General features: G+C 38.5%; 1 protein-coding gene across 13 annotated transcripts; it reads right to left on the minus strand.

Annotated features, from left to right (window-relative positions):
• Positions 1 to 23365: 23365 nt before the first annotated feature.
• Positions 23366 to 74833, minus strand: LOC149234719 (uncharacterized). Of its 13 annotated transcripts, none has more exons than XR_016246100.1 (9): positions 74494 to 74833; positions 73981 to 74125; positions 73420 to 73896; positions 73263 to 73313; positions 73010 to 73174; positions 69695 to 69764; positions 39920 to 40153; positions 38852 to 38947; positions 24468 to 24988 (listed from the first exon to the last, which is right to left on the minus strand). XR_016246100.1 is itself a non-coding variant. In XM_089371913.1 (3 exons), the coding sequence occupies exons 1-3, from the start codon at positions 39290 to 39292 to the stop codon at positions 23685 to 23687; spliced, it is 258 nt and encodes an 85-aa protein (XP_089228039.1). In that variant the 5' UTR covers positions 39293 to 39913; the 3' UTR covers positions 23366 to 23684. The 13 variants fall into 13 exon arrangements, 3 of the variants coding, with proteins under 3 accessions (XP_089228039.1, XP_089228037.1, XP_089228038.1); XR_016246099.1 differs by lacking the exon at positions 69695 to 69764 and adding an exon at positions 74213 to 74310 and having other exon boundaries at positions 74494 to 74832; XR_016246101.1 differs by lacking the exons at positions 24468 to 24988; positions 69695 to 69764 and adding an exon at positions 23366 to 23705 and having other exon boundaries at positions 74494 to 74830.
• Between the last annotated feature and the right edge of the window lie 69346 nt (positions 74834 to 144179).

Below are 144179 nucleotides of genomic sequence, written 5' to 3' on the forward strand. Positions count from 1 at the left end.
TGCAATTGTTCTAGTCTTCATGATCACCAAGGTGCCTTGTATATAATAATTTTGCAGGTCTTGTAACGAAAGGGTATCATGGATGTAAATGTTGTGGACATTCTCTAAAGGCTAGGCAGTTCGACCACCTACGAAAATAAATGTATGACTGCTCTAGGGTATTCCTCCTAGAAGAACAACCTTATAGAAGAGCAACATTTGCTTTCAATGGTAAACCAGAGAGAACCCAAAGGCTTGCAATAATGGCACTAGTTGAATGGCTTAGAGCATATGAGAAAAAGAAGGAGAGGTGGTTTGCATAAATGTTTGATTCAAATGGGGAGCCTATGTTCGATGATCCAAAATTCTTCGACACCTACGCTGAGAAATTTCCGTTGAGATGAAAAGGAAATCTATCTGTTATGAACTCCCATATTGGGAGCATCTTAGAGATTTGACCATTTACTAGATCCCATGTATATGGTTATGAAAAGGCTATTGAATGCTTGGATGACAATGGAGAACAAAGAGTCTTATAGGGTAAGAAGAAGGCAACATCAATTAGGATGTTTACAACCATGCAGGTAAAGCGTAGTCGCATGAAAGGTTGTGTATTATTGCAATGCATATTTCTTGTGATAAAGGTAAGGATGTTGAGGATGCTAAGGTCTTGAACATGTACCTAGTTTTGCAGCAGTTTTAGGATGTGTTTCCAGTAGAGATTTCAGAGTTTTCGCCTCACAGGGAAGTGGACTTTTCTATTGATTTGGTACCAAGGGCAATACCAACATTAAAGACACCTTACAAGATGAGCACACAAGAATGAGTGGAATTGAAGTTGCAGTTGAAGGAAATGCTTTACAAGGGATACATTAGGCCAAGTGTGTCGCATTGGGGTGCACCAATGTTGTTTATGAAGAAGAAGGATGGCACTCTAAGGTTGTGTATGGATTATAGGCAGTTGAACAAGGTGAGGATCAAGAATAGGTACCCATTGTCGAGGATTGATGACTTGTTTGACTAGTTGAAGGGAGTAGTAGTGTTCTTGAAGATCGATTTGAGATCAGGATAGGCAACATCAGTTAGGATGGTTACAACCATGCAGGTAAAGTGTAGTCGCAGGAAAGGTTGTGTATTATTTGTAGTGCATATTTCCAGTGATAAAGGTAAGGATGTTGAGGATGCTAAGGTCTTGAACATGTACCTAGTTTTGCAAAAGTTTTAGGATGTGTTTCCAACAGAGATTTCAGAGTTTTCGCCTCATAGGGAAGTGGAATTTTCTATTGATTTGGTACCAGGGGCAATATCAACATTAAAGACACCTTACAAGATGAGCACACTAAAATGAGTGGAATTGAAGTTGCAATTGAAGGAAATGCTTTACAAGGGATACATTAGGCCAAGTGTGTCGCATTGGGTGCGCCAATGTTGTTTCTGAAGAAGAAGGATGGCACTCTAAGGTTGTGTATGGATTACAAGCAGCTAAACAAGGTGAGGATCAAGAATAGGTAACCTTTGTCGAGGATTGATGACTTGTTTGACTAGTTGAAGGGAGTAGTAGTGTTCTTGAAGATTGATTTGAGATTAGGATACCATCAAGTTCACATAAAAGAAGAGGATATCTACAAGACACTTTCTGGACTAGGTATGGGAATTATGAGTTTGTTGTAGCTCCTTTTGGTTTGACTAATGCTCCAGTTACTTTTATGTTCTTGATGAATAGTGTAATGTGTCCTTATATAAACAAGTTTGTGATTGTATTCATTGTTGATATATTGATATATTCTAAGAATGAGGAAGAACATGTCGGACGCTTAGCAACAATATTGAGATTGCTAAGAGAGAATCAGTTGCATGCCAAGCTTAGTACGTGCAGTTTATTTCAAATAGAGGTACATTGTTTGGGGCATGTGGTTTCCAAGGAAGGAATAGTAGTGGATCTAGAAAAGATAAGAGCTATCATAGAATGGGAAGCTCCTAGAAATGTGGAAGAGGTCATATCATTCATGGGATTAATAGGTTATTACAGGAGGTTCACCAATAAATTCTCACAGATTTCCTATCCTATTACGTCATTGCAGTGGAAAGGCAATAAATTTGAATGGACATAGGAATGTGCAACAAATTTTGAGTAGTTGAAACAATTATTGACAAATACTCTAGTTCTAAAGATTGCATATCTGGATAAAGAGTTTGTGGTGTGCACATATTCTTACAAGAGAGGATAGGTAGTATTCTATGAGTAAAGGAAACTGAACGAGCACAAGAATAACTATGTGACTCATGATCTTGAGTTGGCAACGATCATCCATGCATTGAACAAGTGGACGCACTATCTTCTTGGTAGGAGATTCCTTCTAATGAGTGATCACAGTGGGCTAAGATACTTATTTTACCAATCGAATTTGAATGCTAGGCAAGTTAGATTGTTGGTTACAATCAATGAGTTTGACTTTGAGATCAGGTACATCAAGGGTAAAGAGAACAGGGTTGCAGATGCTCTTAGCAGAAGAGTACAGGTAAATCACATAACAACTATGAGTTGCTATGGGACAAATTTACAGGATCAGATCTTACAAGTGGGACAACAAGATGACAGGTATAGGGATCTTGGGCACAGGTTATAGCAATAAGGTACATGTGAACAAGATGTGGATTATCATCTCATGACAAACGGTTTGGTTGGATTTAGGGACAAGATATATGTGTCGGACAATAGTGAGCTCAAGAAGCTTATCTTGAGGGAATTTCATGCTAAGTCATATTCAAGTCACCCAGGATATCAAAAGACATTGATAGTTGTGAATAATTTCTACTACTGGCCGAATTTGAAGAAAGAGGTGGTAGATTTTGTCGCAAGATGTTTGGATTGTCAATAGGTAAAAGAAAAGTGTAAGCATCCAGGTGGATTACTACAACTGGTTTTGATTCTATAGTGAAAATGTGAGGTCATTTCCATAGACTTCATTACAGGTTTGTCGAGGGCCTTTAGACAACAAGATTTTATTATGGTTTTGGTTGACAAAGGTAGTGCACTTCATTCTAGTAAAGTATACAAATTCAGCTAGTGAGGTAGCACAAGGCTTCATCAGAGACATAGTGAGGTTTCATGGTGTTTCGAAGAAGATTGTGTTAGACAGGGATGCCAAGTTCACTTCTTGGTTTTGGAAAGGGTTATTTGCAGGTTTGGGTACAGAGTTGGCCTTTAGTACAACTTATCATTCGCGGATAGATGTACAAATGAAGAAGGTCAACATGATTTTGGAGGACATGTTGAGGATGTACATTATGCATCAACAATGAAAGTGGGAATAATATCTTCCACTGGTGGAGTTTGCATATAACAATGGGTATCAAGAATCTTTGAAGATGAGTCCATTTAAGACACTTTATGGGTGGAGTTGTAATACTCCTATAAGTTGGAGCAATCCAGTGAACAGGGTATTGATTGGACTAGACATGTTGGAAGAGATGGAACAAGAAATGTAGGTAATTAAGAAAAATTTGAAGGTCGCACAAAATAGACATAAGAGTTATGTAGATAACCACAAGGTGTTTAAGGATTTTCAAGTTGGGGAACATGTGTACTTTCACATCAAGCCTAAGAAGAGCTCCTTGAGGTCTGGATCATGTGCCAAGTTGGCACCCGGTATTGTGGACCTTTCAATATTATTGAGAGGATTGGACCAATAGCATATTGACTTGCAATTCCTCTGACAATGAAAGTCCATGATGTTTTCCAAGTGTCATTAGTTAAAAGATATGTGAAATATGTTGATAATGTTATTGATTAGTATGTATTACAGGTGGAGCCAGAAGGAGAATTCCAGTCAGAACCTCAGTGCATTTTGCAGTGAAAGATGCTCATGCTCCGGAATCGAGCAATTGAGCAAGTTAAGGAGTTGTGGAAGCACTTTAGGCTTGATGAAGCTACGTGGGAGATGGTTGATAAGATGTGGGCTATGTATCCTTATCTATTCGTTGGTTGAGCATATGTCTTTTAGTATATGTTTTGGTGTTGTGGTTGGTTACGTCTATATATGCATATGTATGTAAATACCGCATCAAGTTGTGTTATAAAGCTCCAATAAGCGATATGGTGTTCATAATATGTTGGTTATGTTTTAGCAGATGGGTATGATGTAAATGTTGCCTCAAGCTATGTTATACAAATCCATAGGCAACATCTGTTTGTTGGTTTATAAGTGTCATTGAACACCGAGGATGGTGTTCCCCCAAGGGGGAGGGTTCTATAATAACCTAGGTTAAAAATCCATGTAATAAAGTTAATAAAGGAAAACTAAGACCAAGGTCATGGGACACATGTTCCAAGCTGAATGTTGGACAAAAAAAAAGTGATGTGGATCCCTTGTAATTAATAAATGGCTATGGAAATTGGCAAAGGAAATGGAAAAAGCAATAGGCATTAATTGGCATTTTATTTATGAAAATAATATAAAATAGGAGAAAAAGAAGGTGAAAGGTCACAAAATTGCATGTGAGGAAAATTGAAGGAAAAATAGAGGAAAATGAAGAAAATAGAGGCCTCAAGGATAAAAAGGCTTATGAGGATAGATTCACAACCTTTTATCAGTTTAAGCTTGGAGCTCTCTTCCATTCTCTCTCTCTCATACTCTTGCACACTTAGAGTCCTTGGAGCCCTCTTGGAGGATTGTGGCGTACTTTGGATTTGGTGAAAGAAGGTAAAGGAAAAGCAGGAAAGTGCAAGAGGACAACAGGATAAACAATTGCAACTAGTTTTCTTTGAAGCTACCGAGTTGCATGTATGATTTCCTTGCTAGTTTTGGCATGCATGGCATATGCATGTGGTTGTTTTGTTATGATTTGTCATTGGCATGGAGGATTGCTTGGATTAACAGTGGTTTTGCCTTATCTTGCCATTTCCTGGATATCCATGGTGTTATGGGTTTTCCCATTTGTTTTACGATGGTGCTCATGTTCCTTATGGTTTTGGGTTGAGTTATTAGTTTTTGGACCCTTGATTGGACAAACGCTCCGGAAGCCCTGGAACAACTAAGGTTGAGTTACTAGTCTTGGAAGCCTTGGTTGGACAAATGCTTTGGAGCCCTTGGTGGGTTGAGTTACTAATCTTAGAGCCCTGGTTGGACAAACACTCTAGAGCCCTGTGGCAGTGGTGGGCTGAGTTACTAGCCTTGGAGTCGGGTTGGAACAAACATTCTAGAGCCCTAGACAGCTTGGGTAGAGACCGATCTGTGATGTTAGTGATGTTCGACAGTGAGGTCGAATCACTAGTTGAGGGTTGAGGTGGTTGGCCTAAGGAAGCCCTTGTATGGTTATGTTTGGTTTACTCCATGAGATCCCACATCCATTCTCAAAATTTGGCACGAGGTTGATTACCTAAAAGAGAGATTTGGTTCAGCCCAATCTATGGTCAGGTGGTACATGAAGTCCCCGACTTGATTGGATTTTTCATATGTTAATAAGAGTTATTTCCTCTTGTATTTCATGATTAATTGTATTTGTTATTATGTGGTTTTGATGGTTGATTTATGATGATGCATATGTTGTTCACTTACTGGTTATATGTGGGTCATGAGACGTATAATGGCTGTGAATCTTGATGTGTTTTGATTGATTGAGGAACGATTAATGAATGTATAAGCTAATATATGCTAATGCAATTATTATGAGATGGCATTAGACCTTCAGTAAGATTCCTAGATAAGTATGAAATCCCTATGTTCAATTATGTAATTATGACTTGTAGATTACATGATCATGAGGTGTTTGATGAAATTTTTATCATGGTTAGGTGTGGTTAGGTCAATTTCTTGTCTAATTTTTGAATTAAAGTCTTTGTCTTTGTGTCATTAGATGTTTTGGAAAGTTACATTAAGTTTTGGGTAGTGGTTAGGAGACTAGCCCTGAAAAAGTGCCTCAGATCTCTCAGTCGTAGGCATATAACTAGGTGAAAAAGACTGTTGTTGCTCCCTTGTAGGCTTATGCATGCGACTAGAGGGTTACAATCGAATTCAGGCAGTGTTGTGCCAGCGTCTGGGAGTCCAGATCAGTGAAAAGGTAATGTAACTTAGGGTTTGGACACCTGGAAGGGTGGTTTAGCTCTTAGGAGTCCTATAGCAGTTGAAGGAATTCAGTAAGGTTTTGGTTTTCTCAATTCCACTTCCTTAAGGTGATCTAGGAGGTTGAATCATATCATAGTAACTCTTCATCACATATTTACCCCGGTGGACCGGTGAACTTGGGTAAGTGTAGGAGGAGGGCGTTACAAAGGTTGGTATGTATGATTACTGACAGGATATGACTGCCATGGAGGAAATGTTGTTAGATGCATTCCAGAACGATGAGCTAGGGGATTATGCTCATACCACTGATACCTTATTCGAAAGCTTGAAATCTGCTTCCACCATCCCTCTCTTTGGACTTGATGGCGAGTTAAAGTCTACTCAGCTGGGGACAATAATGTTATTGTACAACTTGAAATCAAAGTTTGGCATGTTGAATGCATGTTTCTCACAGTATTGAGGTAATTCACCTGCATGATCGATCAAGTCCCTTATATTTTGAGAAATCTTGTCACACAATCAACATTAAAAATTATTTATTTATTGAACGTTAAATATTGACAGTGTACAATTATATTCCCCAACAACTGCAGATTATTCAAAGATAATGTTCTTCCGAGTGATAATGTCTTTCCAGGTAGCTACGAAGAGATAAAGCAATTGTTGAAAATGTTGGGTGTTGAGTACATATCATATCATGCATGTCCGAATTATTGTGTTCTATATAGAGGAGAATATGCAAACAAAGAGATATGTCTAAAATGTGGGCATGACATGTACCATAAATAAATAAATAAAACTGGTAAATCACATGGTCCTCCTCATGAGATGTTGAGGCACATGCATATAATCCCAAGCATTCAAAGGCTCTTTCTTTGCAAAGAATTAGCTATGTTGTAGGGATGACATGCCTCACACAAAAGTGAGTCGAGAGTTATGTGAATCCAAATAGATTTAATAACCATGAAGCATATAAAGGATACATGGCCTGAAAAATTCAAGATGAAGTATGAAGTCTATGACTTAGCATAGCCATGGATGGCGTCAACCCAAATTTCCTCCAAAACATCAACTATTCTGTTTGGCATGTAACAGAGATGAATAACAATATCCCCCTGTGGTTGTCTGTGAATAGTGAAGATCTTATGTTGGCTCTCATAGTCCTTGGTAGAAGACAAGTGAAGAATATGGATGCCTATTTACAACCATTGGTAGATGAATTGAAGGAATTATGGGAAGGGATACATGTGTACGATGTATCAAGACCCATTGCAACAAAGAGGAGTTTTACGTTGTATGGCATATGTGCTTAGACCATACATGATTATCCATGCTTAGGAGTTTGCTCTGGTAAATTACATTTTTTTATTTGTTTATATACATAACAATATTGTTTCGCATATTAATTTAATTCGCTGCAATTATTACAGTCTTCATGATCACTAAGGTGCCTTGTATACAATAATTTTGCAGGTCTTGTAACGAAAGGGTATCATGGATGTAAATGTTATGGACATTCTCTGAAGGCTAGGCAGTTCGACCACCTACGAAAATAAATGTATGACTGCTCTAGGGTATTCCTCCTAGAAGAACAACCTTATAGAAGAGCAACATTTGCATTCAATGTTAAACCAAAGAGAACCCAAAGGCTTGTAATAATGGCACTAGTTGAATGCCTTAGAGCATATGAGAAAGAGAAGGAGAGGTAGTTTGCATAAATGTTTGATTCAAATGGGGAGCCTATGTTCGATGATCCAAAATTCTTCGACACCTACGCTGAGAAATTTCCCATTGAGATGAAAAGGACATCTGTTTTTTATGAGCTCCCATATTGGGAGCCATCTTAAGATTGACCATTTACTAGATCCCATGTATATATATATATATGTATATTTTCATCTTCTTTATGGATGCACATAACATCGAAAGAAGATGACATTGGTTATTAGGAGAGATCTTATTTCTTCAAAAACTAAAAAGAAGCATTGACCAAGACAAGAAAGTAAAGGAGAGGTTGGTCCCTCTTGGCCTTTCAAAGAAGATGATGTCCCATGGGTTTTAAAGAAAGATGATCTTTCTTTGGAAAATGAAGTTATAATGAGCGTGAGGGTGCCCTCTTTATACGGGTCTTCACTATGACGTTGCTTCACTTTGGAAGATCGTTTGTCATGGTTGAAATCACATGACCATTTGAACCTTCTAAGAGTAGGTATGTAAAAAACATGATTTTATTATTTGTTATTATTTTGATGCAATGGGATATTTTATAATTATTTTTTGTATAATGTACTATTTATTGTGCAGTGTCATTATCCTCTACTCTATTGAAAAATGCAACAAGAAATTCTTAATTTGATTTTGCTTTGATTAATTTGAGAAAATTCAAATTTCCACATCAATAGACAATTTTGATGCCGTTAACTTGTGTGACATGGCTTGTGTTGTCCAATTTACTCAGTAAATTTGAGTTGGAGGAGTTAGATTTCAGTTAAGCATGCGTGATTTCTAATTTGTAGCAATCAAGGTCAATTATCTCAAGTTGTTTTCAGTTAAACTAGTTCCAACTGTTGGAGGAACTAGTGGAAGATCAGTTGTGAAGTGGGACTTCAGTCAAACTCAGTGATCATCCAATTAACTGATTAATCAACCCAAAATAACTAATGCATGCAAATAAATTGAGTTCCCCTGCTGTGGTGGAGATTCCAAGGTAGTGTAAAATTAGTTATAGACTAGTCTTGAGTGTACAGGTGTTGCATACAGTCATATATCAAAATAACTAATGCATGCAAAGAATTCGAGTTCCCCTGCTGTGGTGGAGATTCCAAGGTAGTGTAAAATTAGTTGTAGACTAGTCTTGAGTGTACAGGTGTTGCATGCAGTCATATGATCAACCTTGGGAATTAAGCAATTCATTTTGGATAAATTTTTAAATAATAGGGGGCTAATTTCTCAAGGAATTGCGCAGAGAAATATGGGCTCAAGCAGAGGCATAAATTGATTAATTCTGGGTCAGAGCTTCTTAGCGAGCAGAGAGATAGGTTATTCACTTGCAAGTTGTGCTCAGTTGAGAAAAGAAATTGTAATACATCTCTATTCATCAGATTAATGCAAGCATGCATTGGTGTTTTTAGCATATTGCTTTCCTTAGGAAAAATATTGTGTGCATGTGTGTTATTTCTTATTGCATGTCTGAGATTTTTGTTCTAAATTGTGAATTAACTTCCGCATAACAGTAGAGTAGGTTTGTGTCTTGTGATTTTGATTAAAACTTCATGAGCAATTTCAAATCTACACCATAATTTCTACATGGTATCAGAGCAGGTTTCATAGTAGAACAAGAGTTTGAATTTGTTTATCAGGAGGATCGAATTTGCAATTCAGTGTAGTAGGATCTCTTCAGAGCTGAGAAGATGACCTTCAATAGGGTGAGGCTAGAGTATGCCTTGGAAGGCACCTCTAATTTCATCACATGGAAGGATCTCATGGATGCAGCATTGGATGATAATGGCTTGCTAGAATACATCAAGAAAGATGTTGAAAAACTACAAACACTTGATGCCTAGAACCTTGCTCAGTGGAAGAAAGATGTAGCCAAGGCGAGGAGAATAATCTTGGAGGGAGTATGGGATCACGTTGTCTCAAATATCCATGGGAAAGAAACTCCATTCGTAATGTGGAAAGAATTGACATAATTGTTCAAGAATAGTAGTGACCATAGGAAGTTGGCGCTCAAGGATAAAAAATCCAATAACGAATTCGTGCACCCTTTAGGTATAAGAAAAAAAATTAGTGTGTAACCAACTGAATCCCGGAAATTTCCACAAGCCAGTCCCTCTTCTCATGAGAAGCAATGAGTCTCCCATCACAAGTGGCATGTTGTTGGAGGGGTCAGATGGAGGTGAGGATTGGCAGTGCGCTGTCTCTCTTGTGATGTTCCATCTGAGGTATGGCAAAGGGATGATCTTCAGGCTGTCAGGTTTGAAGGCACTTCGAAGGTTGATTTAGCTGGATTTCTGGAAAGTAATCCGTTAATTATCCCCGCCCTCTCAACATGAGCGCTAATGAAGTCCCTACATGTCGCCGTGGGAGTGTGGAGGAGGGATGTATGGGTGGAGGTGGAGGAGTGACAGTGCGCTGTATTCCCGTGAAGCCCTCATCTAGGTGGGGAACGAAATGAAGGCTAATGGCGTCCGACGTTGGTCAGTATGTATGACAGTGTGTGTTTGGAGCACCCACCCTACGCTCTGTTAGGGTAGGTACAAAGTCCCATGTTGTAGTCATTAAAATTGACAGCTGGTGGTAGATGGATTCTTAGGTGAGTATCCATAATTGTATAAATGTGTCTGGTGTCGCCGCCCTGCTGGTTTCAGCTATTTGAAGGAGTACGGTTTTGTTGGTTAGGAGTCATTTTTTTGGTTAGGAGTTTTTGTCCAATTATATGATGCATAATCTTTAGGAGGCACTGTCAGATGTGGAAGGTTGGAGGGCAGGCAGGCCGAAGGCTGTTGGCCCATCTTTAGGATGCACTGTGAGAGATTGTTGTGCTGAAGTCTACATCCTCTATAAAAGATAAAAGGTTCTTGGAGGGCTGAGGGATGTTTGGTTGGAAGGTGGGGTGATGGGGCCCCATCAAGGTTGGCCCCATCACCCCAATATCCTTAGCGACAAAAGATATTTTTCCAAATATGCTTTGATTGGAATAACTTCTAAATCTAGCATTTGGGCTCCTGTATATATCATATTTTCAGTGAATTGATAAGACCACATATCTGATAAAATTTTAACATAGATCTTCACCTTCATATTGGGCAAAGGGTATATCTTTACCAAATCAACATCTAGGCCCAAAGATATGACGACATTTTTAGACTGCCATGCTTGGCATCTTCAAAAGGCTTCCTGGGGTTAAATATTAAACCTCAGGAAGCCTTTCAGACAGATGTAAGTGAAACAGAAGAAACAAAGGAAACGAAAGAAACTACAGATGTTTCTGAAGATGAGTTTGATGCTACATCAATTTCTGAAAGACTGCAGCAAACAGGTAAGCAGCCAATCCCAAAACTGCCTGAACTCAATTCTTTTTGTCCTTATAAAAAGAATACTACTGCCTCTACCAGATTCACAATCCCAGGCCGTAAAAGAGTGGAAGAGAACACTCTCTTAAAAAAGATTATCAAAACCAATAGTCTCATTTATATTCCAATGCAAGTTCAAGTCCGCAATGAATGGATAAATGTAGATGCATTCATCGACACTAGAGGTTCTAATAATTTGGCCCGACCCTCCTTGTTTAAATCTCTTTGGAAGCCACTCCAAAACATTTTAGTGTCTGAAACCGTTGGAGGATCTGTTCAGTTAACACATTATGTAGATAACATTCATTTGAAAGTTGGGGGGAGTATTGTTAAAATTTCTGCTATTCAGCGTTTTGATCCATCTGCAAGTTTAATGCTTGGCATGCCTTTTATCAACTCTATTCTCCCAGTCACTATTAGCGAAGATAAGCTGATAATCAATTTAAAAAAGAAAGCTATTGTTGTGCCTAGATTATCTATAGCAAACTCTGAGGCAAGAAATGAGAATAGCCAAAAGAAAGTTGGAGCATGCAAACCTCTTAAGGACTCCAATAATTGGCAAGAATTTTTACAGCTATATGAGAATAGAATGGAGTTAAAAAATAAACAAAAGGCCTGCATTGACCCAAAATGGTCCGCTGATCAGATTGCTATAACAGATTGTTGGAAAGTTGTTCAAATAATCCCCAACAATTTTGGACAGTAGAGAGTCCAAAACAAGAGATAGTGACTCTACACGACAATGGAGTCAAAGGAAAATTAATCCCATGCACCCCTGCAAATGAACAAGAAATCAAGAGACAAATAAGTGAGCTGCTCAGTATGAACCTTATTGAACCAAGCATGTCTCATTACTCTTGTTCAGCATTTCTGCTTAAAAATCATTCAGAAATAGTCAAAGGTAAGCCTAGAATGGGAATCAATTATAAACCTTTGAATGCCATAACTCGGGGTTTTCATTACCCGTTACCAAGACCAGAAACCATCATGCAGAAAATTCAAAATAGCAAAGTATTCAGTAAGTTTGATATGAAATATGGATACTACCAAATACAGATCCAAGAAGCGGATAGACACAAAACTGCCTTCACATGCCCTGCAGGTTTCTATCAGTGTAAGGTGGTTCCATTTGGCCTAAAAAATGCCCCTGCATTCTTCCAAAGAAGAATGGATTTATTTTTGGAAAGTATGATTTTATTGTAACATATATTGATGATATTCTTGTACATAGTCCAGATCTTGAAACACATTTCAAGCATTTAGAGATTTTTCTGACTGAAGTTCAAAAGCATGGTATAGTCCTTTCTGAGAAGAAAATGGTTTTATTTCAAGACAGTATAGATTTTTTGGGGATCAATGTCGTTAATGGACAAATTCAAATGCAGCCCCATATTCTTACTAAACTGTCTCAGTTTCCAGATGAATTAAAAGACACTAAAACAATTCAAAGATTTTTAGGTGTCTTGAATTATGTGCACAAATATATTCCTAGATTGTCAAAGAAGACAACCCCGATTAGAAAACATCTTCGAGAAGGATGGTCAGCAGAAGCCACTGCAGCAGTTAAAGAGCTCAAATCAAAATGTTAGCAACTTCCAAAGCTACAACCACCAGGTGATGGCCTTCTGATTTTACAAACCGATGCTTCTGATAATTTTTGGGCCACAATCCTTTTTGAGAAAAGGAGGAATGAGGAAGGAAAGGAAGAAGAAACACTTTGTGCATATGAATCAGGTGAATTCTCTCCTAGTCAAAAGAATTATTATATTGCTGAAAAAAGAAACTTTAGCAATATTTAATGGGATACAGGAAATATGTTCAAGTAGTGGTGCACCATAGCGTTGGTGGGTGGCTATTTGGATTGAGAAGAAGAAATACAAAACTTGGTTTTTGGTGGCCATTTTCCACTTTTAACATATCTATGATTGGCGTATTGAATTCTTCTACAGGGGAGAAATTAGATACATATGTTCTAAACATCTTATTAATAGCAAGAAATGGCTTTTCTTCGGAGATATACAACTGGTCTGACGAAATAGATACAGTGGTTTCTTGTGATGGATGGTTATATACATTTCGTGAAAAAGGTTTGCAACCGCTAGTCGATGGTTGCTCAGATTCTGGAATGGCTGGTAAAACATGCTTTTGTGGCATGAAGATTGGTCTAGGTATTGATGACCTATAAGACAATATTCGAACATGACCATCACTTACAGACATTCTTCTTGTTTTGTTTCTTAGAGTCTCTGTTGATGCCAGAGATTTATATTGAATGTACCAGTCACTGGGTAGGGCTTCTTTGTCATAGGGAACGTCTTCTACTTGAGCATTACTGATTCCTACGGCTACACAATCTTTTAACACTGGTTGCTTTAACTTCAGATATACAGGGTTCATGAGCTGGAAAGATGTTTGGACTAACACAGAAAGATATTCACTATCTTCAACCATTTTTAAACCTTAGACACTGACTATTAATTTCCAACAGTGTTTTAAATGGACGTCAAACAGACTGATAGAATAATCTGGGTAAATGGTACCATACTGACAACCTGAAAATAGATTTCCTAATATGGTTCCGATACGAGCATGGTCATAGTTCTGGTGTCGCGTATCAAAAACTTCAGATATACATGGAGTATTAAAACCATGGCGAAATAGTGGGGCTAGTCCTATCCTTATCCCTCCAAAATGCAAATAAGCAATTTTTTTCTCTTGGACATATTTTTTGAATTTTTTGATTTCATCATCACAAAATAAACTCAAACCAACTATCTGTACAAAAGGACTAGAAATATTAATTTTCAATTCAACTTCCTTTAACCAATTCATTCTTGATAAACTGAACAGAGATGGAACGGGATAAATTTCTTTTGAACTTAAAACAGGGGGGTTCGAATTTTCAGGATCTTCAACTTTCTCATGTTCAATATAATCACTTTCTATGGATCGAAAATCGACTTCAGAAACAGTTCGTCTATCTATGTTAGAAAATGATCTTAAGAAATTGGCCATGACTAAAATATAAACTATACCAGAGATTGACTAAAGCAACTTTTATCTAATAAGCAATTGTATAACAAATGCTTTTCGAAGGCTTCCTCACTGGCTTTAGACTCTGTCTGTAGTTTATAGACTTAGGACCTGAACGAGGCTCTAATACCAAAAATAGAGACTCAAGCAGAGTAAGACTTACTTCGAGATCAAATTCGAAGTTATTGAACAACAAATCTAAAACAAGAGTTTCTTCTCCCCAACCGAACATGTGTGCGCAACTATGACCTCTCTCCACGGGTCTTCAAACGCCTTCGCCTTACAATTCCAGGTTCTTTCGGATGACAAAAACTGTCCTCAGATAGGCGGCTCAGTATTATTAGTTCTTCCTTGACTAACAATTGTTAAAGGGCATTCATATAAAGTAGGGATAAGTAGGGCTAACTGATAGGCCACAGGCCCAATGCGGGCAATGATCTAAAAAGGGCCAAAAAACAAGGAGCTAGATTTACATACGTGCGCACAATGTATTTCACGTTTCATTATTCAAAAAGTATATTTATGATCCTAGACATATTAGTAACTGGCAAGATATACAAATAAGCAATAGTTGAAATAAATTTATATGAATGTCCTCTAATAATTGTTAATCAAGGAAAAACTAACAATGGCTTTTAACTGTGACTGTAGGTTGAACCAAATGGGGAATTTCTAGTCGAACCCCTACGTTTTCTAGAACAAAGAGAAACAATGTTGCAAAAGTGAGCTATCACACAAGTTAAAGTGTAGTGGAGGCACTTTATCCCAGAAGAGGGTACCCGAGAAAATGAAAAAATTATTAAGGAAGCTTATTCCAACGTGTTCTGTGGATTAGGAAAACATTGGGACAATGTTTTGTTTAAGGGGGGGAGATGTACTACCCTTTGGCAAAAACCTGTAAATATTTATTTACTATTGGAATTTTTTTTATTGTGGGCCTTGTGAAGCCAAATATGCATATATATAAATGTTTGTTAGCTTATTAAAATATAATTATTATGTGCAACTAACCATAAAAGTGGCATGGGAAACGATGTTGAGGAGGCTCACATTTAGTTGGTTAGAAATAGTTATGGGTAAGGCAGTTACCTGCCCAAACTGCTTTGGAGATAAAAATATCTTAAAAAGGAAAAGGGGGAAGCCAATAGGGTAAGATGAACCTGAGGCTACTTAGAGAGAAGATTTTGGATTGAAGAGCTCTGGTAGGGACTCTATTATGAAGAGTAATTCTTGAGCTGAGTAAGCCAGTGGAATTCCTTGTAAAGACTTTGTGGTCAATATGATGACTTTAGACTAAGTCTCCTTGGGACCAGATTGCCTTGAAAGCTAAATTGTGTAGGTATTTGTTCTAACCTAACTTGAATGTGTAGTTGGCTCGGGGGGAGATGCAATGGATGACTGGTCTCATTGGTTGGGAGGAGCATTCCCTTCCCTCTGAATTTTTGGTGAGCTTGGATAATGAAATACAAGAAGAACACAGATAAGTATTGAATAAGGATATGATATTGTGTTGAATTGAAAAGGGTTCTCTTTTGGAAAGTATGTGGTTGTATGAGAATGAATAGATGTTCCAAATTGTATCCATATGGTATCTAATGTGTTGTTGCCCGGTGAGGCAAAATGATTATTGTTCTAGAACCGATGTAAAGAATATTAATTATGACAAAACCCTGTCTGGAACTTGGGTTAGTTCTCGGGCTAAGTCGGCATTGCCAGCAACCTGAGATCAGTCCCTACGTTACCAGACGGATATGAAACATTCCATGTACACATTATAATTACTGTTGAAAAGAAATAAGCATTCTAGATTTGGTAGACCACAAAACTTGACATTAAAAATTTAATGGAATAAAATAGATAAATGCCATACAGAGGAATAGTATAATTCTTCCATATACCTGTATAAGCACATGAGGATAAATAATCTATGTTGTGAAAGTAATTTATGTTAAAAATGCTTTGCTAGTTTGAATAACATATTGTCTATACTCTTACGGAAAAAAATAAGACACCGTATGTAATGCATAGTCGAAGACATGTACAATTCTAAAACAAAATGTACAACAGTGATAGGCCATATCATTTAGAAAACACCACCTTGGGCTGACCCATATCTGGTTGAAAACTTAACAGTTGAACATTGGATTGTGAACCCTCGATAAGAGGAAAACTGATTGAATTCAAGTGAACAAAACCTAACCCTACAACTGTCGACACCTAGAAAGAACAAAGAAAATAATTATTAGAAGAAGCCTAGATTGGAAGCCACGGAAGAGCCATAGGGAGTTGTAGAAGTTTGTAGCAGGATAACCCTCACTTGTCGAAAGAAAAGAAAGAGCATTGACACCAGTCAGTGCAATATTTTTCCAAGGGTAAAAACACTGATAAACACAAACAAGGAATGGTAGGGAAGTGTCCTTGTTAGGGAAATCCTTTCTTTCCAAAGACGCCAATTGAGGTGCTCTAACAAAATTTATAATTCAAATTATTAACTGAAACCCTATAGTGATAGATAAAACAGTTTGAGATACATCACAGAGAATTGGTTAAGAACATGTAGAACAAACTTGTGACAAGGAAGTCTTCAGCCAGAATCTGAGTCTGGTGGCAACTGTTTGCAAAAGAATCCATGAGTGAAGTGCAAAAGCCCTCTGCGAAAACTGTAAACAAACACTAGAAAGCACAAAAGAAAAGAACCCCATATAAAATACACAAGGCAAGCTAGTGATTAAAGAATGGAAGTCTTGGTAAGGGAAATTGAAAAGAATCTTAAGAGAACCGGAAAGTAAAACTTTACCCAATCCATAGAGCGTAGAAGAAAAGACCTTCATGACTAGGTTACAAATCCGTAACCCATTGAGTGAGAGTGACAATGGACTGCAAGAGGCGCCTGAGTGAGTGGGCGGTCACCTTGTAACTGCCCCTCGTCAAATATGACCGTTCATTGAACCCTAGAGCATAGGAGTTGTAGATCTCCTTGCACACCTTACCAAGCAAATGGTTTTCCATATGGCACACGAGTGAGAGCTCGAGAAAGTTCGGGTATTCATTGTCACAAAAGCTAAAGTGATAATCATATAGTTCACACAATATTAAAATCCTTGCTATATATATTTTGGAACACATATAAACAATGTTCCACCAAGACTCGAAACGGGGAGACGCGGGTGCGGGGAGACGCACAAAGGGGACGTGTGAGAGTACCCTCAAATTTTAGGGAAATTTAGGGGGGACGGGGGACGTTGGGGCATATATATATATATCAAATTCATATTCTATAATGAAAGCATAAATACAATAATACATACATATTTGAATTAAATAATGAAATACATTGATCCATACTCATCATCCTTACTAATACATACATGATTCATCCATAGACCACGAGATTTAATAATGAAATACTCTGATCCATATCCATTATTCATTATTCACCATTCTAGAATCTACATTGATTTAAAAATTAAATTCATCATTCTAGATTCTAAATTGATTTAAAATTAAATTCATCATTCTAGATTCTAAATTGATTTAAAATTAAATTCATCATTCATCATTCTAGAATCTAATTAGTACTAAGAAAAATAGACTATAATAGATATTGAAATCTAAAGTCTGGAATAGTAAAATGATATAGCTAAAACTCAAAAACAGTGGAGTGATGAGTCTAAAAGTCACTCTAAAATACATAGAGGGCTTGGTGCTCTTGATTAAATACTAATTCCATACACCCTTGTACATGACAAAATGCAATGGAAACAATGCAATCCATCGAATCCTGAATTTATGAAAAACTGTTAAGTCTGCTGGATTTTGAGTGAGATCTAAAATTCTACTTTCTCCATATGAAATCCAATGAGGTTGGAACCACTCTCAAACATCTTGAGTCATTTCATGGTAATGTTAAAAATTTAAGTAAAATGATGAAAATGAAAAATAAAGGAGAATGTCACTTTTACTCTAAGAATTTAACATTACCATGAATTGCATAGCGTGAGTAGGGAAATATGGTCAAATACTAGGTTTTCCTTGTCATAAATCATAGTTTACAAGCAAATTTAAGGGCGAACGCATAACCCATTTTGAGGGGGGATGCCCAGGCGTCCCCCTTTTGGGGAGTTGCACCCCCCACACTGGGGAAACGTCCCCCCATGCGTCTCCCCGTGTCTCCCCCAAAGGGGGACGTGGGGAAACGTTTCCCCAGATGTCCCCCCGTCCCAGACGCGTGGGGTGCGAGGGGTGCGCGCACCCGACCTTGGGGGACGCGTCCCCGTGGAATACTGCATATAAACCAAAGTCCTAGAGCTTGGGTTACATAATCTTAAACCAAACAAATTGTATAGGGGTGTAGAGCAAAACCATTACCTTGCAGCAGTAAAATAAATACTTACCTTACGAAAGAAATATGTTATAAATATTAACTTTTCCTTTGACCATGTTAAACTTATTACTTGTAAAAAAAAATATTCTCAAGGTATGATTCTACGCACTAGCAAGACCATGAAAGAATATAGGAAGAGAATAGTATATAATTTTTGAGAGTGGATTTATGTTATTGTGTATCTTTATGTTGTTTATGAGAATGTAAGTAGTTTGTACATTGTTTGATGCAACTACTGTATAGCCATTGCAGGATCTCGAGTCAACTCTCACATTGCTCATGTGACTATGGCAAGTGAAGAGAGGATTGGGGCTTGCCCATGTGACTGTGGCAAGTGAAAAGAAGATTGGGGTTGTAGTTGCATGTGGCTTGCCACAAATGGTTAAACTTGCTCATTGTGCTCCCAGAGTCTATTCGGTGATTTAGGAAGGTGTTTTTAAGAAGTGTAGGGTTAAGCAAGACTACAAAACTTAAAGAAAAATAACTAAACAATAGTTGAAGAAGAACAATAGTTCTTCATTCTAATCACTTCTTTGGTATTTACTTTAATATAATATATCTAATGTATTCTCTTAATTTATGTGTAATAATGTTCTATAGCAATAGAGCTCTAATGGATCTAGGATGATAAGTTTAAAAATGGATAAGCTTAACTATGAAGGTGAGCTAGGGTGAGGGGAGGTGCGAGAAATATTAGGTAATATGTAATTATTAAGATTGATTTTATATACATACATCATGTTATCTTTATTTTGAATGATTATAATACAATTGGTGTCTTCAAAAAATAATTTCTATATTGTACTTACATTTTGAGAAATTTTATATTGGTGAATTATACTTGCATCATGTAAATTGGTGATAACGAAGAAGAATTTAAAATAATAATTAAAAAAAATAAAAATAAAATAATACTTAATCATAAAGATAATTAATAAGATATTTTAGTAAAAGAAGAATAATGAAAACATTAACCAATTCAATCTCATTGCAATGACACTTAAATTATCTAAAATTATGTACTCTATGTATTTCCATGTTCTATTTTGCAAATTGCTTAGTGTTACATAAATCTAGTTTACTTGAATTTGTAACATAATTCTATTATAATCAACTATCTTTTAATCATCCTTTGATAATTATATGTCAACTTGTGGTAGTAAGAATTCCTATAATATTTTATGCATAATATCAAAAAGACAACTTAAAATTTTACTTACCAAAGTATCTTCCCCCCACCATCTTTATTCCCAAGATAAAACCCACAATACATCGAGAAAACCATTTTTTATAGCCTCCTTCAAGTGTTAGATCTAGCGTAGTAAGGAAATTCAAATTGAATTAGTTACACCCAAAATTGGAAAATGATTCAAAAAATTATTATGTATTTCTTCTTTGAAATTTAGTTTTTTACATAAATGTTTGATAAAGTATTTAGGAGAATCTTCTTTAGTTTATGTTTGATAAGGTAACTTGATTTTACTTTAGATTACTTTATTATTTATGTAATTTATATTTTTTTTATCTTTAATGTAAATTCCTTTCAATGTATTTGAAAAATTAAATGAATAAAATAAAATGTTTATTGATGATGATGATGATGGTTAACGTCCACTGAGACCAAATTGGTCTATCGGACCTACAATTTTCTTAATTTTTACTTGTCTGGCTCCTCGTCTTTCTTGGCGAGATTGGTGTTGTAGCTTTCTTTTTTTCTCTACGGTCTTCCAACTTCCTTTATCTTGCATCTCCTTCATCTCTTCTGGTTCTTGGGACATTGGTGTTTTAGCTTCGCGATCTATTGTGTTCGTTCTTTTGAAAATAGTCGGAGAAGAAGTTTGGTTTAGGAGATCTGCTTTGCTGTTAAATGAAGATTTATTTTCTGCGGTATTCGAATCCTCATAACTGTTGATTTGTTGGAGCGGGCTTTCTCCTTGCTTGTTTTGAGAGTTGTTTCTTCCCTTATTTCTTGTGACTCAGAGTTTTCTCTAGAATATTCTTCTTTGATGACAGTGTAGTGTTCTTCTTATCCTTGCTTGTTTTGAGAGTTGTTTCTTTCTTCCCTTATTTCTTGTGACTCAGAGTTTTCTCTAGAATATTCTTCTTTGATGACAATGTAGTGTTCTTCTTTGATGACAGTGTAGAATATTAAAATATTTATCATCTTTAAAAATATGAAATTTCAATCACATTCAACATTTTATTTTTCAACCAAATTCTTATTTATAAAATACAATACAAACTAATAAACAATAATGTCTCTTATAATCACAAGAGTGTCTAATTTAATATTTGAAAATCACACCATATTACATGATAATAAAAATGCATTTTATTTTATATTTAACGTAAATTTCTCTAAATATATTTGAAAAATTAAATGAGTAAAATAAAATAATTATTAAAACATTTACTATTTTCAAAAACATGAAATTCCAATCACATTTAAAAAAAATTCAATCAAATCTTTATTTATAAGATACAATACAAACTCTCTTATCATCATCACATATTTCTTATAGAATTTAATATTTCAAAATCACACTATAATACATATTTCAAATATATATTATATTTTATATAAATAATCTTAATATCATATATTAAATATTACAAATATATATTATATTTTATATTAATAAACTTAAATCATAATAGGCAATAATAAGCAATATAATGGTTAATAAATTGACAAGTAAATATAAGCCGCTTTCCAATATCAATGATGGATATGATGGTTACTAGTTAACAAATTAAAATGTATATACCTGAGTTAATATATTCACAACTAACATAGTAGAGACATTTCCAAACCATACTATATCAATTATATTAAAATTAATAATTATTATTTTTATATTTTAATAAATATTTTTATTAAAATTAATTAATTATTTTTTTATATTTTAATAAATAATTTTATTATTAATATGGTAATGAGTAAATATATTAAAATGAATTATAATTGTGATTTTATAATTAGTTATTTTATTAATATTAATTGTAATAAATTTTAAATTTTAAAAAATTTATAATTATGACTTGAAAACTTTTGCTAATCACAATTTTTTTTAAAATTATAATAATAAAATTTTAAATTAAAATTGATAAAATTTTAAATTATTAAAAATTATATATATATATATATATATATATATTTTTTTTTTGAGGATATTTTATCAAATTTATTAAAAAATATTGAGAATATTTTATTAAATTTATTAAGAATTTTAAAACAGTATTTTTATTAAAAATATAATGAATTTTAATATTTTATTAAAAATAATTAAAATAATTATAAGGATATTAAAATTTTGAATAAAATAATTATAAAAAACATTGAGAATATGTCATTAATTTTATTAAGAATTTTAAAAGGGTATTTCCAAAAAATATAAGAGTTTTATTAAAATAATTATAAGGATATTAAAATTTTCATTAAAATAATTATAAGGAACATTGGGAATATTTTATTAATTTCATTAAGAATTTTAAAAGAGTATTTCCATAAAAAAAAAATATAAAAATATAATGAATTCTAATATTTTATTAAGAGTTTCATTAAAATAATTATAAGGACATTAAAAATTTCATTAAAATAATTACAAGGAACATTGAGAATATTTTATTAAGAATTTTAAGAGTTTCTATCAAAAATATTAAAATATAATGAATTCTTAATAAAATTAATATTAAAATATAATGAATTCTAATATTTTATTAAGAGTTTCATTAAAATATATTGTATTCCAGTAAAATATATAAAAATATAATGAATTTTAATATTTTATTAATAGCTTCATTAAAATATATTGTATTACAGTAAAATATATAACATTACAGTAAAATATATATAACATTACAGTAAAATATATAACATGGCCTTTCTTTTAATTATGAGTTTGTGAATACAATTGTTTTTCAGAGTTGTGATGATAAAATTTTAAAAGTATTATTCCAGTAAAATATATAGAAATATAATGAATTTTAATATTTTATTAATAATTTCATTAAAATATATTGTATTACAGTAAAATATATAACATGGCCTTTCTTTTAATTATGAGTTTGTGAATACGATTGTTTTTCAAAGTTGTGATGATAAAATTTTAAAAGTAATAAAATTTGTAAATATTTTTAGAATTTTAATTAATTTTATTACGTTATTAATAAAAAATATCTTCCAAGGTTATTAATCCTATTAAAAGTAAATTATCAAAATTTGTAAGCATTTTTGAGAATTTTAATAAATTTAATTATGTTATTAACCCAAAATATCTTCTAAGGTTGTTAATCCTATTAAAAGTAAAGTATATAAAATGTATTGTAATGATACACTGTAAAATGGTTTGGTACTGAAAAATTATAATCATAATTATAATGATAAAATTATAAAATATTATATTTATTAAAACTGAGCAAAGGAGAATATCATTATTGAAATCACTTGACATTGATATTGATATATTGATTTGAGATAATGTATTATTTGGTATATAAGATGGTACAATGATTTCAGCAATGTTCATGGTGGACAGGATACGATGATCATTAGAAGTAGACCACATACAAACCAACCATTCCATTTTATCAAGTGATCACTTGGCAATGGAACTTCAAAGTGGGCAGCATGCAAACTAACCAGTTTGAAGGAAAAAAATATATTTACAGCAATATACCCTACACACATTTACTTCAAAGTGGGCAGCATGCAAACTAACCAGTTTGAAGGAAAAATTATATTTACAGCAATATACCCTACACACATTTACAACATAAAAACTTGACTGTTAGTTCAAGCTAACAATTATTGTCCCTCTCATGGTCAATTTCAAATACATTTACAACATAAAAACTTGACTGTGGTAGGTCAAGCTAGCAATTATTGTCCCCCTTATATTCAATTTCAAAGACCTTGTCAGGCTGACTCAAAACTTGTTCATGATTTGGGACGTTCCTCTTTCTGTCAAGAGCTTCAACTTCATCATTAACTTCATCGCTGCATTCAGCAGCATCAGCTTGAAACTGTAATCTGTTGCCTACTTCCACAACTTCAACTAGACTTACCACATTTGCCTTGGTCCTCGACATCTTCTACTTGACCTGTGTCATTGCCTTCATCGGTGACAACTACTATTTGATCATGTACTACATGATTTCCTTTGGTATCTAGAGAATAAACAAAATCAGAAAGATCAATATTTTATCATCTCCATGCTAAGCTAACAACATATAAATTTTCTATTGCACAATCACGTTGCTTATATGAAAGGTGAGACAATTACTTAAGAAAATTATACCTGATCCTGCATAGACTTGGTTTTCATGGATATGAAAATTACATTGATGGTCTCTTTTTCCTTTACATCCTTCTCTCCCTTTCTCCTTTTTGTTGGTTCCACTTCATCAACAACAAGGTTCCCCACACCTAAGGGATGACTCGGTCCTCTTCTAATTCGCTTGAGAATAAGCAAGTACCATGTTCCCATGGCATGGCTATGGTTTATATGTCGTCAATAGTCACCACACTCTTGACCTCAAGATCCTTGAATGATGAGGGATTCAAGGGTCCAGAAAAATCAACCCCGTAACCCCGTGATGTAATAGGAACCAACTCCCACACAAACTAGTGGTCTACCTACTTTGCCCATTTATTACAATTTTCTATCAATGTTTTGTTTAACCCCTTCTTCAGAGAATGCACAATAACATGTGCAATAAGCATCATAAATGATAGATTGAATTAACTAAACTAGCGTTCATATCAATTGTTTTCTTTGTTTTATATAAACTAGTTTTTGCATCAACTACCATCAAATCCTTGGAGAGATATAAATTATCTATGCAAATAGTTCCAGATGCTCCTTGAGTAGGCCCTTCTAAAAGTAAGTATCATGCTAAAGTTGTTGAAAATTTTGACCACAATCAACCTCAACAGCCATAAGGAAGAAATAGAATGCAACATTGAAGGCCAAAAAACCCCTTAGATAATTTAAATGACTCAAAGAATTAAATTGCAATCAAGGAAAAAAATAGTTTTTACACAAAACATGGAAACTCAGGGATATAATGTTAATTTAGCTAATGTAATCCGTCATTTAAGATGTTTATTGGCAAATATTATTGTCCATTGTATGGAAAACAAGCTAGACAAAACATTGATAGAAAATTGCAATAAATGGGCAGGAGGTAGACTACTTGGTATGTATGGGGTTTGGTCCCCATTAAGTAATGGGATCAATATATATGGCCCTTTGGTTCGTCTTCAACTCTAAGACGTTGGGGCTAAGAGCATGTTGACTATTGACGCCACGTAAAACATAAGCATGCTATATGATCATGCCCCTCAATTATTCTCAAGCACATTGTAAAGGATTAACTCATTTCTTAGGAGTGGGGGAACCTCCCCATCGATTAAAAGGGAAGTACATTAGAAAGCACATGGTTATTTTCTGAAAGCAATGATTGCATTAGAATCATTCAAAACTATGTATAACAATACACCAACTATTGAAGCAATTACGAGTATAGCACATAAGAATTATGAAATCAAACATAATTTGTGTGTATGGTATTGGTAATCAATCTTAGTGTACATCTAAGAAAAATAATTTAAAATGTTCAAACAATATCGATTCTATCATTAATAACAAAAAATAAAACATTGGAGAAGGCCAAAATAAATCAAACATAAGTATAGCACATAAGAATTATGAAATCAAACATAAATTTGTGTGTATAGTATTGGTAATCAATCTTAGTGTACATCTAAGAAAAAATAATTTAAAATGTTCAAACAATATCGATTCTATCATTAATAACAAAATTCCATCATTAATAACCAAAAAAACATTGGAAAAGGCTAAAATAAATCTAAATAGTTTATGTAGAGTTTTTTTAAATCCATCTTAGATTTATCTTAATAGAATTTATTTAATATTATTAAGACTTACATTAAGAGCATTGTTGTATATATATAGAGAGAGGTGTAAATCAGTTGGATTGCAGAGATTTTTTTAAATCCATCTTAGATTTATCTTAATAGAATTTATTTAATATTATCAAGACTTACATTAAGAGAATTGTTGTATATATATAGAGAGAGGTGTAAATCAGTGGGATTAGGTTTACTTTCTATCAAGTCTCAACTTCAACTCTGATGGAGAGGGATTGAGGATCGGAGTCAAGTTTCAAGTTCAAATCTGATGAAGAGGGATTGAGGGTGCGAGTCAATTGTAGAGGTTCCATTGTCTTAAGGGGCATCCAAACTTGACCACATCTCGCACAATCTTGCTGATAGCATCCCGCTTTTGGGTAGATTATTATTCCATTTAACATGTGGGCTGGCCACGACCTAGGCTCAACCTACTATTGAAATTATAAAGCTTAGCATTGAATATATCTATATATATATATATATATATATATATATATGAGTTGTGGCTTAGCGTTTAAGATTTCTTTATGCATGATAAAGGAACATGAACCCTCCTATGATGATTATTAGAGGTTGAAGTGTTTCAAATCATGTCTCTTCATCTAAATTAATTGGTAGTTTCTTAGATTTAGATCAACTACCCCCTCCCCCGCTTTATATATATATATCTGAGATCCCAAACAAGAAGTTTTAATGATTTTTAAATTCGTTTTATGTGTGTGTGAAATATTTATGGTCATCCTTAAATTATTGTTCTTCTATTATTAAATTTTTATGTTCTAATGTTTTTAAAACCAGAAGAACCATGCCCAACATTATCCAAGTTAAAAACATCAACTATAAAATAAATAAACACCATAATCTTTGAATATAAACTCAACATGGAGAAACGTTGGCCATGAATATCAAAACCTGTTCTAAAAGCAACTAAAAGGAATTTGAAATGGAAAACCACTAAGAAACGAGACATCTGTCCCCGGCTTTTAGGAACTATGATGAAGAGAATTATTGTTGAATAATCAGCGTTCAAAATTCACCTAATTTCAAACCATCATCTTTGTTTCAAGTTCCTCCAGTGTAGTGATGCTTTTTAATCTCCAAATATATAAAGTGTTAAAATCCAATTCTAAATGGGATAAGAAAGACGAAGTTGTTAAAGCCCGGGGAGGAGCTTAAAAAGCACTATTTATGCTGGTCCAAAGGCCAAGAATTCAAGAAAGCTAGTTATATTCATTGGTTGGAAAAGAGTAAGTTCGTTGCCTTGAAGGCCAAGATTTCAAGAGGCAAGATAACTAAGTTGTTTATCCAATTAGGCCGTTAATTAGGGAAATTAATTTCCCGAAGAGAATCTAAAATCAAAATTTGTATTATACATATATATATATATATATATATATATATATATTTGTAAGATCATGCATCTAACATGACAACTTTATTCTAGAAGGGAGCCACATGGATAGCACCCAATGGAAGTGACACCACTGTTGAGTATCAAGCACAGATCCATCATCTAACCCTACCAAGGAGACACCATCATTAGGTACCAAAGTACAGATCCATCATCTAACATTACCAGGAATGAAATTTGGATACCATGGTTGAGTATCAAGTCCAAATCCATCATGTAATCTTATCAAGGATCAAATTTATGGTAAAATTCAACCACCTTGATGTTGGATGAAAAGCAATTCCTCATTGTTAGTGACTGGTCATCAATCCATTGAGTTAATTGTTAATTTTCCTACGAACCTAACATACGAACCTAGCACCCGATACTTAATTCTTAGCAGAAAATGATCTACTAAATCAATACACGACTAGGTTCCTAACACAAATTCAGCAGAAGCAAAATATAAAGATCTCAATCTCTATGACACAAAACAAATTTATGCCCAAATTTTTTCATTAAAACAAAACCCAAACTTTTGTGGGCTTTCATCCTGGGATAATTGCCCAACTAAGAAAATACACAATACAATAACCTAGATCCGATCCACTAGATCTTCCCTGGGTTGGTGCTCGATCTTTCCTGCAGATCTAGATCTCCAACCTCTCTACACTCCCTCAGACCCAACACACCACTCACTGAGATGTCGCTCTCAAACTTGTGTTGTTGTTGTGTCTTTCTCCTCTCCTCGGCCTTGCTTTTATAAGTTTACATTGAACTAAATCACTAACCCTAACCCTAATTTCAAAGTGATTAACGGTCAAGATTAGATCTCGCATCACTTGAAATCAATGGCTAAGATTAAAACTTACTAAAGTAAATCACTTTAATTTTGAATGTTGAGAGATCTTTCGGTAAAAATCACATAGGAGACTTTTAGTCGACGCGTTTCAAACCATCAAGTGTGGTTCATCGTCAGGACAAGATGAAGAACCAACATACTAATTTTCCTAGGTTTCTTTTAGCTCCATAAGCCAACATACTAATATGTGATTTTTCCTAAATTAGACTTAGGCTAAGTTACATTAGCAACTCGCTCACACTTGAGAAAAGTGTTCTAAGGAGAATGTTGGCAACTTCTGCACACCTAGATACAAGGTGTGTGCAAAGTACCTACCCAAGCTACAAAAATCAACACTAATTTAGACTCTGTCAAAGTTGATATAGTTGATCATATTTGACCAAATCTCTACATAGCTCTTGAGACAAAGCATTGATATACATAATTTGCACAAGAACAATGTAAAACATTTGCCATTGAAAAAAAATATGTTTTCATTGTCATTGGGTACTCAATAATCCAGTAGAAGGGTGCAAGTACAATGGGGCTAATGGCCCAATTTCCAAAAGCCTTGGTAATGTATCTATTTAGCTCATCTCAAGCACACAACAATTTTTGTGTGGAAAGTGTGCTTCAAATTATTCTCTAATATCTTGAGAGTAATAAAACAAGGCATCTTAATCGTATTTTTTCTCAGTTGAAGTGAAAATTTCTTGTGTAATGATGTGCTTGATTATCATGTTGTTTTATGATCAGAGATTGCATTGTAAAAGTTTATCTACACCTCTCCTTACCATCAGAGTGAGCTACCCAAAAAGTTATGGATGTTGGACACAATTGGGATTAGTTATCATCAATAATGTGGCTTTTTTCTAAATAATTAAGTGTTTTGTTTATCAACTTTGTGTCTCAACCCCATGTTGTATTTCCTAGCGTACTTCACTATTATGTTCCCCTTTAGGTTTTAGTAAGGTTGGTTCTATTTGAGTGTTGTTGACAAGAGCCCAATCCCTTACCTAGCAACGTCGGGTTCGGAAGAGAAGCACGAACGAAAAGAAAATAATGAGTTCTCGGTTTATCTAGTCCTTTGTAATGTAATTTTGCTAGTTTTTTTTTTATCGAACTTTATTAAACACTGTAAATTAAGGATGGACCCCATTGGACTTTTCAATGATCACAATACTAGTTTCAAATATGATGAATATTAGTGTTTCCTTGTGAGAATATTTTTGGTTAAGTTAGATAGGTGTAATTCTACTCTCCATATATTTTGCATGTGTTTTCTTTTTTTGTAAGGAAATATCGGGCAAACCCACCTGAAGGGATCACATCCCATCGGCTTATTAGCAAAGCCTAACCCTGAGGGTGTTGAGGAGAATTGATCTTGTGACCTCCTATTAGCGAGGGCAACTCAACCAATTGAGCTAACCCTCAAGGCTCCATATTTTGCATGTTAACGTGTATTCGAAACATGTATTTTAAGCTCATTAGCCAATTAATGGTTTAGTTCCTCATATAGCTATCCTTCCCATGAATCCGTGGACTAGGTTTATGATCACTTCCTATATTCCCTAAGAAATTTGTTGGTACTCAGTTAAAGCCATTAATCACATATTAATGACAATTTTTCATTTGTGGATCTATTTTGTTTGTCCCATTCCCCTGCATTTAATCCATTATTGTTCTCATTGAAGTCTATTCATCTTTGGCAAGAAATCAATGGCTCAATAATCCAAACTAAATTGATCAAATAGTACTCCCTCAATAGTCCAAACGAAATTTGCTCAATTAATATTCCAACCCAATGAATCTTTTGTAATATATTATAAACTACATCATATCCATGGCATTTCCCAAGAAATATCTCGGCAACAATGCTAAATTCTCATCTCTAAACATGTTTTTACTTGCCACACAAAATCAAATTTTATTTTCAACATGTCCACTATAATCCTCAGTGATCACACATCAGTGTCCTTCCTCATTCCTCCAATATCATTTTAACCTGTCGTTTCTTTTGAGGTGTTAATCATTACATGTATCATGAAATCATTCTTCTCAGAACCGCTGCTCAAGGTAGTGCCATAGCCATCTCCATTTCACCTCCCAAGGATATAATATTCTTTTAACCTGTAAATTATGGTTTTGTTGACAGAGTTGGAAACCACCTCAAGGCAAGTCTTTAGATCATGCCTTTAAAGCAAGCATGAATGGCCTTCTATTGATGTCTGCAGCTTTTAACTTGGAAATTCCTAGAGAGAACCATCCGCTCTTTTCCTCCATAACCCATTCTCATCTCTAGTTTTCTCCTATCCATTACAGGGCATTTAATCCGTCTTTTGCAAGACTAGGGGCTCAAGTTGTGGTTTCAGGGCATTCTCTATTATGGCATTTGGGATGAAAAATTCCATATCATCATTTGAACTCCTATAGAAATATCCATATTCCTTGATTCAAGCTCATCTTCAAAGCTAACTGATGCCTTTCCTTTTGGCCTGTCAATCATTTATCCATGTAGATGAAATTTTGACTATACCCAAAGGCCTGATATTTTTTACAACAAAATGCACAATCTCACATCCATGAAATTAAATTCCCGTTATATTTAGACCAAAGAATGGCATGCCTGAGCCTATTATATAGATATCCCTGCTAATTTGGAATTTAAAAATGCTACTTTTAGTGACAAAACCAAAATGCAAGCTTTACAAATTTTCTTGAAGAAAATTGGCATCCGTAGAACTAACATGATTGTCTCACAGCCCTTATTAGGTGAAATTGCATATAGCGTCAATCTATCTTTCAATAGGTGGACACTGATTTCAATCAAAATCCACCTACAGGTCATATTATATATCTCAGGCCAAAAAAGGCACTGAAACGCATAATTGCAATGTCAGAAAGCCAAAAAATTCAAAAAATTGAAAAGTACAAGTGAATAAGCATGGTTTTAGATGAATGAAAAATATTAAAGGGCCACAAAAATAAACTAATTGGAAATGAAATATCAAAAGAAACAAAAAATGATTGAGATAGGAACCCACCACATAAACCATATGGAGAAAGTTGTCCATAGAGAGGGATGGCAACATTAACCATATACTGTAAATATTGGATGTCAAAACCAGGTAAGAAGCATTGGATAATCGTAAAAACGGTTTTCAAGTATTTGCATGGCACTACAGATTATGGAATTTGCTACCAAGGAAGACCTAAAGCAAATAGAGTATTGGACATACATGGTTTTGTTAATGCAAACGAGACCAAAGATCGAGACTGTGGAAGATCTACAAGTAGTTATCTGTTTAACCTAATTGTCTTAAAAAATAATAATTCTTCTGATGGGGAAACTAAGGGGCCTACTCACTATTGACAACATTTAGCCAAGTCAATAAGTGGAGTTTCTCTGCATGTTGATAGCACATTTGGAACCTTTTGCAAACAATGAAAACAGGTGACTATTGCCTAACAATATCTTGATAAGATAGTGTGTAGTTGGTCTGCAATTATATTTTCATTTATTTCAGTGAATTTGCATAATCAGAAAACATGATTAAACCATTACAGTAACCAAATTTAATTTCTTAATAGTTTAGATCTGTGACCATAGAATATCAGCTTGTAACTTTAGTAGCAATCTAGATTTGAAGACATAGCTATTTTCATATTGATTACAAAGACACTGTAATCTGCCTCCGGTGCATGCTATTACTAGTAATGCACTGAGTATGTTCAGATTATACAAGTAAGATATAGAGACAAAATGAAATCCTGAGGGTTATATGGTTTCAAACATTTGGTTTGCAGGAAAATGTTTACACTGCGGGATCTGCAACATGTTCAACATTTTTTGCTAATATTAACACCAAGTCTGAAGCAATTGTGAAGTTCAACGCAAACTATCATCATTTACCTGCATGGTCTGTTGACATTCTTCCTGATTGCAAAGATGTGCTAGATGCTGCAAAGGTACAATTCAAACTTGGCACTGTAGATACGATTCATAGTTTTCAGGTTTTGCTAGATGGTAGAAGACACTTATAATTCAAATCATGGTGTTGGTATGGATTTATGGGTGTTATTTCAAGACATTTCAAAGATAAATTGTAAATCTTATTTCATCAGGTATTCAACCAATAAAAGTCTCATGCAAAACATGTATAAGACACATGGATCAGACCTGAATGTGAATGTCAGAAGGCAGCTAAAACAAGGCAATGCAGACAGGGATCAGAAGAGCTGGAACCTGCTGATGGAGCATCAAGTTAGACACTGTTATTATTGCTAGCAGATATGAGGAGCTGTGCACCCTGCAGGTGGAGATGGCTTAGAGAAAAACTATTGAAAATTTAGACACTAAAATTTTGTAAAATAGAGTTTTGGGTCAAAATAAGTAGTGTCAAACAGAAGAAAAGGGTTGACAGGAAATAAGTTTTCATTTCATCCTGGAATGATGTAGAAGATAGAATCAAAATTAGCAGATCTTGATATTGGCTTCTGAGTTTAGTGCTTTCTCAGACTATATTGAGCTCTACTTCAACAAGATATGGAACCATTTGGAGCAGATACATGGAGCTAAACTCTATGTAGCCACTCCAAACTAGTATGTAGCCAAGCCTCTCTGATTGTTTCTACTCAGCACAACAGACTTTTGGACTATGTCAATCTGGTTTAGCGTGTTAAAATATGTAACTAGGTTCGGTCTTCATAATGACATATGTAATCATGATTTTATGTATTTGATGTAAAGGTAAATAAAAATTATTATTGTCTTTCTTGAGGCCTGGGTTTTCATGCTCAAGGTTATTTGTTTTATTGGTCAAGCACCCATTGAATGCTTCTAGGGCTTGTCATTGAGTCTACAAGTCAATTGAGTCACTGTCATGTATGGAAGACCCTTTTGGGAATGTCACATATTGTAAAGAAAATTTTATTTGAGTCAAAGACCCTCCAAGACCTTCAAACCAGCAAGAAGAGATTCATAAGGGCCAAGCAATCTAAGGAACATCACGGAGGACCATTCATCACATCACAAGGATCACCACAACTCAAAGAAAAGAAGACCTCAAAGACTTCACTTTCAAAAAGGACTACACATTAGAAGCATATTGAAGTCTCCACATTCTAAGGAAGCAAGAAGAAGCGTTGCCATCATCATCAAAGACATCAAGGTGATCTCCCTCTCATTGAAGCAAGGATCACATCTCAAGCATATTTGAAGAAAGACATCTCTAGAAGAAGAAGTATTGTCATCTTCAAGGAAGTTATCATCATCAACTATCATCAAAATCAAAGAAGGCATCAAGTTGAAGATATCACTATCAAAAGGGCATCTTCACTTGACAAGTATCCTTATATCTATGACTGAATCTACTATCAAAATGACTTCGGTCTGCAAGGAGAGCAACAAATTGGTTGGATCATCAAATTTCCTTGCATGGAAGAAGAGGACAGATTTTATCCTCATAGAAAATGAAGTCATTGGACATGTTAAGGGTTGAATCACTGAACCACCAAAATAAGAAGCTCAAGCTCTAGCGAAGTTTATGAAGGGGGAGATAAGGGCTCAAAGAATCCTTATAGAATCAATCAAGGACTGTCTCTCATCCCATATGTAGCAAAATTGGAGAAGTCAAAAGACATCTATGACAAGCTAGTAAAATTATTCTTCGTAAGCACTGCAAGAGAAGCGATATATTTGAGAATCAAGCTATATAAGATGAACGTATCAAAGGAAGAAGGGATAGCCACATATCTTATGAAGGTATCACAAATACGAGACCAACTGCAAGAGTTGGGGGAAATAATGTCTGACAAAGAGATGACCACCGTAGTGCTCAATGCACTCCCTGATGAATGGGGTAACTTCGTATCAAGCATCAATGAAAAGAAGGAAGCCACCCCATTCAATGAACTTTGGTCATTGTGTAAGATTGAAGAAACTAGGTTAAAAGCAAAAAACGAAGTAGGATCAAATGAACAAGTTCAAGCATTTGCTGCCATGGCTAGGAGAAAAGGGAAGTTTGGGAAATTTGGTCCTCGAAAAAAGAAGATGGATATGTCAAAGATCCAATGCTATGGTTGTCAGAAATATGGGAATTTCAAGAGAGATGCCCTGAAACCCAAGAAGGACAACAAGAAAAGGAAAGAAAGGAATGAAACCCATGTCACCGACGAAGTGGAAGATCCTGAGAAGAAGAAATCAAAGGAGGAAGTGAAAGATCTCTACTACTTAGTTCTTGTCAGTTTTGTAAAAAATAGCTATCATAATAGGATGCATTGTAAGCATGATAGGATGCATCATATTAGAAAATGGCATCATATTTGAAGCATAGTAGCATATGTTCGAAGCAAGAGCTCATGACACTATGATATAAGCTTGAAAGGATAGATGAAGTAGAAGTTTGCATGGTTGTAGCAATCATCGTGATAGAAAGGAAGTAGCTCAAGATAACCTCATTGAAAGCATGTAAAGGTCAACCAAAATAGTAGTATATATGGTTGGAAGAAAGTCATCTAACATGATAGAAGATAGAAAGAATTCTTCATACATCATCATCATTAGGAAGGAGGATTTGCAGGATGAGGATAATCAAGATCCTCCGTTGGAATCTTCATTAGAAGGTTCACGTCAACTTGGAAGAAGCAAGTGTCTCACTGATAATTTCACTTTGTGTGGAAGCCATTGTTAAGAACAATGATGGTATGATGACAAAGGAGCGCAGCATGGTTGAAACACTTTCAAGCAAGGAAAGGAAGTTGCCAAAGGAAGTGTAGATGACCAAAAGGACAAAAGAGGTATGCATATATTTGATAGATTAAGTCATGTCATCATAATATGACCTCACATGGAAGGAATATGAGGTGGTTGACAAGATGAAGGAACTATGTATAGAAGTTCTCGGGGAACAATATGTGAAGAAAGGAAGAAGAGTTCATGAAAGATGCAACTATAGTCACATAAGATAAGATAAGTGATCAACATCTGATGGCTAAAAGAATTGGCTAGGACATCTCCATGGAGAAGGTATGAAGACTCTGATAAAGTTTGTAAATGAAGGAGACCTTGACATTGAATGTCTTGGAGATGTGTTTATGAATGTGCAAGATGTTGATGTTGCAAGCAAGCAGATGTCATGATGAAAAACCATCATAAAAGGGAACTTTGATTTGATGTTCATTTTGAATTTTTAAACAACATCTGGTTGGGTTGTTACACGACTATTGAAAGAGAGTTGTAGATGTCACCTACAACTAGTACCCATGAGAACGGATGGAAGATCCTGAAAGTAACATGACTTGGAAGAGGTAGCTATATGAAGAAAATCCAGATGTGAACTAGAAGATCACTTTCCAATGAAGGATGAAATGACTAGTAGTTCAACCCTATGGTTCATGAAGGAAAGTAATGGATCATTGATGCCCTACGAAGAAAAATCTAGAAGATGAAGGCTCTATGGTGAAGAAATTAAAGTTTATGACATCGAAAGGAGGAGCCCTACAAGTAGCTGATAGTACCATGATCTCCACCAAAGAGAAAAGAGTTGTTGGAAACAAGTCCCTAGTTAAGAGGGAGCTTGGAATCAAGTCCCTAGTTGAAAAGGAGCTTGGGAAAGTACCTGGTTAAGAGGGAGACTGGGTATATTCCTTTATAGGAATGAGTATATCTTCCCTAGTTAAGAGGGAGAGATAGACACATCATTCTTGTCTTCATATGAAGAAAGAATGGAGGATTAGGTAAGCATATGAGATTGGTTCCGATACTCTTTGAGGATGTCGTAGGGCATCCAATAGGCAAGAGTAGTCGAAGAGGAAATTCCTTAAGGATGTGCTATTCCAAGATAGGAATTGTCCTCAAAGGACGTACCCTGTAAACACCTAGGTGGGGCATGTGCCTTGAGAGACAATGATGATGTTGTCTGTCAATCATTGGTCTCGCCAGCATTGTGCTCTAATCTTGTGGAGGGACAGAGTTGTTAGTCAAGGCCTTGCTATGTGACAATGTTGGTTGGTATAAGGAGATGCTCTGGCATAAGCTAAGGAATTAGATTATGAGATGGCTTACCGATCCGACTCTTCTTACGAGCATTCATCAGTTTGAGAATGTCCAAGTACCTTGTATACCTCCCTAGTTAAGAAGGTGTGTTGAAATATGTAACTAGGTTCAGTCTTCATAATGACATATGTAATCATGATTTTATGTATTTGATGTATAGAGAAATAAAAATTATTATTGTCTTTCATGAGGCATGGATTTCATGTTCAAGGTTATTTGTTTTATAGATTAAGCACCCATTGAGTGCTTCTAGGGCTTTTCATTGAGTCTACAAGTCAATTGAGTCATCGTCATGTATGGAAGAGCCTTTTGGGCATGTTACATATTGTAAAGAAAATTTTATTTGAGTCAAAATAGAGTCAAAGACCCTCCAAGACTTTGTCATAGTGCTACAATCAAGTCAACGTTCTGTTGTAGCGGTTGCAACACCTTCCAAAATTTTGGTCTGCATGCAATTTCAGAGCCTCCCTTGGATCTTTAGTTGATGTTTGCAAGCACTCTAGCTCACCCCATGAGCTCGTGTCAAATCTTTGCACCCTCCTTGCTTGATCATTCAACAGACATCTCTTTGCATGTTGGTCACAATGTCACGCTTGCAGCCATGTTCTGGTCATGCACAAGGTCCCACTTCGTGTGTACAAGTTGTATTCGCTATGTAAACATCTGTCGCACTCACACACGAAGTTGTATGCACTGTCGCGCAAGCATCGTCGCAATCGTTCAATGATCTATCACAAGCGTCACGCTTGTCGCTCACACCGTCGGTCAGTCATGTTGAGTATATGTTGTCTTGATGGTTTGAGGCATCTTGTCGTCAAGTTATGTTGAGTGTGTGTTCGCAAGGTCGCGTATGCACAAATTCACTCGCTCACACACTTAGTCATTTTGCTGAAGTTCTGACGACCGGATCACCCTCTAACAGCCGGACCTCCACCCCAGAATCGACTTGACCGACTGTCACCCAGAACAGCGCAGAAGTGTCCAACAAGCCATTTCAATTTGTGCTGCCCGCAAGCTAATCAACCAACCCTCTTGTTGGTCAACTGGAGAGTTTGACCGGGTAGTGACTCTGAGACTCCCCCCTCAAAAATTGTGCAAAAGCTGCAGACCTAGCCCCTGTATATTAGCAAGGACATATCAGCAAGGACAAGATGCAAGGTGAAGGTAAAAAGCTAAAGCCTATCAGGTATGGACCTTTTAGGATACTTGAGAAGATTGGTGAAAATGCTTTTCGCCTTGATCTACCAGCTTACATGCACATCTACTCAGTCGTAAATCCAGATTGCTTAAGATTGTTTGAACCTTCAATGATTGAGGACCCTGAAGAGCAAAGTCAATTGCCTTGTATTGATGACCTGCTACCTGAATACTCAATGAGTTGCAGGAAGACACAGTGTTGGACAAGGAAGGTGAGGACAACGCGCAGGGGGGATGTTGAGTACCTCAGGATTGGGCTCAAAGGTTCGAAGCCAAGCAGTGCAAAGTGGATTGAGATTGGACAAGTGAGAAAGCAATACCCTCACTTAGTCGATGCTTAAAAACCAACTTTTGGTGGTCCAAAAGCTTTTTTAGTGGGAAGGTCGTGATCCGAATCGGATCCATAGAAGACTATGAAAGAACCATGACTGTATCAGGTCGGAACAAATCTCTAAAGAAATCCAAAATAGCGATCAAAAACACCCCTGAACCAGTGGCAATGGCAGCCAGTGTGGAACAACGAGGACCTCGGTCAAAGCGCGCTGACCAAGGCCCATGGAGATTGTGCAGGAGGTCAAAGTAGCCCCTGGGAGCCCCGGATCAGGAAACAGAGGTGGAATTTGATGTGCGATTAGCGCTAATCGTGCATCGTTGGGCGAACAGGGCCGTGAAGGAGGAAGCCCGAGCACACAGATGCATGGGAAGCCGGAGAACCGCGAGCGAAAAAGGCAAAAAGTGTTAACGTACAAAGGCAGGACCCGCGCTCTGGAAAACTGGCGCTATTGATCTGGGTGCCCTCAAACAATAAGAGGTTTTGGATAAGAGCGGAGCGATTCCATTCATCGATCGACGCGTGGCAAGCAAAGGTGAGAGAAAACCGTCGTTGATAGCGCACTATCAGTCGAGCAAGTCAACCGCGCGAAACGTGCATATGGCATCGGATATGGAGGTCCCAGATCAGACGGCTGAGATCGCGCCCGATGGAGGAAGCGGAATTGACGAAAGAATGCGCCGCGTTTTAAAAGGATTTGGAATCCGTTTGACCGCCACGGTGGAGGAAGAACACATCCATAACGTAACTAAAGAAACGAACCGACGAAACAGGCTAGCGCCGTTTAGAGGAGGACATGTGGCCACTCCCTAAGCGCTGATGATGACGCCAAACAAGGAACTCCAACCGCAACTGCAGAAGGTGAATCAACAGAGGCGGGAGAGGAACCAAACAGGCATTGGAACGAATCGCAGTTAGACGATTACTAAGAAAGTCAATCCGAGAGACGAAGATAGTGAGACCAGAATCCCGAGAGAAGGACAAAACACAGAGAACAGTAAAGCAAAGCAGAAGAGACAGAGGGCCGAGCTGACCAGAGGCAGCATCGAGCACCAGAGAGCTTGAAGATTCGAGCCATCCCATAGAGGATTTGTCCAAGCTGAGCACCACATTGGGCTCTTGCCATTGTAGATCAGAAGGTCACAGAGCTGGTAGGAAGAAGAAGTCTGTGTACTCAAGTGGCTTGGTGAATCCAAGAACCACCCTGCCAAGCAAAACCTGCTTCAGGAGAACTCACATTGAGTCCCTGTATTGTAATTCTCTGCTTAAAGGCACAATAAAACGAGGCCACCACTGAAAGCTGGACCAAAGATGTAGCCCTAGAGAATAGTGTGAACTCCTTATTAAAATTTCTTGTGTCTTTGTGTTTGCTTACTGTATTTCTCTGTTGTCTTTCCATTTAAAATGTCTGTGTATTGGCAATCGGATCGATCCGTTGCTTAAATAACACGAAACACACACCAGCATATGAGTCTGTAATACCTTTAAACAATAAATCTTTAACTGATGTCATTCATAGGGTGAATATCAGATCAATTGTATCCATCAACAAATAGGTCTTACCTCAGTAAAGCTTGTGGCAGTTAGGTGCTGAAGGTCTCCCCCAATGAAATCTGAAGTTGAAGTTGCTTTCAAGGGCTTTTTGAATGGGTTAAACAGCTGCAAACAAACCGAAAAACACTGTTAAAATTATAGGATAAACTATAATCCTAGATATATGATTTTTCCGTCTTGCTTCCCTGTTCTATGTGAGTTTATCCACCAGTATGATGGTCAAATACTCAAAAACACAGTGTGGTCACATGCAGACTACAAGAAAAATAAATAAGTAAATAGAGCAGTGAAGGCCTTAATTATGCATACCTCTGGTGCATTCTTTCGGAACAGTAGTGAAATCGGCTTTTGGTTTGTGGATGCATGCCTAAAATGCCTGCAATTCTGATGCTTTATGAATTTTTTCAAAGCACCTAACTGTGCTTTTATTACAAACTTGGTCTCCAACATAACTCATCATGGTAAATATCCTAAACAAATTTGAGGATGAAAGCTAGTACCCAAACTTATTATAAAATAAATAGGGGCTGTCAAAAAAGGTTTTTGCAAATTACATGGGTTACCCAAAACCTGAAAAAAAATTCAGACAAGGATTGCCCAGACTGAAAGCTTATCAGTTTTCATCAAATAAGAGAAAAGATAGGGGGACTCTTCTCTGGCCATTTAAAGACATGCATAATGAAGATTGAGGCACTTTAAGGACATGAGCAGGAAAGGATCAAGACCTCAATAAGATATGGTGTGACTGAGAAAGAAGAGATTTGAGGACATAGGCAGTGAGGATTAAGGGCATTTCAGCACATGAGCAGTACCAATTACAGGTGTTAGTGCCAAGTGGCATATGGGAGATCTTGTGGACCTATTCTGTGACGTTGAAGGCCACTGGCAATAGTTTTAAAGATGCTTGACAAGGTTTTAAAGAAGACTGAGATGGGCAGTACCATGGGTTTATAAATGGAAAGAGGAATGGATGGCAAATGCAGAGTGTGAGATGCTTTGTGGACTCTGAAATTCAAAGGAAAAAAACAGCTTGAGACATTTTGATGATGGTGACCGTTAAGGTTGGATAAAACCAACCTCCAATTTACAACCCACCCATTTTTCACTCCAGTCTGTGCTCAATAATATCCCAAAAAAAAAATGCTGAACATCGAAACCCTGTCATGCCACTGTAGCTGCCATCGCTTCTCTCTTTTCAAACTCCTATTTCTATTCCTTCTTCTCACACAACCAGTCCCACCTCCTTACAAATCCCAGTCCCATTCCAATTTCCAAAAGACAGCTGCAGCTTGCATGTCACTAACCATCCATCTGCAAACACATTACACATTATTTTTTTGTCATTTCTTGAAGAGTGGTATATTCTTTTTACATAATTAATTGCATAGTATGTGTATTTGGTCTTCTCCTCTTCCTTTGTGAAATCTGTTGTATAACAAGGGCTGCTAACATAGTAACAACTTAGTCACTTGCTTTCAGATAATTTAAAAAATGAAGTGGTACATTTTTTATCTTTGAACATCTGCACAGTTTGCACTAATGTGCATCTATTTGTTAAAGTGAATTCCCTCTAATTGTCAGTTATCCCCGTTTTGGAATGTCACTTTAAAATTAAAGGTATGGTCTTTATGTGCCTCTAACCCTATCAGCACATAACTCTAAATTAACAAGGTAAATTATTTTCTAAAAGCGAGAAGCTTGCAACAGTTGGACAGAATGGAAAGCAGGCAAAGCATTTCATAGGCAGTTTGTCAAAAATGACACAGAGTTTATCACTATGGTGCCGTACAGTCAAACCAAATTCCTTCTTCTAATTCAAAATGAATTTTGAAGGCGATGCATTTAACACTGACAGAGTTGGAGTTAATTATTATCCATCCAGGGCAAAGCATTTCATAGGTAGTTTGTAAAGCATGACAGAGTCTATCACTATGGTGCCCACTGCCCATACAGGCAAACCGAATTCCTTTTCCTAATTCAAAATGAATTTTTAAGGTGATGCATTTAACTCTGACAGAATTGGAGTTAATTTTATCTATCCCAATTCAGACTTATGAAGGAAACTAAGAGTTTGTAAATTTCATGCTACAACTTTAAAGTAGTGGGGAAGTTTCCTTTCAACTTGCTACAAGTCTCAACCTTCCTATAAGTAATTGCATCAAAAATACAATCAAAACCTAAAAACAAATTCAATGAAAGAAAAAACTCTAACACCTTAAATTGTACATAAGTTATAACTAAAAATTTGTTTGGAATTTCTCAAAAATGTTTATCTATCCAGATTCGAGGTTGAACAACCAACTAAATTTGGCATATTAGATTTTTTAGCATGTTTTCCAACTTTGCCCCTATTTACCCTGTTACAACAAAATCTAGCATCCCCAAATGACGTGAAGTCCCAAACATCAAGGGGATAGTTTTGTGCAACTCAGGAAAGCTGCCCACCATCACCATTGTAACTCTTACTCTCTCTCTTTTGGTTGGCTCTTCTTCAGCAAGGGGGGCTTCCCCAAGAAAAGAGTTATCAAGGCTATGGTGCGGGGGCTGAACATGAAAAACGAAAAGTCTCAATAAAACAAAGTGGTTGTAGCAATGGTATGAGACGATGGAAATGGGAAAGGGGGAATGGAGAGAAAATGAAAGAAAAATGAGGGAAAGAATGAAATGGGATGATGTAAGACTAGTGACTATCAAATCTAAGCACTGATGGAGTCATGAAACATTGAATGAATGAAAGAACTAGTGTGTTACAATCAACTACTTTGAGGTAGGCCATACGGTTGAAAGTGCTTGTTTAACGCATTCAAACTTTTGGGTGAAGGGACTTATTTCATGTTCATCACTTGGGTGTGTAGGTAAAAGGAACTAGTTTGAAGCAATTTACCCCAAAAAAAGTGTTGCAAATAAGCTACAGAATCATGTTTTGGAGGGCTCCGGGTGCCACTCATCAATACAAATGTGAAGGTGTTGTTTTATAGCTGAAATGTACCTACAAATCTGCAACTTAGCTTGATAGAAATATGGAAAACAAATTCAGAAATAAAACAGCAAAAACATGAGTGAGAACCTCGTCACATTGATTCTTCCAAAATGAATATTGAGTTGATTGTTAAGCCTTCAACTAAGTATAATAACAAGAAGTTCTATAACCTATAAAGAACAATTACAAAGCGTAACAACATACATCGAAGTGGACCAATACCTCAATGCTTCATTAGTCCTCAAAGGTTTGATACACAAAGGAAGCTCAACATCATCTCCAAGCTCCCACAATTTCCTTCATCCATTCACTCTCTAGCACCAAATTCTCCAATTGCCAATTGCAAATGAAATGGAGAGGAACTCTCTTTAGATAGAGTGAGTCAAAGTCTCCCATGCAATAGAATATATTATCTTTTTAACTAATTCCACGACAAGTCAACAAATAGTAAAATATTGTAGTTAGATACATGGTTGACAATATCAAGGCACATTGACACTAGCTTCTTCAAGAGAGGTCGCCCTAATCCAGAAATAGGCAATAATATGCAACAATAACCACACAGAGAGGTCACAGCATCCAAAAATAGGTATTATATCAGGTTAAATGCCAACTGGGTCCACATTAAATTTGTCTTCCAAGAATGGATGCATGGAAAATATAATAAAACACTTTTCAATCTAGAAGAATGTGCTCAAGGGTCCACCTAGAAGGACTTACAAAGTGCATCCTCTTTGAAAATTCCTTGAATGCGACAAATGAAGTTTAATCTTCTAACTGAATGCAGTTTATTTGTCTTCTGAATAAATTATTCGGCAAATAACGAATAAATCACAGATGCATTCCTCACAATAAAATTACGCTGTGGAAATAAAAATACAGAAGTAAGAAATAGATGCACACACAATAAAAATGACACCATTATTTTTGGACAAACGTCCCTGGAAAAATCCCAATGGGAAAACCAGTGTAGCAAATAAGGGTTTTATTATTATGCAACAAAATAGAGAATTACAATTGGATGCCCAACTAGCAATCCTCCAACAATTTATCTCAACTAGAAAAATATTGGGAAAATACTTTTCCCTCATAGCAAATCGATCTGGCCACTCGCACTCGAACCATTGGCTAGAAATGTGTACTACAACCTCTGGGAATTTTGTTCTGCCCCAAAAAATCCTTCAGCCAAGTCGTCTTACCTCCCTCTACCTCTAGAAACAATTCGCTCTGCCTCCCAAGACTACATCTCGGCACTAGCAACTGAATCGATCCTTCTTTCGACAACTCGCACTGCAGAATATGGCCTCCTCTGTTGGATAATTTGGCCTCTTGTCCTGACTCCAGATCACTGAACAACCTCTTAAGAATTTCTCAATAAATTATCTTTGTTGCAAGCCCTTGTTATTATCTCTCCCTTGCCTCGAACTATACCCTGTGGAATATTACGAACTAGGTAATTCGAATTGCACTTTGTTGAATACTGCGAACTGGGTAATTCAAACTGCCTCACTCACTCAATGTGTCTTCTCCAATCCCTTCGACGTGCTCTTATAATCTCCCGTTGGAGCATCAACTACCAAGATCTAATTATGATTGATGGCTCAGATCATCTTTAGACTCCGTGAAGTCACTTTTTTAGAGGTCTCTAGAGAAAAATCAATTTTCTCAATGAATACCTATTAATTAATCAATTTTCCTAAGTTAGACTTGGGAACATTTTAATTATTGATCAATTAATTTACTTGACAGGTTTCTAAGTATTTTCCCTCGAAACCTTTTCTGGGTTTTGAGATCTCGTATTTCTTAACCTCTTTGACACCTTAGAAACTAGAACACCTGCCCGATGCTACCATATCCATCAAAAACTAACACTTCCTCTTAGTGAGAAAGGTGTTCCCCACTCTTCATTCTACTCATCTTCTCCCTAATGAACAACCTGTAGTTGGACTGATCCACGTTGTTGACATCTGACATCTGTTATACCTCCTTCCTTCACATCTTCAAACTAAACTGACTCCCTATCACTAGAAATCAGTGTGAAGGAATCAATCTAACAAACATTGTCCACCATGCTATTGTGTATACTCTGATCTCACACTGTTGATGCCTCTGCACTACCTTTGTACTTCTGCAACCACTACAACTGTGTATTGATTTGCTCAAAAACTAAAGATCAAAGCTTCCATAGGGTTGCTCCCTCTAAAGCTAGACTCCCTTTTAGTCTCAAACTCTCTCTAATCTACTATTTCACTACAACTGGCTTTGCACCTGTCCCTTGAGTCTCTAACTGCAACTAATTCTGCACTTTCTACTGAGCATTGCACCCAATTGGCTCTGCAACTGTCTCTCAAGTATATGATTGCAACTAGCTCTGCAACTACCTCCCAAGTATATGATTGCGCCTTTGCTAACACTTTGATCCTCCTATTACTTTACTACTATGGACCCCCATAGCAAAGGTATTGATCCATGTGAAGAATGTGCAACAGCTGGATTTGATCTACTGATCAAGCCCTCCGTGGCTAGATTTAGACCTCTTGTTGCTCTTCCCATGGATTCTGCCCGATCTGGTAATCTAGAGCATCATGTTCCTCCTCCATTTGGAGGTATTGCCGCTAACAATGTGAATTCCTCCAATCTAGAGGTCAACTCATCGATCTCTATCAAAGATGTTGTCTGTTGCTCTTTCTTGTCCTTCTTCCTCTTTGGACACTAGATGATGTAGTGATCAAACTCACCACATCCAAAGCACTCGACCTTCGACAAGTCCTTCTTGTCTCCATTTGAGTCTTGTCTTGACTGGGACCCTTCTTCACCTTTCCCTTACCTACAAGGGTTGCGTTCTCCACCATCTCCACTTTTGGTCCCTTGTCGGTGTTGCTGGTAGGACCACCAATGAGACTGAGCCTTAGTTCCCCTTGAGTGACGTCACTCCATAGGCGCTCTCGACCTAGAAGCGTGACTCACCCATAAATCACTTGTATGAATGTACGCCACTCCTTGGAGAACTCATTGAGTGCCATGCGCACCAACTCACTATCAAATAGTTTCTCTCCTACAGCTACAAGTTCATCTTGAACACCCTGAACCCCGGTGAGACAGGAAGTAACGTTCTCACCCTTCTGCATATTTGTTGTCCTCAACTTCTCCTTGAGAATCATTTTCTGATTCTCAGATAGGTCCTCATATAGTTTTACAACAACATCCCATATGTCCTTTGTTGTATTCTTGTTTGCAATACGCTGGACAATACGATCCCAAACTCCGTCAAGGACCATCCTCTTAGCTTTGGCCATCTCCTTCTTAAATGTTGTTAATTGTTTTGGAATTGTAGACTCAGCCATTACTAGTGTCACAAATTCCTTCTAATCATTCTTGTTGAGTGGGAATTCCATCCTAGCCTTCCAGACGCCAAAGTTGGAGGCTTTGTCTAGTTTGTCATGATCTATGAGACCAATTGTGGCCATCGCCATGAAGATCAAATAAATTGGAGAACTGTGCATTGAAAATCCCCTTCTCCTTCCAACAAATCAACCATATCTGCTCCCTGCTACTCACACTCTTACCTGCAACTAGATCCTGCAACCCACACTAGACTACGTAGTACTACCATGGGATTTTGATCTTAACTTCGAAAACTCTTTATGGCATTGTCATTGCTTGTTGTTGAACACTGAAGTTGCTCACTCTACCCCTGATCTAGTACTGGAACACAAATTGCAACCTTTGCAACACACACTAGCTGACAATGTATTTCGAACTGTTAATCAAACGACTTGCAAATGGTCTCTTCTACTAGATATCACGACCTCCTTTCCTCCTACTAGAAAACCGGAAACCCTCTGAGAATTTCTGGAAATTCCCTCTTGGTGTACTTTTCTCTTTCGTCCCTACGTCGATCTGCAACTGCAAATCTTTTGTGCTAGATCTACTCTACGAATAAATTGTTATGCTCACTGAAACCCTCTCTAGCAATCCTACTGCCTGCTACTACATATATGAGGCAAAATCGAACTTTTCCTTCACTTGAACAAGAAATCGATTTTCCTGCCTCTCTGCAGTTCACACCCCTAGCTTGGCTTGCACAGATCTGGCAACTGGTGCTTCATATCTCCCTCTGAAGCTGCAGAAAACTCGCTTCCTTCGTCTAGAGCCTCTAATTTGATCTTCTATGCTCTTATACCATGTGAAAAAATCTTGAATGCAATAATTGGAGTTTAAACTTCTAACTAAATGTAGTTTATTTGTCTTCTGAAAAAATAATTTGGCAAATAACAATTAAATCACTAATGCATTCTTCACAATAAAATTACAAGGCAAAAATAAAAATACGAAACTAAGAAATAGAAAGGATACCATTAGTTTTAGACAAACGTCCCTGGGAAAACCTCGAAGGGAAAACCAGTGCAAGGCTTTTATTAATATGCAGCAAAAATAGAGAATTACAATTGGATGCCCATCTGACAATCCTCCAACAATTTATCTCAATTGGAAAAATATTGGGAAAACGTTTTTCCCTCAAAGCAAATCGATTTGGCCTCTCCTTGGCCACTCACACTGTAGAAAATCCACGAAATTATGATCTGCTAATATGAGCAATCTAAAATAAAATTTCTTCTCACATAACAACAGAATTTCTCTATTAGATGCAGCGGAATAAGAAAAGAAATAAAAGCATAGTCACACAATTCAACAACACAGAATTGTCAAGGGAACCCAACTAGGAAAACCCTCTGCTTGTTATTGAGAGTCTATTGAAGAAGGTTGAACAATGGATCTTTTACAATACAATAAAGTTCCATTAGAGAACAACCATGTTCCTTTTGTTTACACTAAACTGAAACACCCTTGCTTACACCTTGATCCCTGCTTTCTAACCCAAGGAACTTGTCTTTCTTCAAACTCCTACAAGCCTCACCTAGGCTCGTTCTCTTTCTCTCACAAGCTCCATGCACAAACTCGTGCTTCCTATTACTTGGTCTCACCAATTCGTGCTCACCAAAACAATGATAGAATTGTGCCTTTGTTCCTCCTTTTAAAGGCAATCTGAATGGTTAAATTAGCAAATTATATTTTAGGAATTGATTTTGTGATTGATCAGTTAATTGAGTTAACTAACTCATGCAAATCGTCTCATCTCAATTCTAGAACTTGAGAGTCAATCACTTGTCCTTTTCCCAAATTAACTCGCACTAGAAGACAATAAACTCGGCCTTCCACTTTTGCACATTAGTTAATTGCTTCATAACTCGTCCTAACTTTTAGGAACTGATCCTAAATTATAGGAACTTGTCCTAATTTGTAGGGACTCATCCTAAATCTTTAAGAAATCGTCATAACTTAAAGGAATTAGCTCCTAACTGATAAGAATTGGTTCCTCACTTATAGGAATTGGCTCCTAACTTATAGGAACTGGAGCATGCTAAGGAAGAACTTGTTGAGGTCCCTTTGATAAAGGCACAAATCAAGGAACCCTTTCTCGCTATCATTTTCAACATGCACTCCTCCTTAGCACTCACACCATTGGACAGAAATGCACACTGCAGCCTTTATGAATTTCGTTTCGCCCTGAGAACTCCTCGAGTCAAGTCGTCATGCCTCCCTCTGCCTCTGGAAACAATTTGCACTGCCTCCCGAGACTAGATCCAGGCACTAGCAACTGAATCGATCCTTCTTCCAGCAACTCGCATTAGCGATCTAGGCAACTCGCACTGCAGAATACGGCCTCCTCTACGGGATAATTCAACCTCTTGCCCTGACTCTGGATCAATGGAAAACCTGCTGAGAATTTCTCTGGAAATTCTCACTGGTACAAAGCCTTGCTACTATCTCTCCCTTGGCTCAAACTGCACCTTGTTGAATATTGTGAACCAGGTAATTTAAACTGCCTTACGCACTCAATGTGTCTTCTAAAATCCCTTCAACCTACTCTTATAATCTCTCGTTGGAGCATCAACGGTGAAGACTCTAATCATGATCGATGGCTCAAATCATCTTAGACTCTGTAAAGTCACTTTTCCAGAACTCTCTAGAGCAAAATCGATTTCCCCAATTAATACCCATTAATTAATCAATTTCCCTAAGTTAGACTTACGAACATTTTTATTATTAATCAATTAATTTAATTGAGAGGTTTCTCAGTGTCTTCTCTCGAAACCTTTTCTGGGTTTTGGAGATCTCGTGTTCCTTAACCCCTCTGACACCTTAGAGACTAGAACCCATGTATGATGCTACCATATCCATCAAAAAATAACACCCTCCAAGGTGCATGAGAGATATAACAACAAACTATTCCTCCTAGGATATTGTTCCATAATCCAAATCGGAAAATAGAATGTGGTCCATGTTACCACAAAATCTAGCAAAGCCTCACTAAGCAGAGTTAGACCTTATGGCAGCAAAAGATAGATCACCACTATCACCTTGGCAGCCTTTCTCCAATTGTTTAGTGGTAAATTAAACCACGAGGGAGGCTTCCCTATATAGATCACCTATAGGATATTCAACAAGAAGGATCTAAGGAGATGTAAGGTCTAACCATTGGGATGAGGTACCAATGGAGCCTAAAAGGCTAAGATATTTTTTACCAACGTTCAAGTACTCTATCCTTGTACCACTTAAATAGATTAGTGAGCTATTATAAGTTAGGGTTCGATAGATATTCAATGATAAATGTTGGATTGATAGATATTCAATGATAAATGGCATATAACAGCTAAAAAAATATCCTTACAATGATGGATCAAAAAGGAAGAAGGCTATCAATTAGGCATGCAAGGCTTAGGGTATGCAAGTGAGTTTTTATAGCTGAAACATGCATAAAAAATCAATGGAAAAGATGACATCGGCCCTAATTAGGGTTTTATTATGCAATTAATGTCAAATTTTGCTTTTTCCCAATTATTATATGCAATCCTTATTAACAAGGCAATAACATATCAAGTAAAATTATTATTTAGCCCAATTTCAAGAAAACCTTAACCCAACACTAGATACCTAGAATTTTGAGAGAAGAAAGAGAAAATAATTATAGAGGGAAGGTTGATCAACACCTACTAGACTAATGCCTTGATCTAATTGGGAAATGGAGTCTTTTCAAGGCAAATCCCTTGGAGACGGCTTTGATGAAGAGGGTGAGAGGTCAAAAGCCTCTTTACAAACTCAAACAGCTCCCTTAGATAAAGAATTTTATGTTTAAGGGATGCACATATAAGAGTTCTCTTAAAGGATTCAAGAAAGCATTCTCACATACCATGAAGAATCAAGATTTCAAGATAACTATTGCAATTTTAACATGGCTCACATAGAAACCCCTATTCACACATTATAGAATGCAAAATTGAAAGATAAACAACAAACTTACAAAATTTCCATAAGAATCTCTTCAATCTATCCTAAGAAACCTCCTCACGCAAAAATCCTCCTCAAGAAGACAACTCAAACTATAAAATTACATTGCAACCAACTAGAAGAGAAGACAAGAGCTAGTGCACTACACATTTCTAGAAAAGAAATGTGAAGGATGATGATGACAAAAATGAAAAGTGATTCCCCTCTATTTATATGAGGATAACCAAATCACCTTTTCATAAGTTTACAAGCAACACCCTAAAACAATTTTACTCGAGCATTCACCTAGGTCAAAGCTCACAAGTTGACCTTGAAATAGCTTTAAAACATACCAAAATGCCAAAAAAACCCACAACTTGGGAGAAAAATGGTCTTCACCATGACATTATCCTCCAAAATAGGCAATAATGCATCAAGTGAGTAAGACAATCGTTCAAGAATGCTCCTCACTCTAGGAAAACCTCAAAGTGTATGTGTGCATCTCCAAAATGCACCTCCTCCACCATGACGTCATCTAAAACGAGGCATATGTCACCCTTTCCATGCATGTAGGAGTGACATGGCACCACTTAGGTCAAACATTAGCATTAAAAAGTGATTTGATAGCCCTCCCAAGTCATCTCAGCGATGACCATCCTCTTCGAGACTCCAGATCAAGGCATCATCCAAGCATCATCCATCAAACAGGGTCAAGGCCAAGTCTCATGCTGTCTTAGGTCCATCTGGGCACATCATCAAATAGTCCAATGCCCAAGCTTTCAAGCTCAGTGTTTCAACATCTTCAACTTCGTCAAGAGGTGTAGAAGCATGTGGACGTTGCTTAAGGCCCAATGCTCATCTTTGAAGGCGCAATGTTGAGGCTAAAAGGTCATGTCTACTCTCAGAACGAGGCAGAGAGCCCTCTAGAAGGTGTTGAAGAGGAGTCAAGCTATCCCTTAAGGGATCTTTGCTACATGTGTGAAACCAGATGAACAAAACCTCTCAAGGTCAACTAAGATCAACTTCATTAGGGACATGAAAACCATTAAAGCATCATAATGGACCATATCTAATGTTAGGGACACAAAAATACTTCACACAAAACCAATGTTGCAAACATCGGCATCGAGATAAAATCAGCAAGGGTCTAGAAAACCAAGGTATAATAAAAAACGGGAAAAATTGCCAAACATCAAAAAAATTAAGATACCACCAAAATATTGGTAAAAATCAACAAACATTAGCTATGCAAAATATCGCGATTTAGGGATTTTATCGCGATAAAATCAAGATGCTTGCAACACTGCACAAAACATACCCTCAAATGTCTAACTACATTAGGACCTGTAAGCAAGTTACCTCACTTATGTTAAGAATGATTAGGTAGACAACCCTATTATGTGTTTCCAGCCCCCATGGGGAATGACATGTCCTAGGTTGAACCATCAATCCATAGGTGTTTGTGATATGGTGGTCAGGCAGTGGGAGAGACTTCAAAGAAGATGTCATTGCCATGAGACCAGCGAATGGGGACCCAACATCCAAATTGTAATGGTGTAGGAAGGGAGCAATCGTAGTAGCATGAGTTACCCTTTCGGCCTACTTTTTCCACCCCTCTAGTGCACCTTTTACTTTAATGATTTGTCTTTATTTGATGCATAGCTTAGGAGCCCAGGCTTGCTTTATAATTTTACAATACCCCTTTAAGATGTAGCATTTTCTTGCTCATCTAGGTTGGAACATTCAAGAGTTCCTTTATTTAGATGACACATTGAATGCTTGAGGAGATGTGTGATGGCTAATGAGGGGTTTAAAGCTCATGCTAGGCTTTTTCCCATGCGCTAAATATGCCATAACCATCTTTTGCATTTTACATTTTTTCCATTGTGGCTTTATATGCTTTTATCATTCTTTCAATCACATCAATCTTTAGAGCCAAGTTTTTGGATCCTGACTCAAGGATGTGGATATAGGGTGCCAATGCCAATGACCAATAACTATCAACCCAAAGAATGGAGATGGATAATGGGAGAGATGGAAAGTGTTGAGTATAGATTACCTTGGACATGTTATATCAATCAATGCCTCCCCAGTAGTGCCCTTCCTCAACCCTAAGGCCTAAGAGGAGGTCCCACTGTACTAGAGTCAAAGACTAATCTCCCAAGTGAAGTGTGGGAACAAAACTACAATCGAATCATCAAGTTTGCCCCGTGACTCATATTAATATGCCCATAACATTATATGAAAGCACATGATTGCTAGAACAGATAAAGTACCTACCAATAGATGACCCACCTTCCTTCAAGAAGAATGCCAAATGAGTGAGAGCATTGACCGGGGCAGTAGGTGGAGACCTCTAGCATAATGATATATGTCGACCATCATAGAGTTGTTGATTGGTTGTTGGTTGTCAAATGAGGATAAAAATCCTTTTATGGGTTGCCCACTTTTGTTGGGTAACAGTCCACAACATGCATGCAACCAATCCATGTGTGAGTCCCAGGGCAACCAAAGCCATGGATGAATGTGTAAGCTACCAAGTAGATGGAACACTCCACAAGAAATGCAATACTCAAACTCCCAAAACAACAGGCAAACAATCTCCAACAAAACAAATCCAAGGAGAAAATGGTGAATTAGAGTTTTGACCATGCCAAACTTTATGAAATAATAAAATATATACCTACAAGAATAACAAGAGGTGCCTTCACAAGTCATCTTCCAAAAATATGCCAAAATATAGTAAGATGATAAGTAAATGTGTGCAATGTGCCACACGTGACCCTTCATGTATGCCATGTGCCTCCCAATAAAAACACCAATAAACACCTCAAATAAAATAATACAAATGCCAAGTCAAAGAGGTGAGTGTGCTCTCGAATGAAGGTCAAAATATGTCACATAGCTGAAATATCCATGCAATAAAAATGAAAGAACACCTAGGAAAGATGTGCCCTAGAAGAGTGGGCCATGTAACTACCTCAACCATCCACAAATACTCTTTAATGAAGTGTACCCAAGGAGAATGTGCCAAGACTGGTTAGACCTTAATAAAAAATATTACACCACAACCACATCATAGTGATGTATAAGCAACTCAAGGGAGTGCACTGTCGAGAAATGTGCCAACCTCTCCAAAAAGAAATAAAATAACGCGTACCTTGAAAATGGCGCCCAAGAAAGGGGTTGCACCACTAGAAAGCCTCAACCAACTCCAACTAACCCCCTCAAGTGTGATAAAAAAGCCAATGTAGGGTGCCTAAGATATTAACCTTAATCTAGATAAATAGATTAATTTAACAATTGACCAATTAAATCAACCTCAACATGTGTGCACAAAGCTTAATGCTCAAATATAATCATAGTCCCCTTCCATAAAGTCACCAACAAAATATATTACCATGAACATGCGTGCTAATGAGGGGAACATGCTAACAAAGTGTTGTACCCTATGTTGCCAGGAAACGTGGGTTCGGGGACGGGTACGGGGACGGGGACGAGAACGGGGACGTCATTTTTTGAAACAGGGTGCGTGGGTTCGTCAGGGGTATATTATAATTTATATATATAATATATAAATATTATATTTTATAAATTATAATATATGTGAAATTGTATATTTTTCAACTTTAAACAAGAAAACTAAAATACTTGTGATTTAAACTTTAGATATTTAAGCATGCACATCATTGAACATTCAACATTCACAATGAAATTTCAAAATTTCTAGTGTTATATCAAGTGTGAATTGGAGTTTACATATTAATAAGAATCATGATATATGTCCATTGTCATTCTACATTCAAAATTTGCCTTAAGGCATCTCCAAACAAAAACTAGGAAATTTTAAAATACTAAAATAAAAATAGCTAATAGTGAACAATGGCTTCCTCAAGCCATGTCATCAACATCACTCAGATCTTCAGTTAGCATGCTCTCCAGGTAGGAATCACTCTCATCTCGAGGCTCTCTCATCCATAGCAACTGGAGGTAGCTCAATAAGGCCATCTGGTTGTATCTCCTCACCCACACACATAACATCATCTGTGTATTGGTCCCATCTCTTGAAAGGACCCTCCTTGTAACGAATATCTTTTCGAGATATGAGACAAAGTGTGCTATGAATGTACACTAAGTTCTCTGCCTTCTTTGAGCCCAACCTATTTCTCTTTACTGAATGGATAAAGACATAAGTACTCCAATTCCTCTCGAAAGATGCAGAACTAGCTACTTGGAATATTAGGGGAAGCCCATTAAATTAATTAAAAATTTAAAAATTAAAATTAAAATGAACTCCAAAGAACCCGATTTTGGGGTTCCAAGTACCCATCATCAGGGTTCTTCGTACCTGTCAAGACAAAAGAACCCAATTTTTTTTAATGGAGAACCCGGTTCTTTATAGAAGAACCCGGTTCTTATGGGTTCTTCTCAGAAGCACCCATCCAAGAATCCGGTACTTGGGTTCGAGAACCCGGGACGGGTTCGAGAACCCCACCCCCGGGTTCGGGAACCCGTGCAACATAGGTTGTACCATGTGCATAAAATAATTTTTCCCTAGCAAAAGCTCACCATGATAACAACAAAACATAAATCATCCTACCAAGAAGTGAGACTGCCTCAAGCCAAAGTCCTCCAAGGAACCAGCATAGAATCTCCATCAATGTGATGAAAATCACAAAGTGGAAACACATACAATATGAATAGCAAAAAAAATGCTAACCTAGCATTGGACTTAACAAGGATTTTGTTTCTCAAGCAAACTTGTCACAAATTGCTTTCTAGGTGAAGCAAGAGGAATGCCCATTACTCAACTCGTAGTTTCTGAGGTAGAAAACTCCTCTAGCATGAATAAGAGAGATTATTTGATATCAACACAAGCTATAATTAAACAAAACTCTTGAAAATGGCAAAGATCAAAGTGGACAATAAGCCCCAAAATATTTCTTCAAATTGACACAAGTAGTATCCATAGGCTCAAAGCATGTAGAATATTTAAATTTTAAAAAGTAGGCAATGGAATCACTTGATAAGTTAATGTCATATGTGGTGCATGAAGTAAATTGAAATCTCAATTGTTAATGGCTAATTTCTAGCACTAATGCATTATTCTTGACCTAAATAGTAAATACTAACAACTGAAACCCCAACTCTAATTTGACTAGTAAAATTGACATAAAAAATTAGCATTAAAAGTGTTGGGTATCTAGATCAAGAACCAATATTTCGGTGTTAGAAACTTAGAAATTAACCATTGACCAAGAAATTTTACAATGACAACCCATAACACGGTCTCTAAAACAAGATACCAATAACAATCTACATACATACATAACTTTATTAGTCATCGTAGTTCCAACAATAGTTTTTGTCTCTATAAGTTCATATTGAACAATTTTTAAGAGTTATTCTTCAAAAATTTAAGGCCTAGAATTAATATATTGATAACAAATCATTATTTCTCTTAATATATCAAGTGAAACCCTAGAAAATGGAAAAGTTGCAATAGAAAGGCATAGTTGCAAGTTGCCACTAGAGCCCTGGGAAAGATGTAGTCTAAACTTAAATAACCCTTAGAGCATTACAATTGTGTGTGTTGAACCGCTGGGTCTGCTCTTGCTAAAATCATAGGATCTTAGCATACCCGACTTGCAGGTGGTTGGTTATGCTCTTGGTGTTATAGTGGCAGCAATGAGGTTTGATCCTGGGTCTCCCGTGGATTAAACTTGATAGTTACCGATTCACCATGTGGTTAAAAAAAAAAAAAAAATGTTAGCGAGAAAGGGTTCTTTGATTTGTGCCTTAATTAAGGGAACCACAATGAGTTTCTCCTTGACCATGAACGAGTTCCCATGAGTTAGGAGTTAATTCCTAAAAAATAGGACAAGTTCCTAAAATTTAGGGCAAATTCCTAAAAGTTAGGAGTGCAAGAAGCAATTCACTATGCTAATTAGTGGAAGGTTGTGTATTGTCTTCTAGTTTGAGTAATTTTGGGTAAAGGACGAGTTGATTGAGTCAAGCTCCTAAATTATAGGAAGGACAAGTTAATACAACCAATGAGCTTTTGTTAACTAGTCAATCAACAGTTCGACTTTCCTCAAATAAAACTTGCCAGTAATAGCCTAATCAAAGTGTTTATAAGGAGGAAGGAAGGCACAATTTGATCATTGTCTTGTGAGCACTAGATGGTGAGACAAGGTAATAGAGGGCACAAGTTGGTGCTTGTATGTTGAGGCTTGTGTGAGTTTGATAGAGAGCAGATAGGGATCAACAATCTTGCAAGGGTTTCAAGACTGGTTCAAGGTAGGAAAGCAAGTTTGTTTTGAGATTGAAATAAGTTTTATTTATAAGAGATCTAATGCTCAGTTTCTATCAATAATCAAGCAGAGGGTTTTCCTAGTTGGGTTCCCCAGAAAAAATATTGTGTTAGTATTGTTGTTATTGATGTTCCTATTCCACTGCAAAATTTTGTAGAGAAATTTGTGTTTATATGAGAAGAAAATATATTTCATATTGCTCATATTATCAGATCAAAATTTCATGGATTTTCTACATGGTATCAAAGCGTGGATCAGAATAAAGATAGTACATACAAGAGCAAATTCGTCATAGTGAAGAGGCATATGGTCTGAGGTAGCCGCAAGCACTTGAGGAGCTAGTTCAGGTGGAGCGAAGGAGCAAGAAGTGTCTCTTTTGAAGTTTGAACAGGGCCGAGTTAAGGGTTGTAGGCAGTGTGGAGGGTAGATTTGTGTGTTGTTTTGTGGAGGATTTCTCAATTAAACAAGTCAAAAAAAAATCGTGTTCTAGAAGGAGGGCCGAGTCGTCTCGCCTCTGGTTTGGAGGAGCTAATAGGCCTGAACAAGTGAAAGAATAGTCCTATAGTCCATCGCATATAGAAGGCTTGTAGGAGGATAACCACAGGTTCCTGAGGGAGTTTTGGACCAGGTTTAGGGGAGCTGATGTGGACAGTCACTAGCCCTAACCAGAGAATCGAAGCTTCAGACTTAGATGCACATGACGAGTTGATTTGGGGACAAAAGTAATCGTCCAAACCAAAGGTATGTTTGTATTCTTCGAAGGTTAATGTTTTTGCTAAGTGGTTGAGTGCATATTTGGGGCATTTTTGGTGGCATCTTAAGTAGAGGTGGAGGGTTGTTAGTAGGTGCCTAATTGTGGCCAGAGAACAAATCTTGTGAAGGACAACAAGAGTGCTAGCAATGGCAGAAATATTGAAGCCCAAGAGTTTGCAAACTTTGAAGGAATAAAGGACCAGTGAAGTGGGCACCCTCCAAGCCCTAAGTACGGTCTTTTGTGAAGGATTATAGGTTGTTAGTGGGTAGCTTTTAAAGAGCTCTAAGGGGAAGCAAGATGGCTTACCAAGGGTTGAGAGTGGATCATTGTTTAGAGAGAACATCGAACTTTGTGCCATGGAAAGGGAGGATCACGGTAGTGCTGAGATAATGGGAAGGGACACAGGAGAGTACATCAACTAGGCGATAGTGCCACCTCAAGACCCCCAACAATTGGCCCAACATAATAAGAATGATATCAAGGCAAGGAGGATCATTCTAAAAGGGCTCAAAGATCATATAGTTCCTCATATCCATGAGAAGAAGACACCGTTGGAGATGTACAATACAATCCTTGTTAAGTTATGGTATGTTCTATGCTTAGTGCAACTTCAATTTCTTCTTATTAGCCCAATGTCAATTCCACTATTTAGCAATCACATTAACATAAAGTAAAATGCTGATAGAAAATAAATAAATCGATAGAAGACAAGCCAAGACAAGAGACACCAGATGTGGCAGCTAGCCAAGGACAAACCCCAATGTGGGGAAACCCTTTGATCAATTCTTCTATAATCTTCAATAATTCAGCAGAGAAAGAGAAAGAGATAGTATTGTTAGCTCTACTATAAACTTCAGTATTTGGTGGACCAAATACCAGCTCGGCTGTGTGTTTATGCTGAAAGGGAGCTCGCAGCAATCATCTGCCTTCTCCTCCTTCAATTTCCTCATACTCTCCTAGCCCCGTTATCTCTGTTTCTTCCATAAAACCTCTCCCGTTTAAAACCCCTCGAAATTCATTAAAGACCATATTTCCTTAGCCCCCAGGCGCCGTGTTCAAACGGTCATATGACCGTGATTGTATGACCATGCGCCTTTCTTAAGTCCTTTTTCCCTCATCGCAAATCGGAAAATCGCATAAATCGTTATAAAGCCGCCCCCCTGTCTACCGCCGACGCGATATTGCGATCGCTCCTTCGTCGTTGATCACCCTGATCCAACGGTCCCCGCCGCACGTTAAACCCCGTTCACTTCTCCACCGTCGATTGCATCCATCGCGAGATCCGATGGCAGTAGCAGCCCCCGCTCCTTTGAGTTGCCCACTCATTAACACGCGGGGAAAGCGGTTTCCCGCCCATCACATTCAACACGCGTCACTCGCTGACTCGCATCGCTTCCCCTGTGTACGAATTCAGCCATCCACCGTAAGCGGTGCGGGGAATACCGCTTACCGCCCTCTCGTACGTGCCCCGCTCATTAACATTCACAAATCTCTGTTGCCCGATGGTCGTCGGATCTGCCCGACCGCGATCCGACGGCCCACGTTTCTCCATCCACGGTTTCTCCCGATATCCCCTGTAAGTCGATCTCCGTCATCCATCTGCAAGATCCGACAGCTCACAATCACTTTTCGCCTCCATGTCCTCCCGACGCCTCCCACCGATAGATCTCTGCCGCCCATTCACTCGATCCAACGACTGTTGTTTACTCCCGGTCCCGCTCATTTGTTCACCATGTAGTCTTCGCATCCATAACCATTCTGTACACCCGAAGGATGAAGTGATCAGCTACCCTGTACCTGGCACAATTAGATCCTCAACAACTGCATTTAAGGAAGAGGATGGCTGAGAAGAAAAATGACAGCCTCGAGCAGATCTCAGCATTTATCAGTTATGGAGCTCCTTTCAGTCAACACTCCACCTGCTCGAGGAGTACATCAGAGTATCAAAAAAGATCAAGTTCATTCTTTGGGGCATGCAGATCGTAGCAAAGACTCCATCAGAGATTTAAGGTGGTTGGTGGTCCATTATGACCCCTCCACGCATAGCATAACAAAATATCTTTGTAATAAAACTCTATATATACCCAGCAAACAGAGGTAATCAAGGTTGATGGTTGTAGTTCTGATGTAAGGTTCAACTTCTGGAGACTATAACTACTGTGATACCTGCAGCGTCTAGTCTTCATTTTCAGCTAATACAAGCTTCTTTTGCTGCTAATTGCACACTTTCCACTTCTACTCTATTCTAGGCTGTGCCTGTTATGCATGTGCTCTTGATGTTTAGCATTAGAGGGGCTGTCATCCCACCTTTGTGTTAGAATCTAGTCTGTATCATTGAATGTGTTATGCAAGTTTCTGTTTTCTTAGTGCCAGAGAACTGTCATCCTGTCTGTGCATTAGGGAATAGATTTGCAAACCTCTTACTGGTTGCAGCCGGCCATCACATGGTCTTGTGCATCTGCTAGTGCGCTCAGTATTCTCCATGTTCACTTAATCCTCAGATTGTGAGTAATTGGTGGTCTAAAGCCTTGTAGTTTGGGGGTGTTCACCCATGTCTGGGGTTAAGCATAGTAGAAGTGGTTATCTGGCTTGAATATGTATCATTCCTTCCATTCATCCACCTCTTTCCAACATTTTTTGTTGAGTTTGTAATGTTCCCGAGCATCTCTGAGATACAACCTAGGAGAGTTTCTTGGGGTGATAACATTAATTAGCGCTGTTGCCAGGGAGAGGAGATTGAAGCTCAGCTTCCCTGGGAGAACGACACAGTTCCAAGCTTTAATGATAGACAAGGTTTGGACACATATTCTGGTTGTAATCATCTATCTGGCGACTCCACTGGAGGAAGACCAACCTTTGGCGACTCCACATTGCAGTCCTGGCTCAGTTTGTGAGGCATGCTCGAAGAAATCTTCAGAAACCACCAGTTGAACCAGTGCCTGACCCTGAAAAGATCGTTAAGCAGAAGAAAATATCGCAGAAAGGAGCATCAGGATCAGGTAAGCCTTAAAAGTCCCATGTATCTCTGCTAGTGAAGAAGTCACCTTCAGAGATTCATATAGCTCCTTAGTCATTCATCTCCCTTTCAGATTTCAATCCAAAGAAAGCATCCCATGCTATCTATCATATTCCTCTGTCTCTGTCATCCTTTTCATTGATCCATACCACTCAGTCTACCAGTATCATTACACCCACCTCAGTCATGGCAGGTTAGCAACCCTTGGTCTTGCCTGTCCCTTTGAATGTCATGCCTGCAGGAGATTATCAAGAATATATGCCTAAGTTTGCTGGTACAAAAGGAGTAACAACTGAAGAGCACCTTGAGGCCTTTTATAACTATGCTGATAACCTGGATATCAATGAAGAGGATGTGTGGATGAGGGTTTTTGTCCAAAGCCTAGATGGGGAAGCTAGAAAATGGTTCAGAGAATTACCCCCTAGGTCTATTGCAGACATTGAGGCCTTAGATGATGTGTTTTTAAAGCACTGGGGACATAATAAAGATCTGCTCTATTATCATACTGAATTTGGGAACTTGCAGAGAGAAGATGGTGAGCTGTTGTCTGATTTCAACAAGAGATTCAACCATATGTACAGCAGAATGCCAGCTGAAGTAAAGCCTACCCCTACTTCTGCTATGATTACTTATGCCAATGCCTTCGATTCTCGGTTCTGCCTGCTGTTAAGAGAAAAAAGATGTGCTTCTCTGGCTAATATGCAAAATGCAGCCTTTGAAGTAGAATTGAACATTTTAGCTACAGAGAGCCTCAAAGGAGAAACTGAAAGGAGAAGACAGGGAGGTGAGTCCTCATCATCCTCAGATCCTGAGATAGATAAAATGGCTAGGATGATAGAGTTGTTAGCCTCTGAAGTTTCCAAATTAAAAGCTTAGCAGTATTCTGAGGAAGCAGAAGCTCCTTGTTCCTTTACTCTTCCAAAGCCAAATCCATATAGAGGAGCACAGGAGCAGTTGCAGATTTTGCAAAGTAACAAAGATGCAAACAAAGATCAAAGGGTGAAGACCCTTTTTCAGAATATAGTCATGGAAGAAGAGCATCCTGATGAAGAGGAGGAGGTCCACGGTTTGGAAGATAAGGGCAGTGCCCCTTTCCTAACCAGAGTTGCCTATGAGAGGTCATTATCTATAGGCACTGCTCACCAGTTTGTTGTACCTGCAGAACAACAAGCTGATCAGCAGAAGCAGCTAGCAGCAGGTCCCACCATCCTTGAAGACCCTGAGCTTGAAGCCAGCCCATCTTCCAATGACTATGCAAATTTGCAAGTTGAACAACCTACTTTTGTCCCATGTCCAATGATCAATAAGGGAGAGGAAAGCTCCCCATCATCTTATGTTCCTCTGTCTTTTCAAAAGAGAATCCCTCACAGTTGCCCACTAGGCACTAAGGCAGGCCATAACCCAATGCCCAAGGCTGATGCTGATAACCTCAGTCTTGATTTTCTGATGCATGCCCAGGTGACCTCCACACAGCTTGAAAGGGCAGCTTGTCAAATCACAGAGGAAGAGGGTGTACAGTTATGGGACTCCTCCTTGGATGAGGACTGTTCTAAGCAAGATGCAGGAGCAGATGATGTCTTTGTGTCCTCCACACATGAACACATTGGTACACCATTCATACTAATTATGCAGGCCACAGATGACACAGATAAGTACACAACTACTATTGTTTCTCATCAGGTGTACAAAGGCTCCCATGAAGAACATCCAAGCAGAAGAGCACACAGAGAGGGGATGAAATATAGATCATCTCTACCAGATAAGGCCAAATGCCCTAAACTCTTTGAGGTAGAGGATCAAATAAACCCAGTTTTGTTGATCTATGATGAACCGGTCGAGAGGAGGAGAAACAGTTTTGATGGCCCAGCAGATGGCCAGTTTTTGAGGATTTATGTTTAAGGTTTCCAAGCCTTAATGATTGCAAGCCTTTTCTTTTACAAGTTTTGTGTAGACTTAATTAGACTCCATGCCCAATGGATACTAGGCAATGTTTTTAAGCTGTTTTCTATGAAGGCATTGATCTGCAGTTCTTGAGACCTCAAAGGGAGGATCTCATCCCCAGAAGGAGCCAGTGTTAGTCTGCTACAAACTTCAGTATGTGGAGGACCAAATACCCGCTCGGCCGTGTGTTTATGCTGAAAGGGAGCTCGCAGCAGTCATCTACCTTCTCCTCCTTCAATTTCCTCATACTCTCCTAGCCCCGTTATCTCTGTTTCTTCCATAAAACCTCTACATTTCCCATTTAAAACCCCCTGAAATTCATTAAAGACCATATTTCCTTAGCCCCCGGGCGCCGAGTTCAAATGGTCATATGACCGTGATCGTATGACCGTGCGCCTTTCTTAAGTCCCTTTTCCCTCATCGCAAATCGGCAAATCGCATAAATCGTTATAAAGCCACCCCCCTGTCTACCGCCGACGCAATATTGCGATCGCTCGTCCGCTGTTGATCACCTTGATCCAACGGTCCCCACCGCACATTAAACCCCGTTCACTTCTCCACCGTCGATCGCATCCATCGCGAGATCCGATGGTAGTCGCAGGCCCCGCTCCTTTGAGTTGCCCACTCGTTAACGGGCGGGGAAAGCGGTTTCCTGCCCGTCACATCCAACACGCGTCACTCGCTGACTCGCATCGCTTCCCCTGTGTACGAATTCCGCCATCCACTGTAAGCGGTGCGGGGAATACCGCTCACTGCCCTCTCGTACGTTCTTCGCTCATTAACATTCGCACATCTCTGCCGCCTGATGGCCGTCAGATTTGCCCAACCGCGATCCAACGGCCCACGTTTCTCTATCCACGTTTTCTCCCGCTATCCCCTGTAAGTCGATCTCCGCCGTCCATCTGCAAGATCCGACGGCTCACAATCATTTTTTGCCTCCATGTCCTCCCGATGCCTCCCGCCGATAGATCTCTGCCGCCCATTCACTCGATCCAACAACTGATGTTTACTCCCGGTCCCGCTCATTTGTTCGCCATGCAGTATTCACGTCCATAACCATTCTGTACACCCGAAGGATGAAGTGATCAGCTATCCTGTACCCGGCACAATTAGATCCTCAACAATTGCATTTAAGGAAGAGGATGGCTGAAAAGAAAACGGACAGCCTCGAGCAGATCTCAACATTTATCAGTTATGGAGCTCCTTTCAGTCAACACTCCACATGCTCGAGGAGTACATCAGAGTATCAGAAAAGATTAGGTTCATCTTTGAGGCATGCAGATCGTAGCAGAGACTCCATCAGAGAGTTAAGGTGGTTGATGGTCCATTATGACCCCTCCACGCATAGCATAGCAAAATATCTTTGTACTAAAACTCTATATATACCCAACAAACAAATGTAATCAAGGTTGATGGTTGTAGTTTTGATGTAAGGTTCAACTTCTGGAGACTGTAACTACTGTGATACCTGTAGTGTCTGGTCTTCATTTTCAGCTAATACAAGCTTCTTTTGTTGCTAATTGCTCACTTTCCACTTCTACTCTGTTCTAGGTTGTCCCTGTTATGCATTTTTCATGTACTCTTGATGTTTAGCATTAGAGGGGCTGTCATCCCACCTCTGTGTTAGAATCTAGTATGTATCATTGAATGTGTTATGCAGGTTTCTGTTTTCTTAGTGCCAAAGAGCTGTCATCCTGTCTGTGCATTAGGAAATAGATTTGCAGACCTCTTACTAGTTGCAGTCGACCATCACATGGTCTTGTGCATCTGCTGGTGTGGTCAGTGTTCTCCATGTTCACTTAATCCTCAAACTGTGAGTAATTGGTGGTCTAAAGCCTTGTAGTCTGGGGGTGTTCACCCATGTCTAGGGTTAAGCATAGTAGAAGTGGTTATCTGGCTTGAATATGCATCATTCCTTCCATTCATCCACCTATTTCCAACATTTTTTATTGAGTTTGTAATGTTCCCAAGCATCTCTGAGATACAACCTAGGAGAGTTTCTTGGGGTGATAACAAGTACAAATATACAATTATGTAATTTTATTACAGCAGCAACAAAATCCTAACCAGCAAAGTCAAAGTTGGTCAAACAAGTCAGAATTGACCTCCAATCAGCTTGGTCAATATCCCTGCCAACTCGGCCTCCAACAACAAGAGGCAGCGCAAAAACACAGTCAAACGAAGGTCAACAAAAGTCAACCTGTAGCTAGCAATTAGGGTAGTCAATGTTGGTCAAACCTGAGGTCAGATCACCTCGGTTTGCATGCCAAAATCTGCGGCCTGCCAAGGAGAAGCAACCACACCAAATCTGCAGTCCAAGAGTCCACGCTAGTCAACGTTGGTCAAAGTTTCTTTCTGCAGCCCTGGTCAAACTCTGTCAACGCAACCCTAGCCAGAAATCATTTCGTCCTTCCACACATGTGAGAGAGATGCTGCTCCTAGATGTGTACCCAATCAAATAAGGAGAGAGAAGAATGTGAGATTAGAGATGAGTGAATAATGCCACAAGTTGTCTTCTATTTATATGAATCGTTGAGGGTGTGTGCCACACGTTTTGTTGTTGGCCGACCTTGAAAAATTGTCAAGTATATTCAAATAAATTCATATCTCCATAAATACATGTCGAAATCGGATGATCGTTAGATCAATCCTACACCTCTCGACGAGAGGAATCCAAGAAAAATATCAGTTGCCATAAATAAGATGACCCACATGGAGTTTGGCCCTAGTTGACAATTTTAACACTCTCTCTCAACTAGGGAGAACTCTATTTGCTAATCCATCTAACCATCGATACTATCTCTGCCATCAAATGCACTGCCCTACACTACTCGGCTCTGCTCTACTGAACTATGCAGAAGAAGAAATGATCGAGGATGTATCATACTATCCTCTACTAACCCAAATTCAATCGCAGATAAAAGAGAGTGCTCAATAGCGCTCTTACTGACCCAAAGTCAGTTCCAGAGAGTGTGTCATACCACTCTTATTGATCCCAGATCAGTGCCAAAAGAGAGTAAGCTATATCACTCTTACCTACCTGAAGCCAGTTCCAATTGATCCCAAGATCAATTTCAGTCATCCTAGCATAGGGAGTACGGTAGATACACGATGCGTCCATTGGTACTACTATGGTCCCTAACCCCATTTCCCTACTCATTGACCAAATGAGAGGTACTTCCCATGAGTCCCAGACTGCATGGGTAGGATGCCTCGACAGGAGAACCACTTATCCTGTCCATAAGTCGCCATGGGGAATCACAGGGGAAGGCTAAACCATTTACCCCTATACACAACGCACCACTAGGGGAGGGTGAGTCGCCTTATGGTCGCTTGTCGCTCCAAGAAGTACCCCAAGCCCCCCGGAGCTCCCAGAGCTCAATGCATGCATCATACAAGACCCTCATAAGAGGGTCTCTCAATGACTCCAAGTCGTTCTCGAAAAGTCAAGAATTTGACCTTTCCTAGGGGCTTCGTCAGAATGTCAGCGACCTGCTCATCTGTACCGATATGATGGAGCCTTATTGCTCCTTGTTGTACCATATCCCGAATAGAGTGGTACCTTATATCAATATGTTTGGAGCGATCATGAAATACGGGATTCTCTGATAAACGAATCCCACTCTGGTTTTCACAAAGGATCACGGTAGTATCCAATGTATATCCAAACAGCTCACTGAAGAGCTTTCGCAACTAGACAGCCTCACAAGAGGCCATACTCGCAGCAATGTACTCTACCTCAGCGGTGCTCAAAGCCACCGACTTCTGCTTCCTGCTCATCCAGGTTATCGACGGTCCACCACACTACCTGCCCAATCGACATCAGTATATCCATGTGCCCTCACATCTCCGGTAATGTATCTCAACCCATGAGTGATTGTGCCTCGAAGATATCTCAAAAGGTTCGTGGCACCAATCCAATTTTGAGTGGTGAGACTCAACCATATGTTGGCTCAATGTGTTGACTACAAAACATATATCCGGACGGGAGTTCACCAAGAACATCAATGATCCTATGAGTTGATGATACTCGGTAGCATTTCCCAAAGCAGGTTCAGCAGCACTACTGCGTAACTTCTTGAAATCAAGCTCCATCGAGTTAGTCACAGGCTTGCAGTCCACCATACCGAATCTCTCCAATATCTTCACCACATATTTTCCTTGAGATAGGAAAATCTCCCCTAGCTTTTGCCAGACTTCCAGCCCTAGGAAATAGTGCATCAATCCTAGGTCCTTCATCTCAAACTCGGAAGCCAACTCCCTCTTACATTTGTGAATGAGAGGGTCTGCACCTGTTAGAAAGAGGTTGTCAACATACAACACCCGTATGAGAGGCTTATTATTTTCAACCTTAAATTAAAGGTTCGGATTGGCTTCACTCCTAGTGAATCCCAGCTTCATCAAGTAGCTATTGATCCTCTCATACCAAGCATGGGGTGCTTGCTTCAGCCCATAGAGGGCTTTCTTCAACCTGCACACGTGAGATTCCCAATCATGAATCTCAAATCCCTCGGGTTGTTCCACATAGACTTCCTCTTTGATCTAACCATGCAAGAACGCAGTGTTGACATCCATCTAATGTAAGTTCCATCCTTGCAAAGCGGCAAGGGCTATGATCGAGCGCATGGTGGTCTATCGGGCAACAGGTGCAAATATCTCATCATAATCTATACCTTTGTTTTGAGAGAAGCCACGAGCGACAAAACTAGCCTTATACTTTTCAGCACTTCCATCAGCTCCATGCTTTATTTTGTAAAGCCATTTTGAGGTGACAATTGTTTTGTCCTGGGGTTTGGGGACCACATCCCAGACATCGTTCTTCATGATGGACTCGTATTCCTCGATCATAACATTCTTCCATACTTGATGCTTCATGGCTTCTGCAAAGGATTTAGGCTCATTTTGAATGATCATGCTCATAATGGTCAAGTATCCCTCATACCTGGTCGGCTTCTTACTTTCATGGAAAGTCCCTCTGGGTGCAATGTGTCCTTTGACATCATCAAGTGCCCCCTAGCCATGAGGGCCTCTTCCTAGAAGGCTCTTACGGAGGGGGACCAATAAGATCCATAGGTTCTTCCACTTCGGGCATTGTCTCATCTTCCTTCTCATCCGGCTTCTTGGTGTCAGCTTCTTTAGTTTTCCTTAGAATAGGAAGATTGTCAACCTTGCTAAGAGCCATGTCTTCGTCAAAGGTGACATCATGACTAATCTCAACTTCCCTTTGACTAGCCACATAGATTCTATAGCCCTTAGAATTTTTTCAATAGCCCACGAAGATTCCCTTCTTTCTAGATGCACCCAATTTATTCATTTTCTCTTTCGACACATGAAAATATACGGGACTTCCAAAAATTCTAAAATGAGAGACATCAGGTTTCTTACCAATGAACATCTCTTCGGGAGTCTTGGAATCCAATGCTTGATGAGGGCATCAGTTTTGAACATATACGGCAGTATTTGCAGCTTCGGCCCATAGAAACTTCAGAAGTCTTTAATCATGGAGCATGGAACGAACAACTTCCAAAATCGTACAGTTCTTCCTTTCCGCCACACCATTCTGCTCGGGAGTGTATGGTATAGTGGTCTCCCTCTTAATGCCAGCATCTTTGCAAAAGTCATGGAACTCATGGGATTCATACTCGATCCAATTATCAGTCCTTAAGATCTGGATCTTTTTCTCGGTTTGATTCTCGATCAAGGCTTTGAAGTGACAGAACCAAGAGAACACTTCATCCTTCTTTTTCAACAAGTATATCCACGTCTTGCGAGAATAGTCATCTGTAAAATGAGATAATATAAATATCCTCCTAAAGAGTTCACAGGCATCATACCAGATATGTCGGAGTGAACCAGCTACAAAATGTCGGAGGTCTTGCTATGGCTTGAGGGTGTCAGGCCAGGAGTAACTCCAGTTTGACAAAAAACTGATACGATTTATTTCATTAGGTAGCTATTGTTATATACAAAGAATGTGACTGCTCAATTCATCTTCTGATGACTGTTCACATTCCAAATTCTCCCAATCGCAGAGGATTAGGTGTCAACATTCCCCCCCTTAATCTGAAGGGATGTTGGTGAGTCCAAGCATCGTTCTGAATCTTTCAAGCTTTTCTCTTCCAAGTGCTTTGGTGAAGATGTTTGCATATGGGAAGAGATTTGACGAGGAACCATAGAAGGGAGATTAGTTATGACAAAGGACAAGGAGAACTGTGCCCTAGTAGGCAAGAGTAGCAAGGCTAAGGGTAAGAAGGGCCAAGGAGAGGCTCAGTCCAGTGAGAAGGGCAAGAAGGGCCAAGGAGAGGCTGAGTCCAGTGAGAAGGGAAAGAAGAAGGATCTAAGCAAGATCAAGAGCTTCCATTGCCATGAGTTTGTACACTATGCTTCAAAGTGTCTTAATCAGAAGAAGAAGGCGTCTAGTAAGGATCATGTTGTTACATCAGCGGAGGTAGATGTTTTTTGAATTTTCTGCCTAGTTTGACAAAGATTTCTCATTGATTTCCTGCATGCCAAGCTCTGTAGATAGCAGTATATGGTATATTGATACAGGAGCATCCTTCCACATGACCAGGAACAAGAAGGGTTTTAGCCACCTAAAGGACAAGGACGTACAGTTTCAGATCGAGCTAGGAGATGATGGTTAGTATGCAACTAGAGGAGTTAGTACTGTCAATTTTCGGAGGGAGATAGGTAATCATCTTCATCTCAGAGATGTCCTCTATGTTCCAGGATTAAGGCAAAATCTTGTTTCAATAGGTACCCTTGAGGACGAGGGATATGATATCATCTTCAGCAAAGGTAAGCGTACCTCCAACACTTAGCTTCTAGATGTAAGAAGCAGATAGGTGTGAGGGTGAAGAATCTCTACAAGTTGCAGGTAGGGACAGGTGCAGCCTTAAGAAGCAAGGCAGGGAGTGCACAGAGTAGAGAAGTGGTGGTTGAGCGAGAGCGGGATAGAGCTCTCAAGATGGAGACTCAACCAGTATTTCAGTTTTAATCTAAGCTAGTTGGCAGTTGGGCTGACCTGCGGGATGATATTGAGGACCATAGCCCAAGGCGATTGGAGGTAGACACCTAGTCAGAGACTCCAAATATAGGGAGAGTTCGAGCCAAGTGGGCAAAGGATTTGGTTAAGGGAGGTCAAGAGAGAGTTGAGTCTCCACATCAAGAAGCAGACACATAGGTACACAGGGTACATGGCACTTATGACTAAAGAGGTGTGCTCGGAGAGCACGGTCAAAAAGAACAGATCTTCAAAGCAGGTTTCGCAACAGAAAGTAGGGAAGTCTTCTAATGCAAAGGGAGCAGATGCAGCAACAGAAACTTGGTAGTATTGGAGACATATCCAGGTGGACAAGGTTCTTCCAGGAACACCTTCCTCACTAAGAGGGAGTGTTGAAAATGTTAGTGAGAAAGGGTTCCTTGATTTGTGCCTTAATCAAAGGAACCACAATGAGTTTCTCCTTGAGCATGCACAAGTTCTTATGAGTTAGGAGTTAAATGCTAAAAAATAGTACAAGTTCCTAAAATTTAGGGCAAATTCCTAAAAGTTATGTTAAAATTAGCAACTAGAGCCAAAATCCTCTTTAGGCAACTCATTTGAACAAGATAATTGTGGCATTGAATTCCTCTTTTCGAGAGGATCAAAAACTAAAGATCACTAAATTTGGATAAGGAAAAATATTCATTTATTCAAAAAAAAACATTGAGACCTGACCTTATCAAGGCGAGAAAAATTGAAATTTTGAAATTTGAATTTGCCTCCACAAGTGACCAATTAGGGAAAGAAGCAGTTGAATAGTGCTAATTAGTGGAAGGCCAAGTTTATTGTCTTCTAGTGCGAGTTATTTTGGGTAAAGGACAAGTTGATTGAGTCAGGCTCCTAAATTATAGGAAGGACGAGTTAACACAACCAATGAGATTTTGTTAACTAGTCAATCAACAGTTCGACTTTCCTCAAATAGAACTTGCCAGTAATAGCCTAATCGAAGTGCTTATAAGGAGGAACGAAGGCACAATTTGATCATTGTCTTGTGAGCACGAGTTGTTGAGACAAGGCAATAGAGAGCACAGGTTGAGGCTTGTGTGAGTTTGATAGAGAGTAGATAGGGATCAGCAATCTTGCAAGGGTTTCAAGCTTGGTTCAAAGCAGGAAAACAAGTTTGTTTTCAGATTGAAATAAGTTGTATTTGTAAAAGATCTAATGCTCAGTTTCTATCAATAATCAAGCAGAGGGTTCTCCCAGTTGGGTTCCCTAGAAAAAATATTGTGTTTGGATTGTATGATTGTTGTTATTTTTGTTCTTATTACGCTACAAAGTTGAGTAGAGAAATTTTTAGTTTATATGAGAAGAAATTATATTTCAAATTGTTCATTTTAGCATATCAGATCAAAATTTCGTGGATTTTCTACAGTGTAAAGCAAGACAAAAGCAAATTTTGAGACAAAAAGATCAAAATAACATGACCTTCATTACAAACGAGATAAATGTATGGCCCAAAACAGGAAAGGTGTATACCTTAGGCAAGCCATCAATGACTTTAGCCCCAAACCAAAGAAACTCATGGAATATTGAGATGCACGAAACCCTGGCAAGAAAAAAACAAATAGCCGTTACCACCATACCAATGACAATCTGTATACATAATTTTATTGGTCATCATAGTTCCAACAATAGTTTTTGTCTCCACAAGTTCATATTGAATAATATTTAAGAGTCCTTTGCCATTAATGTAAGGCCCATAATTAATATATTGTTAAGGAATCATTTATCCCCTTCTCTGAATATACCAGGTGAAACCCTAGAAAAAAGATGCAGTAGAAAGGTGTTGAAATCCAGAATTGTCTTCGTTTTGATAACTCATTTACTTTGTTTTCCATCATTTTCATTATAGTTTTGCTACATTTCCAAGTTGAAAGGTCACCTCAAATATGCTCAAACATCATAAAGAGTATCAACCATTCGTGGTTTATAATCTATTGTTTCTTTATGAAATTTAATCAAAACATTCCTATAGCTATCGAATTGCACTCATTCTGCAGCTAACTAAAGATTTTGCATCTACATCCATGGTTAGACAGGTTCTAGCACGTTTGAGAAGGAATAATGGATATAGGTAGATGGAAAATGATCACCATATGGACATCTACCTATCACAATGATGTAGCAATTCACCCGTTTCAAGAGATCTAATGGTCAAACCAAAAGTCAGCTTTGGTCATAATACTCCAATTGTGCACAAGGTTTGAAGGAGGATCGTTGCATTATCAAGTGAGTGGGGAATTGGACGAGAAGAATTTGGAATCATAAGTTACATTATGTCAAATCAAAATCTTCTCATGATTTGCTCTTCCAGTAGCAAATCATGAGAAGAAAGATTCCAATTTCAATTTAATTTATTAGTTGTCAAAGTAAAACTTGCTTCTCGGCTTATAACTCTTAAGACTGTTATTTAACAGAGGATTATAAAAGGCCCTGAAGCGAAGTAATAGACATTGTTACTCTTTTTAAACTTGTAATCATTTGCTATTGAAAACTTCGGCATTTAATACAAATTACTTTGTTCCTTTGGTGATCAATGTGTGGGTGAATAGTTTGATAGTTGATCTCGTGCTTGCACTCAACAAGAGGCCCCCCTAGAGAGTTGTAAGTTAGTTTAGTATCTAGCTAAGTCACCTGACACAGGGATTCGGGATTCGTAGTGTCGGATTCGGACACGTTGACCCTTCGGAACAGGACACGTAGGATTCGTTATATATATATATATATATTAAAAATTAGATATTTCTTACAAAAATTTTAATTAATGATACAAATTTATTGATTTCAAACATAGATCTTCATCTATAGCATGCATAGTACATACAAAATTCAAATACATGTCAGTGGTCACATAAATCATGATTCATATTTCATAAATGAAAGACAATGGTGAGATCAAGCTCTTCCCATCTCTCTTTTTGGAAAACCTTGTCCATTGGACCAAGTGCAATTGCTCTTCTTTTTGCTACTTGTCCCCCAATAGAACTCTATAATGGAAATTTGGTGATGGCTTTCCTCAAAAATGGAAGGGGGTCTTCATTCTTGGGTTTTCTTGATTTTGAAGTCACATTTTCCATACCAACAGTAGACTCCTTTTCCAATTCTTTTCTCTTTTGTAAAGGAAGAGCTTTACAAGCTCCAATCCCACAACCCAGTGAAGCCAACAAATGTGCTTTCACATGGAAATATGTGTTTTTGAAAGCAATGTGACAAAAGTTGCATCTCCATTGCACATTGCCTCCTCCCTTCCCCTTGGTGCTTGTCCCATCCTCTCTTGTGACATATTTCCACAATGGATATTTATCAATGTTGTCTCTAGGTCCTCCTCTTCCCTCAACATTACTTGCAGCAGACTCTAATGATATTGGGGGACGAGGGGCATCTCCAATGGAGACATTCTTGCCCTTTCTTTGCCCCCTAACTACTGTCTTTGATTGAGCCATGAATACTGTAAAAGAAATGAACAAAACATGCACAAATTTGTAAACAAAAAATCATATACAAACTGTTGTAATAGAATAAGGAATGCAAAAAAAATGGAGCTGAAATGCACTTACTTGGTGCTTGAATCTCCTTGCCGAACGCTCTACTCCCTTAGCTCCTTGCTCCAAACCCTTATCTCCTTGCAAACAGCTCAAACAATGCAGATACAAATGACAAACAACATGAAAGGATAGAATAAATGCGTCCTTTTTAACCCGCGGCAGTCACTTTTCTGGGATACGAATCCTAAAATCGGGATTCGCTGGCCATGCACGGGATTCGTACATGATTTATACGAATCCTAATAGGACACATCGAATCCAATTTTAGGATACAATTTTCAAGAGAATCGTATCAAACACGCAAGATTCGGGTTCGCCGGGCTATATGAACGAATCCGGTTACTTAGGTATCTAGTTATGTTAATCTTAGCTTATTTCATGAATAGTCACTTCTTCATTGCAATTAGTTAATGTTTTCGATTGGTATTTTCTTATCGATTTCTGGTTTAACCTTCAGTAGTTTGAACAGGCTGAGCGTTCATAAAAGACAAAAATATTTCCATTTCATAGTTTGTTTTACTCAGTTGTTTTTATTTCGATTTCATGAGTAAAGAGCAATTCTAATCACAACTGCACACATTTGTAATCCTTCAGAGTTACATTTTAGCTTGCTATTTTACTGAAGTAATTAAATTAAGATTTCCTCTTTTGTTGAATAGAATACAGATTTTGATTTGCAAGAGCATTTAGAATAATATTTCAATTTTCTGCAAGTAGAATTAAAATTTCAATTTTCTGCAAGTAGATATTTCAATTCAGTTCAAATAGAGTAATTTTTAATTCTTGTTGCAATAGATTAAATTTCGATTCAGTTTGATAATTAGAATTTTCAATTGATTTCACCTTGAAGTTTGATTTGCTTTTAAAAGAGTAATTTTGATGGAAAGAACATGTGTGTAGGAATGTTTTGAGTTAATCAAGTTCCATTTGTATTTAACTGGATTTCATCTTTTAAAATAAAAAATAGAACTCCTAGCATATACTGTGCACATGCACTTCACAAGTACACGAACCTTGGTTGACAATGAATGAAGTAATTTAACCATCAATTAAATTACCCAACAAACCTCACTACAAGTTGTCATTCAAACCCTGGGAAAGATGTAGTCCAAACCTAAATAACCCTCAAAACATTGCAACTGTGTAAAGCAAGACAGCAGCAAAGTTTGAGACAAAAAGATCACAGTAACACGACTGCCATTGCACACAAGATAAATGTATGGCCAAAAGCAGGAAAGGTGTATACCTTAGGCAAGCCATCAATGACATTAGCGCTGAACCAAAGAAACGCGTGGAATATTGAGATGCACGGAACCGTGGCAAGAAGAAAACAGAAAACCGTTACCACCACAAGAAGAACAATGACTAGACTGTCATTCTCTGAACTGTCAGTTTATTTCTCCAGAGGTGCCTGAACAAAAAACCATCTTATGTTTAGCGGGATCATCTTTCCTAACTAATCAGAAAACTAAAGCTTGTTAAATTGATGAAAATCGCACCATCATTAATTCTCTACAGAAGCATTCTTCGCATACATGGTTGAGGGAGACCTGTCACAATAAACGGAGGAGAAAAATAATTCTGAAGTTGTTGGATACACTGAAACAGATGCGATAGGAATTGTATAAATGTGCATCCGGGTAATGATAGACTTACATCATGGGGTATTTCAATTGCACTATTGAATTTTCGGAGAACAATACATCACTCTGCCTATCAATCTTCTCTTCTTCTATCTGATTTATCCAGATTCAGAAGATCCTTCCACTTTCACAGGAACATATGTAATTTTTGGCTCTGATATGAAGGCAACAAAATCAGAATCCTCAAATTTAACTCCAATCTTCTGGCTTATTGTAACTGTTTCTCCGATCATCTCTCCATATCTTTGACTGAAGGACGAGGATGTAATAGAATTCTGAGTTGCAGAAATTCTAGGTGGCAACACATTTGCAATTGCATTGATGAACCCACCGACACCATCTGCACTGTCAGAAGAAATATTCTCCAGCGCTGTAGATTGACATGACGCAAGTGTAGTCGCAGAAGCAGCTGAGGATCCAGTTCCATTGATCTTCCTGCGGATCCAGTTCCATTGATCTTAGTGGGGCCTAGGCCTTTTATTCCTGGGAACTGCAGAAGATTAAAGCAATTTTCAATTAAATGAAAAAGATGAAAGCATAACACTGCAATCAAATACAAGAAAGGCGCATATACCTCAGTCAGTTAAGCCAATACGGACGCAGAAGCAGAAACAGGAGATAAGGCACGAATCGGAGATGAAATATTTGGATTCAGAAGGAGAAGACTATGATGCTACTTCTGCAACTTCGACCTCTTGCTCTGAGAATGTTGGAGACACCTGCATGATTAAAATCACAACTAATTAACACTCGAACAGAATCCATGTTGTTGCAGATCTGAAGCAATGGGTAGAAATTTGAAAAACCTGATTGCTTAGAAATAAAAAGAGGCTACAGCAGTTGGTTGAGGCTATCTATCTAACTTCAGAAATTTTGCAGGGCGGGGCTTCGTTCAAATAGGTTTCTGCAATGAATTCAAAACAATCAAGCAAGACAACACAAAATGGGTTCCACCTTCCCTAAAAAATGGGAGTCCTAACTCAAAGAAAGCAAGTTGACTCAAAGACAAAAGAAGCAGATAATTGTTTTTCTGATTAGAGGGCTAGACGCTTCAAATCAGTCAGTTGCAATTAGGAGGATAGGGCACCTTTGCTGCGGAAAAGGAATGTCGAGCCATGCAGGCTCGTTATCCTCGTCGGAGAAAGCAGAGATCAGCTAGTTGGGGGAGGTCTACGCCATTCCGTGCTCTCATACACATCTTGTTCCTGATCATGATCGCTTCCCGGGAATTGAACTCCGACAACACGCTCTGTTTCTTCTTCTTATTGCGGCTCCGTGAAGAATATGAGGGCGATCAACCCAGGATAGGGTTTTTCTTTCTCGATAGACAGTGCAGCGCTCTCGACACTGCCTCCCCTCTGCCGAAACAAACCAAAAACTAAAAGCTGAGAAATTTCTCCGCCCGGTCTAAGGCAATTGACGCGAAGGTTGCGTGCAAACACGGGACATTGCATTTAAATGTTGATTGCCATCTGCCCTCGGCATCTTTCAACATTGTGCTTCTTTTTCTTATTTCTTTGTTGGTCGTTGGCTGTACCGAAAAACATAACTTTTACTGTCGTCAAACTTTTACTTTTTTTAAAGTTGAGTCGATTTAATTATTCATTATTTATGATTTTAAGGAATCTAAATCAAATTTGGTGATTTTGCTTTTTGGGGTGTGGGGTATTTGCTATGTTTTTTTTATTTTTAATGAAATGGAGATTTAAGTTAATTTTATTTAGTGGTGGTTTTTATTTGGGGGGTGGGGGGTATTTGTTATGTTTTTAACTTTTAATGAAATGGAGATTTAAGATACTCATATTTAATTTAGTAGTTAATGGTGTTTTTTATTATATTAATAATGATATAATAGTTTTATTAAAAATTATATTATTTATTTATAATTTAATATTGGGAATTTAATTTTTGTTATTATTTATATTTATTTATAAGGTGATTGGTTAAAGTTTATATATTATCATAAGTTTTCCTATTAGTTATTAAATTTTTTTTTATTTAACTTTTTTATTTGTATTTATTTTTGCTTTCTTTATTATTTCTATTTATTTAGGCTCATGAATGAAAAAATAATAACAAAAAAATATGTATAATTTTTAGTTTTATTATTTTTTAATTTGAGTTATACCTTTTTCTTTTTTTGTCTATTTCTATTGTTTTTTTTTTTTCTCTATTTTCAATTCCAAATCCATTAATCATTGTTTTTTTTACTTGTTAATTTTTAATTTGATTTTATTTTTTTCCTTTCATCTTTATATAATTTTCCTTCCCTACAAGCAACAATTATTTCTCTTTCCTATTTTTTATTCCACTTGAAACACTATCATCCATCTTCCCCTTTTTTGCAGCGACATTCACTATTGTTTCCTTTTCTCTTTTCCATTTAGTTTCCATTTCCCCTATGCTTTGTTGTTGTTTCCGATATGAAGAAAACATAGTCGAAAAAACCATGCATAACACGCAATCAAGAGGGATTAACAACTTGAAGAAGATCACTAAATACTCTAAATTCATTCACACGACATTGCACAAGCCATTACAAATTTCTGTAATACACAATTGACGCATTAATCATTGGAACTTATGTTGGATTCACCACCTTATTGCCCAAAATTGGCATCCAATGTAATAGTAAATCCAAGGGAGCCTGTGAATTTCATTATTAATTTTCGAGCACTCTGCAACCTGCAAGGTCTGCATTCCACGCGATCTGAGCCTGTGAGCGCCCCCGCACTTCGCGCGTTCTGAGCCTGCGAGGGAGTCCGTTGAGGGTTCTGCTGCAGACTACGGCCACCCTGGCTGGATCGATTAGCTCTCCATGGAGGAGTCGACTCCTTCTCCTCCTTCAACCTCCGCTGTTGAGGCCTTCAAAACCCTGTTGGCCTCTCTACCCAAGAAGAAATGCATGGAAGCAGCAAAAGTCATGAAAAGGCTCGAAGATATCCTGGAGATCGCCCTTCCGCCAGAATGACCGATCCAAGTAGCTTTGTCGCTGGCAGATCAGGCATTAGTTGGTCAGTTCATAGGTCGCTGGCCTTCCCCGAAATCAACTGAGAACTGGGTCGCCAAGAATTGGGCACCTTTGATAAAAAACAAGGTAACCTCTTACTTTATCGGGAGAGGATATTTTTTGTTTGAATTTATTGCAAAAGAGGACAAAGATCTTATTTTCAGGAATGGCCCCTACTTCATGGGCCCCCAAGGGTTGTACTTAAATAAATGGATGCCAGACTTCGATCTGACGGTGGATGTGCCTACTGCGGTCCCTGTGTGGGTGAGACTCCCCAACCTTCCAGTCCACTGTTGGAACTGGGAGTCGCTGAAACACATAGGAAATACCCTTGGAAAATTTATAGATAAGGCCAATAGCAAGGATCAGTATGATTGCGCCAGAATCTGTGTTGAGGTAGATCTGGAGGTTGGACTACCAGAAGCCATCAAAATAGTTGTAGGTCCCTGGACCCATGTTCAGAAGCTGGACTATGAGCAACTGTCATTCAAATGCCGGAAGTGCCACGTCTACGGACACTTTGCCAAAGACTGCCCGTCCAAAGGGGTGGAAGAAAAATGGAACGGAGAAGGACGAAATCATGCAAAGCGATCTAAAACCTCTCACAAGAAGAATGCAAACGGAAACGCCAAAACCCCTCAAGAGGGTCCTGCTCAGAAACCAACCAAGGAAAGCCAAGGGAATAAATTCAAAATCCTTGGATCTGAAATCATGAACACCCAGGAGACAGAAATCCCAAAGAAGGCTTCTCCCTCTAAAGCATCCCCCTCCATCAAAAGTATCCCAGAGAGATCAAAAAAGAAAATTTCAGAAGAAGAGGAGGAAACCCAAGAGTCTGAGGAATCGGAGGAAGAAGGGGAATCGGTGAATCTCAGTCCTCTCCTAGAAGATCTACAAGAGGACGCAAGTCTGCAAAGGAAAAGAGAGAACAAGCAACCTATAAGGACAAGCTTCAGGGCAACCAACCAACGATAGAGAAGCTTCTAGCAAAAACCCCGAAGATGACTAGGATCCAATCCCAGGGCTCTAAGGGAGCCCATCAAGGCAAAAATAAATGATGAAGATAGTCTCCTGGAATTGTAGGGGAATGGGCACCATAGCTAAGAAAGAATAAATGCATAGCCTAATAAGATTGGAAACCCCAGATATCCTACTCATCCAGGAGACCAAAATGGAGGACACAGCTTTCCTCCAAGCAAGCAACAAATTTTGGAATAAAAGTGGAGCGCACGCAATCTCTGCCCGTGGAGCATCGGGAGGACTTGGGTCGCTCTAGAGCACAAATAAGTTTTCATTAATCTCTGAGTCCCTAAATACCCGTTGGATTTTCTTAAAAATGCAACACATAGAATCAAAGGAGATTATTTGTTTGTTTAATGTGTACGCTCCTAACAATGCAGGTGAGAAAAAAAACTGTTGGGACTCCATCAAAAGTCTGGCAGATCTAGAAAATCTGGAAAACATAATCATAGCCGGAGATCTAAATCTCACCCTCCTCGCAACAGAAAAAAGAGGAGGGAGCATAGTCAGGGATCCGGCAAGAGAATGGGTGGAAGACCTCATGCAAGACTAGGATCTGCTAGATATAAAGCCGGTCACAGGCAAGTTCACTTGGTCAAATAAGAGAGTGGGACCGGGACATATAGCGGCAAGACTTGATAGATTTTTTGTTCAAAGTTCTTTCCTGCTTCTTGGTTTAGAGGCTAGAATGTGTATTCTCCATAGCAGTGTTTCAGACCACAAGCCCATCAGCCTAGAACTGTTGACTACTAAGGATCTGGGACCTATACCTTTCAGATTTAGTTCTCTATGGACTAAAGAGACAGACTTCATGCAGAAGGTCAGTGATTGCTGGAAAGAGCCAGTCAAGGGTTCTCCTTTCTTTGTATGGGAGGAAAAACTGCACAGAGTAAAAGGGATGCTGAAAGGCTGGGTTAAGACCTTGCCCAACCCCATTGTGGACAGAAAAAATTCAAAGCGATCTGGAAAAATAGCACCTCCACCTAGAAGCTGCCGAAATCACCAAAGAAGAGCTGGATAAGGAATATCAGCTGCAACAAAAATTTCATAAGGCTTGCCTGGCAGAAGAAGAATTCTGGAGGCTCAAGTCAAGGAGTCTATGGCTCAAGGCTGGTGATCGAAATTCTTCCTTTTTCCACAAGCAGGCTCAAGCCAGGAAATGCCGAAATTCTATATCAGAAATTAAAAAAGATAACTGCACTCTAAAAGACTTTGCCAGCATTAAGAGAGCAGCGTCAGATCACTTTGAGAAGATGTATACTGAAGGCGTGGAGACCAGCCAAAACGATAATCTGATAGATGATGTCCCCAACCTCATCACTGCTAAAATGAATCAGGCTCTTGAAGATAAAATCACCAAAAACGAAGTTAAGGAAGCCCTCTTCGCAATGGAACCCGAAAAAGCCCCGGGTCCAGATGGTTTCACGCCCCAATTTCTTCAAACATGTTGGCAGATAGTTGAGAAGGAGCTCTTGAAAATGATGTAGAAGTCCCAAGAGTGTCAGAAAATCGGAGGCTGCACAAACTCTACATTCCTCACTCTCATTCCCAAAGAAAAAGGTGCTAACTCATTTAATAGATTTCGCCCTATATCCTTATGTAACATTGGATACAAAGTGATTACCAAGGTTATAGCAAACAGATTGAAGAAAATCCTCCCTAAAGTCATCCCGGAGAACCAAGGTGGCTTTATACATGGCAGGCAGTTGGTAGATAATTTCATCTTGGTCCAAGAGGCGATCCACTCCAGTCTTCGTCGAAAAGAAAAAGGTATGGTCATTAAACTCGATCTAGCTAATGCATTTGATCGTGTAAGACATAGATTTCTGTTTGATGTTATGCACAAACTTGGCTTTGGTCAAAAATTTACCAAGTGGATCAAAGCATGTATTTCCGAACCCTAGATTGCACCTTTAGTGAATGGCAGGGCTGCCGACTTCTTCAAAGCATCTAGAGGGCTGAGGCAGGGGTGCCCCCTCTCACCCCTCCTCTTTGTGTTGCAGGCCTCTGTCCTCAGTTTTTATTTAAACAAGAAGCAACAAGATCAAGATATTGTTGGCCTGTGCATAGCAAGAGGGGTTAAAAGCATCAATCACGCCCTCTTCGCAGATGATACTTTGCTTCTAGGTGCTGCAACTCAACTGTCTGCAAGCAAATTCAAAGAAGTGTTGGAAGAGTACTGTCAAGCTTTGGGCAACGAACTAAACAGGGGTAAGTGTCATGTTTATTGCTGGAATATTTCAGTAGCTTCTGCAAGTTCCATAGCCAGATGTCTAGGCTTTGCAACTTCAGCATCCTGGACCTCCTTTAAATACCTTGGGCTGCCCATCTTCCATAAGAGGGCTATGAGCAAGGATTGGCACCCCCAGTTAGAAAAATTCAAAACAAAAATGTAGGCCTGGGGATCCTCCTGGCTCAACATTGCCAGAAAATCAGTGCTCATCAAATCTGTGCTAAGCAGCCTGTCGTTATTTAATTTCTCTGTTCTTTTGGCACCAGTGGGAATCATCAAGAGGATGGAGGAGCTAATCAGGAAATTTCTCTGGAAAGGAGGCAAGCATAATGAGAAGAGAATTCCTCTAGTTAACTGGGAAATAGTCTCCAGATTGCTACAGGAGGGAGGATTAAACTTTAAAAATTTCAGAGGTCAGAGGCTTCCATGCCTAGAGAAAACCAAAGATCAAATTAGATCCCCCCTCAGTAATCTAATTTTTAAAACTGGGCCGCTAATAAGGAACAATGCCTACTGGATACCAGGAAATGGCAAACACATCAGGATTTGGGATGACAGCATAATGAACAGGCCTCCCCTGGTGAACTCGAGTTTTAGAAATGAGCTGAAGGTGTGGATGGATGAGGCCAACTTTAAAACGCTCTGGGACATATCGAATTGGTGTGGAGAAAGATGGGCTAGCTGAAAAAACAATTGAAGTGCCATCTGCATGGCAGTGAGACTATGATACGCTGCTGCAGATGCTACATGGGGCTGCTCCGCTACACACAAGAAGAAAAGACTCGAGAGGCTGGGGAACAAAGCTGATTGGGTACTCGGTGGCTCAGGGCTATGGCAAAATCATGGAGAGACCCCACGTACCTCCTAACCCAGCGCCCTGGACTGGTATTTGGAATTTCTCTACCATTCCAAAGATCGATTTTTTCTGTTGGCTGCTATGCCACCAAAAAATCCTAACAGATGATAGGCTTTAGAAAAGGGGATTTCTAGGGCCATCAAGATGCACTCTATGCAAAGAAAATCTAGAATCTCCTCTTCACCTTTCACTAGAATGCAATTTTATAGGTCTAGTCTGGCATGAACTCCTTGGAACTTCGAAATTTATGCCCATATTCCCCCACTCTATCCCGGAATTGTTTGCTAGGTGGCTGACCAGGTATCCATGCCCAAGGCCAAAAAACAAGATTGTCAAAGCAGCATGGACCGCTCCGCCCAAATTCATCAGCTAGAAAATCTGGTTGGAGAGGAACAAAAGGATCTTCAGAGATAAGGAACAGAACTACAAGCTAGTAGCAAATACAGTGAAAGGTCAGTTAAATGAGTGGCTAAGAGACAAAAAAGATGACACAAATCTAAGCCAGCAGGATAATGAGTTTGGAGCAGTCCTCAACCTCAACTTCCAAAAATTGAAAATCTCACCTATATGTCTCAAAGATTGGCAAATCAGAAAAAATGATGAAGAATTTCAATCTTGGTTGTCCAAGCAAACACTCCCTTCTCTTTTCTTTGACGGGGCAACCAAGGGAAATCCAGGAATGGCTGGAGCAGGAGGACTAATTATAAATCCAAAAGAAGCATCTATACACAGGTTTGCATGGGGACTGGGCCACACCTCAAGCATCCAAGCTGAAGTCATGGCCCTGTTTCAAGGGATCAAAACGCTTAAAGAACTGGGGCACACAGAAGCAATTGTTTTTGGTGATTCCCAAGTCATCATCAATGCAATGGTGACCAATACAAATTTGGCAGATCTTCGACTTGCAAGGACAATATCAAGAATTAAAGGCATGACAAAGCTCCTAAATCTGGAATTATTTCATATCCTGAGAAACAACAATAAATAAGTAGATGTAGAAGCAAATAAGTCAGCTCAGCTAGGCACTGGAACTATTCTCAGAGATAATGAAATCTCTTGGGAACCAATTCCCTAACTTTTCTATGTTTTTCTGTCTTTTGTTAAATCAATTTGTATGCATTCATAAGCTTGGAAAATCAACAGCAAAAATTCATGTGAAAAACTGTAAAAAGAGGCGATTCACAAGCGCATGTGTCATGTTCAGCTGGTTGGAGAAATGCCAAGAAACCAGTTTCATCTTTTGTAACCGAAATTATGGTGTTTTTGCCAGATAGTTAATGAAAATCCCATAACCGTTTCTGTAAAAAAAAAAAATCCAAGGGAGCCGGCAATTTCTCGTTCTTGAAAGCTAAAGAACAATTTATAAGAAGAAAAAGAAAGAATTTTGTTGCAAGGAGGCGAGATTTACATGTGGTTTCTGCAACTGTAGCTTCGCCCACCATTCCTAGCTCTTCTTCTACTGAAGAATTTGACAAAGGGCGTGAAGCAGAGGAGGAGAGTGGGAAATTTATATGGCGAGATCATTGGTATCTAGTTTCTTTAATTGAAGACTTAGACCCTAAGATTCTCATGCCTTTCCAACTCTTAGGTTGTGAGATTGTTCTCTAGCAAGATGCCGAGGGAAATTGGAAAGCCTTCAAGGACAAGTTCCCCCATAGACTTGCTCATCTCTCGGTAAATTGCTATTATTTATGTTATACATAAAGATTAGTTGTTATGGGCTTGGAGTCATTTAAATGATAATTATTATTTTTTATTGTAGGAAGGGAGATTGGATGAGAATGAATGGCTTCAATGCTCCTATCATGGTTGGTCTTTCAGGCAGATGGTTCATGTGCTCGATTCCCACAGGCCGCATCTAAAGGACCTAAAGCTCGAGTTGCGAGGTCACCTTGAGCTTGTGCAGTGAACTTCCAAACCACTGTCTCTCAGGGTTTGTTGTTTGTGTGGGGCGATGAGAATGGCTGGAAACAGGCCTCAAAGTTCAAGCCCCCACTATGAAAATTATTTCTATCACCCCTAGTCTTATTTTAGAAGAGGAATCATTTAAATTATGTACATGCTTTTGTTTATATTAATGTCTAGATTCTTTTTTAAATATCATTATTTATTTGTGTAGTTGAGCATACTGGTATTTGATTTTCTAATACATTTCACTCAATAAAAGTTGTTCGCAGCTAATCATATTGACATCTGATTTTCTACTCCATTTCACCCATTAAAATTTATTTGTTGTATATCGTTTAATATTATAGTATAGGATGAGTATGTGTTGCAATAATATTATAGTATAGGATGAGTATGTGTTGCAAAAATTATGATTTTCTTTATAGTTAAAGTTAGTATATTAGAATTGAATAATGGAAATTATAATTTGAGAGATAACAATAAAAGTTTTGTTCCATATACCATGTTTCCACTGCCACAGACACAATTACATTTTGCTCTATATCAATCATGTAAAATGACCATGAACATTGTACGAGACAAATGTTCGTGTAAAACAAGTTTCCTAGAATTCACATCTCATTCAGTTGAAACTAAGTTTCTCCATATCAATTTGAATGAAACACTGCCAAATAAATAAAGTTATAGAGCTTCATTACAACCAATGAGGTAGGGTGCTCACCAAAAAGCACCATTTTAGCACAACATTTTCACTTTCATATCTATTTTTTCATCAAGGCTTTAATTGATCAACTCATAGCTTGTCAGTAGTCTAGACTCCAATTTAACTATATTTAAACTAAGAGGTAACCACTAGCTTCTACGTAGCACTTTTTTCATGTTAAAAAAACTTTCATATATAAATAGTGTTAAAGATAAACGTCTATGTATATAGGATTATGTTGTTTTTCTCTTTTTACTAAATTGGATAGTATTTATATTATTTTATTAGTAAAAGATGTCGGCATTGATATTAAGGATGTTTGGCACAACTCTCATGTGTCTATCTCATGGATGTCTTATATAGGATTGGCATTGATGATTGGCAAAACTTTCATGTAGGTGTGAAGAAGGCTTTAATATTTGATGCCAACCTGGTTATTGATGTAGGGTAAAGTTTGTGCTATATTGCAGCATTTGCGCTGGCATATCCCAGCAAAATTGCACATTACATTGAGCAGCATTACCAAGGTTGTGTAATTTACACATGATTCTCATCTAGTGCATGTGCAGAAGCTACCAAGTTGTATAAACAAAGTGGGCCCCCAAAAACCATGGTTTTATCCCTTGGCTTTTTTTCCCATGGCGATCATGAATCGATGCCAAATCTCAATTACCATCAAAATTTACCAAAGGATTTCCCATAGTAATTTGATGGTCAACTTAAATTCGGTCTTTGAGCAATGGATATATATACAGAGGTAGAATGGCATGTGGGTGTGTCGATTGAGTGATTTGGACGGTGATCTCTTCCTTTTATTCTTTTGTTCTAGTACAGGTGACATGATGGTGATCGCATATGTCATGTGTCTAGCAAGATCAATCGCAGGATTTCATTCATTCTAGCCCAATTTATTAAGTCTAATTTATGATCTAAGCAAGATGCATGGTGCAATACTGAAGCTAATGATGAAGGCATATCCAAGTGTATGGAAGGGTGCTCTGATCTAGGGAAATCACATTATTATCATGTCTTCTTATTATGTAATCAGATGCTCAGTCGCTTATGATGGTGTAATTATTCCCTTGTCTCTATTCAGGAGAGATCGCATGGTTGTATTTCTAAGCAAAGGCATTTCTCAATGGTGGTTTGTTATTTATATTGCATTTTGGTATGATGTATGTATCACTAGTGTCACTTGTGATTCTTTGAGCAATCGGTGTGAACAACTAAATGGTTATGAGGGATCATAAAGCAATGTGTACCTATTGAGTATATCCACACAAGCAAGTGTCCAATTGTTCTTGTACACAATGTTCAGACATATCTCTATTTTGCCACTAAAACAAGAATTCACAGATATGGTGTAATGCATGACAATGATCAAGTACACTCGATTAGCAATCAATGCTTAGTTTGGTGTATTGATAGTAAATGTTTTTTATTGGAGTAACACATCCTTTGTTCTAGTTGAAGAGCTCGATGCATGCAAATACAATGGCCTGCAATCTAGTACTCAGTAAGTTATAATCACTCCTGAATTAAAAGATAATTTGTATAATCAGTGAAGTCAATGCTAAACAAAGGTTTGTCATAGGTGTCTACTTGCTATAATTATTGGTGTTGTGTGGAATGCTCAGAATTAATATTTAGAAGCTACACTTGCAATTATTGTTACAATAAGTATAGAATAAACTCTCAATGTTACAAGGGTTGTTGAAGGGTGTGTGTAACCTGATATGTTGCTACTAACAATCTTGTCAAAGTGTTTCAAACATTGTGTTATTTATTCATTAATGCAATCTATTATTTTTATACTTAAGGTCTGAAGGTAACATTGAATATGATATTGATCATATGTTGACGTCCAAAGCCTTGTGAAGAACCATTAGACTGTGTGTTGAGAAGCTTTAGGGGTTATTGTGTAGAGATGTGTGGATGAATGAGACTATTGAGCTAGTCTATATGTTGTTTGTTGCCATTCATTGTACTAAGGTTGACTTTTTTTTAGGGCAAGGTATTGTTAAGTTTCTTTTTTTTTTTGTAAACACTAATGAGTATATATTTTTATAAAATTTGCGCTCAGAACGCAACAAAAATTGGGATATTTACATCAATTATGAGATCATATTCTTCAATAGAAGAAGTTAGACTAAGATTTTCTACATCATCAACATCGTGATTGTTTGCTACATCCATCCCGCTAGCATATTTGCAACTATAGAGCCTGCAAAATTGACCACAAAGTAGAACAATTTTACATATTATCTCATTCACAAGAAGAGGAATCAATTGACATTGCTTTCGCCTAATCTGCACTTGTGTTTCCTACTAAAGTTTGATGTCTTAAAGCTAGACTTGTCGAAGATAGGTTTTCCAGTTGTTTGCGGGTGACATCTATTTCGTCATTTTGACGATTGATCCAAGCTTGAAAGCCTTGCATTCTCTTAGACTGTTGTGCAACTGTGAGGGAGAGTTGTAGGAGGAGTTGAAGGAGGGAATTACTGGCAATGTTATCATTAAGAGGAGGGTGTGGGTAGAGGGGGCACGAATGTGAGGTTCCCTCACCTCCATCTTTTTGACTGAATTTTTCCATCACATCCCTAAAACATAACATCTCCAATTCCAACCTCTTTCATGAGCCAAGATTGTCCCAACTCCCCAAATATGTAGTGGAAGATAAACACATAATGCCCCAAGGAAACACTAAGGAAAGACTGAACTCTTATGCAATGAACAAGGAAAGAGGTAAATTACCAAATTATTCCCCAAAAGTCGAGGAGTCTCATGCAAACCATCCATCGTGTGGAACCACAAGTTGTTGTTTTGCTTATTGCTCGAACTATCTCGTCCCTGGACAATTGCCACCAAATTTTGCCAAAAATTAAACTCAGTTAGGTGAAATCTCCTTTACTAGAAAAAAACCCTGAAGGTAGAGCTCAGCTACAAGATAAATTCTTGAGTAGTGAACTTCAACCCTGTCTACGACGAACCACGACACCAAACTCTCATCGAAATCCTGTTGGCTCAATGGGATCCCCTTGGAAGAGAGGAAGCATAACCAAACTTTCACACTAATCCAATGGTCATCAAGCTCCTTTTAATGAGAAAGAGCCAAACCCATGCCTTTACTCTCCTTCGTGAATAAGAGTAATGAACCTTATACTTCCCACACAGGTGTCATCCTTTCCTCTAGTGCGACCGATATATCTATTTGGAATGGTTACTTGGGACTCTAATGCACACAGTGTGAGATTATAACCTGGATCCTTCTGTGCAGACTCACCACAGGCATGGTATAGAACGACGTGTGGCCTACATGCTCGCCCATTGCCACCTCCCAAGAGAAACTACGACCAAAATGAATGATTAGTTTGCATTTCAATGAATGGACAAAGATCACATTAATGCTAAGGAGTTGGACAATCAAATCGAAATTTTATTTCTTGGTACAATGTTTTTTATTTCAATGTTTCATTCCCATTGGAGAAGTCATGGTATGGTTTGCCATCCCTTTTGGCCATTGATCTCTATTTTCCCCTTCCTTAAATTGCATGCTTGGTTAGCTTGTTTGTCCACCTCATAATTCTTGCTCCTTAGAATATGGTAGAAACTTTTATTCCAAAAACAATCTAAAATGCTTATGATTCTTTGAATAAGAAGATTTAGCTTATTGACCTCGAGAGTTGTACCTTTCTACACGAATTGAATTGTAAGGAGAGAGTCCCCTAAAATTGTGATCCTGGAGATTCCTTTTTCCTCAACCAGTTGAAGTCCTAGTAGAAGCATGTACATCTCTTCCATGTTGTTGGTTTCTTTACCAAGACCTTAGGTGAACTTAATTTCTTGATGCTCATCGGGATCCCAAAGGATCCCTCCCCCTCCTGCTACCCCTACTTAGGTTGCTTGTTAATAATATGCTTTTTGTTAAGTTTGAGTTGCTCAAAATTGAACAGCCAAGGTATGAATGCTACACTTGATAACATGGGACCTTTGTCTTCAATCTATTGCAACCATTATTAATGAGGGTTTTTGCTTGTTTCACATGAGTGATTGTTAATATTGATGGTACTTGATCTAGACAGATGCCATTTTGATGAATGCTAGAGATGATGAGGCTTGTTGACAAGGGCCAATATTGGTCTAATTATTGTACTCATCTAATTTTGTGACTAGCATGTTGATTTTTCTTCTTGAGACTAATGATGTATTGTTGAAAGTAATTTTACGGTTGTAGAATAAGTGTTGTTGATGACATAGGTGTGAGAATGTGTTTGCAGAAGACTTTGTATCAAATTTCGAAGTTACAGGGCGTGGATCCAATTTGAAATTAGATGAAATGGAGGTCCACGTTTATTAAGGGGGCATGTGCCTCTGGCTGGTTGGTGTCAACACAAAAATTAAGGGAGTGGGTGCTTCCTGTTGGTGGGTGCCAACAAAACAGTGTAAGGGGGTCGCCTCTTTCTACTGGTTGGATCCAATGAACATATGTAAAAAAAATTAAGAAGAGAAGAAGAAGAATGATGGTTTTCTCCCTTTATAAGTTTCCACCCTAAAAATTCATTGTTTTTTGTGTTTCTTATGTGATTTGCCTTATGTTTCTTGATCCATGCATGGTATTGTTGATGATTTTCTCAATAGTATTATAAAAGGAGGTGTTAAAATTTAATTGAAAATCAAAGTAGCTTTATATTGATTCACTCCCCCCCCAATATAAACAACATTTCTACAATTGGTATCAGAGCTATTGTAGAAATATTATTTATACTGAGAAGTTGGGGGGGGGGGGGAGGGGGCGGCATGAATTAGCATAAAGCTACTTTGATTACCAATTACATTTACATGAAACATAGATAACATAAATATTATGATATTTTATAATTACTTCCACCATGACGACATTTTGGTGAACATTATGTACCTTGCTATGCAACGTCGAATGCTACATGGGGGTGGATATGCATTGTTGGATAATTACGTTGATAATCCCACAGTGCATACCCACCCTCATGCAACATTCAATGTTGTGTAACAAAGTAGATATGTTCACCTAACATTGAAGCATACAATACTTGTAAAGTTGTAAATATTCCATTCAATGTAAATGAGACAACACGGAGAGTATGAGTTGAAGAGTTAAAAAAACATAACACTATGCATTATGTAGAGCTCGTACGAGTCTCAAGATATTTGCGGTAATGTTGTTAGATTTGACAATATCATTATATTCAATGGCACGACCATAAATGCATTAGAAATCATCCAAACTCTTCACTATATATACCATTTGCCATCTCTCAATAGTAGTGTGAAGTATCATCAACCATGCTCACTTGAGCCATTTATGCGCATGACACACTTGAATGAAAATTGATATGCATTTTGTATATACACTAATTTTTTAGTAATATATTAAAGCATAGTGTAAACATGTTACATTTTGGATTTGTTTTTATCATGTTTTTTCAATAATTTTTGCTCAAATTTGGCTAAAATTACAGAAGAGTTGTTGGAATCACATATATTAATTATTGAGATTGCACAATCCAAGTGTAGTGGGGGTTTGAGAGAAATTTTAATCCATTTTTGCATTTGAAAATATAAATTTCAACAATGAAATATTACAATATTAAAAAAAATATGTAACTAAATTCTAATAATGATTGTTGAAAAAGTCCAAATCACATAACATTTAGACTTCTCCATGTATTAATATGTATTCCCTGGAACATTTGAAATTTAAGTGTACACAAAGATGAGTGATCCATCTTTTCGTATATAACATTAAATTGTAATAAGGTTTTAGAATTATAGTCTTCATGTATGGTGTTGATGGATAACTCCTACAAAAACCTCATGACCCTTCCTTGGTAGCTTCAATGACAAACAACAAGGATACTAGGTTTCTAGTGGATAGTGGTGGTAGGTTGAAACCACCTTTCTAGTCTTAGAGTATAATAAATTGCTTGTGCTTGGCTAAGAGCTTATCCTCCTCGAACATAGAGAAACAAGTTAGTGGTCCAAGACCTAGAAACATGTGGCAAGTGTGGAAGTCTATCCCATTACATACCACTAATGAGTCAGTTCAATTGACATGTTTTTGAATAATAGTGATGAATAAACTCGTATCTACAAATATAGTGACAAATAATGATTGTCCTCACAACTAATTGACCACTAAATTATAGTAAGTTTTTTTACCTTAGACATGGCTTTTATTGTTGTTAAACATTTTTATGTCTAGTTGTTACCGTGTTTCCTTGTTATAAGGAATAAGAGCTCTTAGTCAATCAAATTTAGTATGGGGTCTTACTCTAGGTTAAAAGGCCATTTTAGCATAAATAATGTTTACAAACAAGTCAATGTCCATTTTATTTATCATTGTGGCTACTTTTAATCGAGTCACGTGCTTTATAATAGCATAAAGCTACTTTGATTTCCAATTACATTTACATGAAACATTGATAACATAAATATTATGATATTTTATAGTTACTTCCACCATGACGACACCTTGGTGAACATTAAGTACCATGTTATGCAACAATGCTAAATGGGGGTGGATATGCATTGTTGGATAATTACCGTTGATAATCCCATAGTGCGTATCCACCCTCATGCAACATTCAATGTTGCATAACAAAGTAGATATGTTCACCTAACATTGAAGCATACAATACTTGTAAAGTTGTAAATATTCCATTCAATGTAAATTAGACAACACAAAGAGTATGAGTTGAAAAGTTAAAAAACATAACACTATGCATTATGTAGAGCTTGTATGAGTCTCAAGACATTTATGGTAATATTGTTAGATTTGACAATATCATTAAATTCAATGGCACGACCATAAATGCCTTAGAAATCATCCAAACTCTTCACTGTATATACCATTTTCCATCTCTCATTAGTAGTGTGAAGTATCATCAACCATGATCACTTTAGCCATTTATGCACATGACACACTTGAATGAAAATTGATATGCATTATGTATATACACTAATTTTTGAGTAATATATTAAAGCATAGCCTAAATATGTTACATTTTGGATTTGTTTTTATCATGTTTTTTCGACCATTTTCGCTCAAATTTGGCTAAAATTATAGAAGAATTGTTGGAATCACATATATTAATTATTGAGATTGCACAATCCAAGTTTAGTGGGGGTCTGAGAGGAAGTTTAATACAAATTTCAACAATGAAATATTACAATATTAAAATAATTGTGTAACTAGATTCTAATAATGATTGTTGCAAAAGTCCAAATCACATAACATTTAGACTTCTCCATGTATTAACATGTATTCCCCCGAACATTTGAAATTTAAGTGTACACAAAGATGAGTGATCCATCTTTTTGGATATAACATAAAATTGTAATAAGTTTTTAGAATTATAGTCTTCATGTATGGGGTTGATGGCTAGGTGCTGCAAAAACCTCATGACCCTTCCTTGGTAGCTTCAATGAAAAACATCAAGGATACTAGGTTTCTAGTGGATAGTGGTGGTAGGTTGAAACCACCTTTCTAGTCTTAGAGTATAGTCAATTGCTTATGCTTGGCTAAGAGCTTATCCTCCTCGAACATAGAGAAACAAGTTAGTTGTCCAGGACCTAGAAACATGTGGCAAGTGTGGAAGTCTATCCCTTTACATACCACTAATGAGTGAGATAAAGTGACGTTTTTTTAATAATAGTGATGAATAAACTCATATCTACAAATATAGTGACAAATAATTATTGTCCTCACAACCAATTGACCACTAAATTATAGTAAGTTTTTCTACCTTAGACATGACTTTTATTGTTGTTAAACAATTTTTATGTTTGGTTGTTACCATGTTAAGTTGTTATTAAGGAATAAGAGCTTTTAGTCAATCAAATTTAGTATGAGGTCTTACTCTAGGTTAAAAGGCCATTTTAGCATAAATAGTGTTTACAAACAAGTCAATGTCCATTTTATTTATCATTGTGGCTACTTTTAGTCGAGTCACGTGCTTTCTATTAGCATGAATCCTTAATTTTATACATGAGAGAATACATTACTTCTAGGAACAATGTATCCTCTTTCCCTGAAGTAAGACATTTTTTTTTTTTAATTTCTTATGAGCTTGCCTTCTTTAGATGTAAGAAAACAAGTCGACGACACTAACATAAAAGCCTTTGGTAAAAGTGGAAGTTTTCCCCCTTATAAACCATGAGCAAGTCATTTTAGTTGGCATGGTATTTTTCTAAATAAAGATGACGAGTCAACATGCATTTAAGGGTAGTAACAAGTCATTTTAGGTGGCGTGTTTTTATTTAAACAATGGAGTGAATTAGTGTGCATTTAAAGATAACATGTAGTCATCATCCTCATTATTAGCTTACAATTAAATTATGATAAGTGTTATCACCTTAAAAAAATGATGAATTCTAATTGTTCTAATTTTTTTCCTTCTTGACCTACATTTAGCAATATAATTATTGGCGAGATCACCATTTGTCATTGCTTGAAATATATTTTTGAATGCACAAATAGATTTAGAGCCCTTCAAACCCTGGGGCACTCGGTCTTTACATATTTACAACTCAAAGATGTTTTTCCAAACATTTTTGGATGGATTGTAGGTAAAACTTATTGAAAAATATGCCTAAAAAAGAGCAAAAATGTAGAACATTTAAACTACACTAAAAAAAATTAGTACATAAATATAATTAAGTTGTAAATTGAATCTATCTTGGGTTGTTCGGATGCATGATTATTGTCTTCCCTATCAAGTTCAATTCCCATAAATGATATGATGAACTTTATTGTAACGACTTTGACCCTTGTTGTTGAGTTGAGCAAGTCATCGAAAACCAAAACATGTATATTCTTGATATGGAATATAAAGATATTTCTCATGAAAAAAAAAATTACATTTTTAGATTTTTATTTTATTTTCACCTTATAAAAATGATGAATTCTAATTGTTCTAACTTTTTTCCTTCTTGACCTAAATTTAGCAATATAATTCTTAGTGAGATGACCATTTTTCATTGCTTGAAATATATTTTTGAATGCACAAATAGATTTAGAGCCCTTCAAACCCTGGGGCACTTGGTCTTTACATATTTACAACTCAAATATGTTTTTCCAAACATTTTTGGACGGATTGTAGGTAAACCTTATTGAAAAATATGCCTAAAAAGAGCAAAAATGTAGCACATTTAAACTACACTAAAAAAAATTACTACATATATATAATTAAGTTGTAAATTGAATTTATCTTGGGTTGTTCGGATGCATGATTATTGTCTTCCCTATCAAGTTCAATTCCCATAAATGACATGATGAACTTTATTGTAATGACTTTGACCCTTGTTGTTGAGTTGAGCAATTCATCGAAAACCAAAACATGTATATTCTCTTAAAAAACCAATAATTAATTATTTACAAAAGGCTTATACTTATAATTTTTGTCTTCTTTACCCTGGGGGTGTAACTCACTTGGCAAACCCTAAAATTTGTTATGTAAAATATTATGAGGTCTTTTGTTTAATCCCATGATTAACTCATGTTCATGTTAGGGGCAATGTGGTGCACCTTGTGGTTACAGTGGTAACAAATGAAATTTACCCCATATCACGTGAGTACGAGATCACCCCAGTTGTCGATTATGCTAGTCCCCCCCCGAAAAAAAATAAAGAGAGAAAAAAAAAGAATAAGAAGAAAAATAATTATGCCTTCTTTTATAAAATACATCATGGAATCACATTTATATAAAACATAGATAACATAATATTACAATGTTTTATAATCACTTCTACCATAACATCTTGATGAACATTAAGTATTGAATGTTGTGTGTTACACAGTAATTTGTCACCATTGGTCACCGTCCCTGTTACCCCTGTTCCCGTACATTGGAGGACGCTTTTTGGGACCTGTGAGCAGTGACATAACTTGAAAACACTTGCATTATGTTCCCTTGAGTATGTACTTCACTTTCCCTGAAGACACCTTCTGCAAATTATCCCTGAAAAGTACCCTTTTTCCATTAGCGCGGGTCCACCATGTCTTACCTGCGCCAATCACTGGGATCCTCAAAAGGGGGTGCGACCATTGGCGCTCTGTCTCAGAACAACACCCGCGCCAACCAAGTTTGGTAATGATTTTTGACGAACGCGCGCCCAGATGTTTTTTCCCTTCAGATCACGAAGTCTTTTGAGGATGAAGTTTATCTGATAGAGGTCGAGAGTCATCATCTATCCATAATGGCTTTTCGGGGATAATGCCAATCCACAATGGGTGTCCTGATGCATTGTATATTCCTCCTTTCTCCATCTATAAAAGTCTGTCCTCATGCACTAGACAAGCTAGTTTTTGAGTAATGCTAGTTGTGATTATGCTTGTCCTGAGTGATAGTAAGAGTCTTGAAGCATAGGGAGGTTATGTTGCCGGAATCCTGAGAGAGAGAAGGTCTATTGCAAGACATACATAGTTGCTCGCCCAGCCAGAGGATAGGTTCAACGTCAGAACCTTGGTTGTATCTTTCTCTGCTTGTTATTCATTAATAAACGACTACTGTTATGGTTCCAATCTCATTGTTCATCATGATAATGTTTGGTTTATTTCCTTTCTGATTGAAATATAGTTGTATGTTAGTGGATTTTATGCTTGTTCTCGTTTCGTTCTTTGCATGTGTAGGTATCCATACGCGGGGATCGCAAGGATTGTGACCTGCCGGAGCAAGGGAACGGGAGTATCAACTCTTCTTTCGACACTAGCGTTGGACTCCAGGTTGGTTCTCGTAATCCACTTTTAATATGCAACTAGGAACTTGCGTAGTAGCGTGATTTGATTGTTGCTAGTCCCATTTTGGGCTAGTGGGATCGCCTCTGTCCGCAGAGGGGATTTACCTCTCCAACAATTTGGCGACTCCACTGGGGAGGAGCTATTTGTTGTTTGATTCATAAACCTTGGACGGAGTCTGAAGCACGGCCAGGCAACCTTTGAAACGCTATTGCTTTGCATTAGCGGAGTAGATCAACGCCACTTCAGTTGATCTCCGGTTTGGTTTACGAACCGAACGGCTTGGAGTTTTGTCTTGAATGTTAATTGTCTCTTGCCTGCTTGTATAAATGAGCTTTCTGGGTCAGCTTTGAAGTTGTTTTCTGCTCTTAGACCTGTCTGAGTACTGTTGACCAGATCCTGGGCTGTTGTATTTTTTTTTTTGGGTCAGCAAACGTGGTTGGCGCGTTTTTTCCTCTGACAGTCGCGCCAGTTGGCGCATGTTGCACAACAGCAACTCGCGCCAATTCCTGAATAGCACAAGTTGCAGGCTGACAGTCGCACCAGCTCTGTAAATTTTGCCAGTTTGTTTGTTGAAAGCTCCTTAAACTCAGATTTTTGCCTTTGTATATCTTTTGTAGCTTCTGGGAGTGTGTTGGACTTCTGTTTGACTGGTTGTTACTTTTATTCTTCAGTTGTTTGCTTATTTCTATCGATTTTGTATCCCAGCCCTAGAGCATCTAGTGGCTTTGCATGTCGAGCCTTCTGTGGGAAGTTTTGGTTTGATTATCCAGTCAACTTTTTGGTTGTTTTCCGCACCTGTCTAGTAGTTGTTTAAGTTTGTTATTCCGTGCTTCGGGCAATTCACTTCTAGCTTGTTTGGATTTTGTTTGACTTCATTTGAACTTATATCACATGGTTCATTGAAGGTGTCGGTGCTTTTCCTTGTTTTAACAGTCCATCTTGGTGTTTCAGATTTGGTTCTCTTTGCATTGAGTGAATTTTGTTTGTTCATGCTTGTTAATATCTCATGAAATTTGTTTAAATGCATTATGCCATTTTAAAAGAAGAAAAACAAAAGATCTTTTTGCATTATATTAGTTAGCATTTAGTGTTATTTGTTGCTTTTAAAAAGAAAAGAAAAAGAAAAGTTTCATTTCTTGTTATTAGCTGCATTAGGATCTTTGTTGTTTGTTTATTGTTCATTTTGTTTGTTTGAAAATCTCAACTCTTCTGTAGTTAGAATTCATTGAACGAAATGATATAATTTTGGCATATAGTTTGCATTTAGGAAATTTTGAGATATCACATACGGTAGGACCAAAAAACTGAAACTTAATTGAAGATCAACTGTAAAATAAACCGAATGAACCTAACAACGAATTGGAACATAACGCACATATTCTAGAGGTCTAGGCTAGAGACGTGTTCCGGCGTCGTTAAACCTGGTAACTATTGCCTCGCTGATGGTTGGGTGATTCCTCCTGAGAGACAATAAGTACCAGTACGGACTGAGCTCCCACGTACCGTCGCGTATATACGGGAGACCCCACTAGGCTATCATCCTTTATCCATAGGAAGCCGAGTCTGCCGCCTTACAAGCCGTAATGCACTGAACACAGCATTCGGGAAGATTGACTGCAGTACGGGAAGTCCTTGGTTTTCATCTGATTGCCAAGGTGTATAAGCAGTTTTACGGATTGTTTGGTAAACCTTTTGCCTAGAGTCTCCAGAGTAGTCACTTTTGATCCTTTTCGGACTCCTTAAAAGAAAAGGTGCCTGTGAGCGTCTTGTCACTTCGTGCTCATTAAATATTCGAAGGAGACTAGAGTCATCTTTTGTCCTTTTCTCGACTCTTAAAACATGAAAAGGTCAAGTTGTGTCTTTGCGTCCTAAAATTTATTCGGCCACGATAACATTTACCCAATTAGATTTTGTTTGCGTTAGTTTGAGTAGGGGATTTGCCTCGGTAGATTCCTTAGGTTTTGTGAAGTTTCATCCTGGCGGAATTACCAATTTCGTCTTCTGCCGAGATACCGGTTGTGAGTCTTCTTGTGGTTCCAAGTATACAACCACTTAGCTCTCGTGCCCCAGGCGACGAGACTTACCAGTTTCATTGGAACCCTACTTGGGAACCTTCTGAGGACAGTGTCCCTTTTTGGGACTATACTTCTCCTCGTGTGTCAGTCCCACCTTCTTCCTCTGACATGGAGGATTTGTCCCCTACAATGACTGATGAGTCCGTTGCGACGAGCGGTGAAATTCCCACCGCAATGGACCCTATACTTGTCAGTATTACTCCCACTACTACAAACCTACCACCAAGCTATAAAGCTTTAAGGGATACTATGCCCTCTGGAACTCCTTTCACGGGTTCTATTTGGTCACCACTCACTTTTCCTACTACGGAGCCTTTTACTCCGCAAAGTCGCAGTGCATCTGTTACCTCAATCACAACCGCTCCAACGGTCTGTGCAGCCTCTTCGACTCCTATTTTTAGTCGCCCTTCGGCTTCCCTATTCGGAGTCTTTGATCCCATGACAAATGTCCCAATACAGGGGCCATACGATCCGTTTTTGTCATCTCAACCGGTTGTTGAGGTATCAGTTCCATTGTCAATTGATTGGGGTTCCACCTCTTTTCATGGTGGTCAAGTTTCATCTGCGCAATCCCCAAGACAACCTCCTCAAGACAAACAAGGGCAATCCTTTCATGGAAACCATTTCGCTTTTGGTGGTCCATTTTTCTCTTCTTATGTTCCACCTTCTGGGAACTCAGGTCAGTCTTCTGTTCAACAAGCCCAACCTGGTATCCAGCAAGGTTATCCTACTGGACAAATTGGTCAATCAACTGTTAACCCAAACCAACCCAATGTCCAGTATGCTTCAATATCTGGACCAGCTGTTCAACCACATGGTCAGCCTACCGTCCAGTATAGTCAACCTTCTGGGCAAGTCGGTCAGCCTCAAATCCAATTAGGCCAACCAACTGCCCAGCCCACTCAGCCATCTGGTCCGTCAGGACAACCTTCAATTATGCAACAACAACAACTCCATTCCCAGCAGGTCCAACCTCCTGGGCAGGGAGGTCAACCCCCATATCACCAAGGTTATCCTTCCGGCCAGATAGCCCAACCTAGAGGACATCTTTTTAGTACTGCTCAACCTGGTTTTTCGCCCCAGGCTGGACCCCAGCCCCCGTCTGGTTTTCAAATGCAAGCTGGGGTTCCATCCCAACCACCTTATCAACCTCCGCCTACTCCTCAAACTCAGTTTGGAGTCCAGCCACCCTATGGTTACCAGCAACCTCAAGGGCAACCTTTGTTTTCCCCGTACCAAAATTACCAACAACTGCAGACGAATCCTTATTATCCGCAACCATATGGTGCTTCTGCAAGACCAATTGGTAATCCGTGGAGCGCTGGGGGGCAAAACCCAAATCCTTACGGACAAAACCCTATGGGTCCAAATCCGTCCGGACCAAGCCCTTCGAGGCAACTGCCAGTTGGTTGGAACCCTGGTGCTCCATCCCAACAGCAGCCCCAGATGTCCTTTAATTCTCAATTACCTTTCTTAGCGACTTTAGAATTACCGGATGTGTCTAAATTGACCAATGACCCTATTCTACATAATCCATATTGGCCTCCGGTTCCAACGAAAATTCCCGGTGACTGTCCAAAATTCGATGGTAAGCCTAACGAGGATCCACAAGCTCATGTCATGACTTATCACCTATGGTGCTCATCCAATTCATGGCTTGATGATTCCATTCGGCTTCGCCTTTTTCAAAGGAATCTCACCGGCTTTGCCGCTAAGTGGTATATTGAGCTCAATCACGGATCCTTTCAGGATTTTAACTCCTTGGCTATGGCATTCCTCACTCATTTTCAGTTGCCCGTTCGATATGAAACGAGCACACACCTCCTCACATCCTTAAGACAAACAACGGCTACGCATATCTCTGATCATATCCATGAATGGAGACGGCGTAGACGTATGATCAAATTTTGGATTCCCTACCATCTTCTTACTGATTGGTTTACGACTTCGTTCGTTCCTCCAATAGCTCGGGACATCGCTATGGGAGCGTGTGTTACTGAAGAGCAAGCTATCGCGCGAGCTCAGTACCTTGACTTGGTTTATTCTCAGTCAGGTACATTGTATGATTATCTGCCTGATGCCCCTAGACCAGGAACATCCAAAGCCCCGCCAACACCAACTGTTGACGGTATCATTGGAACTGTTAGTTCATCCTCAAAGAAAAATTCCGCGAACCCTGGGAAGCAAAAACCATCTGTTTCGAATGAACCCACCTCCCAGGTAATACCCACTTCAAATGTTACTTCCGAGGTCAATGCCGTCCAATCCACCACGGCAGACAAAGCCTCGAAAGCAAAGAAGAAAGGGAAAGCGAAGAATAAGCCAGATCAACCCAAGCAGGAAGCCCCTAAACCTCCGCCCGAGGACGGTGCCAAACGCAAACCCAAGTATCCTTGTCTTATCTGTGATGAGGATCACTATACCAAAGACTGCCCGAGGCGGTCCGAAGTTAGTCGTTTGTTGAAAGGCGCTCCCGGGACTCCTGCGGTGCTTAAAGAACCCTTTCCCTCACAGCAAACTCAAAAAACTCAAATGGTGGCTGACCCATCTCAGCCTCCCTCTTCCTTCGGTTCTCAAGTGTTTATGGCTGGAACGATCCTATCAATATCAGTACTCGAACAAAAGATTATCCGCCATCTACCGGGAAGGAGCCTGAGATACCCTCTAGTGCTCCTCCGTTCAGTTCGGGTCCTCTCCACATTGAGAGACCTACAACTGAGACGCCTCTTCAACCCCCTCCAAAAGGAGTACTCCGGAAATCTTCTTACAACCCAAATGCTCGTGCTACACAGCACTACAATATCGTTGAGGACTTAGCGCAGACTCCGTCGGCTATGTCTGCTTTAGAAGTTCTCCAGAGTTGCCCTTCTCAGAGGAAGTCCTTGCTATCCGCTATTGGTGGCATAGACCCGACAGATTCAGATTTAATTACTTTTGACTTAGAACGCCATACCCAGAGACTGCCTCCTCAAATTGCTTTCCTTATACAGGTTATCATTGATTCCAAAACAATTCATCGAACAGTCATTGATGAAGGTGCTTCTACTTGCATCATGTCTGTTGCCTGTTGGAAAGCCATCGGATCCCCGACGCTGAGCCAGTCTCCCACAACCTTGGAAGCCTTTGATGGAAGAGCCTCTCGTCCTTATGGAATACTCCAACGTTTACCCATCACTTTGGAAGGGAAGACGGTCGAAATGGAAGTTGAAGTCGTTGACGCTACTCTTACCTACAACCTCCTTCTCGGACGTAGCTGGATCTACGCGATGAAAGCTGTTGCTTCATCACTGTTTCGTATCATCTGTTTCCCTCATCAAGGGAAGATTGTTACCGTAGACCAGCTATCCTTCTTCGCTTCTTCTTCTGAGGGTAACATCCCTTTTGTGGAGCATACCTCGAAGTTATCTGAGAGTCTGGGAGCCAGACTTTTCAAAGATCCTGCCCTTATGGGTGTTTTTCCGCTCCCACCTCCTAACGTCGCCTCGGTTAATATGATTACTACTTGTTCTGATCCGTGGATCATTCCTCCCACCGACCAAGTAGATTCTTGGGGCGACCAGATGCCGTTAAGTCCTGCGGAACTCAACTATGTTGAAATTGTTGCTGCATCGACTCCCTCTTCTGAACTTGCTCCATCTTCAGGGCTTCTAGAAGAAACTTCTTCGGATTCTTTACACGAAACATTCTCTTCCGACGAAGCTATTATTGAGACTATGTCTCTAGAGGAACCTCCTTGGCATGATTTTCACCATCGTTCCTCATTTCTACCTGCCCCGCAGAATTTTCTCACTTGTCTCGAGCGGTTTGCTCCTTGTCTCCCATCTCAGATACTTCAAACCCCTGTTCAGATTTATCAGGTGTCTTCTGAAGGGAATATGGCAAATATTACACAAACCCAGCCCATCGACATCTCTGTCAAACCAGGGGTTGTCGAGCATCTTCATATTGGAGTCACTTGTACTCCAGAGGAGATTCAACTTTATTCCAACCTCTTTCGCAAATTTCGTGATGTTTTTGCGTGGTCCTACGAAGAAATGCCCGGCATTGATCCTAGCATAGTGGTGCATGAGATTCTCACATACCCAGGTGCTAAGCCTGTTCGTCAACGTTTACGCCCTGTACACCCTCGAAAGGCTGCAGCGATTAAGGCCGAGGTAGAGAAGCTTCTTAAAGCCGGTTTTATTTATCCTATTCCGCTCACAGATTGGGTTTCAAATATCGTCCCTGTGGCTAAAAAACAGGGTACAATCCGTGTTTGTGTCGATTATCGTGATATAAATCGGGCCTATCCTAAAGATAATTTTCCCACACCATTCATTGATCAGATTATTGACGAGTGTGCCGGAAGTGAAATGTATTCTTTTATGGACGGTTTTTCTGGCTATAACCAGATCAATATTGCTCCCGGTGATCAACACAAAACTGCCTTTATCTGTCCATGGGGCACTTTTGCCCATAAGAAGCTCCCTTTCGGTCTTAAAAATGCCGGTGCTACCTTCCAGCGTGCAATGTCTTATGCGTTCCATGACATTCGACACATTGTACAGCCTTACCTGGATGATCTCCCTGCTCATTCGGCCAAACGTCAGGACCACCCTAAACACCTTCGTGAAATCTTTCTTCGCTGTCGATACTATCGAATCAGGCTTAATCCTCACAAGTGTGTCTTCTGCGTTGAATCTGGCCGACTTCTCGGGTTTGTTGTTTCCCGAGAGGGCATCCGTTTGGATCCCCTTAAAGTCGAGGCTATAATGAATCTTCCTCCCCCTGCTTCTTTGCAACAATTGCAGAGTTTGCAGGGTAAAACCAATTTTTTACGTCGTTTCGTTCCAAACTATGCCGAGGTAGCCAAAGGTTTTACACGATTGCTAAAGCGCGGTGTCCCTTTTCATTGGGATGCCACAGCTCAGGAATCTTTTGAGCGTCTCAAGGGTCTCCTTGTTTCTGCTCCATTGCTCCGTCCTCCGAATTATTATCGCGACTACACCTTGTATTTGGCTGCCGCCGACACCACTATCGGCATGGTTCTTGTTCAAACTGATGATGATGACACTGAGCATGTTATCTATTATCTCAGCCGCAACCTTTTAGACACAGAAACTCGATATGCTTATGTCGAGAAGTTAGCATTAGCCGTAGTCTGTGCTGTCCAACGCTTCCGTCATTATATTCTGTTGCGTACTACTACTGTGATTTCTGATTGCAACCCCATGACGTATATATTGTCACGCCAGTTGCTGGGGGGCAAGTACTCAAAGTGGATTGTTATCCTCCAAGAGTTTGATTTGGAATTTACAACTGCCAAGTCCAAGAAATCCCTTGTATTTGCTGAGTTAATTTGCTCTTTGCCGTCTTCTTCCCCGACCTCTCACATCGAGGATCAAATTCCGGATGAGACCCTATTCCTCATTAACACCCTTGATCCATGGTACGGAGATATAATCATATATCTGCAAACGTCCCCCTTTCGCCCGGGCGTATCCAAAGATGCTCGGCGAAGGATTCGTCATCAATCTCAACCATACCGTATCATTGGCGATACATTATATCGTCTTGGCGCCGACTCTGTTCTCCGCCGTTGTCTTACTCTCGAGGAAGTTGAGCGGGTCTTGAATGACTGCCACTCTGGTGCCTGTGGCGGTCACATGTCCGGATATGCCACTGCCCAAAAAATCCTCCGTGCTGGTTACTTTTGGCCCTCTATCTTTAAAGATTGCATCCTTGTCGTCCGCTCTTGTCATGAGTGCCAGATATACCTACGGAAGATGCGAGCGCCTCCTACTCCGTTGCACCCTGTTGTCGTCGTCGGCCCTTTTGCCAAATGGGGCATTGATTATATGACCTGTAACCCTCGCTCGGCTGGGGGGCATGGGTTTATTATCGTTGCCGTCGATTACTTTACTAAATGGGCCGAGACGATGCCTACATTAACTGAAGACGGTCACACAGCGGTGCAATTTTTATTTAATCATGTTATTTCGCAATTCGGTGTCCCTCAAGCCATCGTTATTGATCACGGGAAGCATTTCCGTAATCATACGATGTCGGAATTAACAACCCAGCTAGGCTTGCAACACGATAGTTCAACTCCGTACTACCCTCATTCCAATGGCCAAGTTGAAGCTATCAATAAGGTTTTGGTTACAATGCTTCAACGTACCGTTGGCATGCATAAGTCTAACTGGCATTTGATGTTGTTCCCTGCCTTGTGGGCCTACCGAACCCCTGTGAAGGATGCCACTGGTTTCACTCCATTCCAGCTAGTTTATGGACTAGAGGCTACCCTTCCGATTGAATGCGAAATCCCTTCATTAAAGTTAGCTGTCGAGCTACTTCCTAACACCACTCCGGTAGAAGAACGCCTTCTTTACTTAGAACGACTGGATGAAACTCGTCGCCTGGCCTCCTTGGCCATCGAAACGCAAAAGAAGCGAGTCAAGACTCACTTCGATCAGACCGTGCGTCCGCGTTCTTTTGTTGAGGGAGACTTAGTCCTGCTCTATGATCAGGCAAAAGATAAGCTAGGAGCAGGAAAGCTCGAGTCTATGTGGCTAGGCCCTTACATTGTCAAGAAAGTTCTGCAGAAAGGGGCCTACGAGCTGATTGATTATGAAGGAAACCCTCTTGGGAAGCCCCGAAATGGGCTTTATTTGAAAAAGTACTATGCGTAATGCTGGTACATTTTATTTTGTACATACATGTACTCTAGCTAGTGTGTTGTGTGTGTGTGTGTCAGTTTTTCAAAAGCGTAACTGCCACTTATTGTGTTTTTTCGCTTCTTGTGCAGATGTCTGATGCACCTTATGTTGGTTTCGCTGATGGTGCCTGCCGCAGTACTCGCAACTTGTCCTCTGCGGCGTGGGTGATCTACGATCCTCATGGCGAGCTGATAGATTGTCAGGGTGTGTGTTTGGGTCGTACTACTAACAATGTTTCCGAATACTGTGCTGTAATCGAGCTACTTTCTGAAGCAATTAATCTCGGCATTCGTGCATTGGTAGTGAACTTGGACTCTCAACTTGTCGTCCACCAGCTCAATGGGCAATATTCCGTCAGAGACCATCACATTCTAAGGTTGTATTTACGTGTGAGATTGTTAGAAAGGAATTTTGATTTTATCACATATCAACATATTCCACGACAATTAAACACATTATCTGATGCATTGGCCAATCATGTATTAGATAGACATTTGCGTAATTTGTAACTAAAACATTATACAAGCAAGCACATGAAAAACACAATAATAAACCATAGGCATATGTATATATATATATATATGTGTGTGTCATAATGTTTGCACCCCGCGCATTACATAATCCAAAAAATAATACATGTCCAAAACTCATATGGCCGCTGAAAACATGTCTCTCCAAAGCATGCAAAAAGTGAAACCTTGGCGTCTAATCACGGTGATGCTCATGATAGCATGTCACTGCCCGCACCAAACGTCTCAACAGACGATGGACACGGGTATATACTCCCACCGTGTGCCTCTGATACGCTCTGGGCACGTCTGCCAATCTGCCATAATCTGGAATCCCTCGCGTAAGCGCCTCCAGGTTTTGTACTAGATCATCGTCCGCATCACCCCCTACCTGAGGGTCGGTGGCAGGTTGTGCCCTCCATGCAATGTGAGACAAGTCAGCTGGCCGCTCTGCACCAACATCTGCATACATATATATATCTGTTGTCAGAGACTGGCATGTATTACAAAAAAAAAAAAAAATTAATTAAATACATAAAAACATTAAAAACACAAAGAGTTCTTACCTAGCTCCTCGTTCCAGTCCTCTCCCGCAGGCAATGGGAGATCTGGATCTCCAGTAAAATTCGTGCCTGCATAGGGCCAGTCCTCTATGACGATTATCTGGTGACGGAGCCAAATGAAGAACTCGGGCCTCCAGGCCATCTGCTGGCCCCCTCCTCCTCTCGGCATGAGTTCTGCCCATCGAGCCAACCTCGGCTCCCGTGGCACTGGATCTGCCACTATACCGCCCTGAATCTGGAATATCGACAGTCGCTCCAGGAAGAAAGATACAATGATAGATCCGTATCCGAATTGTTTGTTTCCACGCTTACATTTGGTAAGCTGCCTCTTGATATTTGTCGTCACTGCCGTAGCCCAATCAAACAGTGTAGGTTGGAGACACTCAGTGGCCAGCAGCAAATGATTCTTGCTGGCCTCGTGGGGCGCCTGTACCCCAGCCTCCGTGTGATAGTGAATAAAATCACTCGTAGCACCAGGTCGGGAATTGTGATAATATCTACTTTGGCACTGTTTGATCCAAACCGTGCCCCAGGGCAAACTCGTTCCATCACCTCTCCCATCTTCTCCCCGGAAGGCCTGCTACCAGTCAAGATGGGTCGTGCACCTCACCGTGATAAACCAGTGATAAAGTAGACATCGGAAACATCTAACTCCAATGTCTGGTCTTTCAGGCGAAATACCTGATCCTCTGTATCCCAAGCATCCACGATAAAACGTAGCAACTCAGGTTGGGCACGTAAGTAAGAGGTGAGGAAGAATTTCTTCAAGCCACAGTCTCTCAAAGCATCCATGCATGCATCATCCTCCATTGCCATGGCATCTATGGCATCATGTTCTCTTTCTCTCCATTCTACAGCCATTCTGACCAATCCCTGCAACCAAAAAGTTGAAAATGTCATCATTAGATTAATGGTGAAACCACAAATCAAGAAAAATTGCAGGTTCAACGGTCAAAATCGTGTGCAAAATTGGTTCGCGCGGTTGGCGCGACTGTTTTCAAAACAGTCGCGCACATGTCGCGCCTTATTTTAGGAAAATTGGCGCGAACCCGTGCGAGAAACTCGCGCCAATGGGCGCAACCCTAGTTTTTGCAATCCCCCTTGTAGAGGATCATTCTGTGGATGGAAAACTGAAGAAATGGAATGAAAATGTAGCTAAGGATGAGGCCTCTTACCTGCTTCAGACGGCGGCTCGAATGATCTCTCAGATTGATCGCAATCAGCAGTTGAAGTTTGCACCCAAAACCCTCCAATGGTAAGCTCACAAGGTAAAAAGTGAAAAGTAAATTTATTTTTTACCATTTCACTATTTATAGCATTTTTTTGACCTAAAAATACATTAAAAATGATATTTTTTGAGTATTTTTGGAATATAGTTATGTCAAAGTGGGTTTTACGCAGTTTTTGTATGATGACAGGGATTGGTGCGACTCAAGCAACGAAATGAGCTCCTTTTTCTACTTTTTCAGGCTCAGTAAAATATGTGAAAAGGTTAATTTAAGATCTACTTTCAGCTCTTTTCTGACCGTTTAAAGAGGAAAAGATTGCTGAGGTATTCCTCTTGACTCGTTAAAACGTTAATAAGGGGCGGTCGTTTTAAGTTCTCTTTGTCGACCGTTAAAACATAAAAAGGTTACCGGGTTTTTGTCGTTTCAAACTCATTAATGGTTACGAAACGACGTGGTTTTGATCACTTTTTTACTTTTTTCAGGTCGAAATCACTATTTATGAAAAGTACTCCTCGATCGTAATGGTCGGGCGGTTCTTTCGGGCATTGTTTTATACTTTTTCGGGCTCAAGAGACACAACTTTACGAAAAAGGGCACCCCTGGAGTTTCCTTTTCTGCTGTCTTTTCAAACTCTCTAAACATGAAAAGGCGTCGAGTTCTTCCTTTGTCAGACTCGTTAAAACCTGATGACATTGGATTATGTCGAAATGACACACTGCAAGCACATGCTATCCCCATCAAGGTTGTTAAAAATAATTGGGGTACTCGCCATAAATGGCGGGGGGAAAAAGGAACCATAATTATCGTCGTGTTGGCAGTATGTCGCTCTTGAACATGGCACTTTTCTGCTTTCGTGTCTGGGTGGGGATATCTCATCTCATATTTTTCACTTGCTTCCGTGGACTTGGGTACTCCTATTTGACCTCTCATCTGCTCATTGCCTCGTCATCATGACCTCTGATACATTGATGTCAAATACTGCCAATTCCACTGACGTGCCACCGATATGTTCAAGAGAAGTTGACCTCTTCAAAGGAACAACCTCCCGCTGATAGCTCGCACAATCTTGATTCACAACATTATCTCTCTGTCTCGTGTCGATGATGTGGGAAACATTATGGCCCACCTTCGATCAAGGTCACTTCCTGTCGACTTCAGCTCATTATCCAGGAAGCTGATCTAGAGACTCCCTTCCGGTGCCTTGGAGCCTGCATGCCTCAATGGCAGGTTCTTCGTGTTCGACGTGAGGTTTTCATCATTGGCCTCCGATTGGATGATTCTACGGGTGTTCGACGTCAGATCACTAATTCACACGCCGTAGATTGGACCTATAGTACCTTGAGGGCCATTGTCATTATTGGTGGTACCTCTCGCGTCTGTTAACAGTTTTCAATATTGACTGGTAATCAGACAATGTTCATGCATGTTCGACTTCAGCTCATATATTCACATGCTTGAACTTGTACTTCTGTTCGGGTCGAGATGGAGCGCAAGACCCTGGATTGTGTCTGTTGTAATCCAGGCATGATTCTTGATACATGACTCATTCACTGGATGGCTGCGACCATACTTGAGTCAATTCATTGATCCTAACCAGATGGTTGCGTCCATACTATGGATCTAGATTATCATGTACTCTCTTATGGATGGCTGCGACCATACCACGTACATCATGTATTTGAGCTATCAGTTGTATCTCTCAATGCAGATTCTCGGCGGCAGCAACATGTATTCTTGTAAAGCATTTCACCCCTCTCTCTCTCTCGGGCCTCATGCTTTAGGGGGCATCTGTTACACAGTAATTTGTCACTATTGGTCACCGTCCCTGTTACCCCTGTTCCCGTACATTGGAGGACGCTTTTTGGGACCTGTTAGCAGTGACATAACCTGAAAACACTTGCATTATGTTCCCTTGAGTATGTACTTCACTTTCCCTGAAGACACCTTCTGCAAATTATCCCTGAAAAGTACCCTTTTCCCATTAGCGTGGGTCCACCATGTCTTACCTGCGCCAATCACTGGGATCCTAAAAAGGGGGTGTGACCATTGGCGCTCTGTCTCAGAACAACACCCGCGCCAACCAAGTTTGGTAATGATTTTTGACAAACGCGCACCCATATGTTTTTTCCCTTCAGATCACGAAGTCTTTTGAGGATGAAGTTTATCTGATAGAGGTCGAGAGTCATCATTTATCCTTGACATCTATCCATAACGGCTTTTCGGGGATAATGCCAATCCACAATGGGTGTCCTGATGCATTGTATATTCCTCCTTTCTCCATCTATAAAAGTCTGTCCTCATGCACTAGACAAGCTAGTTTTTGAGTAATGCTAGTTGTGATTATGCTTGTCCTGAGTGATAGTAAGAGTCTTGAAGCATAGGGAGGTTATGCTGCCGGAATCCTGAGAGAGAGAAGGTCTATTGCAAGACATACATAGCTGCTCGCCTAGCCAGAGGATAGGTTCAATGTCAGAAACTTGGTTGTATCTTTCTCTTCTTGTTATTCATTAATAAACGACTACTGTTATGGTTCCAATCTCATTGTTCATCATGATAATGTTTGGTTTATTTCCTTTCTGACTGAAATATAGTTGTATGTTAGTGGATTTTATGCTTGTTCTCGTTTCGTTCTTTGCATGTGCAGGTATCCATACGCGGGGATCGCAAGGATTGTGACTTGCCGGAGCAAGGGAACAGAAGTATCAACTCTTCTTTCGACATTAGCGTTGGACTCCAGGTTGGTTCTCGTAATCCACTTTTAATATGCAACTAGGAACTTGCGTAGTAGCGTGATTTGATTGTTGCTAGTCCCATTTTGGGCTAGTGGGATCACCTCTGTCCGCAGAGGGGATTTACCTCTCCAACATTGTGCAACAGTGGGTGTGCATCGTTAGAACTTTATCATTTATAATACCCACCCTCACACAACATTAAATTTTGCATAACAAGGTGGATAATGTCCGCTTATCTCATTCCTTCATACAAAAGGAACAAAGGATGAGATTGAATACTTAACCTCTGTCTTCAAAAACATTGGATACAAGGAGTGGAGCATCAAGAAGGCTATAAGAAGGGCTCAGGATAGGGCCCTCTCTGAGCACCCCCCTCGAGACAAGAAGGAATATCAAGGAAAAGTTTACCTTCCATTCATCCAAGGAATTACAGATAAGATTGCAAATTTTTTAAAGAAGAATAACATAGACACTCAATTTACAACATGTGGAACGATAAGGCAAATGATGAGGTCGGTTAAGGATAACATTGATCGACAGCGACTCAAGGGAGTATACAAGATCGATTGCTCATGTGGCAAGAGTTATATTGGGGAAACAGGCCGGTCTCTGAAAATAAGACTTAAAGAGCATGCCGCTGACATAAAGAATGAAAGATCCCGCTCATCGGCCCTTGCGGAGCACTCGTCCAAGACCAAACATCATGTGTGTTTGGAAGACGCCAGGGTAATTGCAAGAGAAGACAACTATCATAAAAGGAAAATCAGAGAGGCCATTGAAATTATGAAATTTCCTCAGAACCTCAACAGGGACAATGGGAGTGAAATCAGTGGAAATTGGCTTCCTCTGATCAAGCAAATAAACCCCCCCGGACCCTTGGAAGCATAAGATCAAAATAAGGGGTCTTTCATTCAGTAAGTTTAATTAATTAATTTAAACAATTAAATCATATTAATCTAATTAATTTAATTTAATTTAATTTAATTTAATTAATTATATTAATTAAATTATAATAATTGAATTGAATTGAATTTAATTAATTAAATTAATTCTTAAATAAAAAGAAATGAATTTGAAGTTAATCTTATGTATAATAATTTTAATTATATTCAAATAATTTTTTTTTAATCAAATAAATTAATTTAATTTAATTTGATTTAATCTATTAAATAAAATTTTTAATAAAAATAAAAATTTAATGAATTTGAAAATTAAATATAAATTTAATGAAAATAAAAATAAATAAAATTTTTAAATAAAATAATAATTTTAATCAAATAAAAAATTCAATTTTAAATAATTTTAATCAAATATAAATATAAATTCAATTGGTATGAATTTTTTTTAAATAATTTAAAATTAATTTTTTTTTAAAAGAAATAATAATTTCAATCAAGCTAAAATTCATTTGGATTAAAATTTTAATAAAGTCTTATTAATTGATAAAAAACAAATTTATTTTATTAATTAAAATTAAAATAAAAATTTACTAACTAACCAATTTATAAAAATAAAATAAAATAAAATTAATAAATAAACTAATTTAATTATTAAAAGAATTAATCAATTAAGATTTATATAAATAAAATTATATCATGTGTCGGCCATTATATAAAATTAGGGTTCTTAGTTTATTTATATCCAGGTCGCTTGCTCTCTTCTCTCAATAATAATTTCTCATTCATATTCTTTCTGTTTTGTCCTGATGATGGACCCCCTTTGGGGTTTGAAACGTTGGCAGAATGAACAAGAAACTGTGGATAATCCGGGTCATGAAGCTACAAGAAACCTCCACAGAAGCCTAAAATCTAACATATTTATTTATTTTTTAAATATATCATGCAATCACATTTACATAAAACATATATAACATAAATATTATGATATTTTGTTAGAAATTTTCAGAAGACAATTGTGTAGTTGATTTGATCCGTGCAACATGTCGAGTGGACTCTCCACCCATCCTTAGGGACTAGAAAGTTTGATGTGTAAATGAGCACTGAGGAGTCCTTATATAGAAAAATGTTACCATGTAGCTGTTAAATTTTTTTAATAAATTAATCAAAACCCGTGTCAAAGGTCAAATTAAGAAATTAATAAAAAAACCTATGTCAATGGTCAATTTGAAAATGATAGGAAATTTATATTAAAGATATGGGGAACATTAAATTATAATGGTAAGAAGGGATTAATTGTAGAATTTCGTGCAAATTCTCTACAAATCTACCTCTGAGATCTATGTAGAAAATCTGACTGTAGATTAACTCGATAATGCAATATAACTAAAGCAAAATACTATAATCTACTTCTACTATCAAACTTGCGGAAGCTTAAAGATCGAGCTGAATCATAGCTGAACACATATAACCATAAGAAGAAGAATCAATGCACATGAAACACAGAAAATACTCAGGGGAAAGCCTCAGCTAAAAACCCCACTATCTGTATTATCATACAAGGTGGAAATACATCAAGATTACACAAAGCTTTAGCTCTCACAGCTAGCCAGCTCTTAGTACAATCCTCCTGGATGCTCACAAGCTGACAAGGCTTCTCACAAAGCTTCTCCTCAGCCCTCCAAGCCTCCTATTTCCTTGCGTTGTTTCTCCTGGGTGATCCTACTGTTACCAAGTGTAATATTGATTACTCACACTGATCTCACACCCTATAAAATTGCGCAATCCTCAAGGAACCTTTCCTTGACTGCATGGATGAGTTTCATTTATAGGAAAACACATGCAACTGATAGTAACCTGTCCTTGACATTTAGCTCAACTGGGTCTTTCTCTGAATAGACATGCATGAGTTACTGATGAGAGAATCTTCAGTTATCTAGAGTACACTAGTTGGATGCATGCATGCATTAACTGACTGAACTCACAATTAGTTCCTCAAACTGTTTGGAACTAATTTAACTGGACTTAACTCAGTTAACTGAGCTAACTAATTACAACTCAAATACAACTTATCCTTATCTCCTTATTTAAGGGATAATCTCCTTAATTTAAGGGATACCTGTTGCATGACTTCACAAAGACTTCTAGCTTGAATTTCTCCAACTAATTAATCCAAGATGAATTAATTAATTATTTTTCAAGCAGCTGGTGAGACTAAATTCGAATTTTAATTCACATTTTTAATTCAAGGACAAATTAAAATTGGAATATTCTTAATGTTATTTTTAGCATTTCTTGTTGCTATTATATATATATATATATATATATATATCTTAATTAATCCTTATAAACAGGCTTTGACACTTAGAGATGGTTGGTATTTTCTATTTATTATGACTAAGATGTGACATATGGGTTAAGAGAGGAATTACGGATAAGGAATATATATATAGTCGTCTTAATCAATCCTTAGAAACGGGCTTTGACACTTAGAGATGGTTGGTATTTGCTATTTGTTATGACTAAGATGTGACATATGGGTTAAGAGAGGAATTACAAATAAGGAAATTCAAAAAAGAAGGAAGAAAAAAGGGAAAAAGGCAGTAGAGGGCGGAGGGGGCAAAGGCCCATTGAAGTCAATGGTAAGTTGGTGGATGACTGATTCTAGGATTGGATAAGCCTCTTCTCTATTAAAGTTATTCAGGTGCTTCGAGAGTTGTGGAAAGGAACACGAGCTAGGATTTTAGATTGATCAAAGCAAATAAGGTGCTTGGAATTAAAAGAGTGTTCATCGATGGTGGACACCTTGACACTCGAGGATGGTTAGTATTTTCTATATGCTCTTTAAGATAGGATTTGAATGGGCAATTTGTTTGGCCAATGAAGACTCTTCGCAACAACAAGGAGTTTGGTAGGCTCCAAATCTTAGCATGGGGTCAAACTTATCTTTGGTTGACCGAAATAATTTCTTAAGGGTTGTATGGGGTTTAAATGTGGGTTTTATGTTTCTCTTGGCTAATATCTTCATTATGAGATCAAGAGTTCCTTTTATGTATGGGAGCAAAGCCTTGCCACATGGAGGAGAGGAATCTAAATTGTTGGACCTAGGGTTAGAGGTATCTTGAAATGATTTGTTAAGAAATAATTATTCCGAATTAATCACACCAATAATTTTGGGTCATTGTTTTGAACCAACAATTGAACCAAATTGGTTGGTTTGAAATGTCAACCAAAAATTACTCGTGTGATTAATCTTGAAGAATTATTTCAAAACATTATGAATCATAGAAGCTTGAATTCAGAGTCTTTGTTAATCTGAGAGGAGGTGTAGTCATTGGATTTGAAAGCTTGATCGTTAAAAAAAAAGAAATAAAAAGAGCGACACTGACTTTTACCTTCATGCCCAATCTCATCACCACCCATCCCAAAAGTTAATGTTCTTAAAATTGTCATCTCTCAAGCCCTTAAAATCTTTGCCCCAAAGTTCCTTTCCTATGAAATAGCCAATCTGATCCAAGCTTTCAAATCCATTGGCTACACCTCCTCTCAGATTAACAAATCCTTTCAAGTTGCCTCTAACCTATGAAAATTCCTAATCCTCTAGCAACCCCTACTGCAGCAAATTTGAATTTACTTCACCTACTTGATTTTAATTACATTTATCAAGTTGTTCTTCTGAATACTGAATAAAATCACTTCTACAACCTACACTACTAAAATTTGATTTGCATGAAACAAGGAAATTGAGCAAAGAACAAGATACATAAGACACAATTATTTTTGGACAAAATGGTCCCTGGAAAAACCCAATACGAGAAAACCAGTGCAGCAGCTCTGAGGGTTTTCTATTATTAAGCAGCACTTCTGAATACAAATGTTAGTAGCCCTCTTGGCAATCGAGTGACAGAGAAAATACAAGGGCGGAAAATCTAAGTGAGTTTTACCTCACTTCACCTAGCAGATTCTGACTGATTCGACAACAAGACTAGCTAGCCTCGGCCACTTTTACGTTGGCCTTGCATAGGCCCTGCGTCATCTCTTCTGCCCACTGCATCAGCTTTCCCAATTGTTTCGGCTTTCTGCGTGGAAGGCAAGTTTCTCCTTTGTGCTGACCCTTCTGGATCTGTGTCAAGGCTGCGTGGGACAAGACTGGCTCAACGTCAGTCCTCCTGGCTACTGCGCTACCTCCACAAGCTTCTCTCCGTCTTTCTGTCAGTATTCTCGAAATATCCCTACCCCTCAGCTGCAAGATCTTCCCAATCGATTTTCTTCCTGAGAACTTCTCACCTCAGAAAATAGATTTCCTCAATCTCTCTGTGTGTTTTTTCCAACTGACCCCAAGCCTTCCTTTATAATTTTCCTATTGAGAAATCAACGGTCGTGATCTAATCTCTAATCAACAACTAAGATTTAATTATACTTGATCCTCATCACTTAGAAGCTTCTCACCCATATTTACATTAATTCACATTAATTATATTAATTTCCTAAGTTTAAACTTAGGCACCATTAAAAACAATTAATTATTTGAATAACATGCACTCTAGGTGTAATTTCTCCAAATGATTTCTGGGTCTTGGATATCTCATGTGTTCTAGCCTCTCCACAAAAAATTGGAGCTAGAGCACATCTGATGCTACCCAAAAATCAACACTCCCTCTTAGCGAGAAATGTGCTCTAACAATACTTCCCAGCAGAAGTATCACATTGATCCACGACATCGGTTCTTTGCGCTGCTAATGCTTGGCCTGCTGCCCCTCATCCACTATGCTGCTGCAATCTATACTGCTGCCCATGACATTGCCACTACTTCATCTATACTGCATCTACCTATCAATATGTTGCATCATGTTGTCCATAACACTGCCACTACTAATTGTTGCACTGCAACTCAGTTGCTGTGAAGTAATCAACTGAAAGCCACCCAAAAGCTAATATGTTGGTCAGTTTGGATGCCCCTTGACACTAAAGCTACCTTTGCTGCTAATATGGGTTAACCCTCTGATGCTACTGTGTTGTTGTTGTATCTGCTTTGTGCCTTCCGCACCTCTGCAACACTCCATTGCGTTGCTTCAGACTTTGGCACTCTTGTTGGAAATAATACTGAGCGGGGGGGGGGGTGAATCAGTATTATCAACTCAGATACTTTTAAATTTCATACTCAGATTCATATACGTGGCTTCAGTTCATTATATCAGCGTATATACGCGACTGTGTTAAATGCAACTAGCGTACATGCACTAATCTTATGAATCAGTTAGCTTATCTTCAGTAAATTCATCAGAACATTATTAACCATAATAACAGTAATCAGGTGCAGTAAAACAGAACAAATCATCACACATAAGAAGCACACACAAACACAAGATATAATAAGAAACTTCTTTTACAATGTACTGGTGCAGTCCTTTACCAGCATGTAGGCTTCAACCTGCAGAGGGCTACAACCCTCTCTCTCGTTTTTCCAGCTACTTCTGGAAGGGAGCTACAACCCCCTTAGCTCTTGTACTAGCTAATATACTAGTACGAAGGTGCTGACCTACAGAAGGCTACAACCTTCTTTTCTTCAAGGACCACGTTTCATAAATTTTCAGACTGGATCCATGAGTACAAAACAATCACTGCTGCAATACAATCATCAACTTATACTTGCATCATAAATCTCTAAATCACCCAATACTGAATCACTGAAACCCTGTCATCAAAAACACAGAACACAAACCAGAGCCCAGAACTCTGCAACAACCACTAGAATCAACAACAACCTGAAACACCAAATCTCATAATGCATACGCTACTTCACTATATCAAAACCGCGTGTATACGCGCTTTCACCAGAGACAACCCGCGTACAGATCTAAAGATAATTACTTATACCTTCGCTGTCATATCTAACCCTAGCCAAGCATCACAAACAGATAACCAGCCATACTAGATCTTCCAACTTCGTCAGACGTCCATTCCTTGCTGTGTCCTTTGCCTAATGATCTTCTCCTTATATAGGTTAGGCTTCTTTCAATACCACGGTCCAAAACCATAATAAACAATACCAAGGGCCCAATCCCTGGGGTCAACACTTATGACGAGATACCATGGTCCAAAACCATAGGTTCAAATACCGAGGACTAACTACCACGGACCAAGACATAAGTTTTCCCACCTGTACACGATTTTCCTTGCGTGAAAGTGCGTGTATACGCATATGCGTCTTCGGCACGTCCAACCCGCGTGTATACGCTGATTTGTCACAATGAACCTGCGTATATCTCTTTCTTGACCTGCTGTACTAAGATCTGTCCTCTGATTAAGTTGCCATCACCTGTATCAACCTCTGAGTGAGTTGCCATCAAGGACAACACTTGTATCATAATGCCAATAATCTCCCCCTTTGGACTTGATGACAACCACCACACCAAGTCACTCTCCCCCTTTGACATCAAGGGCAAAGGGCGGACCAAGATATTCTCTTCCTTGGTATACCTTTTGCTGTCCATACTCCCCTTGAGTACATGCTGAAGTTTCTAATTGAGCTCCCCTTTGTATATGCCAAGTTGTATCAATCCATCCATGCTCCCCCTGAGCAGATGCAAGTTCTAAGACCAACAATTCATTCAAGACCATGACTATCATTCATCATATATGATCTGCACCATAAGCATCAACATCCAAACCTGCAATACCATTCCTTTGATAAAACAACAAATTGTATCATTTAGCTTTATCAACAACTTCTAACCATAATGCCAACAATGCATTATTTGAAGTATATGCTCCCCCTGAGCCTGAGCCAACCATGACCGAACCATTTCCTGGGTCTGTTCTGCTGCCCTTTCTTCTGATCTCCATATACGCGACTCTGCAGCCTGTAACTCGCGTATATATGCGACTTATCTTCATTATATCAGCGTATGCAAGATGGAATACTGAATTTCTTCACTTTCAGATTCCCCTGTGTCTGTTATGTCAGCTAACTGAGTTATGTCACACCGTTCTAATTCTATCTTCTTCAATTCCTGGAACTGTGATGATGTATGGTCCTCTTGTTTTGAATTTTGAAATTTGCTCCTACATTCCCTTGCTTTATGTCCAAGTTTGTGGCATGTATAACATCTTACATATTTCATGTTCCTTCTATTGCAACCAATTGCTTTGTGTCCATATGCATTGCAGGCAAAGCAATATCCTTTGAAATACCTGGGATGCGATGATCTTTTGTGATGGTCTTGAACCATTCTACTTTTACATCTGGCTGCAACATGTCCAAGATTATGACGTACATAACATTCAACATTATTCAGTGGAGGAAATAATCGTCTATCACTTCCATAGTTAGGAGTAAAGGATTTTCCTTGAGGAATTTCTTTTCTTGGTTGTTCCTTGTTGAGAATTTCAGATTTCTCATTAGAGTTTTTTACCTCACCTTGTGAGCTAGATTCACCTTCAATGGATTCATAAAAACCAAGACCAATTTCGATAATAGGGGATCTTTGACTACCAAGAATGTCATCCAAAATCTTAGTACTATCTTGAAATCGCAACAATTTATCCTTTTCTTCTAATTTACCTTTTAAGATATTTACCTCAACCTGATGTTGTTCTTCCTTTTCCAGATACTGATTCCTTAGGTCTTCTTCAGCTTTTCTTCCTTCTTCCACTTGTTGCTTTAATTTGATCACTTCATGTTATTGATCTTCAAGGGCTTCTCTGTTCTGCTCTCTTGATTTTCCAAGATCTTCTTTTAGAGAGAGGATCTCTGATTCAAGTCTCTGAATTGTTATGCTTTGATCATTTACTATATCCTACAATTTCTCCCTTACCCTGGTTACTGTCTCCAATTGTTCGTTTAATTTGGTAACTTCCTCAGTTTCTGCATTCTTCTTTTCATATGCCATGAGACTTCTAATGTCTTCACTACTATTGAATGAGTCATTACTTTTAACATGGGTATAATAACTTCTATTACCTTCTTCAGACATCTTTCCTTTGTTATGAGGGCATCTAGCAGCATAGTGACCAACTCTACCACATGAAAACATTTGAAAGGTAGCTTACCTTTGAACCGTCCAGTTCCCCGTTCAAGATTCTTGACAAAATTTACTTCATCTTCTTCCTCTGACATGTATCCTGACGCTTCGAATGCGGCTTCTGATGGTCTGTCTTTTCGCATTTCAAAAGCAGTTAAGATTCCGTGAAGTTGTGACATGGTGATTTTCTGCAGATTCTCCTTTTCTTCTATGGCAGACACTTTGGAATCAAATTTAGCAGACAGAGATCTCAAAACCTTTTCAACTAAGACAACTTCCTTAAATTCTTCACCCAGATCCCTCATACAATTTACAATTTCATCCATACGCAGGAAATAATTAGCTATGCTTTCATTACTATGCATCTTAAGATTTTCATACCGGATTCTGAGAGTTTGAAGCTTTTCTCTTTTTACCTGATCATCTCCTTCGTAGCTCAGAATGATTTTGTCCCATATTTCCTTAGCTGATTTGAAATGCATAACCTTCATAAATTCTGATTGTGTCAAACTTCCCAATAAGACAGTAACAGCTTTGGCATTGAGCTCATATTGCTTTCTCTCTGTTGCATCTGTAGGAGTTGCTGATGGGAATTTGTATCCTCCTTCTACGATTCCCCAAACTTCTGCTCCAAGTGATTGTAGATATGCAGTGGTTCTTATCTTCCAGTGGGTAAAATTGTTCCCGTCAAAGATTGGTGGCCTGATGTGTGCCTCTCTTTCTGGATTAGTCATTCTGATGGATCTTTTCCTTCAAGCGATCAAGCTACCTCTGAAGGACCTGCTCTGATACCAATTGTTGGAAATAATACTGAGAGGGGTGGGGGGTGAATCAGTATTATCAACTCAGATACTTTTCAATTTCATACTCAGATTCATATACGCGGCTTCAGTTCAGTATATCAGCGTATATACGCGACTGTGTTAAATGCAACTAGCGTACATGCAGTAATCTTATGAATCAGTTAGCTTATCTTCAGTAAATTCATCAGAACATTATTAACCATAATAACAGTAATCAGGTGCAGTAAAATAGAACAGATCATCACACATAAGAAGCACACATGAACACAAGATATAAGGTGGAAACTCAATGTGGGTGAAAACCACCTGCTGCAGTTCGTCTCTTTCTTCCTTTAATAAGAAACTTCTTTTACAATGTACTGGTGCAGTCCTTTACCAGCACGCAGGCTTCAACCTGCAGAGGGCTACAACCCTCTCTCGTTTTTCCAGCTACTTCTGGAAGGGAGCTACAACCCCCTTAGCTCTTGTACTAGCTAATATACTAGTACGTAGGTGCTGACCTACAGAAGGCTACAACCTTCTTTTCTTCAGGGACCACGTTTCATAAATTTTCAGACTAGATCCATGAGTACAAAACAATCACTGCTGCAATACAATCATCAACTTATAATTGCATCATAAATCTCTAAATCACCCAATACTGAATCACTGAAACCCTGTCATCAAAAACACAGAACACAAACCAGAGCCCAGAACTCTGCAACAACCACTAGAATCAACAGCAACCTGAAACACCAAATCTCATAATGCATACGCTACTTCACTATATCAAAACTGCGTGTATACGCGCTTTCACCAGAGACAACCTGCGTACAGATCTAAAGATAATTACTTATACCTTCGCTGTCATATCCAACCCTAGCCAAGCATCACAAACAAATAACCAGCCATACTAGATCTTCCCACTTCGTCAGACGTCCATTCCTTGCTGCTGTCCTTTGCCTAATGATCTTCTCCTTATATAGGTTAGGCTTCTTTCAGTACCACGGTCCAAAACCATAATAAACAATACCAAGGGCCCAATCCCTGGGTTCAACACTTCTGACGAGATACCATGGTCCAAAACCATAGGTTCAAATATCGAGGACTAACTACCACGGACCAAGACATAAGTTTTCCCACCTGTACACGCTTTTCCTTGCGTGAAAGTGCGTGTATACGCATACGCATCTTCGGCACGTCCAACCCGCGTGTATACACTGATTTGTCACAATGAACCTGCGTATATCTCTTTCTTGACCTGTTGTACTAAGATCTATCCTATGATTAAGTTGCCATCACTTGTATCAACCTCTGAGTGAGTTGCCATCAAGGACAACACTTGTATCATAATGCCAACAACTCTAGCTTTTCCATTGTTGCTTAATCATCCCTCGCACCAACTAACTCCTGTCGTTCTTATACTGTCATTAAGGGCTCCCATAGCCGTATGTGATCCAAGAGTTTGGGCACCTCAAGGATCTTTCCCCCATGTAGCTCTCTCAAACTACAACTCTAAATCTCCCCACCTCCCTCCTGGAGATGTAGCTGTCATCTCTACCGAATGTTGAATGACCTCCTCTCTCCTTTGCATAGCATTAGACTAGCCTACACACTCCTTGCTGAAGCTTGTAGATATGGCCCTCTCCATTGTTGTTCAACAAGTGAATATTCAGAATCCTTGGTTGGAATTCATCTAAGGAGAAAACTCCCCTTCTATGTGTCTTTGCTCTTTTCTTACGGATTTCTGTCCCGGTAGAAACTACACCCTTCAAGCACTACGCTTAGGCTTTGCGTCACTCCCTCTGCCTTTGTAAGCTCATGATTCAGAAATTTTACCTCTTTATCGACTCTCTTAGAGAGATATTTCCTCATAATCTCTACTTCCCATCAAGGACTGCACAATCCCTCCAAGGGGATTCGAATTGCTGCCAAGTGTAGCTTTCGGCCTCACTGCTCAGCACTAGATCTATTCTTCCCTGTTTTAAAATCAATGCTCTGATACCATGTGAAAAATCCTAATCCTATAGGAACCCCTATTTCAACAAATCTGAATCTACTTCACATACTTGATTTTAATTACATTCATAAAGTTATTCTTTTGAATACTGAAGCAAATTACTTCTGCAACCTACACTACTTAAATTTGATTTGCATGAAACAAGGAAATTGAGCAAAGAGAAAGATATATAGGACACAATTATTTTTGGACAAAATAGTCCCCGAAAAAAACCAATACAGGAAAAATGGTGCAACAGCTCTAAGGGTTTTCTATTATTAAGCAGTAGTTCTAAATACAAATGCTAGTAGCCCTCCTGGCAACCCAGTGATAGAGAAAGTACAATGGTGGAAAATTTGAGTGAGTTTTACCTCAATTCACCTGGAAGATTCTGGTTGATCTGGCAGCAAGACTGACCAACCCCGGCTACTTCTGCGTTGGCCCTACATCAGCTCTTTTGACCACTACGTTAGCTTTCCTAGCAGTTCTAACTTTCTTCATGGAAGGCAACTTTCTCCTCTGCGCTGACCCTTCTGGCTCTGCGTCAAGGTTGTGTGGGCCCAGATTGGCCCAATTTCAGTCCTCTTGACTACTGGGCTGCCTCCATAAGCTTCTCTCCACCTCTCTGCCAGTATTCCCAAACTATCCCTACCCCTGAGCTACAAGATCTCCCCAATCGATTTTCCTCCTGAGAACTTCTCACCTGAGAAAATTGATTTCCTCAATCTCTCTGTGTGTTTTTTCCAACTGAACTCAAGCCTTCCTTTATATTTTTCCTATTGAGAGATCAATGGCCCTGATCTAATCTCTAATCAACGACTAAGATTAAATTAGGCTTGATCCTCATAACTTAGAAGCTTCTCACTCATATTTACATTAATTCACTTTAATTATTTTAATTTCCTAATTTTTAACTTAGGCACCATTAAAAATAATTAATTATTTGAATAACATGCACTCTAGGTGGAATTTCTCCAAACGATTTATGGGTCTTGGAGAGACACAAATATGCATGCAAGGGAAATAGAGAGAAAATGAAAGAAAAACGAGACATCAATGATAAAAATGCATCAGAGAAATAGTTCACAACATTTTGTCGGTTTTGACTTTGGATCAATTTCAGAGAGAGAGAGCTCCAAGATGAGAAAGCAAGTAAGCAAAGGAAAGCAAAGGCCAAGGAAAGGAAAGCAAGGGAGCGTAAGGAGAAAGTTGGATCAATAACTATAGCAGGGAGATTTTCAAGTAATAGGTTGCATGTGTAATTTCCTTTCTGGGATGTGAATGTATGGTACATGAATTTGATTATTTGGTTCATTTGTTGTCATTAGCTTGGGCTTTCCTGGATTGATAGTGGTTTTAGCTTTGTCTTGTCATTTCCTAGATAACAATGGTGTGATGGGATTGATTCTTGGTTGAGCTTTGGATTGCTGGAAGATTTAGGATTTGGTTGAGGTGGTCTCAAGAAAATCCCAAGGGTTGGCTGTGGAGATGGTTTTCTCTAGGAAGCCCTCAACATATGGCTGGAGACAGGGAAATTCCTCTGGGTATGGTGAAGGAATTATGAAGCATCAAGCTTGTTTTAGTTTTGTGATCTCATAACTGGTTTAGGTGAGATCACGATAGCTTGAGGGTGGAGATGGTTTAACCTATGGATTCCATGTTTGGTTATGTCTTGGTTTATCCCATGATATCCCACATTCATGCTTGGAATATGGCACGGGGGTGATTGGATGAAAGAGAGATTTGGTTCAACCTAATCTATGGTCGAGTGGTTAGTGAAAGTCCTTTAATTGGTTGGATTTTGCATATGTTAATATAGGTTTCTTTCCTATTGTGATCAATGAGCATATGTATTGGTTATTATGTTGATCTTATGACTTGTTTGTTATGGCTTATATTCTGGTTATATGTTGTGCTCTTACTATGGATCTTGTCCATGATTTGATAAGTTATTAAATGATTGGTGAATGCATGGGCTAACAAGTGTTGTTGTATCTACTTGAGAGGGCATTGGGCCTTCTTGATGATTATCTGATGAAGTTCAGAAGTTTATGATCATATATGCATTCATGACATGTAGTTTCTATGTTCATCATATGTTTGACGAATGTTTATCATGAATTAGGCATGGTTTGGGCAAGATGTAGTCGTAGTATTAATTATTTAGAATTTTCATCATCGTAAACTTGATTTTGGAAAGTTTTGAGTGGTTCTGGGCAGTGGCCTGTAGGCTAGCCCTAAAAAGGTGGCATTGATCTCACAACTGCATGCTCAAAATTGGAATATTTTGATCATAACCACATGTTGGAATGCTTATGGGTGCGGTTGGAGACTCATAACCACATGCATAATGCGTTATGGGTGTGATTGGGGTGTCAAGCTTGTAAAAATGAGTTCCAACTCAAGGATTAGTCTCCAGGGGTGGTTATCAAACTCTCGAGTGACTTGGTATCCTTGAGGAATGGCCGTAAGTTTTCTATTTAGTCAGCCCCACTTTTATAACTAGAACTTGGAGGTTGGGTCATATCATAGTGACACTCAACTCATGTTTATCTCGGAGAGCTTGTAAAAGTGGTCAAATGTGGGAGGAAGCTTTACAGGGTCATATCAGAGCAAGGTTACAACATTGGACCTCATGATAGATGTGATTGTTATGCATGCATGTCAGTTATCTATGTGTTTATTATGCATGCATTGTTACGGTTACGGTTATGATATTCATGTATGAGCTGGTATGCTTGTGATATTGTATCGTGCCAATCTGGACTAGTTTGTGTAGATGTGATAGCCTCCTCTGAGATACATCAAGGTATGATTTTCATTATGTCTTCTGTTTGTTTATCTAATATGGCATATTTGCAGGAAATAGAAGGCTAAAGATGAAGAGCAAGATGGTGGATTATAGTTCACATGACTCCCCTTACAGGCTTGATGTGAATTCCATGGAATGGAAAAAGTCAGTTGAGAAGCAAGGAGAAGAGTATTCTCTTGATCTAGCAGATACATTGAGGAGTCTAAGGGCATAGATTAGAAGTTTCAAAGAATATAATGACATATTGATTGAGGCATAGGAAATACTTGTGAGGGCTCAAGAAAAGCAAGTTGAAGCCAATGTAGTGATTCTACAGAGCCTTTCAAAGTTGCAGAAGCAGGGACAGATGGGGATCAACCACAAAGATATACAGGAGGATAAGACTAATGGAGGCAGATAGTAGTAGGTCTTATAGGAGACACATGTTGGATAGGGAGGGTACAGTGAAGAGTGGAAGATTCCTGGATACACCTGATAAGGGATTGGTACGTATGATTTTTATTCTAGTTCTTCTTCCAGGAGACATCACCGCCAACACTGGAGGAGGAGTGAGTACTTGCTAGTAGAGTTCAAGAAATCCAAGCCTCCTACTTTTGATGGAGAGATGAAGAAATCAAAAGATGCAAAAGCATGGCTACTTGGGATAAAGAAGTTCTTCAGATTGCATGACTACTCATAGAACATGAAAGCTAAGATAACCACCTTCAGCCTCAAAGGAAAAGTAGATATCTGGTGGGAAGATATTAAGAACGTCAAAGGCATCAAAGAAGAAAAGTTGACATGGGATGAGTTTGAAAGAATATTAAGAAGAAAGTACCTATTTGAGAGGTATTATGATGGAAAGGCTAAGGAATTCTATTCTATGAGCTGAGGATGGGTTCTATGATAGATTGTGACTGCATGAGTAAATTTATGGAGTTGTTGGGGTATGTGCCCTATCTCATGGATGAAAAAGTGAAGATTCAAGGGTTCAAGAATGCATTGTCAGTAGCATTCAAAGACTGGATTGATTTTAATGAGCCTCGGTCATTGGAGGAAGCTATGAGGAAGCCAAAGCACTGTTATGAGAAGTCAAATTGCAAACCTGAGTTCAAGCGTGATTAAAAAGGGAATGAGAAGACTAAAGGAAAATGGTCTAAGAAGCGAGGAAGATCTCAGGATGCATGTGAAAAATAAAATGTGGCACCTTATAAGAAGTTTAATGCAACTGAGAAAGGACATGGGCCTCAACCTAGAGAGCATCAAAATAAAGGTAATAGTAGGGAATTGTTGCAGAGTTGGATTTGTGATAAAGACCATCGCAAGAAATATTGTCCATTGTACCAGGGTGGCAGGCCTCAAATCTATAGTGTTAAGGAGGCACAGATAGTTGGGGATGTTTGTCAGGGCATTTCTCGGATCTATGCAACAATGGATAACATGCATACATCTCATCATGAATTCATTATTGAGATGGAAAGTAAGCTTTATGATCAAGTTTTTTCCATTTGGATTGATCTTAGATCTAATAATATATATGTTAGTCTTGACCTGGTGGATCAGTGTCATTTGAGTAAATAAATGCATGCATAATCTTGGTTGGTGTGGTTGGCTACAGGGACCAAGAGAAGAGTTCATCGCTAGATGAGATCTTGTGCATTTGAGCTTAATGTCATGCCCACATCAACACACCTAAATGTGTTTCCTTTGGGTTCATATAACATGTTTTTGGGCATGGATTGGTTGTTTACTCACAGAACTAAGGTAGATTGTTATGAGAAAGTCATTGAGTGCATAGATGATGATGGAGAAAATATAATCTTAGAAGAAGCCTACATCAGTGAGAATGATTATAGTTATGCAAGCAAAGTGAAGTTGCAGGAAAGGTTGTGTACAGTTTGCAGTTCATATTTCTAGTGACAAAAGGAAGGATGTTGAGGATGATGAAGTCTTGAAGAGGTATCCTATTTTGCAACAGTTTCAGGATGTGTTTCCTGTAGAGATTCCAGAGTCACCGCCTCATAGGGAAGTAGATTTCTCTATTGAGCTAGTACCGGGAGCAACACCAAAATCTAAGGCACCTTATAGGATGAGTACTATGGAATTGGTGGAATTAAAGTCGTATCTTAAGGAAATTCTTGATAAGGGATACATAAGGCCAAGTCTGTCACCTTGGGGTGCACCAATGTTATTTGTAAAGAAGAAGGATGGTACTCTCAGATTGTGCATTGATTACAAGAAACTAAACAAGGTGAAGATCAAGAACAAGTATCCATTACTGCGGATTGATGACTTGTTTGATCAACTAAAGGGAGCAACAATATTTTCAAATATTGATCTGAGATTGGGTTATCATCAGGTGCGCATCAAAGAAGAAGACATCTACAAGACTGCATTTCGTACAAGGTATGGGCACTATGAGTTTGTGGTGGTTCATTTTGGTCTCACTAATGCTCCAACCACTTTCATGTGTTTGATGAACAATGTGTTGCACCCTTACCTGGATAAGTTTGTGATAGTGTTTATTGATGATATATTGGTATACTCCAAGAATGAGGAGGAGCATGCAGAGCACCTGGAAGTAGTGTTGAGATTGTTGAGAGAGCATCAGTTGTATGCCAAGCTCAGCAAGTGCAGTTTCTTTCAGTCTCAGATTCATTACTTGGGACATGTTGTTTCCAAGGAAGGGATAGCAGTGGACCTGGAAAATATTAAGGCTATCATGGAGTGGCCAAATCCTAGGAATGTGGATGAGGTCAGATCATTCATGGGACTAGCAGGTTATTACAGGAGGTTCATCAAGAATTGGCTATCCTATTACATATTTGCTGAGAAAAGGAAAGAATTTTGAATGGATTGAGGAGTGTGCAACTAGTTTTGAGTAGTTAAATCATTTGCTTACAAATGCTCTAGTCTCGAGGATTACAAATCTCGATAAGGAGTTTGTATTTTGTACAAATGCTTGCAATAAAGGACTTTGTAGATTCCTGAAGTAGGAAGGGCAGGTGGTATGCTATGATTCAAGGAAGTTGAAGGAGTATGAGCATAACTATGTGACTCATGATCTTGAGCTGGTAGCGATCATTCAAGCATTGAAGATGTGGAGGCATTATCTCCTTGATAGGAGGTTCATCTCGAGGAGTCATCATAATGGATTGAGGTACTTTGGTAACACCCTCCTCCCACATAACCCAAGTAACCAGCTAACCAAGGTAAACATGTGACAAGAAGTTACTATGATATGATTTGACCTCCTAAGTCACCTTAAGGAAGTCTAACCGACAGAAACACACCATATAAACCTTCCACATCAGCAATAGGGCTCCCATGAACCATACGACCTCTCAGGTAACCAACCCCTGGTTCCCACTGAGTTTTTTTACCATTAAACTCCCAGACGCTCCCTTAATATGGGCATGCATGCGTCCAGGAAGCTTTGGACACTCCCACAGCATGGGTATGCATGCATCCAAGGACCTTTCTGCCCAATATTGTGCCTGCGTCTTTGGGATTTGAGCCACTTTTTCAGGCCCAAAGATCAGGTCACTACCCAGAACTAAATGACACCTCTAGAACTGAAAGATGACAATAGAACAATTATACAAATGCAAATATTTGAACAAGGTCTTGACTGGACCCCTACTATCCATGCCAGGCATTTTGTCAAACATATCACAAATATGTAATCTACGGGTTTAAACAACAAAGCATAAGGGTCTCATACTCATCTAAGAATTGCTAAGAAGCATTGATGCCTCAACAAATTAGCTGCAGTTTCATCCATTAGGCCATAGATACATTTTTCATTTGTTTACAATTAAAAAAATGATGAGAGACATACATAGCTACTGTCATAATACATGTTCATAACCAACATAATAGCAACAGAAATACCAAGGAAATAACAACCATATAATCCACATATAAACCAGTATAATACTCATGAAATAACAAGGAGAAATAAACTCATATTAATGATGCAAAGGAAAACCAGTTGTGGGACTTCCACGAACCACCTGACGTAGACATGATTGTGCTAAATCTCTCTTCATACAGTCACCCACGTGCCGTATTCTAAGCATGAATGTGGGATCTCATAAAACACATCAATCAAAAACCATCCTGGGCTTCTACAGGCCAAACCACCTCAACCCATCAAACAATGGTTCCACCTCATGGTTGGACATCACAAAACCATCATATCAGTCTCTACCCAAGCCTTCCAGGGCTCCAGAGTGTTTGTTCCAACCAAGGCTCCATGTTAGGGTCCAACCCTAACCCCATTATTTATTTAATAGGGTCGAGTCATAGTTATAGTTAGTTAAAGAGTCAATAAAGCCCGTATTAATAATTGTAAGTGGCTGACCCGCATTTAAAGAAGGGACCACAGTTAGTTGCAAATGGGCCATGGTATTAGATAGATGGTATTAATAAGAACCATGGCACTGACCCATGGTATTGCATGTATGAATCCTATACAAAGGATAGAGACTCTCCTTGAGGAGCGTCGTGTCTTATTTTGTAATCGAGCCCAACTCTATTGGAGGTTGCCCCCTCGAAGAGGCAAGTGAACATTGCTTTCCTTTTTGAATAATAAAATACATGCTGTTATTTCTTATTGTTCTGTGTTCTGGGTATATTTCTTCGCATATTTGGTATTCTGGTATCTTCTCGTAGGTCAAGAGCATAACAAGTAGTATCAGAGCACTTTCCACGGCCGGTGGGATCTCCATTTTTAGCATATTTTTTTTTTTTTTTGGGCTAGAGACATGTTTCGGCGTCTTTAACCCACGGGATCTGTCGTTGAGTGCATAAACCCGTGATTTGGGGAGGCATGCATGCAAGAAATACAAGAGGTGGTCATACTTGTTGGACTCCCTTGTAACCCCTGTGGGTACCCCTTCGAGTAGTAGCGCATTAGACAGAACCGCGCATGGACTATCTTCCAAGTACCCTCTCGGTATATCGGAAGCCCCCTAGGCTCTCTTGAAACCTCGCCATAGATAAATCGTCAGCCGTCTTGCTGCTACAGTACACCGAGAATAGCACTTAGGGAGATTACTCGCACGTACGATAGGGTAGTTGGGTTGTACGGCTAAGGGTATGGTTGATCCTCCTTGGTTAGTGCCCTGAAAGATTGGGCCGAGTACTATTGTCGGACCCTTATGTATATTGCGATCTGTAGCACCTGACACTCCTTGAGACCATAATTCTCTTGTCTCTCTCTAGATCACGCATCATCTTTCCCAGATCAAATCTAGCAGGTTGGGTTTTGTCATAGCCGCAATAATCAGTGCCGTCATTCAAATCTATTAGATCCGCCATTCAGATCTATCAAATCCGCCAATCAGATCTATCAGATCTGCCATTAAGATCCAGCAGTTTGGGTTTTGTAGCAGTCGCAACAATCAAAACCGCCATTCAGATCTAGCAGCAAGGGTTCGATCACTACCAAATTCCTACTCATACTCTGCAATTGATGGTTTCGCTGACAGATCTGACTATTGTGTGGCTCCTCTACCTGGGCATGATTCTCGCAGGACATTGGGCAGAATTGACTTTTCTGGGAGTCTGAGACCCTCCCGGGATGCTTATAGGAGACTTAGCCCATAAGAATCAGGTCGACGGGCTGAGCAAGGTGGTACCATTCACTTGTCAGCATCAAAATTTTGGGTGGTCCTAATTTTTTTTTCACAGTAACAACAAGTGCACCGGATCTGTGCATGGTACAAACTAGAGCTCAAGCTATGGCCAATGAGAAGATAAACACCCTTGAACAAAATTTGGAGGCATTAACAAAGCAGATCCAGACCTTAAATGACACAATCACAAAGGGAAAGTTGGGGGAACAATCAGAGGCATATGATTTTAATGAAAACCTTGAGGGCGAGTCTAGCCATTCTCTTCACTTCTATGGAAACCACCAATAGTCCCAGCCTCAACCACCCAAGCTGGACATGTATAAATTTGATGTCTCTCATTGGGCCATATTGCTAGCACAAATGGAGCAATATTTCACATTGAGCCACATCAGAGATGATGCGACTAAGCTAAGTGAGGGAAGCCTATACTTGGACCAAGAAAGATAGAAATGGCGGCAGTGGCATCAACGTTGCTATGCAAGGCCAATGACTTGGCAATATTCTCCAAAGCCCTTTCTGATCGCTTTGACCATGAATCTAACTTTTTGGGTCGTCTTACTAAGCTCCGACAGACAGGCACAGTGCAAGAATATATTAAATCCTTTGAAGCATTAGCCTTCCACACAAGAGGTCTAGCAGATGAATTCTACTTGGAATGTTTTGTCAGTGGTCTCAAAGACGCCATACAAGCCCACATCTGACTACAACACCCAGTCTCATGGCTAGCAGCTTGCAAGATAGCTCGTGAAGTAGAACGCATGTTAGTGGCCCAGTCAACTCGTCCAAATTTCATAGCCAAGGGACACCCCACCCAGGCTCCGAGCACTACCCAAACACTTAAGGTTCAAAAGGTGTCACCAGCGGAAATGGCGGAAAGAAGAAAGCAAGGATTGTGTTACTACTGTGATGAGAAATACTCCCCGGGGCATAAATGCAAGGAACCCAAATTCTTTCAAATTGATGCTACTGATCATAGTTCATCTGAGGAAGCCCCACCATTTAAGGGACCAGAGGAGGAAGATGAGGACAACCATCTAGACAATGAGCTCCTAGCTACATTGGAAGAACCAGTTATCTCACTTCATGCTTTGGCAGGAATTTCTTCTCCCCAAACTCTCAAAATCAGAGGTTTTATTAAGCATCGCCCTGTAGTAGTCTTGATTGATAGTGGCAGTATGCATAACTTTATCCATCAAAGAGTTGCTGAAGCAGTGCATTGTTTTGTCAGAGCAGTCTCTAATTTCCAGGTCTAGATTGCTGATGGGGGGATAATGAAATGTGAAGGATGCTGTGAAAATGTCAAACTTCAAATGGGGGATTATCACCTAAAGACCCACATGTTTGCCATCAACATGGGTGGGTGTGACATTGTCTTGGGTGCTGAATGGCTCTGCACACTAGGTCCAATCACAATGGATTTCCAGGAGTTAAATCTGAGCTTTCAACAGAATAACCACACACATACCCTCCGCGGACTCCAGGCAGGTGCTCCTTCTATCATCAGCTTGCATAGGATGGAAAAATTGTTAAAAAAGGGCCACCATGGAGTCATAGCCCAATTTAATGCCATCCAGGCCTTCGAACCCACTTCTCTTCATATTCATCCTGAGATGCAACAAGGCTTAAACAACCATCTTCAGGTCTTTGACAAACCTCATGAGCTTCCACCCTCAAGAGGGGAACATGATCATAACATTACTCTCGTCCCAGGGGTACAACCACCAAATGTGCACCCATATAGATATCCTTTTGCCCAGAATGAAATTGAAAAAATCATCAAGGAACTCCTGGAAGCTGGTGTCATTCGTCCTAGCATTAGTCCTTATTCATTGCCTGTGGTCATGGTGCTCGAGAAAGATGGGGAATGGCGTATGTGTCCAAACTTCGGGGCCCTCAACAAGCTGAAGGTCAAAGATAAATTTCCCATCCCGATTGTTGATGATTTTCTGGATGAACTAAATGGGGCTCAATTCTTTACTAAGCTCAACCTTCGCTCAAGTTATCACCAAATTCGCATGAAAGAAGTAGACATTCCAAAGACTGCTTTTCGAACTCATGATGCCATTATGAATTCCTAGTCATGCCATTTGGTCTCTGTAATGCCCCATCCACTTTTCAAAGCCTCATGAATCACCTGCTCAAACCATATCTTAGAAAATTTGTCCTTGTTTTCTTTGATGACATCCTCATATACAGCCTCACCTGGGAAAAACATCTTCAGCATGTAGATCTGCTCTTGCAACTACTCCAGAAGCATAAATTATTTGTCAAATTGTCCAAGTGCTCTTTTGGCATGGAAGAAGTTGAGTATTTGGGCCACATTGTGGGGCGTGAAGGTGTTAGGGTGGATCCCAAAAAGATCCAGGCAATGCAGGATTGGCCTCAACCAAAGACCTTGAAGAGCTTGAGAGGATTTTTGGGTCTCACCGGCTACTATCACAAATTTTTCCACAATTATGGTCACATTGCTAGACCCCTCACTCACCTTCTCAATAAAAATTCATTCCTCTGGAATGATGAAGCACAACAGGCATTTATAGCTCTCAAACATGCCATGTGTTCCACTCCCGTATTGGCACTACTCGACTTCACCAAATCTTTTGTGATTGAATGTGATGCTTCAGGTACGGGTATTGGGGCTGTCTTAATGCAGGAAGGTCGACCCTTGGCCTTCACTAGCCAACAACTAAGTGGGACAAATCTGGGACAATCTACCTATGAGAAGGAGATGATGGCCATCTTACATGCAATGGATACCTGGCGACCATACTTATTGGGGCGGCGTTTCCAAATCCACACAGACCATCAAAGCCTTAAATATTTTTTGGAGCAACACCTATCCTCACCACAACAAAATAAATGGCTAGCCAAAATGTTGGGATATGATTATGAGATAATTTACAAGAAAGGGCACGAAAATGTTGTAGTGGATGCTTTATCACGCCAACTTGAGGAGGAAAGCACCTTGCTAGCAATCTCTCTTCCCATTCTAGAGTGGATTGAACAGGCTCGCAAGGAATGGTTTTCACATCCTTTGCTCTCCCAACTCATTAATAAATTGCAGGCGGATCGAAATTCCATAGCGGGCTGCTCTTGGCAGGATGAGATTCTTCGCTACAAGGACAAAGTAGTGATATCACCAACATCCACCCTCAAAAGTCGCATTTTGGTAGAGTTGCACTCATCTCCCACTGCAGGCCATTCAAGCTTTCAGAAGACTTATGCTCACACTTGACATTCATTCTTTTAGATAGGCATGAAAAAGGACATTCTTACTTTTGTAGTTGAGTGTGATGTGTGTCAGCACCAAAAAGGAGAAATAGTCAAATCCCCAGGCACATTACAGCCATTGCCCATCCCTGCCTCAATCTGGACGGAGGTTTCTATGGATTTCATTACGGGTCTTTCGAAGTCAGGCAACAAGTCAGTCATCATGGTGGTTGTGGACATACTTTCTAAGTATGCTCATTTTTGCGCCCTACCCCACCCTTTTACACCAGCTTTGGTGGCTCAATCTTTCATGGACCAGATCTTCAAATTGCATGGCATGCCCACTTCCATTGTGTCTGATCGTGACCCGATCTTCACTAGTAACTTTTGGTAGGAACTCTTCAGGCTATAAGGTACCCAACTACAACTTAGTACTTCCTATCATCCCCAAACTAATGGTCAAATTGAAGCAGTCAACAAATGTCTGGAGACCTACCTCAGGTGTTTCACTTCAGAAAAGCAACATCTATGGGTACAGTGGTTACCTCTAGCCGAATGGTGGTATAATACTAACTATCATGCCACCACCAAAATGACTCCATATGAAGTAGTATATGGTCAACTCCCTCCTTCACCTACTTCTTATATCTAGGGATGCTCGAAGGTACAAGCAGTGGATCAACTCCTATAGAACCGTGCAACCATGCTGGCCCACCTCAAAGAGAATCTCCATCAAGCTCAAAATCGCATGAAGCAACAGGCAGACCAACATCATTCAGAGCACAAATTTCAAGAAGGGGATCAGGTATTCTTGAGGCTGCAACCATATAAGTAAACATCACTCAAAGACAAGGGCTATCAGAAATTATCTCCAAAATTCTACGAACCGTATCAAATACTTTAGTGCATCAGAGAAGTAGCCTACAAGATAGCCTTTCCACCCACTACAAAAATCCATCTCGTCTTCCATGTCTCATGCCTTAAGAAAGTGGTTGGGAGCCACTACATAATTCAAATCAGTCTACCGGAATTGGATGAAGAAGGTTCAATCTAGCTCCAACTTGAATAGGTTCTTGACACGCGAGAACGACACCTGCGCGGCCGCACGATCAAGGAAGTCCTCGTCAAGTGGAAATACACCTCTCCAGAAGATGTGATATGGGAACCAACCACTGTTCTTTAGCAGTTTCCGCAGCTTCAGCCTTGAGGACAAGGCTATTTTTATGGGGGAGGGCATGTTAGGGTCCAAATCTAACCCCCTTATTTATGTAATAGGGGTCAGTCATAGTTATAGTTAGTTAAAGAGTCAATAAAGCCCATATTAATAATTGTAAGTGGTTGACCCACATTTAAAGAAGGGACCACAATTAGTTGCAAATGGGCCATGGTATTAGATAGATGGTATTAATAAGAACCATGGTGCTGACCCATGGAATTGCATGTATGAATCTTGTATAAAGGATAGAGACTCCCCTCGAGGAGCGTCGTGTCTTATTTTGTAATTGAGCCCAGCTCTATTTGTGGTTGACCCCTTGAAGAGGCAAGTGAACATTGCTTCCTTTATGAATAATAAAATACATGCTATTATTTCTTATTGTTATGTGTTATGGGTATATTTCTTCGCATATTTGGTATTCTGGTATCTTCTCGTAGGTCAAGAGCATAACACTCCAGGACTAGTAACTCAACCCACAGCTGCCGTCGAGTTCCAGAGCATTTGTACAACCAAGGCTCCAAGACTAGTAACTTAGCCCACCAAGGGCTCTAGAGAGTTTTTCCAACAAAGGTTCCAAGGCTAGTAACTCAACCCAAGTTGTTACATGGCTCCAAAGTTTTTTTCCAACCAAGGCTCCAAGAACTAGTAAGTCAACCCAAGCTAAAGGAAAACATGAGAACCACCCAGAAAACAAAGAAATAAACCCACGACACCATGACTATCAAGGAAATGGCAAGGCTAGGCAAATCCACTGTCAATCTAGGAGGAGAGAGAAATCAAGCAAGTAAGAAAAGGAATGCAAAGGAAAAGCAAAGGAACACAAAGGGAAAGCAAAGAAAAACAAGGGAGCAGAAGGATAAAGTTGGATCAACAACTACAACATGAATATTTTGCAGGTAACAGGTTGCATGTGTAATTTCCTTATTGGGATGTGAATGCATGGTACAAACATTTGATTATTTGGTTCATTTGCTATCATTGGCATGGTTTTTTCCTAGGTTGACAGTGGTTTCAACCTTGGTTTTCCATTTCCAGGATAACCACGGTGTGATGGGATTCATTCTTAGTTGAGCTTTGGATTGCCGGAAGATTTTGGATCCAGTTGAGGTGGTCTCAAGAAAATCCCAAGGGTTGGGGGTGGAGATGGTTTTCTTAAGGAAGCCCTCAACAGGTGGGCGAAGATAGAAAAATTCCTCTGGGTATGGTGAAGGGATTGTGAGGCATCCAAGCTTGTTTTGGTTTTGTGATCTCGGGACCAGTTTAGGTGAGATCACAGTAGATTGAGGGTAGATATGGTTTAACCCTTGGATTCATTGTTTGGTTATGTCTTGGTTTATCCCATGAGATTCCACACTCATGCTTGGAATATGGAACAAGGGTGATTGGTTGAAAGAGAGATATGGTTCAGCCCAATCTATGTTAGGGTGGTGCGTGGAAGTCCCTGACTTGGTTGGCTTTTTCATATGTTAATATGGGCTACTTTCCTATTGTGATCAATGAGCATATGTACTGGTTATTATGTTGATCTTATGGCTGATTTGTCATGGCTTCTATTATGGTTATATGCATGGTTATTTATTGTTCTCTTACTATGGATCTTGTTCATGATTCGATAAGTTATTGAATGGTTGATGAATGCATAGGATAACAAGTGTTGTTGCAGCTACTTGAGAGGGCATTGAACCTTCTTGATGATTCTCTGATGAAGTTCATAAGTTTATGATCATATATGCATTCATGACCTATAGCTTCTATGTTTATCATATGTTTGATGAAATGTCTATCATGTATTAGGCATGTTTTGGGCAAGATCTAGTCCTAGTATTAATTGTTTAGACTTGTCATCATCTTAACATGAAATTGGAAATTTTTGAGTGGTTTTAGGTAGTGGCTTGTAGGCTATCCCTTAAAAAGTGGCATTGATCACACAACTACATGCTCAGAACTGGAAGATTTCGGTCATAACCGCATGCAGAAAGACTTATGGGCGTGGATGGAACCTCATAACCACATGCATAATGTGTTATGGGTGTGGTTGGGATGTCAAGCTTGTAAAAATGAGTTCTAGCCTAGGGATTGGTCTCCAGGGGTGGTTTTCATACTCCTGAGTGATCTGGTGTCCCTGAGGAATGGTAGTAAGTTTTTTGGTTAGTTAGCCCCACTTCCATAACTGGAACTTGGAGGTCAGGTCATATCATAGTGACACTCAACTCATGTTTACTCTAGAGAGATTGTAAAAGTGGGTAAATGTAGGAGGAGGCGTTACAAAAGATCTTAGACAAGAGAAACATAAAAACCATATTTAAACCCTATAAAACCCTTAAGCAATTTCTGGTCAACCAAAGATAACTTTGACCCCATGCTAGGATCTAGAGTCTACCAAATTCCTGTTCTTGCCACAAGTCTTATATTGGCTAGACAGGTTTCCCATTCAAAGCCTGCCTTAAAGAGCATATAGTGATACCAACCATCTTCGAGTGTCAAGGTCCACCATCACTAAGCACTCTTTTAAGTCCAAGCACCTTATTTTCTTTAATCAATGTAAATTCCTAGCCAAATTTCCTTTCTACAACTCTTGAATTATTCAGGAAACTTTTGAAATTGAGAAGCACCCAAATAACTTTACTAGAGAGAATACTTATATGTTTAGCTAATGCTGGAAGTTGGACATCTACTGGCTCACCCATTGACTTCAACGAGCCTCCATGCCCTCCCTCTAACCCCCCCACCCCAACCTTTTTCCATTTTCTTTTCCTTATTTTTTGAATTTCCTTATCTGTAATTCCTTTGTTAACCCCTATCCGTATATCCCTCTGGTCCCATTCCATCTCACATCCATTGTTTGGGTTGGTTCTTTTATTTTATATTTTTTGTTATAGGTATATTCTTGTCTAATCCTCTTAATTAATACTTGGACCAACCCCACCAACCCCACCCCGCCCCCCCCCCCCACCAACCCTTTCACCATTTGAATTTAACGTTCCTCCATATTTGTAATATAGATATCCTATAATTTTCAAATTTACCATTGACGTAGGTTTTTGATTAATTTATTGATTTGACCTTTGACATGGGTTTTGATTAATTTACTAATTTTCTCTAATGACTACCTAGTAATCTTTTTCCTATATAAGGACTCCTCAACACTCATTTACACATCAAGCTTTCTAGTCCCCGGTGATGGGCGGACTGTCCACTCGAAATGTTGGATGGATCAAATCCACTGCACAATTCTCTTCTGAAAAATTCTAACAATATGAATAACTGTGGATCTATGATTACCTATATTATGATATTTTATTATCACTTCTACCCTAACATATTGATTATCGCTGAGTGTCAAATGTTGTGCAAGGGTGGGTATGCACCATTAGGACATTATCGTTAATAATAACCACCCTCATGCAACATTCAATTTTTCATAAGTGGGTGGACAATGTCCACCTATCACATTATTCGTATGCATGAAACACATGGTACTTGCAAAGCTGTAAACATTCCATTCAATGTAAAAGAGATGACATAGAAAGTGTGAGTGAAAGCACCAAGAAGGAGAACCATATACACTATATATCGTTTATATGGGTCTCAAGATATTTATGGTCATGTCGTTGGATTTGAAAATATTGTTAGATTCAATAACATGACCATAAATGCCTTTGAAACCATGCAAACCTTCATGGTGTATAACATTCACCATCTCTTATCAATAGTGTGAATTATCATCAACCATGCTCATTCGAGCCATTTATACATAAGATACACTTACATGAAATTGATTCTCTCTCTCGATATATATCTATATCTATATATATATATATATATAGGTTATGATTTGGACTTTTTTGGGTCATACTTTTTTTATCCTTTGTGCTCAAATTTGGCTTACATTTAGACTTCTCTATATATTAATATTTATTTTCTTAAACATTTTAAATTTAAGTGTACACAAGGTACAAAGTAAAATTGTAATCATGTTTTAATATTTATAGGCTTCATTTATGAGGTTGTTTTCTAGGTGCTACAAAACCACATGACTCTTCCATGGTAGCTTTGGTGACAGCCAACAAGGATACTATGTTTCTAATGGATATTAATGATAAGTTGAAACCATTTTTTTGGTTTTGGAGTATGATATTCAATTGTTTATACTTGGTTAAGAGTTTGTCCTCAAAGAATATAGAGAAACAAATTTATGACCCAAAACCTAGAAACATGTGGCATGCATTGAAGTTTGTCCCTTTACGTACTACCCATGAGTCATTTCAAGTGGCATTGTTTTTTTAATAACAATAATGAATCAACCCATGTGCACAAATAGTAGTGAACGGTAATTGTTTTCACAACCAATTAATCATTATATTATATTAAATTTTGTCGCCTATAAAAAAGAAAAAGGAAAAAATAAAACTTCTTTTTATTTTAGATGATGGATGACATGGTTTTGTTCGAATAATAACAATGAATCAATCCAAATACATAAATGTTAATTATTTTACAACCAATTAACCACTATATTATAATAAAAAGAAAAGTAAAAAAATTATTTTCGCTTACTTTGGAGATTCTTCCATCCTTATTAGTCCCTACCGTCTACGCCATGGTACTATTAGTAATCGAATTTTTATGTTTGCATTAGTCCATGCATAAATAATTTATTGTAACTTAAAGTTATAATTTGATATTTTACAAAACATTTTCTCTAAACTTATCAAATATGCACAATCATTTTTTTTAACCAATAGGCACAACCGATTTTTTTAACTGATAGAAATTTTCGTGGTCTTATTTGGCCTGTTCCTAAGGCACCGGTCTATATTATCCACTAATTCCTTAAGTTAAAAGGGTTTGCACCATTCATATTTTTTCAAGCGAAATTAATGCTAACTAATGCTAGCATTACTTCATTAGCATTAAATGTTTACTATATAATTACAAACATGAAAACCTTTCTTTCTTCCCTTCGATGGTCGACTATTGATGGAGTGGAAATTTTCCCATAAACATGTAGATAATGTGGCTAAATTGTCGCCAGCATGTAGACAATGTGGTTATTTATGGAGTGGTGATTTGGCCACTACACATCACATGTTGTCCCGGTTTAGAGCATTGGTAAAGAGGTTGAAAATTGTTTCTACTTGTAAATTTGCTGAAACTTGAAGTTGTCTAAATATTTGGGCAAATGAAGAATTACTCGTCTGACAGGGGAGGGCGAGGGAGGATTGCATGTGCTTCATGCCTTTAACAAATTATTGCTTCAATTCTTCTACATACTTCCATTCCTCTACTTGCAAACACATAATGATGGAGAACTAGTTAAGTGTAAATTTAGCACCATAACATCAAGGTGAATTTACCATAAATTTACTCAAAAACTACATCGAAAATGCATCCATTTTTTGTTCTTTAACTGCATTCATTTTTTATTGCATTGCAGACAATATTAAATAACTTCAACAGGAAGAGGAGAGGGCTTAGTAGGCAAGACTTCATCCACATTATATGCTATGCAATAATTCTTTGAAGATTTTAATATGTTTATGGTAATCTCGAATTTGACAGATATTGATATATATTTCCCATTTCAATCGTCCTCGTCACTTTCCAAGCTGAAACTCGATGAACAAAGCGTTAAGCCAAGACTATAATGAATGACTAAGTGACAAATGTGATTATCCTCTGATAGGAAAGAAACCCAAATGAAAGGGATTTCACATGCAGTGCAAACATTATACTCTACAAAGCTCATTAATGCTTGCAATATGTTGAACACATACAATTCTAACATTTTATGAGGGGAGATGGGAGTGAACTTTGAAATTTAGTCTTATCGAATTCCAGTCTTATTAGTCTTAACCTTGACTTAACAGACTTTTATATGTCTTAATGGGTAGCCTAACCCATTAATGTCTTAACTGGAAGCCTAACCCAACCCTATTCATATCTCTGGAAGGATGCTTACTCTATCTTCTTTGCCCATTTAGACAGAAAGAAAGATAGAAATAAAGCTAGATATAAAACTAGAGAGATGGAGAGAAAGTCAAAGTAAGTAGCAACAAACTAGTTGAGTAAATTGAATGTGTGCTTAGGATAGTTCATATCTATCCCCGTATTTGTAGGTTGGTCCCATTTGAGGTCTCATGCCTTACATTCTTGTGAGTAGGTTAGGTCTTCTTAGGGTTGGCATGCATGTTATTTATACAAGTTAGGGTCTTACAGTGGGGTGAAGAGCCCCTAAATATTTTTTCTAAGGAAAAATATTGAAGAGAAAATTCATACTAACAAACAAAAGGTGGAAATATAATAAATTTGTGTCACTTGACAAACAAGAGTGAGGAATGAACGATGCACTGAACAAGTGATTTGACAAGCAAACAATGAAGAACAACTTCATTCAACACATCGTTGTATGCTCCATTCGAGTAATTGGTATGCTACTCTTGCTTTTACTCCTATTGCAATCTCCATGTTCCTTATTTGCTTTGGCCATCGTTTTATTTTACAATGGAGACAAAGCACATCCATGTAAAATACATCTACTTGAAATAAGCTTGTGGGCTTTTCGTTTAAAATTGGAGCTATTCGGGCTTCGTTGATACAAACTGTACTGAATAGTTCGTATCTATGATGACATGCCTCTCAAATATGTCTCTGAATCCCGACTCTCGTATGAAGGTAGGCCAAGATTCTCGCCCACTTGCCAAATAAAATCCAGTACTAGTATAAAGGAACACCTCATGAACTGGCTCTCTTTCTGGCCTTACCCTTCAGACTTCATTATAGAATCATAGTAGTTAATGGCACATTGATTTGCTCATGGGTCTAGTAATTTTACAACGAATCTAAGATGAACCTCGATGGGGTGCTTCCTATGCATTTGTCTCCACTTGTGAAAAAACTGTACTCTGCCTCTCAATCTAGCTAAGATATTAACTATGTCATGAACCTAGTGCTTTATCAAAAAAGAAATATCAGAAGGCAGAGCTACTCATCCCCCCTTCTTGTCTCAACAGTTGTTGGGCCTCTATTAAGTAGATTGTTGACAAATGACACATAACAATTTCCTTGCGCTTGATTGAAGGCCATTGGGAGGTCTTCTCGAGCAATAGTTTCTGGGAAAGTCTAGTATATGAAAGGAATGTTTTTAGGAAGATGAGCATACCTCAAATTTTCTTTCCTAATAAGGTAGTACTCCCAAAATCTAGGGAAGCAAACAACGCGTTTCATAAAGAAAACAAATTGTCAAGTGCTTATTTAATCACTTCCCACTTAAAACTTGCATGATAATTAGTGACACGTTTCACTCCACTTACCCAAACCAATTTGATAAATTAAAATCTAAACTAATGTGGCATGTGTCACCTTTTTTTCTAATAAAAGACTACTTATTTTATTTTATTGTCACCTTTTTCTAACAAAACACTATTTTTTTTTTAATTAAGAAATTAGAGTAACATTAAGGTATGCAAGTTTGAGTAATATCGAGCATATATCCTCCATAAGCCTCAAATAAGTATGCAAAATTTCACAGTTTCTTCATTGGTATCACTTGGGATACTAGAGAGAAGATATCCATGGTTTTCTTAACGAACTTGTGGTCATTTCTTCACATTCGATTCGTATTAAGGTAATCTTTATGAACGTCGTTGTAATTGATTTTGTTATAAGTTCTAAGATTTAGTATCTAGTTTGTTCACAAGATATGTTTGAAGATCATTCAATTAATGTTTGATGAAAGCCCCTATAATTGATTTTGCTCTAAGTATCTAGTTTGTTCACAAGATATGTTTGAAGATCATTCAATTAATGTTTGATGAAAGCCCCTATAATTGATTTTGCTCTGAGTTTTGAGATTTAGTATCTAGTTTGTTCACAAGATATGTATGGAGATCATTGTAACAATGTTGGATTTATTCGAATGTCATATAAATAATGATTAAATATATTGGCATATGTTATTTACAAGTTTAAATATTTTTTCAGACAATAAAAAACCTGAAAATGCTTGTAACAACACCGCATTTGGTCGAGTATCCAATAACGATTAAATATACCTGCATATGCTATTTTCTAGTTAAATATTTTGCCATAAACTCTGCCAAAACCTCCAGTTATTTAAAAACCACTATTAAATATGGCCAATAATATGAAAATAAAAGTAATATTAAATATATGACTAAACCATTGAAAAGGGTTTCTTATTGGGTCGGAGCACCAATTCTACTAGGTTCGGTTCAACGTATCTCTATGATACTCACATGCAAATTTGTCAATGCCATTTTGAACCTATGGAGACCGGGCTAAAACCAACTTTACATGTTATAATTTCGATTGCAATTTTCATGTCTCTGGGATCAATCCCCACTACTTAACTTTTTAGCCCACTTCTTTCTCTTAAATAACCACTTAGGAAAATGAACTATTTCATTTTTTTGATTACAATAACTTTTGTTAGAGCTATTGTGACTAAAGAAGACCAGAAATAGATCATGTGAGAACACTTGGACAATCATCTTACCTGGTCAAGTTTTTACGCCTTGCCTTGTCTTTCCCTCAATATTTGGTGTTCAACCAAGCATCAAACACATAAAGATGCACCACACAATTTTGATCTCATTTATTAGCTAATCATTAGGCGATCTTACATACAAAATTATCACATGGAATTCACTATAAAATCGAAAGCATGATGAACTCATGGAATCTAGTGATTCTAGTGAGTCTGCGCTGGATATTAAATATCACATTGTCGTATGTGTAATATATAATCATGGTATAGATATGGTTTACTAGGCACATAACCATTCACTTAGTAATTGAAAGGGTCAAAAGAATGATGATAGAGTTTGGCTAATTTAAGTTTAGACCCCTTTCAATATATCCATCCAATCTCCAACTTTTCACATGATAAATTTGCTTCTCCTATATTTAATCTAGTGATTTTTATATTTGAGTGAAGGACAAATAACCTATATGTGAAACCAACACTAACATGTAGGTTTTTTAATATATAAATTCATATTATTATGTTTTTAGTGCGAGACTAGAATTTTTTATGTATGTGAAACAAACAATAACAATGACATGTAGTATTTTTTATATATAAATTCATATTGTCCACGGGGTCTTGGATAGACAGTGATCAGGTGCTCTGTTAAGGCACTCTTTGATGTAAAGTCACCAATTCAATTCCCCATATATATATATATATATATATAATGTTTTTAGTGTGAGACTAAAATTATGTGTGTATTGAAATGGATTTGTAGCAAGTCTTTTACTAATTTATATTTTAAAAATGAATAAAATTTGTTTAAGTTTTTTTTTTTTGCATTTTAAGATAAATATTAATCTTTAAAATTTTCTTTGATTGTATTTCATTTGTTTTAAAGTTAAAGTTTTGAATTTTATTTTATACTAATGTATGATTATGGTGGAAGGAGATGGAATGGGTTAAACAAACTATAGTGGACGAAATAATGCCTCTATCATGGACTCTAAGATTAGATAACATGAATAGCTTCTCCAAAGCATAAAACATGACAATTTCTTCTTTCTTCATTTGTGGTGGACATGGGGAGAAAATTTGATCTACCCTTCATCTAGTGGGTCTTTACCCAAACAAACATCTAATCCCTCGAATATTATTCACTTCAACGTTAAGCATGACTCCTCAAAGTAATAATATATTTAGACATTCAGACATGAAGAAACCTTTGGATACCTAAGATAACCTCTCAAATGCAAAATCAATGCAATGTTTGTATAATATTGGACCTCAAAATTGCTTAGTGTGGCCATGCTTTCCTTCCATTTTCAAAGACTTTCAATAAGTTCTTTTTAGCAATTTCTTAGACAAAAATGTGTACCCTGAATGAGACTCATGGGATGGTTTTTTCCCTTAACAGTGGATTCACTATTCTTGTTCAAATGAAGAGAGAAAGGTAAGCAAAAGCAAGCTTTATCGTGGGAAAACAATATTTTTATTGCATATGACATAAAATGTATATGAGTTCAACTTCAACAAGTAAGCTTCTAACTATTATTTCACTGCACATGCTTGGCCACATTTTTAACACATGTAATGCATTGTATTATTTGAGTCTTTTATTATAATAGCCTCACTTAACATGAATATACAAGAGTTAGAGCACAATAAAATAAAAACTCATAAACCATGATTTGACACAAGATATGACCTGGGAAACCCTTTCGGGGGAAAATCCAGTTGGAAGGTGAGGTCGCTTTGCTCTCTTTCTCTGAATAGAAAACGACTACGAGTACAAAGAAGTATGGCCTGTGGCCCATGGATACTACAAAGCACAAATCCTCTCTGTGTGTTCCATGTCCTATCCCTCTTGGTTATTTTTTCTCATCTATGGAACAAATGCACTCGAAAAAATGGAACCCCTTTTACTCCTAGTGGATCGATTATAACACAACTCGATAGCCTACAATTGATTTCTGTATTCAAGCTTCTGTGATCCATAATGAGTTACAAAGTCTTTCGGTAAAAATCACATGAGAGAATTTTTTTGCCGACGCGTTTCGAACCAACAAGGGTGGTTCATCATCAGGAGTGGTTAGGTTTGACTACTTCAACTCTTGACCATAGTTACAATATGGACTCTTCTTGTTTCTTCTTCATCATAATCATGTGGTTAACCCCTTTTCCATGAATAATGTGGGTTGATGTGGCATCCTCTTGTATTATGGTGGTGAAAATAGGAAGTTCAACTCCTGAGTGGCATAACCTTTGCATACGAACTCTAATTGACACAATTATTACACAGTTGGAAAGGTCTTTGTGTGTAGAATACGATTAAAAGGTGCAAAGCAACAAAATTTTACCCCCAAAAAATGTCGTTTGATGCCTCAAAATTCTCCAAGAAGGTTTCATACCCCAATTTTCAAAACTGGGTCTCACCGGTAAAAATGGTCTTGTGAGATAATTCCTCCACTTTTTCCACTCTGAAAACGTCGAGATGGATGAAAAACAATAATGATCCTATCTGGATCACACCTCCCCATTTTTGTAGGTTTTGGTTTTGACAAGCTTATACTGAATGAGGTGAGGAAATTTTTCCTTCACCTTCTCTAGGGTGTACCATTTAACTTTCCCTGGAAGTTGCCCTTTCAACCTAATTTGCCAAAGGTCATGCTAACCATGTCTCGTAGTTCTAGAACTCTTCTACAAAACTGTATCTTTTATCAACTTTGCTTGATCATCTGGTGCCAAATCCTCCACAGAAGGTAGAACTTGTTCTGATTCCTGATCTAGCATGGAAGGCTCAAAGAGTTTTAGATTTTCTACATTCACAACTGAATAAATGTTGCATGTATGGTGGTAGACTAAGTCGTTAGGCATTATCACCCACCTTTTCTAGTATCTTGAAGGGACCGTATAACAAAGCCTTGATTTTCTTACCAGGACCCTGTAGCCTCTCCTTTTTCAACTGTTTCCATTATATGTCTCCCACCTTGAGTGATTTCTTTGTTTTGCTTTGATCATGCCTGACCTTATATTTTTCCTATGACTTCTGTAATGTCTCTTGTATACGAATTTTCCTGATCTTCTCTAAAAAAATTTCAGCCATCAAGGCACCCCCTATTAGATCCTTCCTCACTCCTCCTTGATGCCCATATGGAATATCCAAAGGTGAAGGCAACAAATATCCAAAATAAGTTTGAAATTGGGACTTACCAGTAAAAGTGTGGACTACTATGCTATAATAATGTTGTATATATACCAAATTTTCATCCTAGGTCTTTAGATGTTTATGATTATAACCTGTTAAAAGTTGAACCTAACTCTTGTTGATTACTTATATTTTCCCATCTGCTTGTGGATAGAATGTTGTACACCTCTTCAACTTGGTGTCCATCTTCTCGCACAATGT

This window comes from Pinus tabuliformis, chromosome 8, assembly GCF_031772625.1.
Source record: "Pinus tabuliformis cultivar Carrire ecotype Pingquan chromosome 8, CPIR1, whole genome shotgun sequence".
NCBI classification, from domain to species: Eukaryota; Viridiplantae; Streptophyta; class Pinopsida; order Pinales; family Pinaceae; genus Pinus; species Pinus tabuliformis.

What these genes read in the sequence shown, in the direction of transcription:
- LOC149234719 (XM_089371911.1), bottom strand. Translation starts at nt 39,292, where the DNA reads ATGTTGGAGACCAAGTTTGTAATAAAAGCACAGTTAGGTGCTTTGAAA. An exon ending in TCCGAAAGAATGCACCAGAG is followed by an intron (nt 38,948 to 39,151) that starts GTATGCATAATT and finishes GTTTGTTTGCAG; the next exon opens with CTGTTTAACCCATTCAAAAA. An exon ending in CTGCCACAAGCTTTACTGAG is followed by an intron (nt 24,989 to 38,851) that starts GTAAGACCTATT and finishes CATTGCTTTCAG; the next exon opens with AAAATAACCATGTGCTTTCT.